The sequence below is a fragment of the Cyrtonyx montezumae genome, unplaced genomic scaffold, assembly GCF_038088225.1.
Source record: "Cyrtonyx montezumae isolate F1298 unplaced genomic scaffold, pur_monq_1.0 scaffold_7, whole genome shotgun sequence".
Taxonomy (NCBI): domain Eukaryota; kingdom Metazoa; phylum Chordata; class Aves; order Galliformes; family Odontophoridae; genus Cyrtonyx; species Cyrtonyx montezumae.
In genome coordinates, this window is record NW_027072078.1 from 19,778,221 (window position 1) to 19,904,572 (window position 126,352).

Genomic DNA, 126,352 nt, shown 5'->3' on the forward strand with positions numbered 1-126,352 from the left:
TAACAGGGAACAACTCTATCATGTAATCACATATCACACAACTATAATGTGGCTGTGTTTTGTTTTTTTATAAATGTTAACGTATTTCACTGCCAGGTTTACCCAAGGGAATCATATTCCCTGCTCACACATGCAAGACATTCATGCTTTCCACAGTTATGTAAATTTCTAAGTAAACTGGGAAATGTATTTGTGAGAATAAAAAGATATCAACAAAGAGCCAGAATTACACTGAGGTACATCCTGGCTTTCCCGGCCCAGTGAAGGCTGCTTTAGCAGCAGCTCTAGGCAGAAGCACAAGAAGTATAACAGCCGCCCTGCTCTTGGGATTTAGAGGGAGGAAGGGAAGGGGAGAGAAAGGGATCAGTGACTGATACAAGTGAGTGTTGTTGCTGTGGCAAAGCCCAATCATTCATCATTCATTCAGCCCTGCCACCAAGAGCCCCGCATTGCTGGGCAGTGCTGCAAGCCCTCTAAGGAAGAATTTCCTGAGAAGAACCCACTTTAAGGCTCATTTTTCATGAACATATTTCCTGTTTCTCAATCCATTTCAGTTCAACCAAATCCAAATTTACTAAAATAAGCTTCTTTTTTTTTTTCCTTTTAACTTCATCAACCTGAAATGTGTTGACACTTTAAATTTAATCCTACTGTTATGTTCAAGGAACATATGGAAAATAGTTTGCAGAGATTAGTTTAAAGAGTATTTTAATTTGACTTTCCTTGGGTGGGATGGTGAAAGTTTGGTTAGATATGCCCTAACTTGTGGAGTTTTGAAACTCTAGGCAAGTACTTCCAGGAAAAGTGATGTCAAATCTCAGTAGAATATTCTCTACCTCACATATCCTCCATCTTGACTAGAAATGAGTGACAGAGTGCTTGACAAATCTCTCATATGCTTGTATGCTTGTAGTTATTTTGTGTTTATGAAAAAATGTCAAGATATAATGGCACAATTCAAATCATGTGTGTATGCAGCCTTAAAGAGTTAGCATTTCACAGAAGTAATCAGCATAAACAAATAAATAAGGAGAATCTAGAAGGGAATGAAGGAATTGAGAGAGAAGTTTGAAAAGATGAGCATCCAAAATCTAAAGCGGAATCATTATGGCAAAAACAAGGGGAAGTGGCTTCTTCACAATAATATTGAACCTACTGATTCTAGCTTGTTGCTCATGAAAGCAGCTAACAAAGTACCTGTTAATAAAGCTTTTATGCCTTTATTCTTGATTAGGAAATAATTGAGCATCTCCCAAGGATCTGTATTGGTGACTGAATTAATACTAGAGCATACTGGGACTAGAATTTGAAAGCCTTTAAAGTTGTTGAGCCAGACAGATGGTGTGGCAATATTTTCTGTAAAGCCACGACTCTGTTGCCTGCCTTAAATCAGACTCTCAACAGATTAAATTAAGAAGCTTCCCATTACCAGGAACACTGTATGCTTTATGCCCATGGATAAGTAAAGCATGCCAATACTGGAAGAATGAGCAAATTAACAGACAGCCTGGAGCAACAAGTAACTCAAACTGTCCTGACAATAAAAAGAAATGGTGAAGGGAAGTTAAAGAGCAATTCTTATCTATTGACAAAGCCCAGGAAAGATAATAAATTCATAAATTCTTAAATTCTATGTGGAACTCTTAGAAAAACAGATAAGGAAGACTCACAGTATACAAATCCTGGCAATCCCAGAGGGGGAGGAAAGTAAGAAGCTACCATGTATCCCACATTATGCTACAAAGAACAACTTGCTGTATATTGAGAGCTTATCATGTAGCTGTGAAAAGGGCACCATAGGAGACTAGCAACTGCAGAACTACTCTCCTAAAGTTAATGGACTTGGGGGGTCAAGGGGAGAGTGTTTTTGTCTGTGCAAAGCATCAAGGACATTTAGTTTAATAAATGGCAAATTTTGATATTTCCCCCCCCCCCCACCCCAATACTGGGCCCTGCACTCAGCAAAATTGTGCTCTTCAGTGCCCAGAAAACATGCTTTCCAAGAAAATAAGTGCTATCAGTTAGTGTAGTCTGGCTAAGTTGTGAGTCAAATAGCCCCGGAAAGTGTACTTATTCTAGATACAGTTGCAGGCAAAATGTATGTGAATGAGAGAAAAAAATTCTTCATCTGAACACAGCATAGCTGTATACAAACTGAGACTTCAATGGGCTTTATTGTCCTCTGATTGTGATGTTACATTTCAGCTGATGCTGTATTGTAAGTAGTAACTGAATTCTATAAGCAAAAGGCCATCCTGAAGTAAGCTTTACTGACAAAGTGAAGGGGGTGGATTTCTTTTTAGAGTGCTAGAAAATCTGTTTCAAGATCTATTATTAGTTCAAGGTATTCCTCATCTCAGTTTCTGCCCTCCCCACTTTTTAATCAAGTATTTAATAGCAGCAGCAGCTTAGCTAAAACTGAATATTACTTGAGTTTTTGGAGGCTCTTTATTTGCAAGTGTACCTTTCTATTGAAAAGTTCTGGGTTGGATGATGATACCTTTCCATGTGCTAAACTTATGTGGCATGCCTTAATTTTGTTTCTTTTTTTTCTGGGTAGCTGAATCTACTTTGTTTGGACAAGAATTGACTTGTTGTATTTAGCGCCATTGTACAGCAAACATTTATATACAATATATATGCATATTTATATACAATATAAGCATAGGAAGATTGCTAGTTAGATACTGTTTAAGTAATGTGAATCAGAAGTTATTTAATATCATAATAACAATAAAAATAATTACTGGGATTACTCCCAGTTACATCTGTAACATTTCTTGGTTCTCTCTTGTTCTGCTAATCTGAACTACTCCAGTTTCCATAAGATGGAGGCTCAGATCCACCTTGTTTCTGTGTGGTCAGAAATTCTTCTACACTCAAGATCCAGTGTGTACTTACTGTTTTCAAAAACATCATTTTTATGCTCTCTCTTGCTGTGAGAGGGAAATCCCACACACATTTGCAAAGCTGTCCTTAAAATTTTAAAAATCCACTTTAAAATGTTCCTTTGCAAAGAAACCTGCAAAAAGTAGATCTGTGGGTCAATAAATCAACTGATACTGGTGCTGATAAATACTGTCATGTCACAATTCTCCTCAGGACTGTATCCTTCCATTGCCTTTTATTTATTCCTTAGATTGAAGGGTATTCAATCAGAGAACATCTTTTTTTCTTCTGTGTTTGTGTAACCTCCATCACAATGAAATCCCACTCTGTGACTAACACTTCTAGGTTATATGGTAATAAAAATAAACTAATAATTGTAAGCATATGTCCTACCGTGGGACAAACTGTCAGTTATTACATTATTGCTTCTAATTTGTTTATGATGTGATCAGTAAAACACAGGACTGTTCTGCATTTTGTTTGATGATGAAGAGAAAGACATCAGTCATAGTCTGTAGCGTGCGCCTGCCAAGTCACCAGTTTTCTGCTACTGTTTTTCTCCCCTACAGTTAAAAGTACAAATCAGTGCCAGATATTCCTAAATAGGGACATCTGTAATGGGCTTCTCGTCCTTTACATGCCTCCTGCCCAGATTCCATCATCACTCTTCTTCTTTCTGTGTTTTTAAATGATTGCATTTCTCATATTAGGCAAATCCTGTCCCTTACCTGGATGATGTCATTAATCTTCTTTTGCACCGTGATATATTACTAAGTGACATCCTGTATTGTATACGTATTGTTACTCCACTCACACGCTTAGTGAGGATATAGCTGGCATGTGAAATGCAAACCTCAAGTCAGCTGTGAAAAAGTTCTTTTTAAAAATCATGGGAAGTATGTGCACCAGCAGGACAGACTGCCCTTTTTGTTTCAGATTAAGACACAAAAGGATGAATTTTAAGAGAACTGGGAGCATTTGCCAGAGCAGTGCTGATCAAATTGCTTGTGTATGATGCTTTATACTCCAGCCTGAGAAATTACTACAGGAAGAATGTGACCTTTTTGGCTCATTTTCAAACAGTAATTGTAAAATTCCAAGTTTATTTGTTGCAAAGAGTTAATTCTTTGTTTCTCTTGGTCTTAAACCGACAGTTCTACAAGACTTGGTCTTATTTATTGTTTAGAAAGTATAAAAGGCTCTTAACAGGCTTTAAGTGAAGTTAAGCTCCTTTTTGTAATCAACAGAAGGTTACCAGGAAAAAAAAAATAAAAGCCTGTTGAGGACCAACAGGTATAAGGCATGAGGCAAATGATAAAATATTGAATTCAGTGGATTTTTCTTGTTGCCAGTGAGATACTGCTAGCCTCTGAATGAGTCATGCCATTTCATTCAAAAAACTTGGAACAAGGACTCACTTCTTGGCATTCTGTTAGGAAGGAATTTAATAAATTGAAATGTTGTTTACAAGAGGACTGGCTATAAACTGACCTCCTATCATTGGTTTGGACACTGTATTCTAAACAGCTGTGTCCATCCACCATAAATGAGGCATAATGTAGCCATCAATCCTCCTTCCAGTGGTGTCTTATAATGCCTCTGGCCTCTCTCTGTCACACTGCTTTTTCTTAGGATTAAGGTGTCCCTGAACCATTAGGGAATGTCCATCCCACACCATCCTCTCTTGGAGACTGTAATTTGAGAGTCAGTAAGGTACTAATTAAGGGGTTGAGTAGTAGAGATGATCAGAATGCTTTCAGTCTTATCATTAATTGTCTCCGCTCGATCACATTTTCATAAACTGTTCACAATCGCCTGCATTTTTAAACCTTTGCTAATGTTTTGTCCTTGCTATAGCCAAATACTGCATTAAGAAACTTAGTGACAAATGGTACGGAAAGCTCCCACTCTGGAGGCTTATTTTGTTTGAGTTTGAGAGAGGAAAACAGCTCAGTGCAGTTTAATGATGTTCTAATGGATAGAAAGTGAAAATATTTTCACTGATTTGGAGAACAATACAGTCAGCCTAATTCAAAATACCACTTTCAAATAACAAAATTCCACTTCATTTGTTAGAGCTCTGAATATGCCTTTAACTACTTTCTTATTACCTATTGACATTGTATAAATTTATTATGTATTGTTGGTTTTCATGAATAATTAAATATATTCTCACGTTTTATCCTAAACATACTTTTGCGTAATTTCCGGATAATAACTAATGAACTCCGATCCTTACCATGCATAGTAAATGCTAAATGTTGTACTGTTTGCAGACATTAAGCCGTCAGTGTTATTTGAGATGTTGCAAAATCATGACCCCTTTGGAAGAAAGACAGCACTAAAGCATTCCTTCCATAGCAACTATATTCATAGCAGCAGCGTACCAGAGCCAGGAGAACTAAACAAACCACCAGGAATCACAGGCTTCTCGTTGGTTGTTGGGCTTTCCATTGTCAGATTTTGTCTGAAGTCACAATATAGAGAAGTGCAGAATAATTTTTTCACTAGTGTGAGGTGTCTGATCGATACCACAGTTCAGTTTCTGTAAAGAGGGACCTTCGTGTGGGCAGCAGTGCCAAATTTTACTTTACAATGCTGCTATCGAAGTCTTTTTTTTTTTCCAACAGAAGCTGACAAGAACCAGAGATTTTTTTTTCCTATTTCCTCTTTGCCTCAGCTATGTACTGTCAGTTAGGAAATCCACAGCTCAGTACCAATATATATGTGATTCCCAGTTTGTCTTTTGTGCTGGGGTCCAACTGGAACTCTGCACCAGTGAAAGTCTGCTTCCTCTACAGGGACTCTCTGAAATGGGGCACTCAAGAGACAAAGGCTTGTTCTTATCTAAAAGGTAGTTTTTAATGTGTTTTGGGAAGTATTATTACACATTTGTATTTAAAGTCTCCAAGAAGCTCCATAAGAAGAAATATTAGATAAATTTTCCCATAAGCTGTTTTGAATATATTCCTCTTAGTTTTTTTGAGGCTTTTTTGGAAGAAACACCAAATTCCTGAGTATTAGCAAGAACAAAGAATGCAAAGGTTTCAGATTAAAGGCTCAGTTTTCTCTTTCCCTTTTAATATTTTTTAAAGGAGGAAATAAGACCTCCCAATTTTTAATTTTCAAGCTGTCCATTAAATTATTTTTACAAAGTAAAGAGAGGAGGAAAAATGTTTACCATATTCTTGCAGTCAGGTCACTGAGGTCTAAATGAGATTTTTCATCTTATTTTTACGGCACATAACTTAAGGAACTGACTTTAGTTTATGAAAAATACCTGTGGTTTTTAGGTGCCACCAAGGACATGGAACACGACCAAAGTTATGGGGAGCTGAGCTAAGGCACATATTCACTCATTCCTAGTGTGCAAAATGTTGCCCTCATGCTGCTCCCACTTCATTCTAAATGTGATACTTCACTTCAAACAAGAGGCAAGATTTTCTTCTTCCTTGTATATAAACATCTTAACATCAGATGTGTGCTTCCCTCACTAGTTTCTTGTCCTAATTGAAATAACTTGCATGACCTTGTGTCTGGCTAGCTACTCACATCTAAAGCAATACCAAGAGATGTACTTGTAACTGGCAAGATTAGCATGATATATTTTAGCAAATAAGTTCTATGACAACTGTTCCTGGTGGATGCAGAAATTTTCAGAGGGAAGAGAATATTGGAACAATGAGGAATTTCTACTATTTCCTGCTTTGGTATATTCACAAAAATCAGACCTTTTAGTAAATGAATGCCAGTAACAGATTATATATCTTTATGTTAATTAATTACCTTTTCTTTCTCATTCAAACTTTGCTAGCTGCTATTCTCAAATAGGTAATACATAGCATAATTAACTCTTCTGAATGAAGGCTGGAAGTCACACAGCTGCAAAACAATGCAATTGAAAATGCTGTCAGTGGTCCCAAAGCTGTCATACCAGCAGCAAATGCACATCAGACAATACAAAATGCTGCACACTCAACTGAGATGTGGTCCATAATACAAGACCATAGGAACTTTGGACCATTAGTGTATAGGACCATTTTTGTGCAGAGCTCAATAGAATTATAAATAAATAATAAAAATAAGAGTGAGCTTACATGAATAGTAATTTGGTGTTTTGTATGTGTGGATGAGGTCTTTTCTTTGAAGGCTTAAATTGGTGATGGCTACGATTTGGTCCATGCCCCTGTGTGTGACTTCCTGCTTCTGCTGGTGAATTTGCTTGTTTGTTTGATATTGTGCGCATTGCTCTAGAGAAGTAGGACATAGCAAGAAAAATTAACCTATTTTACTTCATTTTTTACTTCTATAGTGTTGCTATTGCAATTCCATAGAGTTCCATTATCTTCTCATGCAGAAGCACATTTTAACTTTTAGTTTTCATTTTTTCAGATGAATGTTTATATTAAAATAAATAATAATAATTCTGTTTTCAGTAAGGAAAGTTGTAGAACTTCTCGTTACAATCTCCATAAAATGTGCAGTTTTACGCTTCAGCAGAGAGAGAGAGAGAAGGGGTGTTGCCAGAACATCCCTCTCCTGCCTTCATTCAGGGGAAAAGAACACTTCTTTTTTTTTTTTATTTTAGGATAGTCTATTTTAAGAACTAGTCCATAGAGGTCCATAGAATTTAATGACATTTCTTTAACTCCAATGCAAAGAGAATCTGGAACATGAAAACAAGCACAATCAGAGAAATAATATTCTGGCAACAGAGCACTGTGGAGTTCATTTTCAACAAAAAACAAATACTGGTCCCCTCACAAAGACTTGTTAAATATTAACTAGCACCCAGAAGACATAAGCAATGACTCAGATGCATGGGGAGAGGGGGGGGAAAACCAGAAAGTTCCTGTTTTACTGGAGCATTCCAGAACCTGCTGAAGTCAACCTCAGGAAGCCAGACCATGTCTGATGGGCAGAGCAGCACTGTAGCCCTGTGTCCATCATGGCTGTCTTCCCCCTGTTTCCTGTTGTGAGTTCAAAATGAACAGTAGAAGGCAGTGTCTCTTCAGAGTGCTGTTTTTCAGGGACTGGCTGCAAGGTTTCAAGTTATTTATTATATGGACTTCATTGTGGATATGAGGTGCACCTTTCTGACTACAAATGCTGAGACAGGTTAATGTCTGTACCTTAGGAGCCTTAGGAGCACAAAAAGTCCTTCTCCTGTGGAAGGGGCTTCAAAGCAGAAAGGAAAACTCCACCATTTCCTCTCACAAGAAAATGGGGAGAAACAGTACATGTGCTTTCTTCCCAGCTTCCTTCATTGTGAGGTAAACCATTTATTTCTGTGCAATGTGCAAACTTCTCTAATTGATGGTGCTGTCAGTCTGGAATCATTCACGTTTATCTGAAGACTCCAAACATAATAGATGTATATTTGAATTTTTTTTCACAAATCTATTAGCAACATGGTGAGCCAATTTTTGTGTGCCTATGATCCCAGAAACAACTGAATTATCATCTTTCTTTTTACCAACATCTGCACAATTCATGTTATTAAAATATAGGGCAATATAGTACACAAAAATGAGCACTTTGATTTTTTTCAGTAAATAGCTATAAGTTGATTTTTTTATTTGTAAAATACAGATATATGCCTACCTGAAGATATTTCAGTTGCCTGACATAGTTTAACTTCTCCAAATATATATAATATTCTTCAGAGAGTAGAAAATAAATTCCTGAAAAGATATAAGAAACCCCTCGAGAGAAAACAATGAAGCCTCTTCATTTCAGAGCCCATTTCTATTCCCAAGGGAAACAGGGATTTGATGGACCTGGCAGACTTTATTCCCAAGCCAAATTCCTCCTACATATAAAACCCTGCTGGCTAAGCCATTCTTTCATACTCAACGAGCTCCAGCACAGCCTCTGATCCAAAGCTGGCAGTTTGACACTAGAAGAGAAGTGATTTCTCAGGTGAATATGTTGCTAACCATGCCTTCTTTCTAAGACACTAGCTTTCTTACACTGAGCAAGAGGAGTAACAACATTGGTCCCTGTGGTATCTTCTCTGTGCAGGGGAGCAATGACTAATCATTATCTTTCGAGTTTTCACAGAAAAGAAGGAACAGAGACACTCAAGGGGTGTTCTGTGTTGCTGGTAACTGCAGATATCTCAGCAAAATATCACGATCAGATGTCTCAAACGATAGTGGTTAACCAAAAATAATTTGCTTTGCACTATCCTTTAGATCCATAGCCTGGGATCAAAGGAAATCCCTTACCATAGCTTATAACATCATTTGTAAAGCTAACAGAAATGTAGAGACTTAAGTGGTTGGAGTGCCTTGTTATGTTATTTTAGTGAAATTGCTGGGAAAGTAAACTTTGTTATTTTGTCATTTTAGAGCAATTAAGTTAATCAGCACAAAAAGTGCTGGAGCCATGACCACACAATTTCTACACTGAGGGACTCTGTGTGTGCAGCTGGTATCCTGTCCCATCCCTCCAGAACAAGGTACATGGACTCTACAGTGAGAGCATCCATGTGCCCACCCCTTCCCTACAGTTAGCACTGTAAAACTTCTGGTCAGTCTTCCTACCAGTTCCAAATATGGATTAGTAGTCCCTCATCATCACCCTTTTTATTTTGAACACCTTCCTCAGCTTGGACTTTTCTTCTAAGGTCTTTCTTTGTGATTTTTTTGTCTTGGCAGTCTTAAAGGCTCTTGTGCTTCATATATGTCCACAATAATATTCCACTTGAGTTTTCTTTTCATTAGTGAGTATTTTCTGGTGTTTCTGGAAGATTTTCTTAAAACATTCTGCTTTTCCTTCTCTTAGGAAAATTAGGGCTGAATCTTCTTACCCTGTCCTAGTGTTCCTACAGCAGCTTTCCTGAGCCTCTGTACTGTGTCCAGTTGGCTGTCACAGCTTGTACTTGTCACAAAGTCACTTCAAGTGCAAATGATGAAGTTATGATTTGATGAGGTACTGCCTCCAGGGAAATAGTGATATTGAAACTGTGCTTGTCCACCATTTATTGATCAGGACGAAGTCAATCGTGTTTTTTTTATTGTTTTTTGGTGCTTCCCAAGCTTCCCATACTTGAAGTTGGTTTTCCTATATATGTAAAAATTGAGCTATTGAATATATCCAAGGGTTTAAAAAAAATTGCATCGAAATGGCAGCTAAGAAACTGAACAACTTCACAAACCCTTATGCTAGTAGTTTGTTTGAGAACTGGATGAAATGATCTAAGTTCTAGCCCTCCTCTAGTAACGCCTTACTTTTATATAGAAGTAATTGGCCTCCTGGATTATCAGAAGTAATGACCACGGACTGGCAAGCAATGAATTAGCAGACATCTGCTGTTCAAAGCCTTATTTCTGAGCAAATGCGGTGCCTTAAAAGCAAGGGCTAAATAGGACCTGAAAAAAGGTGTAATTTAAACAGGTGATGTGTAAGAACCTCCTCCTAACATCAGTGCCCCATGCTATCCCAGTCATGGATGTTTGACTGTCAACCATGCTGTTCTGACTGTTTTAGTTCTCTGATGGGAACATGGAGGGACTTGGTGAGACTGTCAATACCACTTTCCTTGAGATTAAGAAAAAATAACGTGAATAGTTTCTTCAAAAACTCATTCCAATTATGGATTAGCTTGAATATTATGAGTACTGTAATAACATAATCAGGTGTGTGTTTTGTAAATCCTTACACCCTAACCAAAAAATCCTTTACAGAAAATCATGTACCTTGATTTGTTTTTGTGATATGCTGTAGGTGTCTTTTAACCTTTTATAGCCATTAGCTGAACAGGGATGGTCAAACTGGACTTGAAGATAAATTTTTGACCAGGAAAGCAGCCAGACACTGGATCAGGTTGCCCAGACAGGCTATTCAGTCTCCATCCTCCAGGGTTTTCAAGACCAGACAGGTTGAAGCACTGCTCTTGTGGCTTACCCTGCATTCAGCAGTGGTTTGGACTCATACATATCTCCTGATGTCCCTTCACACCTGAATTACCTCATCTTTCTGTTTGGACTTCATAGTTGAGAAAGAGAAGGAAATGTGGGTGTCAGTAATACATTCATTGGCCCATATACTGTTGTCCTTATTAAAAGATACACCAGTACTCACGGAGGAACATAAATAGTATTTTATTACAACTAGCACACTCATACCACCGGGTTTCTTATTAGTTCCATTTCTTATTGTCAATACAATAAGGATTTATTGAGTCACAGAGCTGACGGGATTTCAGAAAAAAATTTTGTAGCAAAATACAGATGTGTCTTTCAGTCAGAACTTTATTGAGATATTATAGTATTACAATTGCCTAGTTAGAAAATAATTTTCTCTCCTAATCACAGTTTTCCCAACAAGGTCTTAGTTTCATCCTGTAGAAGTACAGAAGCAAATTAAGATTCATTTTAAATTTTAATGAAGAGAAATACCCTTCTTCCTAGGAGCTCATCTGCTTCTCTATCTGCTGTCTCAGCTAAGTGACCAAGGTTTCATCCTGTATTATGTTACTGCCACCATCAGAAGTTTCATAGGCTTCAGCTGGTCCCAGTCAGCCTAGGCAGTTGTACTGTAAGTTCCTCGAGGAATTTTCTGCACTTGAGCTGCCAGGAAGTTTCTTATTGGCTCCAGTTTCTGTGCATGGACTGTGGTTCTGTATTTGATAAGATTAAACTCCGTGCACTTTATTTTAGACTGATAAGTACAAAACTCATACGAAAAAATATCTATGACCTAAGATCTGATGTTATGTGGTTATAATCTTTGCCACATAATGTGTATCCATTCTGGAGTAGCTCATTCATTAACAGCAACTTCACAGTAAAATGACGACTTTTTTGGTCAGTGTTGTTTGCCTTATTCCTAGGCTGCAAATATGAAATATGGTGTAGTGAACTGTTGAATCACTAGGGCATTTTTAAGTATGTGCAGGGCATTAATTATTAGTCTTACAGTTTCTGATAACATCTTTATACTATTTATACTATGTCACAGAAACAAGATACTCATAAGGAGCAAGCAGCTGACACAAGCAGACTGACACCATAAAACTCAAAGTCAACACTATGCAATGGAGTTGGGCTCCTCAACATCTTTTTTTGTTATGATTTTGAAAGGGAATGCTTAGTGATAAAAAAGACAACTCATACGTAACTAGACATAACTAATAAAAACTAGACAGTAAATTGATAGGTTTTGTCAAGTCCAAAAACAACTTTTCTGCTATAAAGCTCATACAATCTTGTGCATTGTTTTATATCTAAATCACAGTAATGACAAACTTCCAGGGATATTGGCTAGCCATGTGTCAGGTTAAATACTTGTTGAAACTGAGATCTGGACTTCATGGAATTAAGCACAAGCTGAATTCAACTCTAAATACACAAATGTTTTCCAAAATATAAAAAAAGTCTCTGAAACATCCAAAGAAGTGGATACTGTCTTGATGCAAGCTAGTACCAGTTGAGTTTTGTGAAGATACAGCAACTTAACAATTGGATCTGAAATCTGAACATACAGTTTGAACAAACGTGAAACTCTGCATGTACATAATTCTTTTCCCCTGTCCACACACAAATTATTGGGGGGAAAAAAAGTATGTATTATATTTCAAAGCAAAATTGTATCTACATTATTTTATCCATAGTTGTAGGAGTTGCATCTTAATACAAGTAAGTATTTTGATTTCATTCCCTCAGGCAAATGAGTTTAACTGCAGTGCATTTGCTGAGAGCTTTTTACCTATTCTATACCAGGAATAAGCTTTTTAAGAATATACGATCATGGCAATGTGTCTAGGAGCAGCATTGCAGCCTCTCTGGAGCAAACTTAAATGATTTAGTGTAAAATTTAGACTATAGCACAAATGAAAAGTAGGAGAAAAATGTCAATAAAATTGCAAGGGAGAAGTAAAGACCCTTATAGCACTTTGAAACATTAGCAATCTTATTCAGAAGAAATTGCAGTATATGCACACTTCTGTAGCATGAAAGGTCATGAATCTGCCTTCCACACTCAGTTGAGCTATTATATTAAATAAGAAAATTCACCCTGGCTGCAGTTGTACTTGTGTACATCCCTCTACGCTTTCCCAACGGAATACTGGGAGATTGGAAGACTGTAATACATTCTCCCTCACCCATGTACCCTTGCTAATCACATCCCTTATTTGCCAAGAAAGCAAACAAACAAACAAAAATGTCATCTTCAGTAATATCAGAAGCATTTTGAGAACATCAAAATTAATGCCAAACTGAGATGGAGTTGCAGTTACAAACTCCCTTCAACCAGGATGCAAATTTATAGGCACTTATAAAGTAGATGGGCCCTAATAGTCAAACTCAGTGCACGTTCTAGTTCTCTGGCATGCCTATACTGATGCCCATCTGCTAGAGTGGCATTGTGCCACTCACAAGGTAATAACACAATTTCAACTGGAAATAGTTGCCAAGCGCATGAAGGTTTGTAATTGGAGCCAGTTCTGTGAAAGAATTTATCATATAAGACCCTCTTGAGACAACACCCACTGCATTATGCCTCTATACGTTTAGACTACTTGAGATCACATCTTTTGACATTAAATATAGAATATGCACAAATGAATACAGTTGTTATCCCAAAACACACAACATTTGTTCTAGCCAGTTGGTGAAGCTGAAAAGACAAGCCATTGAATCTCAGCAGTAATTAAGATGACAATAATAATAATAATAACATAGAAATAGTAATTAGTGGTAGTAGCGTTATGATAACTGTATTGCTGACTGCTGATGAATTTAGAGAAAGTTACAGTGAAGTCAAGGAGTTTAAAAAATCTGGATATTCCTTACCCATTCTCAGCCTATCTTGTTCTTTATTGATTTTTGAATGTAGTGAATGGATCTTAAACGTTAATAAGGGAAATATTGTTATTTTTCTGGCCAAACATACAGATTGGATGAAGTTGGAAGGTATCTCTGGAGATTATCTAGTCCAACCACCCGCCACAAAGAAGGGTAAACTATCACTCAGTGCTTAATAAGGGCATGTCAAAGTGGATTTTGAGTATCTCCAAGGCTGGAGACTGGGCAGCCTTCCTCAAAGTATGGCTGTTCTAAAAGTAAAAAAGTGGGGTTTTACATTTAAATGAAATTTCCTGTTTTTCAGTTTGTGCCCATTGCCTCTTCTCCTTATGTGAAGTACAACTAGTTATATTATCTTTATCACAGAATCATAGAATGGCTTAGGTTAGAAGGGATCTTCAAGATCATTGAGCTCAAACTCCCTGCTATGGGCAGAGTTAAAGCTCCCTGTCATCAGAAGAGTTGATTCTGTTTATTCCCCCCTATCAGATATTTATACAGACTACAGACTAAGATCCCCTTGAGCCTTCCCTTGTCCAGGCTGATTAGTCATAGTTCTCTCACCATCTCCTAATAAGAAATATACTTCAGTCTCTTAATTACATTCTTGGCCCTTTTCTAGACTCTTCAGTAAGGCCATATCTTTCTTGTACTGAAGAGGTAAGAGCTGGACTCAGCACTCTAAATAGAGAAGATTAGAGGTGAAGCACTGCCTCGGTCAGACTACTGGCAGTGCTCTTCCCAGCCCAGCCTGGGATGCTGTTGGTGTAATTTGCTGAGACGTTTGTGTTCAAATGTTTTTGACAGTCTCAGAGTCCATTTCTGCAGAGCTGCTTTCCAGCTGTTTGGCCCCCAGTGTGTCCTTCATGCATGTAGATGCAGGATTTGGCATTTTTCTTTGTTGAACTATATGAAGTTTCTCTTGGCCCATTTTTCCAGTCATTTCAGATCCTTCTGAATGGCAGCACAACCACCTAGTACATCAGTGAGTCCTCCCAGTATTTTATTCCCTGCAGACTTGATGAGAGTGCACTCTGCACCATCACCCATCAAATAATGACTCGTTTAAAAACCTGGGGTAGCCCTAGGGTGGCCTGCTAGTGACTGGCATCCGCCTGGACTTCGAGCAGATCATTGCAACCCTTTGAGCCCAGCAGTTCAGCCAGTCTTCCAGTCACCTCACTGTCCACTTATCTAATCTGTGCTTCATTAATTTGTCAGTGAGGATGTTTTAGGAGACAGTGCTGAAAATCTTACTAAAGGCAAGATAAACAATATGTACTGCTCTATACTCATCCAGCAAGTTAGTCATTTCATTGTAGAAGGCTATCAGATTTGTCAGGCTTGACATCTCCTTTGTAAATACATTCTGTTTACTGTGAATCTCTTTCTTGTTCTTCATATGTCTGTAAATGGCTTCTGGGATTATTTCCTTCACCATTTTCCCAGGGATCGAGGTGAGGCAAAGCTGACTGCCTTGTAGTTCCCTGTGTAAGTGACATTTGCTTTCTTTTGGTCCTTAGGAACCTCCCTTGACTGCCATGACCTTTCTAAGGTAATCAAGAGTGGCTTCACAATGACACTGACCAGCTCCCTCAGTGCTCATGGGGAAAATCCCATCAGGTCGCACAGGCTTGTGCAAGTACAATTTCTTTAAATCTTCCCTGACATGATCCTCTTCTACGCAGGGTAAGTCTTCACTGTTTCCCATGTTCCCACTGGTTCCAGCCTTACCTATGGGAATCATATTTGGCCAGGTTGCATTAGATACCTACCTTCTTGGGTCAGAGCTTGCAAAGGGCAGTTCAACCTACTGGAAATATGGTGGATAATGAAGTAGTAAAATATTTTTACAGTCCAAAAATAGTATCAGGGCCAAGATTATGAAAGAGAACTCACTTTCACCTCCAGTTTTATGGTGTGGCTTTTCAATCAGAATTTGGTTATTTACTTAAAATACAACCAGTAGGTATATTTTAAATCATGTTGCATTGCTGTATATGCTTTTTTAGATTTCAAAAATTACTACAAATGTTGTCAAGGTTATAGAAAGTAGTAAGTATAAATATATCAAAATTTGTGAAAATGAAACTGAGTGGCTTTACTACTAGAAAACCAACTAGTTATCTAGCTAGCTGATTTGTAGACGCAGTCGTGTATCTAGGCCTTCCTTGCATTTGCTCCCATGATTATGCCTCCTTTAAATTTAAAGATTAATAGTTGTTCTCATTTTGGCTGAGACACAGTTTATTTTCTTCCTATGAACAATGGTTTGGATTTAAGATGAAAATACTGTTAATAACACAGTGATGCTTTAGCTGTTGCTGAGCAGTGCTGACATTAAATCAAGGACTTTTCTGCTTCTCATGCTGCCCTGCCAGCAAAGAGGCTGGAGTGCACAAGGAGCTGGGAGAGAAGAGAACCAGGACAGTGACTCAAACTGGCTAAAAAGATATTCCACAACATAAGATGTCTTGCTCAACCTTAAAACTGGGCAGATTTCACTGGGGGGCCTGCAATTGCATTGCTGCCCTGTCCAAAACCGGGATACCTGTAGGAAGTACAGGAAGTATAAAGAGAATTAGATACCATGTTCTCTCTAGTGCTGCATGTATAATAACTGCTGAAGTCAATGAGAAGTAAGGAGCTTGTTCCTTTTTCAGGATTGCTTCCTATCTGTCACAATCTGATCTTTCTTAATCATCCTTATCACTCATGGCTGCAATATTCTTTTATCCTATATAAACTTCAGACTTTCAAAACAAACTCAGTGAGGCACAGGAGGCTGTGATGAAATGAACTATGCTATTCACCAAGTAAAAAGATGAGTTGGAAAGAAAGGATATTCTTGTCTGCTCATTTGGGATCTATGCCAGTAGTTTCAAATTAATGAATGTTATCTTGTCAATGACTTTTCTCCAAAGTTGGTATTTGCAAGCTGATACAGTACTTTAATATTTCTATTTTATTTATGTGAAAATGAAAGAAAATAATGTATTTAAACCTTGTTCACCACAGAACTTAAAAAGTGTACTTCTATCTGTGTCTCTCACTAAAATTAAAGCCACAGATCCTTTAGTAACATTCCTTTTATTTTTTTCCCTTAATCAAAACATTTTATATTTTGAGAGAGGATACGGGATATGCATATCTTCCTTGCGTAGCCTTTAATGAGCTTTTTAACCAACAGGGCTCTTTCAGATACTAGCAAACAAAAGCAGAATTTGAGACCTTTCTACAGTTTTGATTGAGAAGATGCTGTTGTTTGTTCATGGCTCCATCAAAGGAAAAATGGAAAAAAAAAAAAAAGAAAAAAAAAACAAAAAACAATCCACACATATTTTAAAGAAAAATAAACTACCTGGGGAGGAGAAAGGAGCTATAGTGGCCTGAACTAAGCATTAGGCAGAGCCTGGGAGCAGGACCCTCTCACCATATGCAGTAACTGCCTGTTCAGATCTGGAGAAGACAAGTCCTGTTCTTCCTTTGTGGGGAATTAGATACAGACCATTGATTCACTGAACATTAGCAGAAGCTACTGATCACACTTCTGATAGCGGCAACTTTAGATCATCACAAAGCAAGTGAAAAACATGTATATATTATTTTCAAACGAGTATGGAAAAATGACAACTGAATTTGTTTCTGTAAGAGAATTTATGAAATTCCAAGATACTCTCACATATGAAATCTACTTAAATAAAGAAGAAAAGATGCATTTGAAGTAAATGATAAAGAATGGGTTTTGTCCAGTTCCTTAGATTTGTAGACCTGGACAAACCCAAATGATGTCACGTATTTCTTTGTCTAACTTGGGTAAAGTGATAAGATTTGTACATCCTGTAGCCTACAGAGAGGAAAAAAAATAGAAAGAGGATTTTTAATCATTCTGATTAATTCAAACTACCACATCGAATCCCCAGACAGTTGCTACTGTGGACAGGGTCCAAAACAAGGAATTCTGCAAAGTTCTTGTGAGTACTTAAAATGGAAGAGAGGCATTAATAGATGGAGGAAATGAGTCTGGAATGAGTCTGGGATAAAAGGAAGAGAAGAAAAAATGTGATGGAAATGTTAAAAGAACGGGAAAAAATATGATGGAAAATTATTTTGTTTAAAAGCTGGCATTTGGTATTTTCAAAGGGCAAAATGTATTTTTATTTATGACAAATGAATGTAAAAATGTGCATGCCTCATGGCCTAGAGGACAAAACAGTGGGATCAATGTTCTTTTTGTACTCTATGAAGCTTGAGATTAAAGTCCCCACTGATAAAGTGAACATTCTTTAAAAGTGACCAGAAGCAAACAGTGTCTGTTTGCTGCTACTTTATTAGAAAGATACCACTGAGAATAGCTAAGAATACTATTTGATCTTAAACAGGTTGACCAAATTATTACAGTTGGCTCCAGTACATGAGATGCTTTCTGCAAATTATTGTTTCTGGTTATAAACCTTTATAATATCTCTGAATGAATTATGTATGTATTTCATGTTTTCTTTTCTTTTATCAGCCTTGATGTTCTCATTTCAAGTTTCACCCTAGCCTCCTAATAATGCAATATTGAGGCCATTCAGACACTAATTATGCCTCCATGGCTTTCTTGAAATGACTAAATCAGCATCAGTTCTATAATTATCATTAGCAAGTTTGTATCCGTGCCTCACATCACATGAAAAGCACAACTTTAAATGATTTATGAATATATGCATCTGTAACATCGAATGTGCTCTTTCTAGCAGTGTGTGTACAAGAGGTGCAGAAGCACTTTAGACATATGCACACTTTCTATAGATGTTCTCATCCTATCTTCATTTCACTCCAGTGTGTATCTTACATGAACACAGCGTGATCGTACAAAAGCTAATACAATATTGTTCCGTTATTAGAGAGATGTATGTATGAGATACACCCAAAATAGGTATATTTAAGCATTCTGGCCATTTAGAAGTATGGAACATGAGCCAGTGTTCACTGAGTCAATCTTTCAGACTTGATGATTTCCTAATTTTCTTTATGTTTTCACAAAAGCCTAGCAAGAATAACTGACAGGACAGAAAGAAGTATACAAATGTAATTCCTCTGTATTTTCATTGTTTCTCCCTTTGAATTATTGATGTAGCCAGTAGTCATTTGTCAAGAAAACAAATCAAGATACATATGCTACAGCGTTGCACTTTTGTATGTTTTTAAACCGGTTACTCTGCATTACATTTATATTTTAAACAAAATAAAAAAGAAAAATAATGGAGGGAATAATACAAGAAAAATATTTTCTGATTTTTTTTAATAATAAAGACATGAAGAATAATGAGTACCCAGAATAAAAATAGTACAGAAAGAGAGCTCGCAGTTATCTTTGAGCCAATTATACCCCACAGAATCATCTGTACACTTGGGAGTTGAGAAACAAAAAAAAATGGAAGTAGATGTATGCAACACAGCATCTTGTGCAGTGGTACAGTACCTCACAGCTCAGTGTGGTCTGCGCTAGCAAACAATTTCTGAATGCCTCTCCTTCCTATTCTCCTCCCTCCCAATATAGATTCTTTGTTTTGCATGGAAAGTTGTGCTGATCACTGGTATTTTATGACCTACATTATTACCCTCTGGGTAGCAGAATGATGGTGCCAAACTAATTATTGCATTGTCTAATTTTAAATCCAGGTCTAGTGAGATTAACAACTTGCACATTAATTCTGAGCATCAACAGTGCACCTAACATAATGCAATTTTAAATGAAAGAAGCCTACTCTGAAAACTTTTATATACTTTGGTCTGGATCATCAGCTAATGTAAATTACTGTAGCTCCAATGACTTCAGTGGAATTATGCTAGTGTTCCTGAGTGGATGATTTTGTCTTTTTTTTTCTTTTTTTCTTTCTTTCTTTCTTTTTTTTTTTTTTTTTTATTCAGGAAACATTTCTGGTTTGGGCCACGTGAATGTCAGAGGAGAAAACTCCGATTTTACTTTTATATGTGAGATCTCATCTATGCAAACCCAGAACATGTCTCTTAAACTCAATGGATTAATTCCAGATTTTCATCCCTGTAAATGAGTTCAGAATTGTCTTGGAATGTGCTTTTGGCTCTTAGCATCCCCTCCCCCAACACAAACACTCAGTACAGAGAGGGATTTTTCTGTTCATCCTAATTAAGAAAGAGAGAGAGAGATACAGAAGGACATTCACAGTCATCAGAAGTGTGAATACTTCTTTGTAGATAGGTAGAAAACCAGACTTGGCAAGGTGTCCTTACTTACTGTTTCACCCTGCTAATTTTTGTGGAGAGGCTTTTTATGTGGAGAGGAAAAAATATAGCAGCTCCCTATATCTGAATATTATCAAAAATCGACAAATTTGGATACAAAATATAGCTTCTCACCCTACCATAAACAAACAAACAGAAACAACACAAAACAACAACAAAATCATAAAACAACAAAAAACCAAATTTCTGATTATTGAAGAAAGAAACGGGTCCTGGAGAATGCATTACTGGGCCAGAACACTAAATGACAGAGTATTTAGCAAGCACAGTGGATGAAAGTTTTATTTTTAATTTAAAAAAGTGAGATTGAATTGAAAAGGTTCTTAGAAAAATTTTCAGTCCTTTCAGTTGCCTGGAAAGATAAAAACATCACTCCCTCCAGTATTACCAGTTCTGTGACTCTTCAGCATAACAACTGGTAGAAGACATTTAGTACAAATGTTTAATTCAGAATCCTTAGATCCCCAGATTCAGAACCGTAGGTACCCAAGGTGGTGGCACTAACAGCATCCTCTGCATAGCTGCTGAAGGGCCGTGTTGACCTCCATGATAATATTGTACAGTACTTTGACTCATCTTTAATTCTGATTAAACTGTGCAATTTTATCAATTTAAGGTCAAGGTCTTGAATAAATTCTTTTGTGAGAACTATTAGCAGGTCTTTTAAAATTAAAAAGACCCGTGTGTCTAATGGCCTTATGAGAATAGAATTACAAACGATGATCTTTAAAATAAATTGTAATTTTATGGATACTTATTAAGAGAATTTATTGTATTGGTAATTTGCTATATCATAAGTGCCGCTGCCAGTTTAGTGAGTTGTAGCAGAAGAAAAGAATGCAGCAGCTCCTTATTACTGTATTTTGTCCTTGCCTTTGGTGCTGTTGATTTGAAGCGTGGAGGAGGATTTTACAGGATATTTAAGGTTTGTGATCTCTTACTGTGCAGTTAGGATGACCTGCAAGTTGTCATGCTCTGGCCCTGATCCAGCAAAGCACTTAAGTGTGTGCTTAACTTTGAGCGTTTGAGTTCCATTTACTTTAATGTGATTACTCATGTGCACACAATTAAGCACATGCTTAAGTGCCTTGTTGATTGCAGCCAGTGCTGTGCATTCAGCAAATCTGAACTTTCTAAGGAAGTTAGAAGTACAAGTTAGCAAGATTTCGTTATACACTACAGGCAGTGGGAAGGGATGTTCTCAATGACAGCACCAAACCCAACTACATTAATTTACTTTATTAACTTCTTTGTCTCCTAAGTGAGACAATTTATTTCTTGCAATTGAAGAATGTCATATAGAAGATCAGTGTTACTCTGATAATCAGAGTAGATATGTTTGAAGTTTGAATAGTTTTTTTCACTTTTTTTCCATAACATGTAGGGCTTACTTGTCTGATATATTGTTGCTTTTGAGTGTTGAAAAGGGATTTTATTTTGGATATTTGACTAAGGCTCACAAACACAGCATTCTTAAAAGATGAATCCTTAGCTAGAATGGATACAAATGTACTTGTTTGAAAAAGTTTATTAGAGATGACTGCAGAGATATATCGGTAATGTTGTTTCATGATTTAAATGTACCCATATCAGTGTTAAAGACATGTTTAGAGCAGGAAGTTATACACATTGTCTTAATTTTATTATAAAAGGAATTTTATTCTGTGGAGATCAGTACTGTGATGTAACAGTGTTACTTAGAGCAAGATATTTGTCTCTGAGTAAAGGAACCTCGGAAAAGGAAAAGAAGGGTAAAAACCTGATAAAAAAAATCAGTAAATAAACTCTTGTGGGTATTTTATTAGACATGTAGAACCTACAGTATTTTATTAGATGAACTATTTTCTCTGCACGTGTGTGTTTGTCAGCAATTTCAGTGTTCTGCTAAATGTTTTTCTTTTCTTTGATCCCAAAGTTAATTACATTCATCTGTAAAGTAAATGGGAGATTTTGTAATGTGCATTTGGAAATGAGATACAAAATGTTTCTGAGAACAGCATATAGAGTGCTTGGAAAGAAAGTGTGACATTGGCTGCAATTTTGCAAGCCTGCAATTGCTTAATTTTTGCTTCCCCACTTCCCCTCCAAAACAAAGTGTTTTTTTTTCTTTCTAGGGACTTACTAAATTAAATCATTAAGTATTACGCACTGAGTAAAATACACTTTTATTACTGGTAATCATTAATTGTAGGCTGTAAGAGAGGGACACTTTGAGTGAAGTCTTCATTATAAGAACCTTTTTCCAGTTGCTTACAGCTTTGTTGAACATGGACCACCGGGCAGCAATTTTCATGCCAAATATCTGCCTTGGGCTATTTTTTCAAAACTTCCAGCAACTATGGTCAGCTGATTCTCAGAATACACTGAGGGAAAATCAGTATTTCTTGTGTTAAGATATTTTTGAGATATTTTGTTAGCTACTTGCTTACAGTGGGACTCAATGCTTGGGAAGGAAATATTCCTCCTTCACCATCCTATGAAGGTCTTCCTCAGACTGGAGAAACCTGATCCTCTGCAAAATTGTTTGCATATTTCATTTACTAGCTTCTTCAAAGATTCTGTCTGCTGTGGATGTATTCTTTCCTGGGGCTTGCAGATCTGAGCCGGACTTGCTCTCAGATTTCTCTTTTCAGTTGCCAGTGGTGCTAAACACAAAGAGAATAAAGGTGTCTATCAGATGTTCTTGGCCTTCTTCCTGCAAATCACTGGACAACATGGAATAAGAATCAGCTTGACTGGAATGCAGAAGAGGGGGACCTTCAAGGAAGGGAAAGAAACAAAGGAAAATGTGTTTGGGCACAGGTAAAAAGCACAAGTCGAAGGTCATAAAATGTGACAGTGGTTCAGGAGAAGGACTTGTGAGTTAAACTTGTACTAGATAGGGAAGCATCTGGGAAGGATTGTGACTCAGGGAGTAAATGAGAGAGATGCTGGCACAAAGACAAAAATAATACTTGTAAGGAGTTAGAGATAGGGAAAGGAGAAATAATGGCTTTGTTTTTTCTGAGCCTTGGTATTCCATCGTCATGGTCAAATGTTTCTCAACATACCGGCCTCAAGTGGGGACCTCATCTTCCTCTAATTTAAATGGGAAAGGGCTATTTCAAATAATGAAAATAACATTATATATTTGTTAAAGCTAATGGCAGGGATTAGCATGGTTCTTATCCAGTTAATGAACAGCACAGTGAAAAATAAAAGGAGATGGAGAAAAACCATAAAAACATTCAACTCCTTCCCATAGTTACCCAAGAGGGACTTTCTGTATTAATGTTTGCTTACCAAAAAAAAAAAAAAAGGGAGAGAGAGAAAGAAATGGTATTAAAAATGCATTTGCTACCGAAGTAAAAGTATTAAGCACTCAAAATTCAAGAAATGCCAGAAGGCATAGGTCTTGTCAGATGTTTATGTGACAAACATCTATATGTTGTTCTTTTACACGGAGCACTTGCTAAATGAATATTTTTGTTGGATATTGTGAACAATTTCTCCTCTAGGACTAAAATGGAAAATGGAAGTGACTTCAGTGACCAATAGCTTTGTGATGCCAAAAGCATCAAATAATAAACCAACCAAAAATGATCAATAAAGGGTCTGGCTTGAAATCTCACTGAAATCAAGAGGACCTCATCCCCCTTTCCACAGAAGTGGAAATGAAGAAACAAGAACAAAAGTATCAGAAATGCGTTATCTTCAAAATCCTTGAAACTAACCCAAAATGGTTGCAGCTTGTGAAGTTATCAGTTTTTACATCAGCACAGAGAAAATGCAAAAATTCACTGTGGACAACAGCAGGCAGATGTGCTCAACATAAACCTTTTATTTTCTGAAACAGCCAGGAGTAATATTTAGTGAAGCATATGGTCAAGTGATTTCTGTGATATTAGGTACTGCCCAGTACCTTAGCTGGCACGCTGTGTGCTGAAGGATTCAAAGAAGATGTTGTGTGTTCCTGGCTTAGTCATTGACCTGGGACGTGGGTTTGTTTGAAGCTCCAGTCTAACTGTGCAGAATTGCAATAAGCTGGCAGGGAGGAATTCTTCCTTTGCAATCACTTGGGAAGAACCTTGTAACATTTCATGGATATTTCCCATGCATTCGCCCTCTGTCTTTGACCCATTGGTTGTCCCATTGTTTGCTGGAGGGCACATTTAGGGCATTGGTTCAACAAGGTGTTATTTGCCTATATGCAAGAAAGAAGCAATTACTTCTAATCTGCACTGACACAAAGTCCATCCAGGTGTAATTGTTTCTTGGGATTCCCAGCTCCAGCAAACTGCAGCAGCCACTGCACCATGCTGACACTCCAAAAGGCAGCAGGTATAATTCTTCAACATTTCCCAGCTGATGAGGAGACCCACGAAGGTCTGTCCTGCCACACTTTCTGGAAATGTGCCAGCACATGGGATCTGGTGCCACTTGAGAAGCTTGGTTTGAGTTGCCTGAGCTCTTAAAACAGTCGTGTCCCTAACAAAGGGCAAGAATAGTTTATATGACCACACCACTGAACAAAAAAAAAAGTATTTGCAACTCATCTGAGTAGGCAGTTGTAGCTGTGTTGCCCCATGAGAAGTTCAGCAGTGGGAGAGTGAGGGAATTTCCCAGCACAGAGAGAGCAAGGCAAGACTGTTTCACGGAACACCACGGTTTTTATTATAGCTCTTAAAAACCTTTACAAGATACACTATTAGCTACTATGCACACATCCCATCAGCACCCCTGGGAGAACTGACGCAGCAGCATAGATGTGCTTGTTCTGTTTCTGGGATTTTTTGTTGTTTTGTTTTGTTTTGCTTTCACAATTCAAATGGATTAAATGTTATTAATCTAGGTTTGCTGAAAAGGTCTGTGAACCTTTCAAGGAGCCTGGTCTGAGTTTGGAGTTTGAAACAAAACCCGGAGCCAGGCAAGTTTCATGTGGTTTTGAATTTCATTCTGAACGTTTCACCTAGATCTTGAAATAGGCTCAAAGTGGCATTCCCAGTTTGAAAGTCTGTGAGAATTTCCCATTCAAAAGGCTCAAGACTGTTCGGTAGCATTTTAAACAAAGAGTGGAATTCATCCCCAGAACAGATGAGCTGAACAAGGCCTTTGCTTCAGCCTAATTCAGAACTCAAAATAAGAACTTAACATGGTGCGTAAGCCTTACGTTGACCTTCTGCACAGAGATGAATGTCAACCCATACAAACATACTGCGTGGCTATTGTTTCAACTCCGGCTATTTTAATGTGGCATGAGAAGCCTTAAGGGAAGAAAAATATAGGTATATAAAATAAAAATACTGAGGTTAATACAATACTAAGATTGATAAATGTATTCTTCACTGGTCAGAAAATTTCAAAAGCACTGGTGCTCATCTAATAATGTTTGCACCCTATGCCTTATGATGGTAGCTGTTGTTTTCATACTACTACAAGTTGTGTAGCTCTGTAATTCTGTAAGAAACCCATCTTTCAAATCAGGAAAAGGGTATACTGCCACAGTTTTGGGAAAAGAAATGGGAAAAGGAACCCTGATGCATAAAAGAGCAAAGACAAAAATGATCATTTTTATGTTTAATGGTGTAGTTTTTAGCCCAATCTCATAACCTTGGGGATCGTGACTTCTTTTCAGTGCTGGCAACTCGGGCAGAGGCAATGTGCTGTGTTGCAGATTTCAGCATCAGGGACGACTAAGTATAATAACACATGTAGCTTGGTCAGTGAGAACCAGAAAGGACTACTGCCTGCAAAGATGGGGCTGTAGCAGTGTTGTGGTGGATTTCTCACCTGCTCTGGGTGGCTAGAAGTGATTTCTATAAGGCTTCTGTTGCTACCACTATGTCTCACATTCTAGAAATAACTCTATATTCCAATAATCTGCTGAACTTTTTTCAAGTGTACATTTTTAGTTGAGAGACAATGGGAAAGAAAAGCAGTTTCACAAGTATAAACTTGCTGCTCTAGAACCATCTTCTGGCTTCAGGACATCTTGTCACTGCACCAGCAGCACTCTCCTCGTGAAGCAGTCCAAGTGATACCCTCAGTGAGCCAGGGACACCTTCACTACCCCTTAATGAGCAGGAGTTTGTCCAGCTATATTTGCTTTCCTTTCATTTCTAAGCTGTAGGCACAGATATATCACCTGAGGGGCTTTGGCTTCCCTGCAGTTTTCAGCTGGTGAAAATCCTTTTGAGTTGACTGAATCACTTCATGGAACACATCAGTCAGGCCTTCCAGTACAGTTCTCTTCTTCCATTACTCAGTACGACAGAGACTGGCTGAGGCAGCTCACTGTAGCTTCTGCTGGTAACTGCTTCTGAGTCTTACTTAGGCCTACTGTATTGCTTTCAAGGAAACTAAGCAGAAGAGCAGCCCGTACCCATTCCTCCAGATGCTAAGCCCCTATGTCAAGTTTCCTCTGCCTCCTCCACAGCATATACTCCCAGCACATCTTCCTTTCTTACTAACAAAACATGATACAGCTTTTCTGCATGCAGGGCAGACAGACACCCCTTCCGAAGTACCCTGAGCACATCAGCAGGCCCCGGAGAAGAGAAATGGAAGCTGAAGGAGGACCCCAACCCAGAGTCCAGGAGCAGCACCAGGGCAGCATGGCACGCTTCCAGGTGTGAAGTGGAACACAGGTGAGCCAGCCTCCCTCCCCTCCCCTCGCCTGCAGGTTCGGACTGTGGTGGTGCCCTGGCACGGCGTGCACAGAGGATGGGTGGGCAGCAGAAATAACCCTGTGTGCCAGACAGCACTGCCGGTGTGTGTACGAGGGAGGGCCCGGTCCGCGCCGCTCGGCTACCTCACACCTTCCTGCCAGCGCCAAGGGGCCGCATTACAGCCCCTCTAACGGAGCCCGGGAAGCTCCTCCGATGCGAGGGAGTCCCCGGCAGCTGCGGGCCGTGCCGCCGGCCGCCCGCCATCCCCCCGCAGGGCCGGGGCCGCGGGAGCTCCGGCCGAGGAAGGTGTGGCTGCCGGGGCCCCTCGGCCATTCCCGGCTACCCGCAACGTGTGGCCGCCCGCATCCCGGCTCCCGCGGGCAGCTCCCTGGGCGAGGCGCGGGCACGGCGCAAGTCCGCGCGGCTCTCGCTGCCACCCGGGCCGGGCTCAGCCGGCAGGAGCCGGGTCACCTCGCCCGGCCATTTTCCTCGGGCGGGAGGAGGCGGCGGCGGACGGCGCGCCCCGGCTCCGCGGCGCGGAGGGCGGACGGCGAGGGGGCTCAGCCGCGCAGGCCGAGCCGAGACGCGCCCCCGGAGCCGGCCCGAGGCGGCCGCAGCGAAGCGGGGCGGGGCGGAGCGGGCGGGCGACCTCCGCCGCCGGCATCTCCGCGCGTCCGCCTGCCCCGTGGCCGCGGGCCGCCGCTAGGCCCCGGCCCTCCCCCCCGCCGCCGCCGCCGCCGCCGCCGCCGCCGCCGCACCCGCACCCGGGGGCAGCCCGCGAGCCCCGTCCCGCCGCCGCGGGGAGCGGGAGCGAGGCCGCCCCGCAGCCTTCCGCGGGGAGCGGCGGCCCCGGAGCGCAGAGCCGCGGAGCGCTCCCGCCCCCCGCGCCGCTCCCCCTTTGAAAACTGATCTTTGGCTCTTCGCGTGAAAGTGATTTGAATTTGGCTCGGCGGCGCTCTGCGCAGGCGTCCAGCTGCTGGCATGCTGGCTCCTTGCAAAGCAGCTGTTTTGGGTTTGAAATTCCAACATGGCAGAGGCTGCAGTCAGTCTTCCCTTCAAAAACTTGGAATGATTTCAAATCATAGGCACCTTCACTTATCTCGAGCCCCCATTCATCAGCAAACACACCGGATCGATGCCGCTCTAACCTATCGGGTGCTCGAACCAAATCTCCAGGTAAGAGGATCTTTATTTTCCTTTTTTTTAAATTATTATTATTATTATTTTCGGTCTTCCTCCTATCGTGTTAGATTTTATTTAGCCGTAAAGCTCTCCGAGACGGCCGTGTATTTTTAAGCTCCCGGCCGTGCCCGAAGTATTTTGTGTAATTGGCGGCCGCTGCTTGCTATGAACCGCTCCGCTCTGCTCTCCCGAGCGCAGTCTGCGAAGTCCAGCCCCACCGCCGCGGTGCATGGTTTCTCCTCCTTGATCATTGCCAACAATAGTAGGCAGATTAAGAGTTCGCTATTGCCAGCTCCCTCCCCACCTCCTCCTCCTCCTAATTGGATTTATTTTCAAGTTGCGTTAAAAATAATAAAGTGTCGGTAACGCGGGGCCGGACTTGGTGGCAACTAACTTCGGAGCAAATAAGAGCAAATGAGAACCTCGCCACACAAAAGTTGGGTTTAAATTGCCGTGCCTCGGCCGGGGGGGCACGGACGTGTCAGCGGAGCTGGTGCAGTAACATGTAAGCACATCGCCGCGGAGGGGGACAGCGTGGTGGGCGTATTGTTGGCTCGGAAGGGAGAGAAAGATGTATAATTTAATGGTATATACAATCCACTGATCCTATTACTATCCTCCCTGGAGCTCTTGTTAGTTTCAATGGGAGTGAGTGAAATTGACATGGACTTGCATTCCTGGTCATGTGCTTTTTTTTCCCCCCTTTCTTTCTTCTCTTGTGATCTGAGATCCCCTTTTTGTTGATGTTGCTTTCCCACTTAATTATATGCATGTAGGTTAAATGAATACCTGACGAAAGGGCCCACGTTTCAAGGCAGTGACATTTGATAGCTGAGAGGAAAAGTGGCTTTAATGAAAAGCAACCTTTGGAATTCCTGCTTGTGAGAAATCCAATTCAGCTTTTTGTGCTGCCAGCAAGAAATGATCAGTAGCACCAGTGTTTATGGTATGTCCGTTTTGGGATCTACTTCCTTTGCATCTAAATAGCAAAGACCAATTTAAATGGCATGATAACGCACTGAGGACTCTGCATGCGAATATTTTGTTGTAAATACCTGATGTCTCATACTATATTTTCTACTTGTGTGTGCATATAAACATTTTTTTTTCTCTTGCTATCATTTGTTTGTCATTTCTGCTTTGATTCTAGCATTAGTTGTGTCTGTTGTATTGATCGCAGTTGTAAAACCCAAAGTTGCATGTTGCTGGTAGTGCACTGTACACACCACTGAACTCCAATGGTATGTAAATTAGCAAAACTCGGTGGCTGTTGAGGGGGAAACCGTGTAACTATGAATGTGTGCACCTCTGTGTATGTCCTCATGCATATATGCCTGAAATGCATCTTTTCCCTTTGCAGATTAATGATTTTTGATTGATTCTTTCCTTGAGTTCCAGCTGCTTTTCCCCCTTTGACTTCCAGCGCAACCATCCACTGGAGGTTTTAATTGGGGTGGGGCGGGAGGGATGTTTTGCATGTAAACAAACAAAAATAGTAGTGTGGCTGAGCGCTTAACGCTGCTGGAGAAGTGGTATTTCATGCCCACTTACGAGTGCCTGGTTCCCACTGCTCTGTTCTCAATGTGCGGCAGCCCGCAGGAATCAAGTGCTGAAGCTGGCGCGGTGCTCGCGGCCGCGGTCCAGCCCCCCCCCCCCCCCCCCCCCCCGCCGCCCCCTCCTCAAAAATGGAGCGTGGGGAATCTCAGTGGGTCTCCCAGCGGTGCGGAGATGCACCTCTGGGTGTGCAATTAAGGCTAAGGAGCTAACGACAGGAGTGACCGTTAGTCTGTTTTGTACAACCAAAAAGGGGGGTACGTTCACTTTTAATAGTGTGTGGGAGCAAAAAATAAGGCTGGAGAGAGAGACCCTGGGAGCCAGCGCGCGCGCGTGAGTGCGTGTGTTTGGGATAAGGGGGAGGTCTGGCGTGTGCGGCTGATGATCTCTCGTAATAACATATCTGAATGCAGGAAAGAGATTGAGAGAGCAGTTGCACAATGTACGCTCCTATTTTGGTGCTGTAGGTGACTATATTGCTAAACATATCCCGGGTGCTATACGATGGGAACGATCTGATTGCAGTTTGCATTTAGAACTTGTTGACTTTGAAGCGATCAATAAGGCGACTGTTTATTTTAGATGCACATAATTTGCCCTGAGAAATGTTTTAAGGAGGAGAGCAAGCGAGCGAGAGTGGAACATTTTTTTTTTCCTTTTTTTTTTTTTTTTTTTCCTAGAGCTGTTGGAGCGAATGTGATTGCCAGATGGGAGATTTCCCTCTGTGATGTTAAAGCTGTAATATATATTCAGAGCAGATTGGACTGCTGCTTGTGATGAGGAGGATATTACATTTATAAATTTTAAATCGGGAATCGGACAGTATGCTGAGAGCTGAAATTGGATGGTGTGGACGGTTTGGACTGTTAAATGCGATTCCCAGATAATAATAATAATTATAGTAGCAGTAATATGGATGTGTGTAATAAACATGGTAGTATCAGGCAGCTGTATATATATGCTGTAACACTGAAGTATATATTTCCAGATAGGATTTTTCCCCTCTTCCCTTCGCATTCCCTACAGCGTTAGGGGTTGGAGGTGGCTGGGAGGGGGTTTAAAAGCCCACTCTGAGAGAAATCAAATGTGATCAGATTCCTGCTCGAGGAAAAGTTTTGCTGCAAATCTCGCTGGGGATGTGGCTCTGACGGAGTTTTTGTTGTGCCATGTATGTGGCCTGACAGTGCCACAGTCCTGCAGGGCTGCCGAGTGGGAACTGGTCACACTCGAGCAGCTCTGCTGTTGCAAATTAAAAGTGTGTTGTGGCCAGGAAATGAAAGCTACAATGTCTCTTTTGAACAAGTCGTTTATCAAGAGAAACATCTATCAAGCAGTGGCTTGTCACATTGATCCTCTAAAAGTTAGGTCCGAAGTGGGAGCTGCTTTGATGTTTTTGATCCCAAATTTATAAAATTGAAAAAGCTGGAGAGAATAGGACAGATTTGCACTTAAAAATGACTCAGCTCAAGGCGTGACAAAATCATCAAGTATCTGTGATACAGAGCTGGTAAACCAAGGAGGTATCAGATCTGCCGCCTAATTTTTATTTTCACGTTGAAACTTTACCTTTGCACTCTGTGTTTGTGGTTTTAAAGATCCTGTGTACATGCTCGTGCGTTATTCCATGGTGGAGATTTCCTTGCTCAGGAATACATCTGTTGCTTTCAAATTGAGCCTTTTTCCATTGTTGTTTCTGTGATGGTATTTATAGCATTCAGTTTGAGGAGGCAATCTCAGATTTTTTTTTCCTTTCATCCCAGTCTTGTTTTTCCTCGTGTATTTGTAATCTTGATTTCACCTCTCCTCCCTGTGAAGCAAAGTTTCTTTTACTGCCAAAGTAATGTTTATTGCAGGAGTGGTACATCTGGAGACATCTGTTTGCACAGCTTAAACCACGCTAAGGGTCCTGTTAAGTGTGTCTTTCCCTCCTCACCCTCTTTTTGTTTCCATTTTTGACATGTGAACTATACTTTCATTCTCACCAGAAGCAGCATATTTCAAATTGAATGTAAAGTGAGGATTCAAGGAAGGAAAAAAAAAAAAGAAGAAAGTCTAAACTGATCTTTTCCCTCCCCCATGCTTATTTTTTTTCAACCATTTTAATTGTTTAGCAACTTCTTTAAAAAGTTTTTCATTTTGCATGAAGTTTATGTTTGCATTGCCAAGGAATCCTTCCGGATGAATGAAAGGGGGAAGCTTGTGTTGTTTGTGAGTGTTGTTGTTGTTGTTTTCCTTTTTGTTTTTTGGTGGGTTTTTTTTCCTTTTTTTTTTTTTTTTTTGGCTAGGGGATGAGGGAAGTCTTTACAGTAGAATGGTTTGACTCCTTTTCTTCAGTGTCATAAATGAGACTAATACTTATGGATACTTGTTAGAGACCCATTTGCAAATAGGCAGCAAGCAGCAGCGTGGTGGGAGTTGTGGTGAGTGTTATACTTGCTAATTAATCATGTTTGAAATGAAGGAATCATAGCATGGTAATAAAGGCTCATTGTTGTTTGATGTTTGTAACAGGATGTGACTCCTACGTGAATGTAGTGGGTTTGGGGTTTTTGTTATTTCCCCCTTCATAATAAGATACTTTCTGTACACAATCAAATGCTTTTTATTTACTGGAACATCTGGGAAAACACAGCGTGTCTGGTTCTCTTATTCTACTAGCATCTTAGAAATATGAAGATTGTTACTGATATCTTCATTGCAGGAATCGCACGGATAAATGACAATCGGATGTCATTAACTGTTCTTTTATCCTTATAACTTCTTATTTAAGCAGAGGAAAAAAACACTTGTGTTTCTTCCTCATTATAAAAATCCTTCAGCTCTTTTTCTTGCTATTGACAAAATAGCTCTTCGTGAACTTTGGTGCCCTACTTGCTTACGCATATACAACCTTACTATACAGTAAGGAACAGTAACTAAACACGTATTCAGAATAGTTTGCATACTAGCCCTTTAAAAATCAAAGTGTCAAACGTTCGGATGTTGTTTTTGTTTCCTTGTTTCTTATCGGATGTGTCATCTTTAGGCTTTATAGTTCATCTTTCAGTTAATAATAGTACTGTATACAATGGAGAGAGATTTGATAGTATTTCAGACTGCAAAGCTTTAAAATTTAATTAATTAAGGCTGTTTTATGCTGCATGAACGAGGTTTGAAATCTGCTTTTGTTTAGATGCTCTTTCCTTTTTTAAAATATAAATCCTAGAGGAAAATGATTTTGCACGGTTCCTGTCAGTACGTTTGTTCAATGAACGCATACAGGAAGCATTGAATATAATGACTGATCTTCCCATAATCTTAATCATCAATTAATAGGCTTATCTGCTTGTTAGCAGTGGGTTTAATGGTACAGAATCAGCATGAGATCTGTGAATATGAAACATTTGTATGTTGTTTATAACAGACTGAGTTTTGAGCTAGCATTTCCACATCTAATAATAGAAATATTTGGCTCTTTGCCCTCAATCAATATATCCCTTAAGAGAACAAACTTCACATAATACTTTCATAAAGTGCCAGGCGTATTGATACTGAGTTGATAAATTTAATTACTGGGGTTTTACATTGATTCATTGATCTTATGATTGGAGGAAATTGTTCTGCAGACATTTCTAAAATGTTGAAGAATATTGTGTGTCAATAACGCTTGATTAATTGATCAGTCAGCACTCCCCCCTCCCCTCCCTGAGTCGCTGATAAGGAAAAGCATAAAATAACTATAAAATAATTCAGGATAAACTAATTAGAGATTCTCATTTGTTATTAACAGAGCCGATGAGAGCAAAGCTCTGTATCTGTGGAATAAAAATAAAAGATCAACTTGGAAGTGGAGTTGTGGATACTGGGCTCAGTCCTTAGCTGGTGTAAAACCGCTCAGCTCTAAAGAGCTACAGGGGTTTCCAGTTCCCAGGATCAGGTTCACTGTAGCTTTTTTTGTGGCTTTTTTTTTTTTTCCTTTTACCAATGTTCTTTGCCTTATTGGAGGCTGTTTAAAATCAGATATTATGGCTACCAAAATATATGGAATTTTAGATAAGCATCTGCTCCAAAATGAACGGTATAGCTATAGAAGTAATTTGAACAGCTGTAAATTCAGGATTGCGTATCCCCGATATTGTTGCAGAGTATTAAACTCTTGCTGCTAGAGATGCTATCCTCTAAGTGAAAACTTATCTTCCTTCTAGGAAAGATCATGTCAGGGAACTGCAGGCTGGGAAAAGGCCTGGAGTTTTTTTTTGTTGTTGTTGCAAAAATAATAGATATATATTTTTACCAATAAACAAGAGTAGATATAAGGATACTTTCCAGGTGAAAATCCTTACTGGAACATTTGGCTCCATTTCCATGAGGCATGCGACCTTTTCACCTTATGTCAATGATATTTTTATAGAGTGTGTGAGAAACGCAAGCATTAAAAATCCCTAAGATTTTGTTGTTGTTGTTTTCTAAAGAAAAAAAGTAAATCTCAGAACCTCGAAGCAACATTTATACCTCTCCTTTGGTGAAACTGCTTTCCTTTTAAAGGCGACAGCTAATGCAGAACAGAGAAAATCCACTTGCAGTGTGTTACCGGGGGTTCGACAAATACAATCTTATCCTTCAAGGAGCAGAGAGTCCCAGGCTGTAATGGAGGTCAGAGGAAATCTAAAGCTTTCAGTCCTTTAATAATTGTACCTGCCACCCCCCTGATCAGCATGTTAAGGAGAGCGCGTGGATGTGTATTATGTTTCTCAGAAGATAATTTGTATTTGCAGCCACCTGGTAAATACAAGCAGACTTCGCTGTTATTGCTTCTAAATACCTGTTGATCTTGGTCTGACTGTGTGACAAGTGAGGGTAAAATGGGAAGAGAAATAGTTGGTCGGGCTCGGTTCCCGGAGCACCTGGGCAGGAGCGGCGTGGGCAGGGAAGGGCGAGGGCTGCGGAGAGCACCGCTGGCTGCCAGCACGCACGGCCGGCTGCGGTGGGAGCGTGGGGTTCACGCTTCCATTTGGCTGAGTCACATTGCTGCGAGGTGTCGCCACACGCAGTGTGGTAATAGCAATGTTGTGTGTCTGTTCCTCCCGTCAAACAGCTCCTAATGCTGAGCTACCTGGCGCGCCATGTGAGCAACGTGCCTTGCTGCAACGGCTGCGGTATTTGCACAATACAAAGCCTTGCGTTACTCTATGCAAATAAGGAAGTCCAACTTTTCACTCTGCGTTCGGAACTTTCTTTTTATCTGCGTTTGGAAAAAAAAAGTTTCATCCGTCTCCATTATAATTAAAAATAACGCAACTGCAGATGACTGTTATGTCACTTGCTGCTTTTTTTATTTTTTATAATATGCTATTAAGTGTGTAGTCTAATGTGCCATGAAACATTGAAACAGCAATTACCAGTCATATTGTTTAACTGTTACTGAGAATATAGTTTTTCTGTTTCTTTCAAGTGTAGAGCTATTGCCAGCATATTTAGTTAAATTTCAGGTATCTTGAAAGTGATGGGGAGCAAAACGCTGAGATTATTTTGATACGATAGCAAACTTTGGTGATGCGAGTCCATTTTCTCTCCAGGTTCAGAAATCACATACTGCTTGGACTTTTCATATCTGATTTTAACCCTTTCTTATTCTACTTCTAATGCATCATGGACTCTGTTAAAGCAAATGTTTTGTTTTCTGCTTATGAATCGCTCAGCGCATGAAGATGTACGCCACAATTGATTTTGTGGGATACTTTTTGAATGTGAGCATGTGTCATGCTGGTTATAGTTTGGTGATGATGAATTGGTTTGGGTAATCTGTATCTTATTTGCAATAAGAGCATACTGTTGTCAAACTTCATGATCTAAGATAGCTGTCTCACATCTAATTAAACAGGGTCTGAATGAATGGTTCTCTGCTATGGGTTGTAATTAAACTTTTTGTTTTTCATCTGCAGTTTGATAAAATACTTAATACTAATGCATGTTTGTGTAATTCCTGCTGATCTGAATAGAAGCTGAAAAGGAATAATGAGAGGAGATGGGAGAAGGGGCTGGAACTGCTGGATTATAGAGTTTTGTGCCAGGAGAGTATCTTTGTGCTCTCATTCGAGATTGTTTTGTGTTGTTGTTGTTTTTTTTTGTTGTTGTTTGTTTGTTTCTGATTTATTTACAGCAACTGTTGTCTGCCTTTTGATATGCTACAAATAGCATCCCTATTTTCCTCTGTGAGGTTTTTCCTCCCTCTGTCTCTCTGTTCTAGTATGCAAGCAATTAATACAAAGCTTTAGGCAGCTTGAATTATCACTTAATAAACCTATGAGAACTGTGATGCTGTGAAGGTATTCCTGTAGAGCACAGCAGATGTTACAGTGTGTGTGCTTCTTCTGGAGATACGGGGAGGGGAAGAGCCAGCAATTACTTTATATTTTGGAGTGACAACAGAGCGTGGATGGAAAGCATAAAGTTATATGCAGAAATGATGAATCTTTGACAATTGTATCATTTAAAATATTATGAACTGACAACTGTACAACCTTCTGTGATCGCTGTGCTTTTAGATGAAAAGTAGCTATTTATATATCTTGCAGCTCAGCATGGTCGTGCTGAATGTAGGAACTTACTCATCATAGATTCTGAGAAAGCACAGGTTAACGTCCACTGTCTTCTTTAGACCTGTCTGATTACTTCAGCCTCCTGTGTTGACACAGAAAGAAACAGCTAGATTCTGCACTGGAAGAATAAGGTTTGCAAGCTCTGACTGATATAAGGTATCCCATTGTGATACCTAAACCAAATTTTAAAAAATCAAGCATCCTTTTCAAGTGAAACTTGAGAAACACAGAAAGGAACAGCAAAGATGTATCTGAACACACTTGAAGGTGCGCTTTTACTTTCAAAAGAGATTTCTCCCATCACTCATGGGTAGCTCCACCATGAAAAGAGATATCAAAAGATCTCAGAAAAGTAACTATTCTTTTATGTCTTTGGGAACTGAGATGCTTACAAGATTGTTTCTGAGAAGGAAAAGAATTGATCCTATTTTCAGGCCCTTGTTGTTGGCATTTGTGGACCATATCGCTATCTACAGTACTGTAGAAATACATTCTTGGTAAAAGAATACAATTCTGTTTCCTCTTGCAGCACTAAAAGAATAGTGCAGTGCTCTTGCATGCAAACTCATTTTGGACCATAGCACTCCTTTCCTGCACTCACTATAAATTAGTTGCATTTAAAATACATAGGGAGTTTAATGAAGAGCTTTAAACTCTATTGACAAATAATATACCGGATTAAAATAGAGAAATTCAAAATGAAAATAATGTGCTTTGTTTCTTAGGAAAGTAAGCTTGGATTAAAGTCACCTGTGACAATATGTGAACTGGACATCACCAGGCAGTCAGAAAATTGCTGTTCTTAAGCTAACAAAACTGTTGTTATGTGAAAGGAGAATGTAAATTTGCTAGCTTTTTAGCTGAATGCACGCTTAATTTACAAACTCCTATTCTTCAGCTTCCCACTGTTAAATCTGCAGCTTTACATTAACTACATACGTGTGCTACTGCTGTATTGAACGTACCATAAATATCAGGCAGATACTCTCTTTTAAAGATAGTTATTTTTCATGTCCTTATAGAATTTCTGATAATTTTTATTTCTTACTCTCTGCCTTTGATAAAAGCTGAAATAACTGTGTTTTGGAAAGTGTTCATGCAGCAATTAACCTTTTCTAATCATTGATTTTCATTTCGTTCTTTGACTTGCATTCATTTCATTTTATACTTCTGTCCTGTGCAGGAGTTCTTTATGCTGTGACACGGGTGTATTTTTCTGCTTTCAGTTTACAAACTTCAGCACTACCAGTAATTTCACTGGTAGCACAGTATTCAGCTGAGAAATTTTATCTCTTTTCTAGGTTAACATTAGTGTTAGTAGAGCTGAAGCTCGAACTTTGTGAATGCCATGCAGCGAGCAGTATGAAACACTTCTTGCTATTTGGCACGCAGTGTTTGCCAACATAGCAGTCATAACAATGGCACACTTTTGTGCCCATGTGCAGAGTGCGTCTTTGTTGGGGCATGGGTAGTTAAGAAGTTTGAGAAGCCTTTTTTTTTTTTTTTTTTTTTTTTAGGATAGTTGAGGTAAAACATATTTGATCATGAGCTTGTAGAGACTGCGAGTAACCAGCACCTCAGTTAATGAAGTTTTTCGATTTTTCACTAGTTACTAATGTTCAAAGAGTTATAAGGTGATGCTTTATCCATCACTAAGCTGATTATTCATATGATACAGAGTGCTGGACAACTGACACTAGAGTTCACTTAGATCTGTGATTTTCACCACTGACTAAGGAAATATGTTTGGTTATTTCTTGAACAATTGGCAAATGCACATATTTATTTTTCTGCAAAGATGTCAGCAGCTTAGAGATAGTGGAATTTCTTGTCGCTCATTACCAGCAGTAGTTTTTAGCCAGTTTTAGAGCTGCCAGAAATGCTGCAGCTTGAGGCTCTAGTGGTTGGGAGCACTGCATCCCATTGCATCCCAGCAAGTGCCATTGAGCTTCAGCTTGTAGGACTTAGAACATGCAGGTGTACGACAAACCTTAAAAACAAATTGAGGGGGGGGGTATAAGGAATTTTGCCTAGAAAATGGCAGGCATTAGCTGCACACTAAATGCTACCGTCTTTCTCTTTTGAGGTATCGGTGCTGTGCAATAGAGTAAATAGGGCATTTATTTTTTTCCTGGTGGTAGCAAGAAGACATTTAATATTCATCAGGACAAAAATATGTGTGTTACGTGAAAGTGTAATGAGTGACTCATTTGTTATTTTGGATGGAGAAAACTTTAAACTTAGTTTGTTAATGTGTAAATGTTCCAGTGGGTAAAATGCAGAGTAGATGCTGCTGCTCTAATTGCAAAAGCTCCCTTCTTTACCTTCTCCCTCCTCCTGATCCTCTTCTCCCTTCCCCCACCCCCCATGGCTTTTTTAAACAATTATGGGCATTGTGCTCCTTAATGGTGCATAGTTACAGTAAAGATAGATGTCCTCAAATAATGAGTTTCTAATAATAATCATAGGGAGTTAGATTAAACTGGTTCTATACAGAAATCTTACAGTGTGAAAAAGTACACCTAAAATCCTGAGATATATTTACAGGAGCTAAGCCTATTTACAGGGAAGTAACCCAATTTTATATCTGTGCATGTGTGTGGGAAGTGGGGACTGAGGGAATGTTTGTAAATACCTACCGTTATGTCCACTAGAATAAAATTTCTGTCTTTTCGTACAAAATTCTGTTTTACTTTATAATAATAAAAGTGTTTTAAAATCAGAACATTCTAATCAGCTGCTGTGTTTACACTGAAAAGGCTCATCCCCTCAAATGACTTCTAGCTGTGCTCTTTCTGTTGTTTCCTGCCATCCACCCCTCCCCCCCCAATATATTTTTATTTTATTTTGTTATTCTGTTATTTTATTTTATTATTTTGTCCTGTGATGTGTATTACACTGGATTTGTCGCTTTCTTCCCTGTCCAGAAGTTCTGAAGGGAAGCGAATGAACACACTGAGTGCAGCAGCAAACGATTGTTACTTTACGTAGTTGTCACTGTTCTGGCTAGGAGAAATATTTTTCCAACCAGGTATAAGATCATCCAGGACATAAAATAAACCGAGAAAAACAGCTTAACTTTGGGTGTGGAAATATGTATGCCATTTAAATGGAAACAACCCCCCAGATCTCCCACGTACATTTTGGGGTTTGGTGAACAAAAGCTTGCTTGTGCGCTCGCAGCTCCCCAGGGCCTCAATTTGCACTGCCATTATTGGAGCCCAGCCAGCACCAGGCCTCGCAGGCCCACGGGCACTCGGCTCCGGGGATTTCAGCCGCCTGTGCCCCATCCCTGCTTGCTGACCCTGCTCCTCATGTCCTGCCCCGTGGGCGCTTTGTGTTTGCCATCGACAAACGTGGGGATGCAGAACCTGTGAGGGAGCAGTGGCATCCCTTGCTGACATCCCATGTGTGTGTGGTTCTGTCTCCTGGCATCCATCAGGGTGCCTTCATATCTCTTACATCCTCTACCAGGGAGAGCTGAGCCGTGCTCCTGCGTGTGGGCGCTGGGGAGGTGAGTAATGCAGGCCTTCATGGCATCTGCCAGGAGCACGGTGGGGTTCCTTCCTGCTCTAGTAAGGTAGAGGTGTAAGGCAGACTGATAAGCAGAAGGAAAAAAAAAAAAAAAAAAGGAAAAAGGAAAAAGACTTCCAAGCAAATCATTACAGCATATCTCAATGACTGTGCTCCACACTTAGATTTAATTAGAAGACAAGTGCGCTGGAAAACTGGTCATTTTAGTCATAGTTAACGACTGGTTCTCTCCTACCCCAATCAGGACCGATTATATGCTGTGTTGTATAATGTAATTTCCACAAGAAAATTAAGTACAAATGGACACGATAGTACTGTGTAGTTGCAATAATGAGGTTTGCATTAATGATTTTAATTTATCACATAACTATCCTTTTAGAGGTGAAAATAACTATTTTCCTCATGTTGTTTCTTTTTAGTCTGTATACCAGCCAGTTTCAAATTGGCATGTTTCGTGCATAATTTAGGCAAAAGTCTGTGACTGGATAGCTATTAACATGTTCATTATGTGCTGAATAGACACTGGAGGAAGGGAAACCTTGTATATCCATGTTCCTTGCAGGATGACCGCTAGGAGGAATTTCTTTTATGTTGTAGTATGATTTACTAGCGTATGGTTTCTAAAGTGTCATGGGTAGTTCAACATTGGACTCTTGGCAAGCAAGTCTGTTTCCTAGTTAGCTGTAACAAGACTTTCTTGCTGTCAGTAGATAGATAATAAGGATAAAAGTCATGTGCGGTTTAAGAAGGAAGAAAAAAAGCCATTCATTTGCATTTGTGCACGAAATGCCACGTTGTTGGGCTGCGTCATTAAGTGCTCTGTGGGCTGTATTTCAACTAGTGTGTGATTGACTAGGTGAATCGGAGCTTTTTACCTACTGCCTAAGCAAAATTTGACCCTGTTTTTACTCTGAGATGTTTTTGTCTTTACAAAGATGCACACTGTATGACTACGCCGGTGAGTGATAAGAAAATTTATCACTGTTATTTGTAGGGTGTGGCTCCGTGTTAGTCTGAGTAACCTGAATCTGAACTGATGCTGGATATTTATATTATATATTTTAATTTTAATTCCAAAGCCCATCTGTGGGAATTGGTATATCATCTTAAAATTTCAAATCTATATTTTATGCACTGTACCAAAGCACCCACAAGCTCATTAAGAAAAGACTTTTTCAATTATATCCTGTGTTTATGCATGTGTTTATACTTGACAGGAATCCTGTAGAGATTTGGTTTGCTGTTTTAATACTTGCAGTGTTTAGGAGTATATAAAGTATGTTTAGAAGAAATGAAAGAGGAAAGCATTGCTTACAGGTTTTGTTCCATTAGCTTCCTCTGTATTTCACTGTCAGCTGAGAAGTCCCTTGAGCAGACATACCCAGCCCCTACAGGGCAGGGCAGCAGCCTCCTTGGCCAAGCCTCAACTGCACAGCCAGCACCACTCTTAACACATACAGGCAGAATCTCATTTGCATTGCATAATGACATTTCTAGGTGTATTTCTCGTACTTCCCAGAGTTTGCTGACTTGCTTTCCTTTTATTTTCTTCTTCTTTTCTTTTATACTTGTGTTATTATTATTATTTTTTCCCTCCAGCAACACTCTTTATGAATGTGAAGACTCCAGTCCACTATGGTATGATGATGAGTTTCAGTTGCTTACTGTAAAGTACGTTTATACCTTTATGACATCCTGGTAATGTTTCTTTAGGCATGCACTGCTCTTTGCTGCAGAGAAGACTACAGAAGCCAGCCCACAGTACTTTAGATGTGAAAAACTTAGGTACTAAACCTTCTACTAAAATCTAGGTGGTAAATTATTCAGGTGGATTAAGCCCAGTTAACTCTATTCCAGTGGCCTAGGTTCAGTTACATGACTCTTCTTCTGCAGTATATACAATACTTTTTTGTTCTCATGTGGACTGTTGTTACCAACACTGATGATTATGTGATGTCAGACTTCTCCAGTTCAAATGTTTGACCACAATTCTCTCCTTCAGTATATCTAGAAATCAGAGGGCTTCCAGTAATTCAAATGAATCTGATGGTTTGCTTCAGTCTTGCATTAGATGTACTGAGGTAGAACAAAAGAGCAAATATTCTTGGATTCGGTGCCATAAAGTAAGAAACAACCCACATCACAATCCATAGCTTAGTTCTTGTCTGAGAAAGAGAATATTGCTGTAGCGGGAAAACTTTGTTTATGTAAAAAACAGTGTTGCATTAAGCATCAGTAACAAAGTATACAACTTTTCCTAAAAGGCTACCGGTTTACCTTGGGCACTTACTGCTTGAGCATTTCTAAAAATTACTTTGCCAGTTGAAACTGAAGTGTTGTTGGAACACGAACACTTTAGGAAGAGAAGAAGCATTTCCTGCTGATAACTGCATTTGAGTCCTCCTTGTAGTCATACAGATAAGCCTGTTACTCTGGGCAAACCTGCTTCTTAATTGCTTGAAAGCAGTATTTTAACTATGCATTCACTGTTGACCCTTGAAGCATAGCTGTGTTGTTGGATTTCCGTATTTCTGTATGACATATGGGAAAAAATGAGAAAAAAAAATCAGGAAAAGTTATGGAGACTGGATCTGTTTATTTTGTAGGCATGTAATTGGGAGATTGGTGCTCAGTTCCCACTTAGCTTTCCAAGCTTTCATTTAAAATTTATTAAAAAGAAATAAGCTGTGTGCTGTGGGAGGTACAGAATATCTGCCTTGTAGGTAATCCTGGACCAAATTTTGTTGGGGAAGTTGACCAATGTGCAGTGAGTAGTTGGATGGTTTATTTAGTGTGTTCCTAGGTTGATGCAACCCCATAACGCAGTTTTCCATTGCCTTAAAATGATATAGTTTTTCTTGGCATTTCATAGTTTATGGATATGAAGGGGAGAAACATTTCTGAGATGAAGCACAATCTATGGAAATGCTAGGTGATTTTTTATTTATTTATTTTATTTTATTTATAACTTGATCATCTGTGGCCAAAGCATAATTAACTTCCTGGAGAAATAATGGTGGTGTAGTTTTGTCACTCCTCTAAAATCCCCTTTTCCCGCAAGGTCTGGGACAGTTGTTGGTGTGTCCCTTCCATCTTGTCATACAGCCATGCTGCAGTCGTTCTCTTATTCAGCATCACATGCTGGAGCAGGGCAGCAAGCTGCACATCATGCAGAAACCTCAGCACAGGGTGGGAGTGCAACCCCCGCAGGGCTGCATGGCTGGTCCCCTAACTAACTTCGTCCCTGTAAAGGTACTTGGAATAAGCTTTCTCCATGATGGAAAAGGGGTGATAATACTGTTAGGGGATCTGGTGAATCTCAACCAAGTTTTTGATGCCAACGTGGTTTAAGGTCAGGGACTGTCTCTTCCATTCTGCCCGTTGTTCTCCAAAGCCAGTACTCTGCCAAATGTGTGTCTTTTACAGCTTCTTCTGGCAGTCAAGGGACTCAGGCTGCATTAAGAAAGGGGGGAGGCCAGTTCCAGTGCCAAGAGCATCTCTGTCACATGTATGTGGTCTCTTCAGGCTGCTGGCAGGATGGTGCAGCAACATCCATCTCACCCATGGTTGTAGGCAGAGCCTCTCAGATCAACACAACAGGGTCAACTGAATGCACTGTGAATGTATTGATATTCTGTATTTTACAGGAACTCCAGTGTAAGCTGAAGGAATGGTCTTCAGTTTTGCTGCTGGAAGGGTACTTGTCTGCTGGTGTCGTGTGTTTGGTATGAATGGAGAAAGGGATGAATTTTGTCCTTGTGGAACATTGTAGATCTTAAACATTGGAGGGGGACAAAAATAGCAAAGGACTTTATTTTATTTTTTTTCTCTCCTGAACAAATAAACGAAAGCAAGAGCAAAGCCTAGTAGATGATTTTAGAATTCAGGCTCCAAATTTCTTTTTAAGCCATTCTTAATAGAAACAGTAAGTTATAAATCACCTAAGCAATTACCTGAACACTGAAAGAGCGAGGCCCAGCCTGGGCTTCAGCCCCAGATGTTTCTGGACTACAGTAATGGCCCAGCCCAGATATTTACAGCTTAATTTCTGTTCATGTGCACTTGTCCATAAATGGTTCCTTTTCCATTTCCAGTTCAACAACTGAACCACTTATAGTAGAGAGTGATTTAAACTTGAATGATGGCAAAATGTGAATAGAGACAATTTACCATTGGAAACTCTAAAGTCCATTTCCAATATTTAAAATGTGAGTTAACTCTTGAACAGGGCACAAATTGATCAGTAAGTACTCCCTTTTAAATGTCGTATGCTTTATAAGATGGAAAAAAAAAATCAGATTTCAAACATTTTTTTATTTACTGCTTAGCTTTGTTCCATCTGAGCCTTTTTTACCTCCTTTTAACACTAATACCATCTAGCACTGCTTGTATGGAGAGGCAGAGTAGCTCACCTCGCTCCTCTCTCTGCTCCTGTCCTTGCTGCTCCTCCCAACCAGCCCCATTACTTGAAACTAAACAAATTGAAAATAATGATTGGTAACCATCTGCTGTGCTGAAATTCCACGTACAGCAGTTAACTCCATTTTACAAAACAACTTCAATCTAGTGAATTGCAGCACAGTTCTTGGTGGCGGCAGATAGCAACAAGCAGCCCGAGTTCCTCCAGACAAAGCAGCGTGGTGGGAGCGTTGTGCCGGAGTCACTTGGTGGTGGCAGAGAGAGGGAGGAGAGGCTTTCACCTTCAGACAGTTCACTGTAATGTATTTGAAGCCAGCCTGTAACCACAGCCTAATTGTTTCACCCGATTAAAAAAAGGCCGGCCCATAAAACTGCGCAGGCGGGCGATCCTGCACGCGTGCACCCTTTCCTTTGGTTTTCTGTTTCTGCAGCTGCACCGTGATGTGAGGACTGGCACGTCTGGCTTTTGGTGGCTTTCGTGTGACTTACAGACTGCCTGGTAAAGACCTCGACTGCGTAGCTGGTTGTGCCGTATCAAATGATTACTCGTGGAGTTTCTAGCAAAGAAACTATCTTGTTGACACAGAACCATAACGAGGATGTGGTAAAGCACTTCGAATTGTGACGGACTGCCAAATAGCAGACACTCTAACAGTGGCAGGCTGTGATGTCATATTAAAATTACACTCATTATCATCCATGTTTTTAAACTCAATTTTGGTTATTTGAGCTTTGATTTTGATCATATACGAAGAAAGTTGCTTAAAATGGGCAGTATATTGAGTTCAAAGGACCCATACAGTTCATAAATTCTCCGGTGTCTACTGGATTTTTCATCAGGGAGACTTCCAATAAAAATGATCTATTTTAGAAATAATATTGTTTAGTAGGTTGAAATGTGGTGTAATAAAATTAGACCTTCAGTCTTCTAAAGTTACTACTTAGATGGCACCCTTGGGATGGTAAAATGGCTGTATAAGCAGATGAATCAGACAGTTTCACTGATGGATACATTTGTCAGTCTCTGTTACAGATATAATATATTCTTATATCTGTAATCCTGACACTGTTACATCCAAATGAAATCAACATGAGGTTGTCATCTTTAAGCAAATATGTTAAGTGTTGTCTTTTGTGCTTTGGATTTGAAAGAAAGGGGCCCAAGGGAGCCAGCATCATGCAAATGGAACAAATCCCATTTCTTCTGAGCTGTGCTGTTTCCCCCTTCATGGCAGCTGGCTGTGTTATCTTTGTGTGTTTCTCTGAGTGCTGACAATTCTTTCAGTGATCTAAGTTAGGGCACATTAGAAAGTGGAAGCAGCTGTCTGTCGTTATACTGAGAGACGTGTTTGCTCTACTGCAAAGATGAAGGACCATGAATCCTTGACACACTCTCTCCCCCCTCCCCCTTTACTTTCCAACATGATCAACATTCAGACGCACAGATTGTCTGCTTGGACAGTTTTTTGTTCTGACTGACAGCATCTGGCATAGACAAATTTAAAAATACATAGCATGCCATGCTTGGAATTGGAACATCCCTTCTTTATTAATCTTCTCATTTAAACCATTCATTTACATTTCAAGAAAGGTTACAGCTTGATATGGTTGAAACATTTATTTTAAATGAATAACCTCCTAATGAAATACCTTGAATAAGCACCAAACAGTCAGTGTTCATTAAAAATTACACCTGATTAGTATGGCCTTGGAACTGGTGTGAGGACGTAAGATTTCCCCATTGTCTTGATCCATAAAGGAAAAAAAAAAATGTTTAGCATGTGTGAGCGCGTGTGTATTTTTTTTTTATTATTTTTTAAGCACAAGGCTAAATGAGAACTGCGTGTTTTCACTTGCAACCCCCCATCATTTTCACGAGTACTGTATTATGAAGCCCTAGCCTTTAAATTGCTATTTGTCTAATTAAATCTGGTTTTGCTGGAACAATACATTTAAAGGAAATGCCTAAAGAGTGTTTTGTTTTATTTGCTAAGGCATTTATGGTTTGAGGGACAAGATGCTCTATGATTTGATGTAGTCTGAAATCCTATGTATATTTTTTCTAACTGAGAAGTATTCACGTGTTTGTATACAGTACTTTACTAGTACAATAAAACTGAAATGGTGGACCACCCACTAAAATGTTTATGCACACGTACTTAGGCACGCATACATCCTGTGCACTCTCATCTTCACGATCTAGGTTAGCTACACAGCCATGCATGTCTAGCATTTATGTAAAAATAATATGAAAATTGGCCAGACCAGTCAGAATATGGACTTGGGAGTACAAGAAGGGAGGGAGAAAATCCTCTTCTACTGGGCATTTCAGATGCTTTATATCACTGTGGATTGCAGCTTTAACTACTTGCAGTACAGAAGGGGAAAAAAAAAAGCTTCCAGAAGGGGAGGGGGAACCCCCAGTATTATAAAACAGAGGACTGTTCAAGTGCATGGCAGTAAATATGTAAAACAAGTATCCTGGCTTATTTGGTGAGGAAAGAGATGCTGCAGCATACAGACTCAATTAACAATTGTAAGCAGGAGAGGACTTGTATTCCTTCAGTAAACGCAGGAGAGGTCATTTGCTTTAGGATAAATTCTGACAAATTTCAGATATAGACATAAAGACTGGAATAAATATGACAGAAGACTTTCAGTATCACATCAAGCATTTTGTATTTGGAATGGGCATTTACATTTTTGTTCTTAGTGAATAGATTTCTTCTTTTTAATCAGTGTTTTCCCAATTAATATAAATTAATTGACTGTGAAACAAGCGTTTTGGGACAATAGGAATTTTGATACAAGCCTGACATATCATTTGTGCTTTTTAAAAAATTCTCCTAGTAAACCTAATCTATTTTTCTTTTCCTGCAGGAGGCACTAAGATGGTAAGTTCTCAGCCCAGGTTTTACTGTTCTGGTAATCACAAGCTATGTGTAATCATAAAAGGGGAATCAAATTTTATTTAAAGTGAAGTCACATTTTTTTTTCCCTTCACAAACCATTCCATTTCTGTGATAAACTTCTATTTTGATTTTTTTTAATGACTAGTTATAAAGGCTTGTACAGATATGCATCTGTAAGCAAACTGGGAATAGGTTAGAGAACACAATTCCCCTGTGTATAAAGCAAGGTTTAGCAGTAATGCTTTTAATCTGGACTTGCAGAGGATTCAGGAGCATCCATAGATCTGCTTCAGTAATTACCATACCCCAAGTGGCACTGGAAGAGACATTTGCCTAAAAACTTGATGTCTTCATTACACTGTTTACATTTTAATTAGAAACATGAAAATTAGTGATTCATACAGACAACTATAGTTTAAGTGGGTTTGCTCACTATCCAATAAATCATAGTGGGAAGCAAAAAAATAAAGAAAAAGGGAAGAAAAAAAAAAAGGCAATCCTCAACCTGAATCTACCAGCAGCAGCCCCTCCCAAGCCCTGCAGTTGGAACAGTTTACTGGGAATCATTCATGGAAATAAGGTGTTGGTATTGGAAGCTGGTTAAAGAGTGTTTTTAATTTTATCAGATGTGGTATTTCCATGCAAATTAGCACATGTAATTCTAAATATAAAGCCACGTATTATTACAAGTAAGCAAAATGAGATGCGTGTAGGATGCACGCGTGCAGACTGCGTGTGCACGTGTAGGGCCGTGCAGCTGTGTGAAGGAAAGCAGTTGGGGTGGGAAGGTTTCGGCACTACGTATGGCCGCAGGGAGCTCGTTTCTGTGCGCCTCCACAAAAACGTGCGAGCATTTGTAGCGCCGCGCACGGCGATGCGCGTCTACAGATACACGCGCAGACCGACCCGGGGAGGCCGAGCATTCTCCGCTTCGGCCCAACCCGCCGTGCCGTGCCCGACGCGCAGGGCCCGGGAGGACGCGAGTTCAAATCCCGGCCGGTCCGGCGGGGCTGGGAGCAGTGGCTCGGGGTGTGGGGACTGCACCGCAGGGAGCCGCGCGCCGAACGGGCTTGTACTTGGTTGTTTTTTGTTTGGTTTGGTTTTGTTTTTTCCCCCCTTGCTCCATAACTCACTGTCTCACCCTCTGCCTTTCCACCCCTGCGCCCTTACCATGGGAGCGGCGATATGCAAAACTGCGTTTCTTCCAGGAACGCTTTAAGGGCCTTATTCCTTTGGGTTTCCATTCAGTCCGCTCAATGTTAGAAATGTTTTGCTTGGGGAGACAGGGGGTGGATTGTTATCTGTGCAATTAACTTTGTGCTATGTGAGTTCCACGCAGGCTTTGGTGCGTTGTGCTGACCGTGCGTGGATGGTTGGTGTGAGCCTGCACAGCAATCAGCGGAAACACACCGGTTTCATATTGATGTCTTCTTCTTTAAGCAAAAAGAAGGGAGTTCCTTCCTCCCTTGCTTATTAGTGGATTTCTTTTTGTTGAAATCCTTAGAATTCACAGGATAATCTCCTTCCAGAGCTTTCATTCTGCAGCGTGTTGTTTTCTTTATATGTACACAAATATACGTATGTTTATATATTAATTTTTCCCATGTACCTCAGATTTTTAGACAGTGCACAGTGTAAGTCAGAATGAGCCTCTTATAAAGCTGTTTCATGTTTGCCATTGTGAATCGTCTTTTTGGTTTTTTTTATCATTTGAGTGATGTAAGTAAACCCAGGTATATCTTGTGGCTGTTTTAATGCAATATGTAAGCATTTCATATGACAAAATAGGCAACAGCATCTCTTTTTTTTTGCATTTGCTTTAGCATAAAAATAGTGTTTTATCTTAAGTCTGACAACCTCATTTAATGTGAAGATTTATTTTCCTTTTTCTTAAATTAAGTTTTTATCAAAAGTTACGAGCACTGCCTCTAATTCTCAGTAATCTGGCAGCTTTGTAATGAAGTAACTTGGATGTACACTTTGTAGTGCCATTGAGTTAGTGACAGTGCTCTGTCTTCATTTGCTCTCTGCCTTTTTCTTTCTTTCTTTTTTTTTTTTTTTAAACCCTGTCCCTTCGGGTGTAGACATGTTATAAATGCGGCTAAACAGAACTGTCTGCATCTGCAAAGACAGAAACATGCTGCCTGCTTGTACGGACTGCAAAATTCTAATAGTCCTGCGCTATCTGTTAAATTCAGTGTGCTTTTTGCATTGTGGCACGAAACATTTGTGCTGCGAGGGAAGCTGGCTGCCTGCCAGCCATCGACTATGAAATCCCGGGTACCTGAGAGCTTATCAGTTCTTTTGCTTTGTAAAAGAAAAAGTGATGAAAATGTTGGTAAACTGCCATGAAGGTTTAAGGCTGCCGGAATAAGAAGCCGTGTAATCAGATTGGAAAATGGAGCTTGAGATTCTCTGCATGGGAAGCAGTCGCCTGTGGACCTACCGAGATGCTGTGCAAGTGCCCGAGCTGACCACTTTGTTAGCAAATCAGCTTGTTTGCTGCAGCAGCAGGGTGGAATAGGCTGGTCCTTGTGATGGTATGTAACGCCAGTAATATCTCTTGCTTTGCACAATGTAATCAGCTTGCAATTAGCTCACTCTACATTAACCTTCTTGGTATTTTTCCCTTTTGTAAGACTGTGCACTTTAAACAATTAACTATAGAACGTAATCCTTCAAGCAAATCAAAGCAATCCTTTAATTTTATCACCCAGCTGAAAAAGTATCAGGTGGTCAACTGGTCTTCATCAGCTGCTGGAAATTCTCAAGCTCACTGTAGCGTGGAGAGGTTCTTTAACCCATTCACATTTAGAAAAATGTCAAGATTTTATATTTCTCACATAATATAATGCTGCATCATGGAGCTGTGATTGGAATTGTTTTAATGAAAAGCCTTGGGAGAGCCTTTTCCTATACAGACAGCTTTTATGCCTCTGTTTGTTTAGGCATTTCCATACACTACCTCTCAGAACGCTTTGATGACACAGCCACTTGTACTGATAATTCCACCGCTTCACCTCCAGTGAACTTGATTCACTGAGGTTGGAGAGAACAAGGCTATCGTTGCTGATCTCGTGCGCTGCTTTTTAATCCATTAAAATAAAAGCCAGATAAGGGGAAAATTTGTGTGGCAGGTAAACTTTGTCTGGGGAAAGTAAAAGTTTCAGTGCTGTTTCTTGAGATGTGGAAGCTCCAAGTTTAGCAAGGGAAAGTAAAGTTTATTCAAATCAAGAGTGAAGAATGCGATCTGCCTTGCTGCTATCTGAATGGTTCACCCACTCCAAAGTTCCTTTGTCTAGTTAATAGTTCTGTTTTCTTACTAAAGGCTTGAAATTTCTGGAGTCATCCTCTAAAATGTGATTATTCACATCACAGTAATATTGTAAAATGATAGTCTGTCTGCATTTTGTGTAAAAAGTTTCTTTAAATAATTGTTTGACATGACTTGCTAATTTATAAACAAATCATTCAAAATTTTCCCCCTTCGAATAATACTAGTGAAATTAGGGACCAGAATATTTGTAAAATATAACACTGTGCCTGAGTCTTCTTAATACTGTATTATCTCTTTGAATATATATATTGTGGGTGATTTAAGGCTCTCCTGAACAAAGTGATTTGAAACTTCTGTCCAGATATTGTGTGTAAAGGACATTGGAAATGGTCAGCAGCTGCTCTGCCAACCCCACCAAAAGTCATTTCAGTCGTTTCATTGAATTCCAGTAGATCATAGCAATAAACTGAATTTATAATAATGTGATCTGCTTTTGCCAATGATATCTGTGAAAGCAGTATTGACTGGCTGTACCAAAGTCATCTTTTATCTCTCTTTGTAGAATGTGAGCATATTTTGAAAATATAAAGCCAGATCCTACTAATCATGCTGTATTTATCATATTTTAATGTTGGCCTTGGCACAGTTTTAATATGTATCAAAATCCTGGGATTTACATGCATGTTTGTTTTCTGTGTGCTCCAATCTAAAAAAAAAAAAAAAAAGAAAGAAAAAAAAATAACCTGCATACATCTTGTGCTGCAAAGATCTACTTTATATTCTTTTAGAGGACAAACTCCATTAGATATGCACTTACTGTACATTGGATTGTAAATCTTACAATTTAATGGTAATTCAGTGAGCAGTTATTGCTTCTGTGGCCTTTTTTCTTTCTTTTTTGTCCCATCTCACTTGTGAAATAGGGTTACCCTTTACAAGTGTCACATCCATAGATTCATCTTTTGTACTCTATAGTTGTTCCTAGTGCATCATTCTAAGTGAAAAGAAAAATAGGAAGCCAAAGCTACAGGAGGGGTGTTGGGGGAGGGGGTCTACACATAGAAATACAGCATATAGCAGCAGAGACACCAAGGCAGTTTAGCATCAATCTAACAGATTAAAATTTTGCTGTAAAGGTACATTTTCTTTAACCTCATTCTCATTCGTTTTTCCACTGTGGCTGCTGTTTGAATTCCCAGGAAGCAGAAATGGTGTCTTAATGATACGAGCCTTTTTGCCTTGCTTACACTGTTAATACTCTTATCCCTTTTCTGATATGAAATACTTTTTGTAGAAACAATATACACATTTGTAAAGAAATTATAAAAGGATTCTCCTTTTGAAGATAATGAGTTCTCTTCAGGAACTGCAGGTTACGTGGAACACAAATGAGCTCTAAGTGGAGGGATTTAAAGTCCTGCTACAGCATTTAATTTCTTGAGGAAAGGAGTTCAGTTCAAGGTTAGCCTGTTATTGTGGCACTGGCAACTACTTCTCTCATTCCTGTTCTTCTGCCAGCAGTACTGCACAAAAGGCAGTCATTTTTATTTAATACGTAGGGAGGTATTAATCACTGCAGTGTTTTCTTGCAAAAATTTGTCTTATCAAATTCATTGTTTCACCACTCATGACAATAATAGGTGTTTAATTACTCAATAAGAGCAGTTTATAGATTCCATTTTTCCTGTTTGCTGGACAAATGGTATTGATTTTGTACTTTGATGCAACATGAAACTGTATTAAACACAATTAGAATTCTAAGGCTGGCAATGTGGATCAGTTGTGGTAACTGAGCTCCTTGCTACAGGAGCTGCATTTTTCTACCTTTTTGACTGTATATAAATTCTTAAGAGAGGCAAACATCTTTAATTTTACTCCTTTTATTAAACAAGATCTTGGTGTGTTTTTCTTGTTTTATTTCAGCAGCATTTACGATTGGTATAGATTTTTATATATACAAGACGAATAGTTTATGTAATATTTTTTTCAGATAATAGTCCCTTCCCAGTGGTATATAAGTTGTGCTCATTCCAACCTCCAACATCATCTCATGCTATCGTCACGCTGTACTTGCGAACAAGATTTCTTATGTGAAAAATAAAAATGATGTTGTACCCCAGGCTTGAGTTTGGACAGTAAAAATTTATGAGAGTAGGGAAGGCAGCAAGCTGCTTTTTTGTAGAGCTTTTACTTCTCTTCAGAGGGTGAATATTAAGCCACATGTGGGCTTTTCTTCTTTTTATTCTTAACTGATGTCTCTTATTCTACTGTCACTCGTGACACATTATTGATATATCAATATCTGCATAGGCTCGAGCCCTTTCTTCAGGTAGGATTTTAGTTGATTTGCAAAAGTTGCACTGCCAAGACAATTGTTCAGAGCTTCCTTTGTGGGTCAGTATATCTTTAATTACAGTTCTTTACTGCTACTGGTGCTTTCATAAAAATTTCCAGTTGGGAGTGTTTGATGTTCTGTTATTTTGTGTTTCTTTTTGTTTCCAAAGAGTCAGAATGAACTGAGGGTAAGCATTTTCAAGAATTTATATCTGAATCAAGAAAAGAAGAATGTTTCTTGTTAACGTGCTTTCCACTGTCCATACTTAACTTAAGTAACTAAATGTTGATGGTTTTTTCCTGCTTGCTGGCTTCAAGCTTCTAGGTAAATACATGAGATAAAATCTTGCATTTTGTTTTCATTGGTTTTATTTGTAGGGTCCTCATTTAACTCCGATTCTGTATTTCTTTAAAATGCGGTCAGAATTTTCAAGATCTACACCTTGACTTAATATTTTTGAAGACAACGTGTCACAGATCTACATTACATATCTACATTAATTTTTCCTGCATGTAAATGCTTTCAGAGTACCATTGACATTGGTGAAGGAAATGCAAGTACTTGTACTATCCTTTGATTTGCATGTATGGATGTGGTGTGTGCTTAGTGGGGTGCATGCTCAGTATCAGGAAACAGCCATTGGTTAGTCACCTGTTTTAATGACAGTTGTGTTTTTGCTCACTCCTTTGGCAACCTTTGGAATATTGCATTATTTCACAATGTATGTATTAACATACCAACACTCAGGTTTTTGTCGCGCTTTCTTTCATATCTTCTACAGAGCAATTCTCAAAGTCTGAAAAGCTCTGATTCCTTATCTAAGCCTACTTTAGGAGCTTCTGTGAGAATACGCATGCTTAAACTTAAGGAGACGCTTAAGTGATTTGCTGGGTCAAACTTTATCCTGGGTAGACCTTCTTGTTTCTCTTTCAGGATTGATTTATTTCCTATGTGATCTTAGTAACTTGGGAACTAATGGCTTGTTCCATTCTTTATGTTAAAAGTGGTGGGTTAGGTGTTCTTTGCTTCATGAAAATCAGTACAGATTTCAATTAGCTAAAGAGCAGGTAAGACCTTAACATTAAAAGGAGGAGGGTGCACTTTCTAATCTGTGATGGTGCCTCAGCTATCCAGATGTTATGAGAAAACTGAATAAATGTAAGTTGGATTCTGAATAACTGAATATATTGTTCTTATTTATTTGGATTACTGTAGCACTTAGAGGTCTCAACCAAGATGGTGACCTTGTTGTGCTGGTATTGTAAAAACATGTACTGAGAGACTGTTCTGCGTCAGAGGGGTTACATTCTAAATAGCTGAGATGGACAAAGGTTAATAGGGACACAAAGAGGCGCTGAAATGTGAAGAGACTTGCCCAAGGTCACCTAGCAGGTCAGTAGCAGAGCTGCGAGTTAAGCCTACATCTCCACACCCCTGTTCCAGCATCCTGTGCACCAGATTGCCTCCCCAGTGATTAAACTATCTGCCTTTAATAGCTATTGAGGGAAGTAATTGTCATTGATTTAGTGGGGAATTTTGGATAGCGACATTTGGGTGTGTTGCTACTTGGTTCTTGCATTTGGGTGAAAATACAGATGGATAATTCTATACGGTAAGACAGAACATTAAAGCATGACTCTTATTTTGCCCCACTTATTGCAAATTTAATAAATACTTGTCTGAGGTGGTTGCTGTTTCACAGAAAGGTTGCTGCAATTGCTGCTGTTTCTTAGTTGGTTTTACCCAGGCGCGTTTACTCTTCAGGTGTCGCATGTAAAATCAGAGGTAGGGCTAGCCACCTTGATTGGCTATTCGGGAATAATCTTTTTAATTACTTCATACAAAGCATCCTGAAGCCTGTATCCTCCTTATGACAGTTCACTTTCAAAGCTACACTGCTTCATTTCAGTAACTTTATTACCATTTGGCTCAGAGATTGCTATTTCGCCTTGGCCACAGATTTCATCAGTTGCCCGGCTCACCTTTGTCCACACTATACTTGTGAAATGACCTGCTCCTTTAGTGCTTGTCAATAGTAAATTGCTGCATTCTCAGTGTCCAGGCTGAGACACAGTAAAGAACACAACTCTTTATTAAATTACTGGATTTTACACTTAATTGTTTTTTTTTTGGAGTAAACTTGAATGTGAGAACTCTTAATTACCATTTAATACCAAGTAATTAAAGCACTGGCTGGGGTCAACTATAAAAAGTGCATCAGTTTGAACTGCCACCTGATTAATAGTCTTGGTGATGTAAAAAGTTCAGCACAAAAGCATGCTCTGCCAGGGTCACAGCTTTAATAGCTGTGGAAAGTGCAGTTTTTGCTGTAATTTTGTTCTAACAATGGGATCAAAATAATAATTTGTGCGGTGTTCATGGTTGGCTTCTCCAGCGTGACGTCAAGTGAATTATTTGAAGTTGACGTCAGATAAATTGGTTTTGTGGCATATTTTGATGAGCAGATAGGTTTGCAATTTCATTTGCATTCTCCAGAGTGAACCATGAGTATATTTCTTCCAGCCTTCTGGAAGACTTGAGACAAAAGTTTAGAGAAAAATGGAAGGTGCAATGTGTAAGAGTCATGTGTCTGTATTTTCATCTGTTTGCACATACGATCATCTGTGAGAGATTTATTGGAATTTAAGTGCACGTAGATGTGTGTGTTTTGGAGTGTGTGCACAGAGTTATATCGAACAGCTGCCTTAATAGCTATGTTTTTATATCCTTATAATATATATCTCCACATTGTATTCTGTTACGAATGCTTTTCCAGCGCCACGCTTAGCCCCAGAGGCTCTGTTCTGTGGGATCATTTGAAAGTTGTGCCATGTTCACATTTGATATAGTGGCATTCTGTTTTGTTTTTTTAAACACTTAACAGTTTATTGATAGGGCCTGAGCAAACTGCTGCACCTTCGGAGGAGTCAATTAGTTTCCACCGGGCTCGATGCGCGTACAGCGGGCAGCCCGTGCATTAGCAGTTACAGGATGGGAGCCATAATGATTTTTGCCTACCTACGGCTCCACAAGCATTAATCTTGACAACACCCCACAAAGTAGGTAAGTGTGGTTATCCCCACTTTATTGCTGAGGCCTCAGGAGGAAGGATTAAAGCACTGGGATGCATGCAGCTTCAAACACATAGGCAGGCTTGTGTATTGGAATGGGAGAGCCTTTTTCAGCAAAGTTCAGGATGTATCTCTGTTCCAGATCTAGGTTTCAGGTCTGAAATACTTGGCGCAGGGGGATTGGAATTAGATGGTCCCCTGAAACAGGCCAGCATGAATCTCTCACAAAAATGAATCTTCTCTAAGGTATTAAAAAAGTTAGTTAATTGACAAAAAAATGTTGAAGTGGTTGAGGGCCCAGGCATATCTTTTACAGGGCCTAGGAGCAGCAGTGTACTTGTCCTCTGGCCTTAGTGGAGGTGGACCCTCAGCCCTAAGCATCATCTTGGCCCCTCACCACAGGTTCAGGGTTGCTGCAGGTTTTGGGGGAACTGGAGTTGGTTTCATCTGCTCTTCTTCCAGCCTGGGCAGTGGGAGTTGGCGTGGCTCAGGCCCTATATAGTGGGAGGGCCTCATTGCAAATGGCACTGCCTGGGTCTGGCACAGAAACAGTTCAGTTCCCTTCCTTCCCCATCAAATGCTTGTAAAGCTCACTGCTGATGTGACAGTAGTGGCCTTAATGTTTTAAAGAGTACTTGAGAAATGCAACTTCCGCTGTTTTTTTGGCATTTGCTTGTCATCTGTTCCTGCTAAGGTTGAGTATTTCCCACTGCATGGGAATGAGCACACTGATGCACGTTCTCAGGCTTTGTGTTCAAGGCAGTTACACGTTGTTTTATCAAGCATGTGCCTTTCAGTTTTACTCGTAAAACAGCACCCGCATGGCAATAAATTGAAACTTCAATTGTCAGAGAGTTGCAGATTCTGATAAATAGACATAGTAAGCCTTGCTATTTTTTAATATTCCTACTATGGTGAAATAAGTTTAGCTGAATGATTCCTGAAAGATGAATGATTTTGGCATACCAAATAAGGAAGAGGGATCCTTGTGATGCTATGTCAATGATTCTCTGATTATACTGTAGAAATTACACCTAGGGCTGTGCTGTGGTTGGAACTCTCTATTAGCCATATAATAAAAAGCACATGGCTTTATAGAGATGGGGCAATATCAAAATGCCAGTCATTCAAATGTAGGCATCCATAAAGCATTTGCAGAAGTGTTATCCTGTTTTTCAGGTGGCAAAACAGAGGCCGAGAAAAACTGCATAAGAAGCACTGCAACTGAGCAGACATTGACTTTTGTGGTAGAATTGGAATTACTGAATTGGAATTACTGAAGCTCCACAGCTAGCATGTAAAAGGGGTATATTTTAAAAAAGATAGTGAAGCTGAAAAATGAAAGGATTTATTAGTGTATTTGAAATTGTTTTCATTTCTGTCAGTAACGGACTGATGTCATTACTACCAGCTTTCTTTGTTAGTCTGAATCTGAGATTCCTGAGCATGTTAATCTCCTTGGTAAGTGCAGTTGGAAAGCTATCCAAAGAACTTTGGACCATCACAGTTGAAAAACTTGAGCTGGAAAAATCAGCATGATATTAAAAAGAACTCATTGCTTTCCATATCCTGTCTTCCAGGACTAATTTGACAAGTCCCAAACAACCTTCTGCGCATATACAACAAAACTTTAAAAAATTAGAGATCATGTTGTCTGGCTAAAGTAAGACAGTTCTTTATTCTAGGAGATTTAAAAATCTAGCTACTAGCTTTAAAACTACTCAGCAACTCAAACACAACAGTTTTGGTAGGAGTATATAAGTGATGATGTTCTTTAGAGCCTCCTCCCCTCCATACAAGCAGAATAAACAGCACAGTGTTTTGGTTTTTTTTAATCTATTTTTTTTAACATTCTTAAAAACTCTCCCATGGACAGGTTAACTATATGACATTTTAGCCTTCTCTGAGGAGGCAAAGGTTAGTAACTGGAAGAAAAAAAGAGAATTAAGATAAAGGTTGGTACCCAATCTAAATAAATGTTTGAATGAAAACTCTTTTAACAGTTATAGCCTGCTGATTTTTTTGATGTACAAACCTTTTCTGTATAAAGGAAGGTGCTGAAATATGCAAACATATTTCAGTTGACTGAAAAGTCCCAATGAGTCCATCTCAATTCCGGAGCCCTCTTGACAAAATAAGGTGAAGGAAAAAGCAAGGGGGAAAAAAAAGGAGAGTTTGATAAACAAAACATAGAATTGTTTGGTTTTATTAATAAACGTCACCAATTATCTAAGAAAAACTATTAAGCCATAACCTATGCCTTTTCTTTCACCCCGGTGTATGTCTCGGGTAAAGGTTCAAACCAATTCTTTTCATGTTCCTAATCATGGGCTGCAATTAATCACAATCTAGTTCTTTTAAAGAGTCCATTAAGAAATCATACTAGATGAACAGCCACTAACGTAGAAAATCTGATGTGTTAAGAGTTATGGGCTTGCCATGTAAAGTTTGTGTAGCATTTAACAACACCCAGAAGAATGTTAACAGTAACTTATGTGTTCTGGCAGTACTTACTCAATAATTAGAGGAAAAAAGAGATAACAGTTAAAACAAACCTGTGTCCCTCTCAGTAGGAGAGAACATTGAATGTCACTGTGCATCTGGAAAGCCTTTGCATGATCTTAGGACAAAAGAGAGGAAGTTCAAGTAATATTTACTAACTAAAAAAGTGACTGTGGGGTACTGCAGTTTGGTTGTTTCTGTAGAAAAATTGTCTTTCAATGGAAGAATGCAAAATAAATAGAAAAGAAGTTATTTGCCATACTAGAGGGAGATAAACTGGGACTAAATAAGTTAGCTGAGGTCACAGCAGCCACAAGCTTTGCACCACCCTAAACGTGCTACTCAGTAATGTATTGGGCAGTGGAGGCACATCAAGCATTCTGGTACCTAAATCTGAGTGCCACCAACAAAAAGCTGGATGTCTGGAGGACCTCAGCAGAGTAGGTACTTATATCTGAATTAGAGAAGATGTAGTTGTAAACATGATGATCTTAACGAGAACTGTGTGAATCTAGACTGAAAGTTTGTCCAGCACTGTCTCTTGGCAGAGGTCAGTCATGGATGGCAGAGAGCAGTGTGAGAAACCCTTGTGGAGCATCACAGGAGCTGGAGGCGTTGCTGTAGGATCAGTGTGCTTCTGTATTACTGTGGGATGGGGCCATGGTGGTTCTGAGAAGGGTTCTGAGTTTTCAAGGGCATGCAACAGAGCACACATTGTAAAGCTGCTGAATGAGAAATAAGAAAGTTTTACCAGATTGCCATAATATTCATCCATTGAAGTAGATTGAGGTAGGGACTTTTTCCTGCAGTGGACGATTGTTAGTTATTAGCTGGCAATATGCTAATGAATCTGATAGGAATAAAGTAAGAAAGGGTTCTATAGAAATTACTCAAACTGTTGCACTTAATAAGTAGTGATAATCCTTATGTAGTTTTTTAATCACTCTATCAACTTCTAGAGACATAGTACTTTTTTCCTTGTCAAATTTCATAAATTGGAAATGTCTGAAAATTGTTATTTCCAGTAAATCTATATAGAATTTTTTTTGTAGGGATAGATGTGCAGGGTCTGAACTAAAACATTTTTGAAGGGAAATAATTATAAAAGTGGAACTTACCAAGACAATCTTCATGGAACTACATAGTGGGGAGAGTCTTATTTGTGGTACAGTAAAAAAAAAAAAGAAAAAAAAATATAAAGATATATTTTTACAAGCAAAGTGCAACTGATGTGGTAAGAGAGAGAGTTGCTATATCCTAGTAGTAGTTAACGACTTTCAGAAAGGGCTAAAACATGTTGTCAAACGTTTTGCAATGGTGGCACTTGGCCTGAGAGGCCCTATGGGCTGCTCCTGGGGCACGTGGCAGTCAGCCAGGTCCTGGGCTGTGCATCGTGAGCAGGGAGCACCTGTGGGATGATGCAGTTGTCTACACCGGAAATCGTTCTGTGTGTTATCCTCGCACTGTCCTCATGCGCCTTTGTGGTGGAGCTGGTGCTTGTGGTTGACTTGAGGAAGAGGGATGCAGAATTATATGTTGCAAAGTTAAGAATAACTGGAGAGACAACTAGAAAAGAACTGGGGGCAAATACCATGAGTTGAAGTTGCTTTTGCATGATTCACAGGATAGCTTCTCAGCAACAATATTTGCGTTGTCTATATGCTGAAACACAACAACTGTTAGACGTGATTTTAATTAAAGCACGTGACTAATTTTCATCTTGTTAAACTGGGAAGCTCCCCTAGTTGAAGTCTAGCCATGTTAATAGTTCCCTTTTAACATCAGTTGTATGGAATACTTTGGGAAGATTTTCAAGCAAAAAAATGTTTCAGTATGACAGTAGAGGTTGAGCCTATCCTGTCAGTATTCAATTGCATGTTGTTGCCGTGTGACAGATGGCAGCAAAGGGACAGTCAGACAAAATGGCATCTGACGTGGAAGTGTGTATGAAGCAAGGAGGTGTCACTGAATTCCTCCATATAGAAAAAATGGCACCCACTGACATTCACTAATGCTTGCTGAGCATTTATGGAGACTGAAAAGTGAATGTGAGCACAGTGAGGCAGTGGGTGGTGCGTTTCAGCAATGGCAACAGCAATGAGGTAGGTAAGCTGTATTCAGCCATACCCAGCTGCCACACCACAAAATGAAGAATTATTGTTCATTGCTGGTGAAAATACATAGCTAATGGTGGTGACTGTGGTGAAAGATAGTGTTTTGTCTTTGAAAGTTTGCTCTATTAAGTAGTGTTGTTGTGCTCTTTGTATCAGTTGTAATTTCCTTGGAAACAAATAGGAGGCATTACTTTTGGAGCAACCTACCTGTTTCCAGTTATACTGTAATTATTAAATCTTCAGAATTGTCTCCAAATGCACCAAAATTAATAACTCCTTTACGCAGTCTTTGTGTTTAAATCTTCTTGCAAGTTCATAATTAGAGTATTTAACCTTAGTCTTTGTTAGAAAATGCTATCTTTTTTTAACAAATAGTAAAATACTAAAGCAGATCAAGCAGTTATTTTGACTAACAGCTTGAGACATTCTTGCCTAAATTCCACAAATAAAAAACCCAACTAAATAATCACCCTGAGCAGATTTTCACAGGGACCTCAGCCAACCTTTTTATAAAGGATAATTACATTACCTTTTTAACACGGGGCAAAGGAAATTATAAAATTAAGGCATAAGGCTCCTATTTTGAGAAGGTAGCAGAGTAACTGGTATTTTTATTGTTATTTTACTATATAGAGGATTTTTTTTATATTCACACACACACAAATATGAAATATATATATGTATTTGTAGTCTTTTTTTCAGGCATTAAATCTTGTTTTTAGTGGCATGAATTTGAGCATCTGGGCAGAGTGAGTAAGAAACAACATTCACTGAGGTTTTCAGGTTTATTGAAAGTACATTTTTGAAGTTGTAGATGTTTGTGTGTGTCAGCTCTGCAATGTCCATCACTTTCTCCCTCACTAACCCTCTGTCCCTGTGCCTTGTGTCTGTCAGATGAAGAGCACCCATTTAAATGCTGCCAGCATGTTAACAGTTACTCCGTTATGGTGAGGGCTGGGAGTTGTTTCCTGGGGTAGGCCCCATGGATAGCTGTTCCCATGTGGGGCTTTGGAGTGAATTACTGGGTTACAGAGTTCTTCTGATGCAGCTAGGAGCAGAATCAATCCATCCATGCATCTCTTGGGTAAACTGTCTGCACAATGTATGTTGTATTGTCAATGTGTTGTGTTGTAGAGGTAAAAGTATGCTAGATGTTGCAGCCTTTCTTCTTTTTCTATAGATCTGTAAAAAGCAAAACCAAAATTTTCAGTGCTGAATAAAATTCCAGAATTAAAATTGCACTGCTGCAAATGTCATACAGCTTCTTTTCCTTATTGCTATAGTGCTTGTGTTGCATATCACACCATCGTGTCATGAGAGCTAGAGACTAGGTTGTGGCAGCAGGGGCAAGCTTCGCCTTATTTAGGACAGACCTGGCAATATTTTAAAGACAACAAATCAGCATTTATTACTTCTTTGTTTGTTTGTTTCCAAATGAAAGATTTTTTTAAATAAATGGATTGCTTTCAATGGGTTTTATTGTCTTGGGTTTCTGGTATCTTTTGGAAAGAGATGGGAGAAGAGATTGGACCCTACTAGATTCAACAGCTGTACTGGTAATAACGTAAACCCGTGTGCCTGTTTGGGTGTTAGGGAGTAATTGAGAACAACAAGTGAGCAAGTAAGGGAGTAACTTTGTGAGACATTTAGCTAATCCCTTATCTTCCCTTATTTAAAACATAAATGTAAATCTGCAATTTTAATATTAATTTTGCTTGCATTTTTCCAGGCCTACTGTGATTAGTTTAAAATGCTTAGAAATTACTTTGAAAGGAGCAATTCTGTGCAAAATGCAAGAGTTGAATTCATAGTCTTGTTTTGTTTTCTTTCAGGATTTCTTTCACAGAATTTCACCTAACGCACAATCCAAACCAGCAAGCTTCACTTAGTTTCAGCCCCAAATTACATCACTCGACCCCAGTAGAAGTTTCCTCCATTTCAACAAATCGAGCCCAAGTTTGTGTGACAGTGGATAGATGAGGTGAGCTGATGAGGGTCTGGGAGGCATTGCAATCAGAATGGCAGGTGAGGCAGCTCTCAGTGAATGGATTTGAAGGACTAAATGTGAGGGTTTAGAAACGGAGGAATTGCCATAGTGGGTTACAGCCAAAGTCCATCATGAAAATTTCCCAAGTTTGTCAGTAGCTATCAGAAAACATGTTAGAGAAAGGTGTGTGAAAATTGTAATAACAATCAAAAACAAGCAGAGTGAGAAGAATTGTGTCAATTAAGTCTAGATCTGTTTTACAAAATCTGTGTTTCCTAAAGTTTTCTTTTACTAATCTTAACCCATGGCAGTTTGTCTTGATATAATTGAATTGCACACACATCATCAGTCTGTCATGAGTTTCCTTCTCGTTTCTCTGTATGGATGGCCTTACAAGGACAAGATAGCTGCAGAGGACTCATTTAAATGTTACAAATGGATATGGTTTATTTCAATTGATCTTTTCACTTTTTAAAATTGTATTTGTCTTCTTGCCGTACTGTTTTTGCCACTGTAAAGATCATAGGCTTTATTTGATTATATTTTGGTAATCTGTTAAATGAGACTGGGTCACCTTGCACCATGCAACATTTCACTTCCCTGCTGAAACTTAATGCCATCTTTTTATCTTTCACTACATGGATGTCAGAGGACATAATGTTAATAAAAGACAGGCGTCTCTAATATTTAATGAATGGCATTTTAGAAAAACTAAAAAAAAACACCAAAAACCTGGGAATTAAAAGCTGACACTAAACTAGTGAATTTAGTCACCTTTCTCTTATGTTGAATGATTTTCCATTTATGTATCTTATTTATTACAAGAGTTGTTCTTTGTCAGTCATGACTATTAAAAAGCACAGGTAGCTTCCTCAGATTGAATATATTGCTTCCCCCTCAGGGATGGGTGGGGACATAGATGGAGAGATCTCCATGAAAAAGTGGTCAAAAACTAAAGATGATACCTAAAATAAGGCTGGTAGTTTTCAGTGGGTGAGATTTCACAATGGAAACGTGGGAGGCCTGGGATTTTGTGCTTCTCTGTGTTTTTGTGTGTTTGTTTACCTTGCTTTAAAAAATGAGTCTTTGATTCATGTGGTGACAATGGTGGATGTACCAATGTCCTTTTTTTATTATGATTCTATTCTATTCTATTCTGTTCTGTTCTATTCGTTACATTACAAATTTATTTAGAGATACCAGAATGTTGCATTAGATACCACTTTTTGTAGTATGTACCTGCATATTAATTTTTATACGTGGTAGAAGGTGCAAAATGCTTATTTCTGAAACACACGAGGATGCAAAATCATATGCATTCTCTGCTACTTTAGGCTAGGAGAACTTCAGTTAAACTTCTGAACCAAATCCATGTCAAATCCTTCACTGGACTAACTGTACCATTAAATGAGTACATCAGTGAGAGAGGGATAGCTATGATAATGTGCAGGAGTTATCATGAAATAGTCTGAAAATTTAGACTAATAATTTGGTCATGAATACATAGGATGCATTCATGTTCCAACTCTGACCAGTCATGTCCAAAACTGGTTTAAGCTACTAATGATACCTTTCAGCTAGTATAAATGTAATAAATTTGGAAATCGAGAATAGAAACATCCTCAAATTATTATCAGGTCCAGTTAGCTGCTATGGTAAGTGTCATATTATCTCTTCCCTGTGTTTGTTGAATTTCATACATTTATGGAGCTTCGTGTTTTGTGTTGATTATGTCCACAAAACTGTTATTTTATTTGGCAAAATTCAGTGTTAAAAGTTCATCTAGAATAGCACGGTAGAATTTTAGAAATCATTCACTAGCCAGATAAACGTCTGGCAGAAGTAATTTTGTTGGTAGTTTGTAGAATCATTTGCACAAAACTGTCATCAGTCTCTTTTCTCACTGCAGCACAGAGCAAAGTCAGATCTGCCCTTATTGTAAGCATCCACCCCTGGAATTAGGTGTTTTTAACAAAATACTTGATTTCTTTATAAAATGCTGGCTGAGACAGGAGGTTTTCCTGACAGATTTTGTGGACTACTTTGTGGTCTATACCAGAACCAAATGACACTGTTAAATTCCCTCAGACGTTTAGACTCAATCACCGTGTTTTGTTTGTTTTGGTTATTAATGTGGGTTCTTTTTAATTCAGATACACAAACATAAAAATCTATCACCATATGACAATATGTAGATTTGTGGCGGTCCCAAGAGGACCTTGGCTCTATAAACCAGTGGCTTTGTAATGTAATGCTGCATAAATGCTGTATTTTCATCTGTGACAGATATAATCTTGAACCTGTATTTTTCATGTTACTTAACTGTTTCAGAACATCATGTGTGAGAGAACGCATCAAAATGGAAATTGCTTCTGCAGAAGCAGCAATAAATATTGGTTGGGTATATTGCATTGTTGGGCTCCATGTGTTTTAGGGTGTTCTCAATTCTCCTGCCCTAATCAACACTGTAAATACATGCTGCATTTCCTGGTCATCTATTTGTTGGATTAACAATTTGGACCTTGCAATCTCTACCATGTGTTTTGATTCTGTACAGTATATAGTCATGATTATTTAAGAGCTTTCCCTAAAAAAATTACACTGAAATCTTCCATCTTTCCATCTTCTCTTTTGTCTTTCTAAAAGAAAGACAAACAACACGAAGTCTTTGTATTATATATGAGGTTAACTTGTAATTTGTTAACTTTGATGTTTGGCTACTGAAAAAGCTGTGAAAAATCTTTATACTCGTGCAAAAGTCTGTATCCTAGCTTTTCACTTGAATACTGGGAGGGGTAGTGTTTTTTTGTTTGTTTTTTTTTAAAGATACTTACCCTACAACCTTCAGCAGAGATTCAAGTAGCTGACATTGAACTATTGAAATACATACATTTTTGCAGTGATGTGTTAAAAAAAAAAAACAAACAGGTAAATATTTATATTTGATTTGTAAATTTTTAGCAAGAGGTTTTAGACGAAGTTGTTGGCATATTACTTCCATTGAATATGCCCTTAAGGGATTTTGCTTAAGTCATTTCTTCTTTAAAGTCTTTATAAACATGTAGTTCATGTCCCATTTTTTATCTTCTCTCTGCTTTATGCCATTGAGTTAGAATAGAATCAATCACAGTTCCCCACCTTGTCTTTCAAGTGAGCATAGTACTGTGATGGCCGTGTACCTTATTTAGTTTTCTGGCCCTTTATTGTGTCAGTGATACCACTGTGTATCCTGTGGAGCCTGAGTACTCTCATGAATGACTTTCCAGCACCAGATGTAGAATATACCAATTTTCTATTGTATATTTTCCTCTGTGAATCCATATGGATTTTAATTAACATCTTAACAAAATTACAGTTATGCCCAAAGGTCTCTCTTCTCTTGTGTCTTGCCAGGAACCTGGTCTTCAGCAAGTTCCTATCATACTAGACATTGTCAAGAACAGACATAATTGAAATCCCTTTTGATTTATCCTGAGGCAAAAACACTTCCCTTTTCTTTCCTCTTCAGTAGATATGCACAGAAGTTTGCTAACTGGGGGGATGGAGCTGCAAGCCTACTATAAACATCAAAGATGACTCGATACAAAGATTCTTGGAAGAAGTTTCCGCCATACTTGGAGTGTCGTGACACTGCTTCATTCAACTGCTTTTCCACATTTTCCACATTAATAACCTCCTTGCAGGTTTCTTGGCAGACAGGAGAAAAGGAGACCTTCAGTATAAAGTTGGATGATGATTTTGAATGAATGAAAATGAAAATGAATCACTAGCCTTAAAGCTAATATGAAGTAGTCAGAACACGAAGAGCCATGAAGTAGGTCAGTACTTCTGTCTTTTTTTTTTTTCTAAATTAGTTTTTCTGCAGAACCACACTTACAAATGTTTAGCTTATATTCACACATAATACTGATATTTCTTTCTCTTCCTTGACTGTACACTGTCCTAGATTGTTTTCTGTTGTTTTATCCCTTCTGTCATGTTGCTTTTGAAATCTCTTGTGCTAATAAGCATCTGATAGATCTCTCCAGGAGTCTTGGCTTTATCTTTAGTCTTCTTTCATTCTAACAATGCTGCCTACAGTACATACTGTTCACAGGATAGATCTCACATATTGCTGTTCAGCTGCCAGGCTCTTGAGTAATAAAGCCTGCGTTTCTTTCCTGAGTTAATGTAGATTATGATTTTAGAAGTGTTCTTCCCCTGGCAGAAGACAGTCCAATGCTATATGCTTGGCCATGGTCGAGGAGTGCGCAGCAGTCTGGGAAATAAGATGATTGCTGACCTCTCAGTTGCTTAGGATACTTGCAAAAAATACTCTTTATCTGACAGGTTCTTCTTGAAGTGTAAGAGCTTTATCGTGCTCCGTCTTGTTCTTTTGTGTGGGATTTAGAAACTTGGACATTTAGTCCACAACGTCATCTTTTTTTTCCAAGGTTCTGTGACATTAATGCTAAAAAAGGAAGCCTAGCTTGCAACTAATGTTTCTCACTATGAACACACTGATAGCACCACAAGCATAGAGAATGGGAAGGAACCCCAAACATTAATATTATATATATATTATCTATTACTTTCTATCTATGTATGTTCTCTGGTAGGACTGTAAAAATTAACACCACTTGCCTACACTGATGAAATAACATAGTGAAACCACTGTGTTTTAACATGGTCTGAAAAATAACTAGGCACCTCTTTCAGCATGTGCACTATTATTTTCCATTAAATCCATTACACTTAGATTAGAGGATAAAACATTTAGATGGCTACTTTGCTTAGAATAACTTAATAAGTTGTCCTCAATCACATATTACTGTCAACTGTGCTAGCTGTGCTGTATGTAGTCTAGTACAAATACTGCAAATATACCATCACCCGCTTAGATGTCACTCTGTTAAGAGCTGCTGCCTCAGCAAAATGAGAATATTAATCTAAAATAAGTGTATTTTTTTCCAGGCTTTGTAAACAAATCTATCCTACTTAGAGCTGCAGTGTCAATATTTTCTGCTGCCTGTGCTGATACATTCCTTGTGTTTCTTGGCATTTAGAACAACTCTGAAGATTCCATTTTTGTGTTTTCATTTTCAGCCAGTTCATGATATTTCTGGTCCTTGTCTTAGATATTTTTCAGACTAACTTTGTATATATTTAACTGTATATTCTGAAGCACCGTTCCCATCATACTAGCCATTGTCAAAAGCAATCAGAAATTCCCATGTATTTAAGCAAAGTTCCATGTTGCACTGAAAATTGACTTGCTAGTGATACAGAGAATGAGTACTTCAGCAAGTGTGTATAATTCTTGAGAAAAGCTTTGCCAGTAATGCTTGTATAGGGTAATGCTCTGGAGGGTGTCTACATCTGCTGGAGCTTTTCTGGCTTTGCCCTTAGCTTGCACATCTTGCACTGATTCCTGAAAAAGAAAAACCTTTTTACCTGCGAAAAGTTTGCTGAGCATTTTTTTTTAGAAAAGGTTATAGCTTGTGACTTGTTTCAGTTAATGCTTGATTCTTTTCAGTACCAAAATGTCTTAACTACTTGTTCAGCAGGCGATTTTTTTGCTTTACTTGCGCTCAGGATATTTTTTTTTGTTTAATTCATACCATTGCAAAAATATTATGCCCATACTGTTATCTACATCCGTAGAAAATATGAAAGGTTTCTGATCCAAATCTTAACAAAGCATGTGAAACACTGATTGATCTGCAGAAGATTTTTATTAGAGATGTTGGTTTAGACATAACGTTCTTTTATGTTTTTCCTCGTTCCAAAGCATCATTATACCTTTTGTTTGTCTGGTAGAGACAGTCAATAGAAATAGCCTCACCATGAGATCAGCTTTTTTGAGTTAACTTATTACCTAGATTTTTTCCTTTCACTCCCTAGAACATATCTGTTTGCTTAGCTTTAGCCTTAGAAAATTCTTGATCAGAATTTTATTCTGTTGCGTTTTACCCCACTCTAGTTGAAAATGCTGTTATGTAAACAATGCAGTTTGCTGTATGACAACGCGTGTAGTGAGTCTTCATGACATATGTATGAGCTCCCCACTTTATTCTGTATCATTCCCCAAAATGAAAGCTCTTCAGCACCTCTGCAGATACCCCTTTTGAAGGGACTGTTTGAAGGCACAAGGAAGGACAGCAAAAGGTGAATGGTGTGGTCCACGCATTCATCCACATTCTTACCAGACTCTTGTAAGCCTGTTATTCTTTCTGTAGTTCAGTGGCAATTTTGGCACCTCATGGAAAGTTCCCATTAGTTCTGTCTTTTCCTAATGATAGCCCGCCAGAATGACCAGTATAAGCATGGGAGTTTCCTGAAGAAGATCCTAATGAAATTAAACAAGTTAGAAATTGTATGTCACAATCTTCAGTTGCAGAAGGACAGAGGCTTATGCTTACCGTGGCAAATGTGTATGTAATTAGTTCTAGCAGTTGTATGTGTAACTTCTGAAAATTAAGGGAGAACACTGTCTAGGCAGGATAGTTCTAGAACTCTAGAATGGTGGAATAATACTTTTAAGAAGATTTTTATTTCCTATGTTAATTAGAAAGGTAGATGTAAAACCTGAAGTATCCCACAGATCTGTGATGGCACTGACAATTAGGATTTACACAATCAAGTGCAAAGGCTGCTCTAAAATGGTCTCCATTAAGGCAGATTTTTTTCAGAACTAGTTTTAGTTCTTGATATTTCTCCCTGTTGTATTGACTCCTTCAAGTGATGATAAAAATGGAAAATATTTTTGTTATTCTTTAGCCAGGCATATTTTCCTTTTTAGAAGAAATAGAAATGTTAACTGAAAAATTAACCCGGGTGTTTACCAATATGAAGATTTTAATATAGTTGTCCATGGGACACTGAGGATTAAGAAACGGTCTGTCACATGAAATGAATTATAATACACATCAAAGAGTCTTAAGTACATATGAAAATACATACCCATATATGCATGTAGTTCCTACAATTAAGACATTATTTTTGTAGTAGTGAAATAACCAAACCTCATTAACTGTTGTTTTCATTTAACAGAAAATTGACAATAGGAATGAGTGAGGCAAACGTAAGCACAATCTTCTTCCTCTCTCAATCCTTATGTCTAACTTGCCTTTCTCATGGTGTCATTTTTAGGTGCCTTTTTCTGGTGCCATTTTCTTGACACTCTGGAGCTGACTTAGCCTTTCTAAACAACTGTAAAAGGAAAAATACTTTATGTATGTTTAAAGAAAAAAAATCCAAGTGGACTGTGGAGAAGATGTATTTAATATTAAGAAGAGAGTTTAAACTTTCTTTGTTCATACTAGAATTAAAACACATTAGATGAACAGTTTTACAGAGTTAGATTGGAAAAAATTCTTTTTCTTGCAACAGTGTCCAGTTTCTGCTCGCAGAGTAAGTTGGAGCCATCCAGGAACTTCTTGCCCTCAACCTTTAGTTATTTCTCTCAACTGGAAGTAAAGTACAATAGCTGAAGTAAAGACAATTTTTATGCAAGGTGCTTTCATTTGTTCTGTGGTAGACCAAAAGTACACCTGTCTCAGCTGAGTGGGGGCTGTCTCCAATGGATGGGCAGATACTGAAACGTGGTGAATTTTTGAAACAGTTGGATTTGCAGCTGTTTGGGTCCCTAGCTTTAGAAGAGCTTACTTGCACACGAACTCATCTCACATTCTGATGGTGAAAAAAATTTCACAGCCTTATTTATAAGTAGCTTTCATTATTATTGGTTTAAACTACACATTGTGTTAATGTGGTTGTTATTAGTGTTTTACTTCACTGTTAATACACGTAATATATAATCAGGGTTTATACATCTTTTACAGGGTTCTACTCATCTTAGTTGTTGCATCTTATCTAACAGAGAAGAAAAAAAATGTATTAGTCGTGATTTTCTCCTATGTTCTTTTGGTCATTATTGTTTAACCAGAACAGAGTAAACTAACAGCAGTAGTTTATGTGCATGTACATATGTGTGAGTATTTATGTATTAGTGTATATACGTACAGGCATACATCCATTCATATATGTGTGTGCCAAAGCACCAGAAGTATTGCTAAAAATACATTCACTGGGGCTTCCATGAAAGCTGTAAATTACAGCGTATTACTGATTTTAGAAAAGCTTTTCTATTGCTAAAAATAAAACCTGCTATCAACATTCACTATCACTAGCCCTCCACTCTCTGCAAGAGTTTAGTGCTTAATATGGGGAGTTTTTGGCTTTAAAATTGAAAAATTTTATTAGTTTCTAAAGCTATTCAGTAAGAGGGTAGAAACGTAAATTTTAAAATTCAGCTGGGACACTTACTGAACTGTTGGTATTGTTTTGTCAAAAACTGATTTAAAATGAACTAGAAAATTGCCGAACCATCGAAGTATGAGATGTGGGAAAGTTAATATATTAAAGAAACACTATCATGAGAAGAAAAAGTGCTATTTTAAAAAATGATATTTTAAGAAATTCACTTATATAGAGAATAGGGCAAAATCATAATCCTTTATGAGCCCAATAAAGACTGCCCAGCTACTGCTGCTTGATACAATACCTTTCTTATTGAACTCTGGAAAAAATCTACTACAGAGGGCTTTTTTTGTGCTATATAGGTTTAGTTGGCTTTTTAACTTAAAGTGGAAGGTAATGATACCTTTATCAGTGTACTTTGGGCTGGGGAGACTGGTGCACAGTGCCCTGGACCAGCCTGTGTGTGCAGGGCTGGCAGCTATGTGCTGGGTGCCTTGGCACAGTGGGTATTACTGCCTAGAGTATCTGTTTGGTGGTGGACTTAGATTTCTGGCTGGTTTCACTTCAGCTAGACTTGGGGATGCTATTTTTGCTGTAGACAGGGTGTGCAAGAGGCTGAACTGGAAGCAAATCCTTTTATTCATTGTGGCATCTTGTGAGTGACCTACTGTCTAGAATGTTCTTGTGGCATTTTGGAAGATGAAAAAAAAATGAGATGTTATTTTACTTTAGGTCACTTGTTAATATTTGTTTAAATAGTTAACTCAGACATGTGAAGTGCAGGCAAAGATAAGACTGATCAGTATTTGCACTTTGCTTTGTATTTGTGTAGCTGGTGGTTCCTCTGAAAAATACCTGTTGGTAATAAGGCAAAGTGAAATATTTGCCTTTTCTCACCCTCTTATTGTGTGGCTCCTTTCCCTTCAGACTGTTCTTACTTGCTTTTACTCGTTGTGTGTAAGTCACTGCAGGGGTGAGGAATGCTAAGTTCCTGGTTGCCTACTGAGCTGTAAAAAGATTTCTTGTGATGTTTATGTATTGGAAATATGGATTTTCACACAGAATTCAAATCCAAGAGTCTTTTGCTCTTGTTTCATAAGAAAAACCTGTCCTTCATGAGAACGCTAAGTGCAAATACTTCTTCCTGAAATTGCAATCCAGAATGATTATAAACATCACCTAATGCTCAGAGTCCAACTGCTGCTAAACAACCACTGTTGGCCATGTTCTGACTCTGGTAGTGTCACTCACTGGCTTTTATGTCCCACCAGAGAGTTTGTGGGCAGATCCCAGGCTGCACTGAAGGGTGCCTGCCGAACCTGCTCCAAGCCTGAACATGCCTCAGAGATGGAAGGAATGGACAGACCAGGAAATATTTGGTAGTGTCATGCTGCAGTTTTCTTCCGCCTGCTCCTTTCCTCCATGCCACATGCCTTGCAGGAGCAGCAGAAGGCTTTTCTGGGGAGGCAGGTCCAGCTGTTTGGGTTGCCTGCTGCTTTAGCAGCTGGGACCCAGCTCTCCCCTCTAGCACAGATAAAGCAGACTTAGTGCTACTCATCAAAATAAGTTCACTGTGGTAAGCATGGGGAATTCAGTGTGGATAACTTGAAAAACTGCAATCATGATTAACACTTCAACTGCTATTTACTTTAACATTTGACCAAGATAACATTGCTAATTTCTTTTAACTCACTGTTAAATTTAGAGCCTGATGTTCTAGTTGTCCGAAAAGGGAAAGCTGCCAAAACAGCACACTGATTTACTTCCCTCTTGATTCTGTTGATGTTGAGTTACACAGGATACGAACTGTTAAAGTAAGTTACTTTTGGGCTTTGGCTTCTTTCTGCAAACATCCGTCTCTGATCTAAAAGCTCAGAATTTAAGACCTACCAAGTTAATGCTGTGAGGCAGACAAGATGAGAAGAATCCATTAGCTTATCTTTCACAGCTCTGCGGTATCCTGCTACTTTGGGGTAGTGGCTTAATAGATCTTTACAAATGTAAAAGCTCTGATGAGCCAACCACTAGAAAACTGCAGCAATAGCTAACAGAAAAATCATCTGTGAATTTGATATGAATCATTTAAGTATCATAACCTATAGAAATAACATAGGAGATATTTGGAGATATGCATTCAGGTCCACTACATTTTCAGGCTCAGATTCTTCTGAAGATCATATGGTGACATAAGAGTGGACTGGTATAACCTAAATGTATGTTAAGCTACTGGCTCTGTCATTAAATCAGTAAAATCCACCCCTTTGGTCTGTAGATTGGAGTGATGCATGGATGGCAGAGTGGTGTGGAGGAACCTTCACTCCCATGAAGATATTTATTGTTGTAATAGCGAGCAAACTGAAGGCCCTCATGTAGCATGCAGCAGGATCAGCCTTGGTGTTCCTGTCCTCTAAATCTTTTTCAAGAAAAGGAAATTGCAAGTACTCTTGGAAGCAGCAGGACCAAGGGGAATGGCTTTTTTTTTATTATTATTTTTTCCTGTGGCCCTTCCAAGAATATATCAAAATCTTTCCAAAGTGTTTTATTAGGCCTCCTTTCATTGAAACCTTTACAGTCAGTAGTTTGCAAGATTCTATTTCGTTTTAAATAGTATTTTCTTAAGAAGTGGTATATGTTATGTATCACTTGTTTCATCACCTTGCCAATAGGTAGGCTCCAAAGCTATTTGCATTTGTCATACTTGAATCCTGTATGTTTTCCCAAGTAAGCATTAAAAAAAAAAAAAAAAAAAAAAAAGTTTTATAAAGAAAAAGTTCTGGATTTGGGACTTTTTTTTTTTTAATTCTTGCAGATTTGTTTGGGAAAAAGAAAAACAACAACCTTTCCCTTCTAATAAGGAGAAAATTTCAGAGTATCTCATGAACAGTCACCTGACTCAAAGTGTATCCTAGTATAGACTGTTCAGTCATGTGTGTAAGCAACAGGACTGCAAAATGTTGGAAAATACCTAATAACCTTTCAAAAAGTAGCACAGAGTTTGAGCCAAGTGGCTTCCTACTGTCAGTGCTTTGTATGGCTGAATCTGCTGCTCTGGCACTGGCTAGTGACACTGGTGACATTGGCTGGGGCTGTGGGCTGCTGCCTGCTGGCAAAGAGACACAGGTAGTTGTAAATCCTTGCTGCATTTTTCAAATGCTTATGAAGAAAAGGAAAAAAACTTCTGGTGCGGATTTGGTCTGGATCTCTTTAAATTGATGAATCTAGAATTAGCCAGCTGCCTGTTGATGTTGTTTTCTGTCACACTATCAGAAATAATACAGTATCTGACAGCTAAAGCAACGATAATTTTGGTGGTTTTCTATGCTGAGTACGTTGCTTATTACACTGCCTAATTTTGATATGGCCTCCCTTCAAGAATGTTGATTTTAGTTTCTTACTTGCATACATATATGTTTTATATGTTATTAAGTATCACATTTCCAACTTTGTTTTTCCTTTTGGGTTTGTAACCATGATGTTTGGCCCATCTGCAAATCTTTGTCTTATGCTTCTGCTAAAGAACGATAAAGATCTGTGTACTGCTTTGGCCCAACAGGCATGTGAGGTATTGTGGCTCAATGGCTCAGTCCTTTTTCCTTTCGATTTCTTTTGCCTTGCTTACGCTCTGACTGAAGAGGGGACATGTGAACAGTGACACTGGCTTAACTTGTTAAACCAAGGTAATTTGATTGTGAAGCCAATCAGTGCAGTAGTTTTGGAGAGATCTATCACAGGACAGACACCCTTGAAGTAACTTTCTGGTGTTCTCCAAGCTTTATGATTAGCATTTTTTTTTCTTCCATCATCCGCTTTTAGATTTCTTAACTTGAATGGGAATGCTTGGGGTAACTCAGAGGTCTGTCTTATGGGAAAGGAATGAAGACTGTTGAAGTTGCCTCTCCTTTCCTCAGCCTACTTTTTCTGTGTCAGTCCCCAACTTTCTTTGCCTCCCCGGGGTGCTTTTGTCACCCTGTACAGAACCCACTGCCACTGCTATCGCACATGGCACAGCAGAAAAGGCTCGTTTCATTCCTGTTTATCACTGAGGATTCACACCCTTCAAGACTTTTACTTGAAATCCGGCCTTGGAGAGCTGGCCTTCTCAGCTGGGGTGGCAGGGAAGACTAACAGTTTCCTTGGTTGGAAAGCATCAAATTGGATAAACAGAAAACAGGGGCCTGGAGAGCGGGAAAGCTCTTGATGGTGATTAGTTGTCATCCTGCTTGTCAGAACAAATGAAGAAGAGGAGCACAATGTTTGCACTGTTTGAACAAGCCTCAGAGAGCAAATTAGATGGTAAATGTGATCATAATTTGCCTGCCTTTCTTGAAACTCCCATGATGCTATTAGTGTTTTTCTTTTTTCAGCTTAAGAAGAAAAAAAAGCTTTAACAAATACATACTTCTGTGAAAGCTGAAGCGCGCTGAGGTTGTTTACGGAGATGATGTTTAAATATTTTTGTGGTTTAAGTGATAGTGCTTATTGTATTTACATAGCACAGGCTTCTGCAAGGCGGTGTGCCATTACCAATTATCATTGGCAATGATAGCGTATTTCAATACCGCATGTGGCCTGAGAAGAGATATAGGGATCTATGTAGGAATTTATTTAGACAGATATTCACATATAAAATAAACTTGTGTGTGAGCTTTATATTGCTCTTGGTTGAATACTGTTGATGAACCAATTATGGTATTTTTTTTTTGAAAGATGTCTGGAATGCAGGCTCTCTGTCCTCTTTTCCTACACTGATGTGCAGAGGCAGGCCGTGCCCCTTGCTGAACTGCCAGCACACCTAAGGTGACCACAACTGTTTCTAAACAAGAAAATCAGCACTTCTTTATTTTGTGTGTCTAGAAACATGGAATAACCTATAGCATTTAGATAATGAGTTTGGGGTAGAGAATGGTGAAATGCTGCTTACAGTTTATTTTACACATGGAAGTATTTCACACGTAGCAGAAATTGTTAGTGTAAACAAGTATCAATTAAGAGAACAGGTATGAGCATTATGGGAGAATGAGGTAAAAGCTGTGATATGAAAGGGTCTCCTGGGCAAAGACAGATGACTGACAACGGAAAGATTTAAAATATTTTGATTGCCTTGCACTGAAATCTGAACCTGTGGAAACTAATAAAAATTGACTGAGCTTAATTAGAGACCTGTAGGGAGCAAAAGCCCCTGTTTAAAACCAACTGCTTGAACTGTCATAACTCTGATCTGTAGTTACTCAGCTAGACAGAAGAACAGACTATGTTCAGTCAGATTTTCCTTCAGTGTATCATTTAAAACAAAATAATAATACAAAAAATGCAAAAACAAAACCCCAAGAATAATCATAGTGGATTCACTATGTCGCTGTGATTTAAATGGTAAAGCCATGAGAATGAAAAGAGGAGCATGTTTATTTTTATCTCTTTTTGAAATCACTTTTAGTGTATCAGGCAGCTCAGACTGGTCCTGCTGATGCTAACATTTGCTCCCTATCAAATAGCATTTGCCTATACATCTCTCCTCTCTACATTTTATCCATCTCAGTGGGGACCCATTGGTAAAATGCTCTGCGGAAGTGCTGAGGCCAATGTGTCAACATCACCTAATGTGAAAAGGAGAAAGTATGCTCAAAAGCAGAGAAGTGTAGTTCTTGTGTGCTGTTTGTGGTGGGCTGTGGTGCACAGAGCTTTAGGAATTATGGTGGCTGTTGGAACTTCCTTTAGAAGTGCACTTTGTTCCGCATCATCTCCAGCAAAGCTCTGTGATGGACGTAGGTATTCTCTATTGATCTGCTGGGCCTTCTTCAGACAGGAACATGTATGTTTTTGTTCTTGTGTATTTTAGATGAGCTCAGGGCAGAGCAGTAGAATAAATGAAAAGTGTTCTGTTTTTGTCAGTCACAAAACAGTGCCAGATACTGTATTGTGCAAATACAAGCTGGTAAGTGTACATTTTGGCTGATGCAGTTTTTACGAGTATTTTAATATACCGAAGTTCCAATGAATTAAATTATATTTATATTACAGATGGCAATGTACACAAGTGTTCCATATTAATAATGTCCAGTGACAAGCAATTACATTTCATTTTTCTTTATTGGCTATTAAAGGCCTTAAAATATTTATCTGGCAAGTTTGTGTATCCTTTTTGTTATTTTTAACAGTATGAGTACTTAGCAGGCTCATACAGTAATGATTTTTAAGCTGTAATAGAAAGCACATAGGATATGTACGGTGATGTGAGATAGATTAATTAAAATCAATGTTATTTCAATGAATACTAATTGAATCATTAATGCTTGGATCAGGATTTTTCCCCATTTTGTGATTATTCAGCTTGTTGGCTGATGTATGCTTTTCTGTTGATGAAAGCCATTTCTTCATCTTGCTTTGTTTGTTTTTCTTCTTTCCTGCCTCTCATTAAGGGAATGTTATCAATACAAAATAGGGGATAGGAACTTGCTCATAGCAGATTTACATTTTCAGTAGTATGAGAGCTGCTCCAAAAGTAATGCCTCCTATTTTTATCATCCTGCCTCACAATATCAGATGCAGATTTTGGTGGTATGGCAGTAGAGTCTGAACCTTCCCACCAATATTCCATTGCATGTTGGTGCCGTGTGACAGATGGCAGCAGAGGGGCAGACTGACAGAATGGCATCTGACATGGAAATGCATATGAAGCAAAGGTGTTTCAGTGAATTCCTCCACGTGTAAAAAATGAAACCCACTGACATTCATTGATGCTTGCTGAATGTTTATGAAGACCAAGCAGTGGATGTGAGCCCAGTGAGGCAGTTGGTGATGTGTTTCAGGAGTGGTGATAGCAGTGTGAAGGACAAGCCATATTTCTGACAACTGTACATAGCTGTCACATCACAAAATGAAGTGCCTCAATCAGCTAATCCATACAAATTAGCTGATTATGACCAGGGAACTGTGTACAGAGATGGATATTGGCTTCAGTGCATTTGAAACTATGATGGCAATGTTGGAATATTGCAAAGTTTGCATTAGGTGAGTGCCATGAATACTTGCACAGAAACAGAAAGAAAACCATGTGTAAGTTTGTTGGGACCTATTGAAGTAATATGAGGCTGAAGGGGACAGTTTCCTTTATCACATCATTACCAGTGACCAGACACGTTGTCAACACAACAAGCCAGAGTCAAAACAATGGTCCACAGAGTGGCAACACATGAAATCTCCATCAAAGAGTTCAAGACATAGCCCTCAGCAGGTAAAGTGATGCGTACTGTCTTCTGGCATAGGAAAGGAGTGATCCTTCGGCTTTACTGGAACCTGAACAAACCATCAACTCTGACTGCTACGCTGTCTGACGCTGACTGAGCTGAAGGCTTCAACTTCCAGCAACAGGCCAGAGAAGAAGACAACCTTTCTCTTGCAACATGATAACAGCAGGCACCAGACCTGTTTGAAGACCATGGAGCGAGCACATTGCCAATCTTTGCCAGACTGCCTTACCACACCTGGCAGGATTTGACTTCTGTCTTCCGTCTGCTCAGGCTGATGAAAGATGGACTGCATGGACAATATTTTCCTAGAAGCAACACCATCACAGCAGCTGTGAAACAGTGAGTCATATCTGCATACTAGTGCAGTTTTTTGTGAGCACAGCATGCAAGCTCTTGTTCACTGCTGGCAAAAAATGCATATCTAATGATGCTAAGCATGTTGAAAAATAACGTTTTGTAGCTGTTAATTTGCTCTATCGAATAGTGTAATTGTGATCATTGTAGCTGTTGTCATTTCTGTGGAAATAAACAGGAGGCATTACTTTCAGAGCAACCTATTGTCTTCTCCAATCCTCACTACAGTAGCACAGTCTTTTGAAGAGTAAGCCTAAAAGCTCTTCAAAAACAGGATGAGCTGGTGCTGAGAGGCATATTTGAACCCAGTCTTGCAGGTGATGCTGGGCTGTTGGAAACTGCTGGAGCCCAGAGCAGCCCCTCCAAGCCCATGCTGCCCAACTCCCACCCCTTTACCCTCATGCTAGGGTGGCTGTTTGAGAAGAGCTGTGGAGAGCCTGCCACTGACTCTAGGATGTTCTCTGCTGTGTCCTGGCTGCTATTAATATTCCTTCCCCTAAGCTACTGAGTCATCTGATTTAGACTGAAGTACATTACAAGTTCCTCTGTTTTGATGCCAACAATAATATGCCAATTTTGTTTGCCAGTTCTCTGTTATTTTGTGTATGCATTTGTTGTTTTTATTTTATTTTTTATTTTAATTTTTAATTTGAAGGGATAATCTGAGTGACCAAGCGAACAACTGTTATCCCATTCGATTTGAAGAATGGTTTCCTCCCCTCCAACTCTTTTAACATTTATATTATTATTATGAAACAGTTTATAAAAGTATGTAATTTAATTCTTGACTACCCTGAACTTAGAGAAACAGCAATTTTGTGTGTGTGTGTTTGCACAGAGCAGAGGAGACATCTTCTGTTAGTCACCTTCCTCCCCATCCTGTAATTAGCAAGTGTTCAGAAAATGCAAAGCAGTTTGAAATTGAAAGGGTTTCTGGAGTGGCAAATGGTCACCAAGATTTTGGCAAACGAGCAGTAATTTTGGGGACTACAATGAAACAGCTGCAATCCATACTGTAGAAACCTTTGGAAAAAATACCTGTGATGTGAGCTCCCAGTATACTACAAAAGACGAGAGCTGTTACAATACCTGTAGCACATAAATAAGTGAGGCCTACACCTTGATAAATTATTATGGATCTTCAGTGAAGCTAATGCTTATTAACATTTAATTAAAAATTATTTGTATTATTACAATACGTTGTCACAGATTCTCCAGTACAATTGAGCTGTAATTCTATCCTTTTCTGGACAGATAGGATTTGATCTTTGGTTGATGGGGTTTTATATGTCTCTAAAATGGAGTGTAAGGTTCCCTTCTTCAGTGGCATCTGTAGTTCTTTCAGTTCAATGCAATAGGTTTTTTTTTCCTTTCTCTGTGAATCAGCAGTACATATTATGTTCATTATTTATTATTGCTGTTAGTTAAAGAGTCTGCATTAACCAATACTATGATTTGCATTTGTATAATGCCTTCTGGATAAATCTGAACATTTACAGATTTGCCATAAAGAATGCTATAGTTTGGAAAACATTTTGAGCAGTAATCAAGAAAATAAAATTTGCCCAGTCATTTGCCCAGTGCCTGCATCATCGTACTACTTGTAACAATATACGCAAAATCCTTCACATAGATTTCTTCGCATTTCTTTTCAGTATCATCTCTACCTGATGGGACACTTAAGTGTTCTGGACATGTTTAATGCTCTGCTGACAAGAAAGAAAGGTTTCATGAAAGCACTTTATTCATGTTTATCAGTTTTTCTTTTTTTTCCTTTTCTTTATTTCTCCCCTCCCTGTTCTCCATCTCTCTACTCCCTGATCTGAATTAGATTTCTGATATGTTGTGTAACAAGATGTTAGTGATATCTAGCCTTTTACCTGTCTGTCAACACTGCTAGCAATTGATGATAGAAGGAGTATAACTTTTTTTCATGGCAAAGGAAATATTCTTACTTTGGCAGTAGCACTGGGGACAGTTTGGTACACAGATAAAGAAAGTATCAAACAACTTTCTGCTGCTGTTGTAGTAGAATTAGATTAATCAGGTGGTCAGAGAAAAGAACAAAGTGACTCACATACTTGATTTAGAATAGTACACAAAGCCCAAAATTTCTGCTGCTAGTCTCAGCTCCCAAAAACACTTCCACATTTTTTTTGTAGATGCTGGCTGAATACTGTTATTCTGTACTTTAATCCAACACTAATGATCCCAATGAACTTTTTATTTAAATGGGTAACCCTTACCTGAATATGATAAGCTTATGAATTACTAACAGATGAAGAGTTTGAAGATTTACCCCTCTGCTTCTCAGTTAGATAAAACATGTTGTTTAGGTGTGTCAGGGGTTAAAAATCATTGTGTTTCAGTCTCTACCACATTCTTCAGTTTATGTTCTGATAAAAATGAGAGAGAAGATATCATTTGGATTTGACTTCTTGACAGTCTTCCATAAAGCTAACTTTCAGCTCAAACCATTTTTACTTTTCCCTTGAATTCTCTTTTGCTGGAAGATTTTAACAGGTAGGAGTAACTTGCTGTATCCACATAACTATGGATTCTTGTTACACGTTTCATCTTAAGGGTAGAATTGAAGAAGACTAAAATATGGTCTTTGGGTAAGGATACTTATTTTTACCTCCTTCAGAGTTATTTCTCTCACTTAGGAGCTACTGTTCCTGTTCTAATACATACGAGATTTTCTTGATTTGAGTTTGGTATACTTATTAGAATTTTAGAAGGAAGGAAGGAAGAGCCCTCGATCTTCTCCATTTGAATTAACAATAGACAGGATCTATTTCATCTGAAGTGTCTGGCTTGTATCTCAAGACATATTTTTATAATATTATTTTTACTCTTTATGGCAAAGGAAGGTTTGTTTGTTTTTTTTTCCCATTATCCATTGCAGTTGGGATGATACCTGCTTACAGCAGTACTTTCTGTCCTCGTCAGTGACTTGTGCTGAACCTTCACAGAAAAAGGCAAGTCTTTGAAACTTGTTGGTTTATTGGTAGAGTAATTCATAATTTAAGTCTACAAATTGATCAGTAAAGGCACTTGGACTTGGGATGTATTCCAGAAGGCATATCCTTTTATCATAGAGATACAAAAATAGAGTGAACATTAGAGAGCAAAGTAATTATCAGTGCATTTTTTACTAGATTTTGCGAGAAAAAAGTTTTGAGATGCATTACCATGATATTTGGATTGCCTGTTTTACTATCTTTATTGGTCACCTCCAACTTAAGTCACTTGTAGTTATTTTGTTGATTGTTCTTCCTCTATTGCTAGTTCATTTCCCTCCTCTGTGTTGGAAATATATGTCACCATTTTTACTTTGTCCTATCAGATAGGACAAAGTTGGGTTGACAGGACAGCCATGCAAAAGAACATAAAACTCATTTATTTACCTGTAATATTATAATTTCCAAGATTGGGGGTTGGCTTCATTAGAATTCATCTTGTATTTATCTAAAAGATTTGTTGTGCCATGTAGATTTGTAAATGAAGAAAATCATATTTCTTGTTATGAATGGGAGGCTAAATAAATAGGAAGACACATTAAGTTTTTGAACATTAGAATATTGAAAGAAAAAAAGTAATGAAGAGAGAAGGCTTATAATTTCCTTCTGGACCATTTCTGAGAAATAATTTTTCTGAAGTAATTTTTGGTCGTTTATGTGCCCTCGGCTATGGCAGAATGACTGAGTTGTAAATTGCCTGTGATAATGAAAGGTGGGACTAATGTGATATTTCATGGGAATATGGTGTCTGTATAGAGCTTGGAAAGGGTACAAGTCTGTTATGAAAGATTAAATGAATGGCAAGTATCTATTTGAAAAATAGAAGTTAAACCAACCTATATTAACTAAATAATCTATGTACCCTAATTTAGTTTATATTAACTAAATATGTCTTTCAAAGAAAGCTATTAAAAGGCTACCTACTTTTATTTTGAGAGGGGAACAGATTTGAAAGCTTGATCTGATCATGGGCCAAAAGGCATTTGGATTTTTTTTCTTCTTCAATTTTTTTTCTTCTGTCACTGTTACATAGCTACTGCAGAGAGTTGATTAAAGATTTTAAATATATTTAAACATATTATTGGATTAAATGAATGAATGCTAAGTAATAATATGGTTTTATGGTTTAGTTATTGTTTATAACTGAATGGCATCTTCCACAGCACTGAATCAGTTCTCGCTCTATTGAATCAATACTGTGGGTCAGGGACTGCAAAATGATTGACTCCTGGTGTGATTCCAGAGCTGAGATGGCCAACAGAGTAGAGAAAAAGTGCTTAATGCATGAATGGAGATAAAACATGGAGGAAAAATAGCAAGTTGATGAGTAAAAGAGAAGATGCTCAATCTTCACTTCCTATAGCAACCTGGTTCCCTTTTAGAAATATTCTACACATATGCAACTTCCAAGTGGAGGTTATCTGATTTAGAAAAGACTTTTCATTGAGTTCAGTAGAAAATACTGTCTTTTTAAATGCAAGCACTTCCTCTATCAGGAGTCTGGATAGAAGAAGTTATAGTTCCTGATGATTCAGCACTAGCATCTTTTCTGGACTGTAGATCACTGGCATCGTCTGTTCTTGAAACAATATAGGTTAAGTTTTTTGTTTCAGTTTCTCTATAGAGTTTGCTTGATAATGATTTGCTATTCCTTTTGTCTCATATTTTATGTCTGGAAAACTCTTAATTGCAGCTTGTCCTTGGCAATAACTGGCATTTGTCTTAGTTTTTCTAACTGGTGTCAGTCCAAATGCTTGTAGAAGCTTACTGATACTATAAACATTTCTGCTCAGTCGCCAAATTCCGTGTTGGTGTTTGGTATATAACACTGTCTCTGCCATCATGCTTTCTCCAGCATCTCAGTTTTGGATAAATTTAGTAAGTTTTCTCTTGCAAGACCAGAAGCTGAAGTAAACACATTTATCCTCTTTTAAAGGGTTGCAGCAGGACAGGGAGGAGTCCTCTTTGAAATACAATGAAACCACATTCTGTCTCCAGACTTTGTGACTCCCAGCTTTTAGGTACCCAACAGAAGCCAAAAATTTTAAGGCCTACTGCTGTGGAATGCAGTAGCACTTTAATGTAGCAAAGGGCTGACAATAGCTGTATTGTCAGTTATTAACTTATTTACTATGTTTGTTTTTTCCTTTGATTGCCAAAACCCTTCTCTGCTTCCCCAGTAGAGGGGCTCCTAACAGATCTTATTACCAAAACATATTTTCTTGTTGTATCAGGATTGGCTTCCATGATAGCTTCTGTGATAGCATCATTGATCACTATTCCTCTCAAGATCTTCTGAAGTGCTTCAATCTTACTTGATGTAACCAAGGGCAGTATGGTTCTGGCAAAAGCATTGCAAAAATTTCAACAAAGATGTATCTAGCTACTTTCAGCCAGTTCCTATCAAGGCAAATAGGAAATACTGATGTTGCCAACAAACCTTGCACAGACCAATGTCCTTCCGGAGCAGGAGATAGAAGAATGACACCAGGTTCACCTACCAGCTCATCATACTGCCCTTGAGGAACTATTACAGCTCAGCAGATTAATCAGATAGATTAATACTCCTGCTCTCTTGTGATTACCAGAGGTCTGCTTTGATGGCTCTCATTCTGGCACTTTTCCCACTGAAATCCTTTTCCATGTTAAAGTGGAACTAATTAATTCTGGGGCAATACTGGATAGTTTCTTCCAGGTTAACAGTTCAGCCAGTTTATGTCTGGTATCCCACTGAGATATCTTAAACCAATTCTCCAGGCAGTCTAAGAAGGTTACTTTGCTGCTGGATGTAAAAGCTTTCAAATAAGTGAGATCGCAAGTAATGGTAGTCTAAAGCATTTATGCTTTTGAGTTGCATGGTTAGTTTTTCTTTCATGATGATGCCATGTTTGTCTTTTACTAAAGATCACTTGCATTTCCTTAGTAGTACTTTTAGACAGCATTCTTCTAAGAGGCTGCATTGTGACTGCCTTAAAGACAGAGTATCAAGTAGTAGCAGCTGAAAGGTATGATGTTTGAGATACAGTACTGAAGTTGCTATGGGAATTACATGCAATCTTTAGGCTCTTAAGTCCCTTAAAGCAGAGGCTATATATTCATATATATTTTTCTAGAAGTACAGATTTTTATGAGTGCAACATACAGGCTCTTGTTGATTGCTGGCAAAAATGTATAACTAGTGGTGGTGACATTTGAAAAATAGTGTTTTGTTGCTGAGAATTTGCTCTATCAAACAGTGTTGTTAGGCTCTTTGTAGATGTTGTCGTTTCCATGGAAACAAATAGGAGGCATTACTTTCGGAGAAATCTGCATACATTCTTAGCGAAGTCAAAAATAAACATGCATGCTTTTGGGATTATCAAATAATCAAAACCAGTTATTGCCAGATAATCAAAATTATCACTGCCTCCTCCACCTTAAAACTTTACATTAACTTTTTTTTCCTGAATGGATAAGACTTACGAGTTGAATGACATACAGTGTTTCCTCTCTACATGATTTTTATTTTAACACTGAAATCTTTGTCTAGACAAAAATTTTAAGTAGCGGTGGAAGAAATCCAAATATTGGCCTCCTTTTCTGAATCTATTATCTGCTCTTTTTTGGGGGGGTATATTTTCAGCTTGTGTTGAAAATACTCTTCAATGTTTTTTTTTTTATTCTGACAGCCTAGACAAAAGTTCAAAAAAATAGCAATATCTCTACAATGTTTGAAAATCAGAAGTGTTATTCTTCCATTAGTTCCAGAGGAAATGTAATTGTGGAAGAGTTTATCAATGTGCATCTTTAAGCAAACAAATTTTGGAGGAGCCAGTTTGGAAAGCTGCTGTCTTGCATGCTAAACACCGATTCAAGAAATTTCAATCTGACTTCAGGGTAGGCACATTCCTGCTGGAGAGCGCACAAGGTTTTTCAGTGATTTAATAGGTCACTCCAAAAGTGATGCCTCCTATTTATTTCCACAGAAATGACAACAAATGCAAAATGCACAATAGCACTACTTGACAGTTCAAATTCTTGGCTACGAAACACTATTTTTCAACACAGTCACCACCATTAGCTGTGCATTTTTGCCAGCAATGAACAAGAGCCTGCATGCCATGCTTGTAAAAATCTGCACCGGTAGAGGGGATGCCACTGCTGAAATGCATCACCCACTGTGACACCTTGGCAGCTTTGTCTCCATAAGCATTCAGTAAGTGTGGGTGCAATTTTTTCCACATTTCCACATTAGGCAGTGTTTTGCAAAACAACAAAAAATATATTGATGGGAAGGTTCAACTTTTACTGCCATCCCACCAGTCTCCACCTCTGATGTTGTGGCCCAATGTAATAAAATAAGGCATTACTTTCGGAGCAGATCTCATAATTTTGCTAATTCAGTGCTGTGATGGTCAATATATTGAAGAATGGTCTCTCAAGAATTAGGTATTTAGTAGCCTTGAGTACCTTTTTGTTCTTTGAGGTGTCATGCTTAAATTGTTATGCTACTTGAGGTTGTTTTTTTTGTTTGTTTTTTGTTTTTTTAATATATATTTATTTATTATTGTTTATTTATTTATTGCGATGCTATTTTTAGTTTCATTTCTTTTTCTTTTGTTCTTCACTGGAGCATACCACACATCTTGACTTGGAGCTCTTACTGTGTTTATTCTATGTTAGACACCAGGCTTTCAAATCTAATCCCGAAGGGACTCTTCCATTTCTAGTTGTGCCTAAAATAATCCCTGTACAGCTATGAGCAGAGACTGTCCTCAAAAGCACTGAATTTGATCCTCTTGTAGAGGAAACAGTATTACAGTAGTTTGATGATTTGCCATAAATGAGTAGCAAATGGACAGGAAGGCCTTGGATAAGATGAAATATATGATCCTCTAATTTAGGCTGCAGAAATAAGGGTATTCTTGAAAAAAGTTAGACAAAGTTAGTCAGTTCTAATCCCAAATGGACTCAGCAGTATTTCTGTGTTCTGTATCAAGTATCTGAGACACGGCAGGCTCCATTTATGACTTCAGTTTTGGGAGGGAGCTCCATATATAAATCTAATCCCATCTCAGAATCAGCTGAATCTTTTTTTCCATAAAGAGTTGGAATCATTTGGTAAAGATGGTGACCCTACTCTTACCTTTGCTAACCAGTCAATATCCTGTTGCCAATAGATAGTTCCAAGTTTTACCATATACATTTTAATGATTGACTTGTATAATCTGCTGAGTTAGTCTCCCTGTTGCAGTGTGATCCAGCCATCCTCTCTGTTCCCACAATCTGTAAAATGCCTACAATCTAAGAGAAGCTAAAGCAATAATCAAATGCTTGTGATTCATAGAGAGCAGGTTGGGAATGTCTGCAGTTCTCAGCCTTCTGCTAAAAGCAGAGCTCATTCAGCAGATCAGACAAGAGCCTTGTCCAGCTGAGGTGTGACAGCCTCCAGGAATGAAGGCTCTTCAGCCCCGCAATGGGCAGCCTGTTCCAGTTGAGAAAGAATATCTGTGCTAAGCTCTTCCCTTCAGTGTGGCACCAAAATGCATGCTGCTTTTCCCATTGATGGATTTGCAGCATGATGCATGTCACTTTTTATTAACACCTTACACAGAGGAATCATCTGAAATGTGGTTTGCAATGTACTATTTTCAAAAATACTTTTTTGGAAGGAGGCATATGTACTTTGCAGTCATAGCACAAAATAGAGAAGATCAGATGCAGACCTCGAAATATAAGAGGATCACTTCCATAGTTCCCCATTGGAATTGTGAGTACAGGAAAGATGGAAAAAACTGGTGAGTAAAAATGAGCACTGGTTAGTTTTTGAAGGGAAATGTCAGTAGTGAAACATATTTAGTATAGCAAGAGATTGCCAAGGGAGGACATTGTTTATTTGAGGTTCTTGAAAGGTATAGACCTCAAGAAAGAGGAGATTTCTTCTGAGGGGGACGTGGGAGTGTAACTAATGGATTGGGAGAATTAATGGGATAATAAAATAATTAAGAAAGAAGAAATTTCACCTGAGGCAGTCAAATCTGACATAACTGATAGGAGATGGAATTTCCTAGGTTATACTTGAAGAAGAATTAATTCAAGAAGTGTCAATTGGCCAATAAATCATCTCAGTTGCAATTGCAGAAGAGGTTTGTAGCTTCCAAAAGAAAATTGTGTTTGTTTTTGTGTGTAAAAAGATGACTGTATGCTATGCCAAACTCTGTATAAATGTTGGCAGCCAGGACTCTGTGAACAAAGATTGTTTCATCACTTTAAGCAGAGGCATCTTTTAGATTACTGCATCGGGAGAGTTTTATTTATATGATTTTTTATTTATATTATTTTCTCTCAAATTTTAAAACGAGTTTTCCAAATGTTCTCTTTTTTTCATTTATATCATGCATCCTTATTTTCTTCATTTTTTCACAAGCTAAAATCAGCAATAATGCAAATACTTGTTTCTGTGCATCTATACAGCTCTCTTGCATTTAATCTTTCTTCTCTTCTCCTTCCCTGTCATACTCTTGGCAGCCAAAAAAAAAAGGGGGTAAATTGCATGGCATATGAAGTGGCTGTTGTCCTCTCTTGTTATCTAGATATTTTCTCTCTTCAGAAGGGTTACAGCTGGTTTTGTTTGGTTTCTTCTTTTTCTTCTGAGAAACTATCTCGGAATGTATCTGCAAGAGCAATTATTTTTTGTGTTCAAGCAAGGATTTTTTGTGTTCAGTGTGATATTTTGCAGCACAAATAGTGCTATAAATTTAATGCTGTGTCTTTCAGCAGACTATGATTTTGTCATTTTAGCTTGTTGTGCACTGGTTTTCTTGCAGTTATACTCCCAGACTTGTGACGTGGGACGGGCTGATTTTGCCATTAATGTGGATCAAATCTCTTCTCTGGTTAGGATCCACTGCTACTGAAGAAGTAATTTCCCAATAGTTTTTACTTGATATTTTTAGTTGTATCTATTTGTAGTGATGTAAAGAGTCTTAAGGATTTTGTGGAGACTGCTCTATTTACAGTCAACATTGGAGTTACCAGTAAGTAGCCAACAAGCACACTATGGAATGGGAGTGACATTATCAGTCATCTTTTCTCCTGTCTAGACTTGCAAGCTGGGGAAGTGCATTCACTTGTCTGAGCTAGTGTAGGATGTTGTATGTGTACATAGATAAGAAATTACCTCTATTTATGGGAAGAAATCTTTCTTTCCTTTTGAACTGGCAGGCTGAGCAAAATGGTTACAGCTCTCCTTTAAGTAAATGTCAGATTGATGCTAGTCTTGCCCCAATCAAACCTTAAAACAGTTATTATCGCTAGACAAGGTGATTTCTGTTCCACTAGCTGTTCCACGTGTCCTTCCTGGACATGGCTTTGTCTGTTCCTTTGAAATTCCCATTGAAAAATTTTGAGTTTAGCATGAGGCAGCATTTTGAAAACACTGATTTTTGCAATTGCTTGCTGTACTGGTAAGGTAGGGCGAGTATTGGCTAAGCATGCTACAGCAATAGTTTACTTTTCGTTTCCTTGCTGTGCATAGTGATCTGTGCTCTTCTGTGGCATTCTCTTCTACTTGAAAAGCTTGACACTAAGTGGATATATATTTTTAAATATAGACAGGAAAGCTATTATTTTTTATTTAGCTTTTACTGTGTAATGGAATTTGTGACAAGGTTATTTGCTTCAATATAATTTTGTGTACTGATTAGTCTTCTTTGGAAAAGGCCTTGAGGCGTGTTGCACAAAAAAAGCTATATAAGTAGGGAATGGAAGGGTAAACGACCTTCATTTAAATGCAGTCAAGTAATCATTATCAAAGTTTTAAGCAATTTGAACTGCCTAACAGGAGGTATGATGACAATAATTGCCAATGTCCTTAAAGGACAGCTGTACCCATTTGATCACTGCCACATGCTTAAAGTTCATAAAAGGAAAACCACTTTTCACAATCTCTAAGCACTATCTGAGGATATCTTTTTTTTTTTCTTTTTTCTTTTAATAAATAAATAAATGACCGAACAAACACAAAATTGGTACTTTGGAGGTCTCTGGATGTAGCCCAACAGAATTTTATCATATACCAATATAGAGGCCAATATCAGGGGGTGAAAGTGAATATTCATTAGTTGAATAAAGGAAGAAGGGAAGAAAATTTTGTTAGTATTTGAATAGAAATGGAGCAAGTAATACATCTCTGAACCTGAATGGTTTTGCCAAGCAAGTGGTTGGAATGCTGAGCTCTGTGACATTGTTTGGAGGTTAACCTGGGAACACACCAGTGAATTATGCTGAAGAACTGAGCAAAAACTTATTGATATTTCTAATTACTCCTTTCTGTATTCAAATTTTTTCTTATATATATCTTATATTTTCTCAGAATATATCCACATACAGACATATGCAGGCAGAAAAGGACTGTGTCCATTCTTTGAGATGCGCAGAGAGGAAGCAGCCCCAGTATCAAAGCAATAGTTCATTCCTCAGTGTGGCTCTGTGCCAGATTAATACTTCCCATCTTTTTCTTAATGTTCTCATCACTGGCCTAGTCCCACCAGTTTTCCTCAGCCTAAGAGCTCTGTAACCCTTCTGAGATGAGTATATAAAATACAAAGAGGCCTAGGGAATCTTGAAGTCCAGTCCCCTACTGTCACCATGTACTATAATATAAAGTGATAAAGCTATGTCTTAACATGAACTAATTATTTTTGTCATTCAGAACTCTGGTTGGCTGTTCAATAATGTTACTGCCCTGGGAGTTACAAATCTTTTAATTTGCAGCATATACGCATTTATATTCTTTTTTGTTCTTGTGACAATGTTGTCTTTAGACTTGAATAGTTCATCTCACGTGTATATGCTTTGTTTAGCTTTTATTTTTATTTTTTTATGTATTTATTTATTTGAGAGAAGAATCATATTTCTATTCAGTCTTGGTAGGGCAGAGCAAGACAGCTTTTATTGTCTAGACTCTTCATGCCCAGCATCACCCGTAAAGGTCTTCTCTGTTCTTCCAGTTCAAATTAATCTTCCTTGAAAGATATAGAATTACAGTTCTGGTAAGGTTTGACTGTGCAATGACATTAATACCTTCATGGAGAAGGATACTGTTTATATTTTACAATTGCATAATCTTACACTGCTTTAGTTGGTGAAAGTCCATCTTCTGCTCAGTTTATCCATTTAAGTTTATTCCTTTCTCCTTGTGGTTAAGTTTGAACTTGCAGCAATTTTTTTTTCACAGCTAATTTCTTTTTTGTATTACAGCTTTCTGTTCTTTGCCCATGTTTATGTGGATCATGATAATTTTCCTGAATTATATTATGATTTTTCTCAGTAAATGTTGCATTTTAATGTTGTCTGGTCTGCAAATCTCTACTGTATGTTTGAGACCAGGTTCTGAGGCATTTTGCTGCCAATCCTCCTCCAGTTCAGTAGCTGCCCTTTCAATACTGTCTGTCGTTACACATCTTTAAGTAATTCCTTAACTAATTTTCAGTCTTCTTACACACTCATCTTTCCAGCTGTTAATACATAAGGCAGTTTATATATACAGATGTGCAGTTATATGTGTCAGTAATTTCCTTTGCAAAAAAGCAGCCACATTATAAAATAAATTAACTTGATAATTATCACCTTTGGTAAACCCATTGTAAATTGCACTCCATTTTTACATATGTGTGTGTGTGTGTGTGTGTGTGTGTGCATGTATAGATTTAAGCCTTGAATTAATAAAAAAAAAATGTAGCCTAGATCAATTCCCCTTTCCTGCCTTTTTCAGTATTTTCCCCCAGCCCCTTCCAAGTCCAGATATAATCTGCAAATTCTATTGCATAATTTCTAGGACTGCTCCAACACACTTCATTTTTTTCCCTTACGTCTAGTATTTTGACATGACCAGACTGTTCTATCCAGCATATCCCTTTTTATGTCTTCACAGTCTATAAAGTCATCAGATACCCTTTTCTGTCTATTTTTGTTTTTCCTAAAGAACACACACATTTTGGTATCTGTGTTTCAGCCCTAACTGCTGTTTAAATGCATTTTACTTTCCTGCAATTGCTCATTCTACATCCCTCAGCACTTCAGACCTCTCCATTTTGTCAGTTTGATTCCTTATGTTCTTGAATCTTAAAAGTGTTTCTCAATGATTGGATCCAGATTCCTAATTAGTCTATTAATGAACCATGTCATTTTACTGATGATTGTTCACAACAAAATCATTATTTTCTTATAGATCTCCATCTTATTTCCCCTCTGTTCTTTAAGCCATTGTTGTATCCTTGTTTTCCTGATTTCCCCCTTCCTTTGAATGAAATCCAGATGTGGAAAATATGTGCCTCTCCCAACAACCTTCCTCTTGTTTTTTAGTTTACAGCTGATATATGTGTAGATGTGCACTCATTAATGGAGAAGGAAGAGAGACCTCAATAGAAATTTAGGGAAATAGTGAGAAAATGCAATTTTTATTCAAAAAATAAAATGCAAGGTTTGCCTATTTGAAAGGGACTCATCCTATATTTTTAATAGGTCTTTTTCTGTTTCAGATATATATATATATATATATATATATATATATATATGCATGTATATAAATTGTAAAAGATTCCAGTGAGGACTTCTGGAAAACTTGAAAACAGTTTCTGTGTTTTAAATTGCTCTACCATGCATCTTCTGCATGAAAAAAATAAATATCTAATAAATAGAATGTATGCATAGATATTTCACTCTTGTTATTTAATGTAAGTGACATTCTTCAAAGTTCCTATGCAGTCTCCTGGGACACATCCTGTAAACCAAATGAAGCCAGAGCATACCCTCAAAAGTGGAATTAAGCCATTGACAGCCATCTTGTCCTCAAGGCTGGAGACTTGAGCCTGTTCTACTTTATTTGTTGGTTTAAGCTGTTATTTCTCAAGAAAAACAGTATTTTCTGGGTTCCCATCTGTGTGTATCAGAAAGTATATTTTCCCCACAGCAAGAAGAGATAAATGTTTGTTTTCTTCTTAATTAGTTAAGAATAACTGATAGTAACCATGGTAGAGTTTAGGGATGAAGATTTATGCTTCAGCTGTTTAATTCCCATGCTCCAGCATGCTTTGCAATCAATTACTTGGATCTACTGCAAAGAATGTGGTGGAGGAAGGAAAGTATTCTGCTTTAGTGAAGCACACCACTGTCCCAGTTTCTGTGTGAGAACCAAGGATTCATTACAACTAAGAATGTCATTTCTGCATCCCTTATTAAAAAACTCTTTGTTCTTTCAACATGCTCACAGTTGTTCCCTACAAATGGTTCATACCAAAGTCTATCCTCTTTATAACTAATAGTCTTCACCTTGACAAATGTGCTGCCATCATCTTTTTGGACATCTCTTCAGGATGCCCTCTTCTCTCTTCTCCTGGGGGTAAACCAGCCCTTTCTAAATGAACAGCTTTTGAATGGAGTGGGCAATACTTTTCAGTAAAAAAATGTCAGAATTTTATGATGCAACTTTGAACCATACAGATTTTGCTTGAGCCTTCCGAGATTTTCTCTCCACTCTTTCTAGGTGAAACTATATTTATAAGATTATTTTAGCATCAAAATACAACGACATTTAATTCCACTGGATTGCACTTTTGTTACTTTGTGCAGACATTGCTGTGTATATCATCTCTGCAGAGTTTCAAAGGAGATTTAAGAGACAAATATCATAAAACAAGCATGTCAAAATGAAAATGCAATTATAAGTCAAGATGTCTGGTTACTTAGGTTGAAGGAATAAAGGGGAAGTCAATAGGAGCAGAATATACATGTATTAGTAGTCAGAAAGAGGTTACCTATATTTCTATGCTGCAGTGCTGCATTATAGAATGGGGGAGAACAGGAATACTGAGGAGCACAATTGTATAAGGGTGTTTTTATGTGTAATTGATTGAAAAGATGCTTAAAGGAAAAAAACACCAAATGTTTCAAGCAGTGATCAAATTCTGTGACTCTACTGCGGATGTCATATCATTTTCCAATAACCTAGTCAAAAAGATACTTCAGTGCAGAAATTGAAAGCAGAATTTTAAACTAACAGTCTAACATAACAATTTTTTTTAAGCTCCCATATTTGAATCTTTGCTACATTATTTGCTAGTTTTGTATCCTCTGATATATTTAAGAATACCTTGAATAGAGATATTTACTGGATAGAAATCTGTTAAATATAGTAAGAATTTGCATTTTTTTTTCACTTTTCTCTATTATGTTTTGTTATGACACAACTATTATCCTTGCTTTGCTCTATTCTATTTATGAGGATGACCTTGCTCAAAGTGAAAACCCCCTGACTTCAAGCTGAGTAACAGTTAATGTTTTTCACTGAAAAGGCACTGGTGATTTTGACTAGAATTCGTTGACCACAACAGGAATATTTGCTTGTTATTTCCTTAATTTGTTCTTGTTCTGGGAAACTACTTGCTGTGAAGTGATTGTCACATAAAGTCTTGATGGCATTAGATATAATTTTGACTCTACAGATGGAATCATAACTGATGACCATAGTTAAATATACTTCCTTTAAAGCTTAAGATACCAAGTTGAAACTGAATGTATCCATGTTGTTGTACAGCTGTGTGATCCTTGATCTGCATGTTGGTGAAATCGTTTCATAAACTCAATTGTAGTGTGAGTACTTTAAATGATGCTTCTAATTGATGCAGTTTTCATCAGTAGAATGGTAGAAGTGAGATTAAGCACGGAGCTTTTCCTATATAAATAGCTCCTAATGTTTGTGTTAAAAGCAAGTTGCCTTGATTTAGCAGACAAATAAGTTTGTGGAGTTGCTGTGCTTGAAGGAAGTTATCTTACTTCCAGGCTTTGAGACTAACTCCAGTTCTTCTGGACATGTGATATTTTAGCTAACAGTAACTTAATTTGAATATACAAAGCAGCAAGCTGGCTACCCTTTGGAGTCAATTTATATAGAGGGGCATGTAGTCAATGCTGTTTTAGAAAAGTTCAATATATGGTGTCATACATTAATAAAATTTAAGTTATTTTATAGATAATTATACTGAAGTGCTGCTGTGCACTAGTGTACTCTCTTTCTGAAGTATCTGTAAACATTTTCCCTTAAAGCATAACTGAGCATTCTAGTGATAGCTTGAATGGTGCAGGGTTGGCTTTTATGTGTGAGTGGTTACATTTTATATTACTTAGAATAAACAAGGTTACATCTTAATAACGCTTTAATAGGACCTTCATTGATTATGTGTCACTCCTGTTAGTTCTAGGAATTTCCATTAAGAATTTACCTAGGTGCATTTTCTACGATTATAGCAAGCTTTCAATGATTGCACTTCATTCACTGCCTGTATTTGGTGTGATGTTACTTTTGTATTTTCATTCATCTATAAGATTCTGTTATTTCTCATCAAAGTTTATGGCAATAATGGGAATACTGGCATAAAAAACTGGAGGGAAATCTGTGCCTTATTACAGATTATGGTAATACATATGCACACCTTCTTGTTGAGAGAATATTTACTGTTGTGTTTTTTTCTTAAGCATCCATAGTCTTTTCAAAATACAGCATACGGTGCAACAGTTCTATCAGATACTGTTTGTAATGCGCTCACACAAGACCCTCAAAGCATAAATCTTCAATGCGTGGGAGTTGTTTTATATCACAGGCTTCCTATAGACTATGCTAACTCTGCAGACTATGTCAATCTGATAATTTGAGACTGGAATTATAGAGTATACAAGTGCATTGCTGTGCAAAAGGTGAGATCTCTGTATCTGATATTTACTTGAATTGATCTATAAAGTTATTTTTAGAAGTTACATTCTCATAACATCTACATAACCTGGTTTACTCTAATCTGATTTTTCCAAGCTTTTTAAACAGTGCTGTAAATTACTTTAGGGAATAGATTTGCTTTCAAACTGAGTTTTCAAAATAAAGTTGGGGTCATTGTGTTCTTTAAGAGATTGGCTGAATGCCACTAATAGTATGTTGTGACTGTTTTTAAATCTGACAGTTGGCTACAATACACTTGGGTAACTTCCAACTTTATTGTCAAGCCAAGGTACGATTTCAGAAGAGATGGTATCTGGCAGCCACGTAAGATATTATCACCAATTAAAAGTAAGATGTACTTCATCATTTTTTTCAGGTTTACTCATTAAGTTCTGCCCTGTTCATAAGTTCATAAGTTCATAAGGTTGGAAAGGACCTATAAGATCATCTAGTCCAACCATCGAAGTCAGTTTGTAAAGAAATACTGAATTTTTAAATGTGAGATTGCAGTTTAGTAGCCTTTGAAGTTTGACATAAATATCAATAAATAAGCAAAGCTTTATGGAACACATTTAATATTTTAGTTATAAAGGATGCTTTAAAATATGTTTTTAGATTAAAATAATTCAGTTTAAAAATGTCTCATTGATCAAGGAAGATGAGTAAGGCCAGACTTCTAGGCATACATAATATCCTTCATAGACTAATGGCTATATCTGGAGACAAAGAAGTGTTTTTCTGTTACGTCAATTTTATGAAAATAATATTCACTATCAACATTTCTTGTGATTTTATAATCAGGCTAAATACAACATCATACCTGCTTACTACACTTCATGGCCTGGTGGGGACACTGTGAGAAGCCCTTTCCTAACAAAGCCAGGAATATGTCAAATGTGTTCTGCTAATGCTACCGGAGCATTACAGGAAAGGCCAACCATAAGTAGCAGGAAGACTTTGCTTCTAAGAGGGAATAAATATGAGTCCAAGTGTAATTCTGAACCAGCATGTTCCTGGCTGCTGAGACTTGAAATAAGGAACACCGCCAATACAGAATGTATCATTTCCAAAGGTGTTTTCATTTTGATTTTCAGACAGTTTTGGAGGCTCATACTGTTACATAGACAAAAAACCTTTGAAACTTCACTTTCTCAAGCAGTTCTGTTTCTGCTTAGTTTATCTTACATTAATGGAACAATTATTAATGGGGTGATTTTTTAATGATCTCTTACTTCTAATGTTAACTCTTGCTTAACAGTGAGTAGCTGATATTGTTTTTCCTCTGTTTTTTTTTGGGGGGAGGGGTGTTTTTTGGACTCTATTCATTTGTCATTCCAAGCTACCAAAGCCAACATTAATTAAAGTTGATTTGTCTTGGTTTTTTTTCCTTCTTCTCCCTTACACAGATTTGTTATTTAAAAATAAGGTTTAAGATTTAGGATGGTGGATCTAAATAAAAAGTATGCACATCAAACCAAATTCTCTCCTGGTATATACCTTATTTGTGTGAAGGGCAAAGTGCTCAAAGACAATTGGACCAGTAGTTGAGTCAGTCTAAGAGCAAACTACAACGCTCTACTACTATGTTTTTGATCTGGTGAACTTGAGCTGTGCTATATTGGTCTTCAAAGCATTAATCATTTGTGAACCAGTTTATTCAAGCTCATGTACATCAGAAGGCTTAACTCTGTAGGAATATAGAGGAGACCTTTAAAGATATTCATGCACCAAAATATGGAGATTCAAATCCCTAGTGAGGTTTCAAGAATCTAGTTTTTATCTTTGAGAGCATGTAGCTTGAGTCTTCAGCAGCAGTCAGCCCAGTCAGCCAGTCCTTGGTGGTAGAGACTTCACATATATATCAGACCTGAATATTTGTTTGTGAGATGGGATCTTTTATTCTAAAGGACAGATCTTTTGACTGTACCTAGAGATAACTGGGAGAAGCAGAGCTGACTTGTGTTTGGCTCTGCACAGGTCGTGGTGTTGGTGTAGATGGGGCCTACAGAACCACAGGCTGAGAGAGATGATGGGGGCAGTGTGGCTGACTGAAGCGTAACATGAAATAATTTGCAAATCTGACGTGCTATTCTTGCAGAGTGGAAGTTGATGGCACACAGTTTCTGATGTGAATTAACAGTGGAGATCAGATATTTGTACCCAAATCCAGATATGGCTCTGCAAGCCCATCTTTGGCTAAGGCGTATGGCAGCAACAGCAAATATGGTCACACCTCCTATATAACAGCAATGTATTAAAATTTATAGCTTTTATTTGTAAACTCACAGATCATGTGCCATGCTGTGTAAAGTGTGATTTTTTTTTCTTCTGGTTTAATGTTCATAGATAGTGTCATCCTAATTAGTTTCCACTGACAGAATAAATATTGTTCCATCTGTGCACTATTACAGTCAGCAACTGAAGGTTTGAAACACTTGAGCAGTAGATGTCAAGTATTCTGAAAAGGGACTGGAAAGCAACTCATTTTGGATTATTTTGCATATATCACCATTTAGAAAGAGGTTATGGGAGCAATTCTCATCTGTACTGCTATCCTAAAATTATGCCAAAATTGTGTTCCTTTTTTTTTCGACATAATTTACTTGTTAATGATCATGAATACTAAAATGAAAGGATTTCATGCATTATGCTAACATAAAAACAGTAATCCTTTTTTTTTTTTTTTTTTTTTTTTCCTACAAGTTTGCAGATGTCTTTTGAAAGGGAAATCTGACTGGGCCAGATGAATTGATATCCTTACTGATTAGACAATCTAGAGACCAAAGGCAGAGTAACTTTTCAGGAATCTCCTTTCCTTGGCCACTATACATGCCATGTAATAGAAAATTATCACTTATAAAAGGTAATTCTATTTATTGAAGTCTTAATCTCAAAAATTTCTTTGAGTTTTAGCAGATGAAATTAAGATGCAAATCAACACAATTTAGAGTTCCTTTTGGTGTTGTTTTTAGAGGTCTTTGAAAACTTAGGCAGGCAGGAGAGACGGGCACATAGCTCTCTGTGAGACGCGGAGTTAGTTTCTGGCTGCAAGTCTGTCTGACGTTGAAAATATTTCTTGTGAGTAATAATCCTTTACTTAATGTGATGGAATTTTTCCAGTTCAACTTCTTGTCCTTCTTGTAGCTTGATTAAACAAATTAATTTTTACATAATTGGAAATCAGCACAGCTCTTCATGAATATGTTGCTCAGTATTTAAAAAATACTCTTAAAAGAACATTAACATCTCAACTATTTAAAAAGAGGCAAATCCCAGACAGTGTCCTTAGGAAATGCTGCAGGCTATATAAATCCGATTACCCAAATTCTTTCCTAGTTGAAAAAGGATAATATCTGATGATATCTATGAAATGTATAGCTAATGCTTCCAAGGATCCAAAAATATTCAGCATCTGTAATAATGACTGCAATTGTCCAGCATATGTCCCTGTAGATCATTAGTAGACTTTATTTTGTATTATCAGCAACACTGAAGTTACATAGATGTAAATATTTTGGTAGCAATTATATAATGAGAACGTTTGATTTGCATGAAATTGCTACATTTAGGCAAAAAAAGCCATCGACAGTGACTGTGTTCTTTTCCAGAGGTACAGAAACCTATGCAGTTGCTATTTGTTATTTTTGTTTTCCTACACAGCTTAAGTTATTACATATATGAGAAAAAAGATGCAAATACTATTCTGTGGTTTTTAAGAGGTTGAGAAACTGTACGTTTCACTTTGATTAATATGATAGTTTTGCTCTTAGTAACAGGTAAGAAAACTTATAGACATATAGGAGGGAAAATGCAGCACACTGGGTATTTAACAATGCAGCTTTCTTGAATGGCAGCTTGTGTTATTCTTTTATATAAATTTTGCTTTATAGATTAAATTATATGGCAATTTTAAGGAACTGAAACTCAAAAGAAATGGCCTTAGAGAAATGTTATTCTACATTGTGTTTAAATAATTAGACTTATGTCTTACTGAAATATATGTTATTTGGATTTAAAAAGAGATAAAAGCATGAATATTGGCATGATTAGGAAATTATATTGTGTCATGGTGAGGTTGATTGATAGATAGTTGAATGAAAATGAATGCAAAGGCTTGTAGAAGTAAATGCATATTTTACTACTGCTTGGGCAAGCATTTCTGTTTTTACCTGAATTACAGGAGAGTTCCACAGATAGAAAGAGGCATCTTTCCTTTCCATGTTTGGTTTGTGCATTTTTACCAGTTCTGCTGTGAAATCAATCGTAAATAGAAGAATAAGTTCTCACTGGAACAGCAAGCACTTTTACAATTTCACAACTGTTTTTCCATTTACCTTTTACACTAGAAACAAACAGGTAAACGAGTAGAAACCCAGACAAATTAAGTAGGCATTGAAAGGGCACACTAGCATTTGATGTTGGCCAGCTGGTAAAGAATCCTTCTTTATTTAAGCCTTTTTTTTTTTTTTTTTGGAATCTATTTCTGTAACCAGCTCAGCCAAAGGGACGCACGTCTGAGAAAATTATCTTAGAAATCATTTAAAGGTTATAGTTAGAGAAATGCCTTTCTATTACTCTTAAACCATTTTATTGATTTTTTTTTCACCCCTTTTTCCATTTATTATCTGTCCCCTAAAGGCCTCTTACACATTGAAGTCCACAGTGGAACTCACTAGTGGGGATGAAGCAGAGAAACCACTGCAGGATTCCCTATTTCAAAGCTGAACCAATATTCACCATTGACACATTCATTCATCTGTGCAGGGTCATTGGAAATCCTCTTTCTCTAGTTTTTCCTTCCCTTCAGGGAGCAATGCTTAAAAGAGCAAACCCCTGGTGTGAGGAGATAGAAGGATTCTCAGCGTGGCCAGTGGTGCCAGGAATCGAATTAAAGTTGTCCATTTGCAGATGACTGTACACTCGGCTCCCAGCATATTCACTATGGGGCTTGATGCTGACGTTTTATTTGAAATGCTGTTGGTGGCACTTTGTTGTATTACAAAATAAATAAATAAATAAAAATTGGGGCAAAAAGTCATTTCTCAAAAATAAGAAAAAAAGCTGAATTTAAAAATGCGTGTGGTTCCTGTTGTTCCTTTTAGGTCTGGAGGTTGTTAAGGATCATGTGCCAGAGAGGTAAATAATTACAGAATTTACTTCTTTGGGTAATTTAACACTTGTCACTTATTCTGCTATTGCTGACATCTCTATTTTGGCATAAATCATATTTTGACATTACTAAACCTACAATTTTGTTTTTCTTCACACACATTATCTCTTACCATGTGAAAGGCACTGGGAAGATGTGGGCTGCCACGAAATCTGAAATGCCTGCAGTCAACATGAAGAGTGCCTCTTTATTTCAGTTTCATTTGCTGTTAATAGGGATAACCTGATGAACACATCAGGGCACATTTAAAAATTGCCAAATGGAGGTTCTGTGAAAGGAGTTCTCTGAATTTGAAGAAGTCCCTGTCAGGTTTGGGGATGAAAGGACAAGCACAGTTAACCATTTGCTCACCAGCAATGGAACGCAGGTACGGGGGCTTGGTGACGTCTTATCACCGTTGTGGTGACTGCTCTGACTTGCTGGGGGATTTAATTTTTGTCAATAATTTCAAGGAAATCACAGGCAGAGAGTAACTCTCCTGTGAGTAACGGTGTCACGATCTGCCGCCAACATAAATCTCAGCCTCTTTGAGGAACATCAGGAAAGGGAAGTGGGAGAATGAGTTGGAGGCTACAAATTACACCAGTGCCTAATTATGCAGCTTTATTCATATGACTGGAGAGAGCCACATGCATATCAGCAACACAGAGGCCTAAATTATAGACATTAATAACAACCTGAGGAAGAGAGCAGGGGAATCATCCAAACAATTTAAATTCTCTGTCATAGCAACTTGTGGCTTTTGATAGAGCTCTCTCAGAAATATAAATTTTCTTTTTCAAGTAAATCACATAGGTGGTATCTTTATGCAGTGCATACAAAGGATCATTGTTCATCCAGTAACTAGTATTTCTATACTAAGTGTGTGAGGTGTTACAAAAAGGTAACATTACAGGGAGATATTTTAATCTAGTTGAATGACCTTACACAAGGGGAAGGATTTTTCAAGAGGGGCAGCCCAGTAATGAGGGTGAGGTGTGTCCTAAAACAGCCCAGAGCTCATTCTAGCTTATCAACTACCACTACAATTCCTAATTTGTGGGGCACTAGTGCTTTTTCTGGGCAGTCTATCATTTAAAGTGCTGTGAGAGACAGTTTAATCATTTTAAGAGTATGCTGTGTAACTGGTCTTGGAAGTGCCCGGTACTCGCCTGAGATTTATTGAAAAAACATTTGTAGCATGACTGTCTTTCCTTTGAAAAAAGTCAAAATATTAAAAAAAGCACTCATGCTCAGCAGCAGTTTTCATTGATGCATTTAGGGCATTCCTTCTCTTTAGCAATCCAGACCTTTTTAAGAAATGTCATTTCTGGTTATCCTCAATATAAAATGGCCCATCAAAGCTACCTTAGTGCAACCTTACCTCTTAAATATCAGTCTGTGCCCTCTAACCATTTGTTATCAAGTACCTTTTAGTTCAGTCATGGCAAGCTTTGTGCTTAATACATAGAACGATCAAGACGTGCATACAGCCTGAGGTATTTTTCATTAAATCACAGATAGAAAATTATGTAAAATGTTTTGGATGCATACTTGAAAAGGTGGCACAAAATCTTTGTGTCACAATGTGCTTGATGAAAACAATGCAAAGTTTAATAAATAAATAAATAAACAAAAGGTTAAATAAGGCTATGGACAAATGTAAAGCCTGCCTTAAAGTATGTAGCAAAAGTTGGATTTGGAAAGTTCTGTATCTTTTCCCTGCCTTTTTTGGATGTAAGTTTCTGAAGTCCTCTTAAATGTGGTTTCCTTGTTCCTACTTTATGCTTTTCATTCTCAGTGGTAGGCATGGCTGCAGAGGAGCTAACCCACACACTGGTGTGATGCATAAGGTTTTCAGTGGTGGCTGGACTGACGTGCTGGGATGGGACCTCTCCATGTAAATCCCATGGGCCTTTGGTGCTGGGCTTTTTCAGGGGTTATTCTGTATTTCTAGAGTTAAATCCCTAAGGTGAGAGGCAGCTGTGCAACCTGGCCTTCTCTGTACATGAAGAAAGCAGAAACTTTCTTGTTAGGTGGTAGGAACAGGACGCTTCTCTGTCAACTTCAGAACTCTGCTGTCCTGTCTCTCTGACCCCAGCAGCAGCAGCAGTGCTGCTGCTCTTGATTTGGCACAGCTTTACCTTTGAGATAGGGGACAGTTGCATGCATGTGAGGAACTGGGGGAGGGAAGGGGGAGAAGGAGAATCATGCATGTCAGGTACAGAAGAAAAGATGCAGCTGAGAGATCCGTGTCTGTTGGAGGAATTCTCCTGGCCTGCTGCTGGTGAATAAACTGCTAACTTTTATAGAGTATAAAAAGCAATTGCTGAATGGTTTTTACCTTTTTATGAATAGCACTGTGTTGTTCTCTATGCAGAAATAATCCCCCAGTACACTGCAACGCAGGGAGAGAGTTGATGATAAGGGGTCACTTGGAATGTTTGAAAAATGTGTATTTGGGATTGCAGTTGATACAGTCTGCACTGTAGGGACAGCCTAAAATGTGTTTGTTTGTTTGTTTTTTTCTGGTTGTGTTCTTCTGTCAGCAAGATTCCAAGCTAGTCACTGTGCCATCACTAGAGACAAACATCATCCCTGCTCTGGGAGAGGAAACAGATATATGTGCAGTTATACAAACATATATATTTATATTCTCTAAGTTAAAACTTTATATTTGTGGCTCTTTAAAAATCCATATAAAACACAAATACAGAATCAAAACTGTAATAGTGAGGAATGTATTTTCTATCTCATGCTGCAGGGCATAAGCTAATCTGCTGCTGAGATCAGGCGGGAACCCCCCTTGAACCCTGTGTTGTTTTTCATTACACAACTGGCTGTTTGCATTATGGTTTTTATTAGAACTTGATTGTTTAATGACAAAAATACAGAGTTATGGTAAAATAAATAGGTAGCTATGTAGTGGAAAAGTACAAAATAGACTATGAAAAATAAAGTAAAAGTAAAATGCTGGTACATTCCAATACACTCACCCCAGTCCCTCCAAAGCCAAGAGATATTTTCCTCGCTTGCACATGCATTTTATCTATTAAGTCCCCACACCCCTAGACACACTCACAGCTGCATTTTATAGGACATGATGTTCTTTTTCCCTCTTTCATTTTTCCATGACCATTTTCAATCAGGGAAGCTGTGTACTAGACTGCTCTACCTTTAGAGAAAGACCTACTAGGCGAGCCTGTGTTTTTAAGCCCATCTGAAGTGTGAAGAATAATTCCTGACAGAATACAAAAGATTCCAGATCTGCTGCACAAATGTTCTGATCTACTGAAATTCATCTATTGTCTTGCTTTGTAAATGTGCCATAATAGCACATACCCTCAGCAGTCTGCAGAGGCAGTTTGTGTGGAAGTGCTGGACAACTGCATGCTTCTCTTATGAACAATTAACAAGGATTATTTTTATTTTTATCTTTTTTATTTCTAGTTTTTAATGTCGACAAACAAATACTTCAGAACACCCAGTGAGAGAACTTTATATGGTATTATGGTATTTCATCCAAACAGCTCTCTACTCTGAAAAAAAAAAAATCTAAATACTATTGCTATGAACAAGAGAACAGAGAAATATGTGGTGTTCTATGCTCAAAGGCACCCCATGGATTGTTTATGGTACCTTTTGTTGAAGGGCAGACTGTGATTGATGCTGGGTCCTGCCTGGGAGAAGTTGGGCTGTGATATTGGAATTTCACTGATGGAGAACAAAATAATGTCTCTGCTGCTGTAGAAGGCATAGCGGGTTTCACTTGGGCTCCAGTTTCTGCTATTTATGCTGTGTTTTTATAAAGCTGTCCTGAGACAAGCCATGGATCCAGGGCTCACCTTAGGCTTCAGTGGCAACAGACATTGTCTCTGGAGCTGTCCTCTCCTGTCTGCTGTGTCTCAGTAGAGAGCCCTCGTCCTCTGACGCCACAGAAGTGCCATTGGCGCATTCTTTTTGCTGTCATTTTTTTTTAGGATCCTATTGCTCCTTCTCACTGATTCACAGTGTTTGTGGACAAGTTCCAACTACAGAGTTTAACCTGCCCTTGTAACTTCATCTGTTTTTTTTTTACTTTCTATGGAATTCCTACCTCCTTGTGAAATTTCTTATGCTGGTCTGTACCCAATGTTGATATGACACTCCATCTTGGGATAGCAATCTGTAAGTAGTAATAAGTAAAAGTTGGCAGGTCTCAATTCTTCGGTGGAAAGTCCTGTAGGAATCTCTTAGAGGAGGCTTTGGGGATCAGGGTAAGCAGGCCCAGAAATACCAGAAGGAAAATTATCAATTTCTGTGGAAAGCCAGGTGTTGTTTCTAATCAGCGCCTTAGGTGAGCAGACGTGTTTTGTAGGCTTGATAAAATACTGATGAATCTGAGGCTGAAAAGTGATTTTATTTTTATTTTTTGGTGACAGTGCTGGGATGCAGAAGGAATACAGTGAAGGCACCCACCCTCCTAGTTTTATGTTAGAAAAAAAGAAAAGATGCTAACTGCAGTTTTATAATGATGCCTCCTGGAGATGCTATATTTCTGTCAGCCTTAGTTTTTAAACTGCTAAAAATATCATAAGGTATTGAAGGACTTATTGATGAGGAATTGATGTTTCAGAGCATCTGTGCTTAGGAAAATAAACAGAACAAAATGCATATCTTGTATCTTAAAGCATTGGGTTGTCACTCACAAATGATGGAAGTTTAATGCATTATTCAGAAGTACAAGGGGAGGTTGTCCAAAGCAGCTGTGGAGTCTCTGTTATTTTATTTTCTTTTGCAGGGAGCAGAGAGAGAAGTGTTTGACTTAAAGGTGCAAGGTTTGGAATTGCGCAATACGGTAGGCAGCAGCACTAAAAATGTTGGATCTGAGTACAAATTCAGTTCAGACTTAAGGAACTGTAAGATATTTTGATCTGAAAGCTACAAAAACCCATCTGGGAATGAATTCTGGTTGTGGTTTTTTTTTCTTTTTCTTTTTTTCCTTATTCCACTTTGTAGTGCAAAGAAGTGCATACCACAAAATCAAATGAAACTGGCATTAATTTGGTAGTCTCAGTTCTTATAGTCCTATTGATTCAGAAAGCTGCAAGCAGATACGGAGGCTTATAGGCTGCATATAGGACTAGTGAAGTTTAGGAGCTAGGGTATATAAAAGATGTAGTAAGAGCACTCATTCAGTAAAGGAACTGTTCGTAGCCTCTTATCACGGGATTCTGATAGAAAAGCTCAGTTCAAGAGAATTAAGGTCTCCATCATTTTGTCGGTGGTTTCATTATTGATTGCTCATCTTTATGCGCTTCCTTCCCAAGTCTTGGCCGCCGACACAAAGCTTCTCTGACAGAATCTCTAGTAAGCAAAACAACATTTGCATCCTTATGTATTTCTCCTAGTGGGAGACAGAAAAAGTGGTCTTGGTCATTTCTTATTGTTAACTTTAAATATTGTGTCAGGCCCAAATCAATCTGGTAAGAGAACAGTGGCTGTTCCTCAGGATTCACTGTGGATATTTAATTAGCTGGAGCTTATATATGCAATTTATTTTCTTTTTTTTTGCCTCTTTCAGCATTTGTTAGGTACTAGTATTGATATGACTAGTGCAGTGAAGTACATATCTAGTTAAATTGAACTTTTTATTGATGAAAACCTATCTCTTGCTGATGTCTGTGTTTTATGAATAATATATTTCTCAATGCTACATTTCAGATCTGTGGTGTTGTTTGCACTATGAACTTGGGGGTTTATTGGTACTAAACACCTACTAGGAGTTAATGTTATCTGAAATACATAGGAAAAGCAGCATTAGTTGTGCATGCATGTGTGCATAAATATGTAAGATTATATGCAATATATGATATTGTACATACCTGATTTTATTTTGAAATCAAGCAATTTTCTTTTTTTTTTTTTTTTCTCAAGCACTTTTAGCTGTTATTGGGAAAGGAGAACTGACAAGTGTTTCTTCAAGTACCTCTTTTAATGGCCATTTTTGTTCATTATCATTCAACTGATGACAACAACATTTATTATTTGTATATTAATGGCTGGAAATAGTTACGTGATGGAAGAGCAGTGAAACAAAGCTAGGTGGAATTAACTTCATGCATGTCTGCTGGATGATACCTGATTTATAGTACCCTATGCATTCCCCGAATAATCTTTCATTTACAAAGCTAAGCCAGTCTAACAGTCTTTTATGCAATTTTAAAATTTGCTCTGGAAATGTTATTGAATCCCAAGTTATCTTCAAATATATGTTCAGAAAAAAAAATACTATATTGCAGTAAATCTCTGATCACAGCTACCCATTTCTACAGCTTAATTATGACACTACTAAATGTGAAAATCTATTCAGCGCTAGGAACACTTTTCACATTACATTCACGCTAAAGATTGGCTGTTAAGAGCTCATTACTGGTAGTTTTCTAAAGAGTGGTTTATTAAACACTGTTACCTAATAAGCATCTTTGGTGGTGCAAATTGCTGAAAACAGTAATGAGTCTGATTAGACTTCATTTCAATTACGACAGCTTGTCTAGAAAAAAAAAAAAAAAAAGAAAGAAAGAAAAAGAATCTCTCCTTGATGCTTTGGAATCTGGCTACAAGGCATTACATGGTTGAAAAGGAAAATGCCACCTCTGTGTTTCTTTTCCACAGTTCAGTAATGAATAGAGAACTGTCCAAGTAGCCGTCCAATTTAACACATTGCAAAACTAGATGGGCAGCATTGGAGGCACAATCCTGTTTGCTTAAGAATTCTACAAAGGCTTTTGAGTTAATATATCTAAATAGGGTCATATTTAGGTTTCCTCTGCTTCCCTTCTGTAAGAATATAAAGCCATAAGTAAGAGAGAAAATTAAAATGATTCACTCCTACCTGCTTTGCAGAGGTTATGCATTCCTCTGATTAGTGGAATCCACCTTTCAATTGTTATATCTGTAAATCTTTCACTTGCGATCACAAAACTCTCGCAGCTTTCACAGTACATCATAATTCAGCCCATTTCTTTTTTTTTTTAATAACAATACAAACCAAGGTTAGTAAATCTGTACAACCGATATCAAATACTTCAGTAAAGATTTTCTAGTTTCTGAGCTTGGTTTTTGCTGCCTTGTGTACTTATCTATATTAATATTCAGCTTTCTTTAAGTTATTGATGTATGTTACTTATACCTTCTGGAAGAAAAGAGGCACTTTAATGATGAAAAAGAGAATTTAAGCTGGTAGGTGATGGGTATTAACCAGAATTGTAATGTTCCTGTTGATAGCTTATAGCTTTTTTAATAATAAATCAATTTGGAGGCACTTCTATAATATTGTTTGATATACAATTAGATGGAGAGTTTTAGAACTGAAATTTTGTCATTAAATGTGACTGGAGAAATAGCAAAAGAGGGGTGCAGGTAGAAGATGTGGCACTGCTAAAGGTGGTACACTGAACTAGTGTGATAATAACCAAAATTCTGTCTATTCTGTTGACAGCAAATTTTAGGAAGGTTTTATAAAGTTGTCTTGTTACACATAAGAAATGAATTAGAAATTGAGCTAGTGAAGCAAACCAAAACTCTCTGTCCATATTTTAATGAAATGTAACCACTAGTGTATTTGTATATATATATTTTACTTCCTTATTGAACGCAACACAAAACCCAAATGCTGGTGAATGTTATTTGTATAATCAGCTAGTGCCTGCATATAAAAATGTAAAGAAAAAGGCAGGGCACCTGTATCTCCTTCACAGTAAATTATCAACTTCAGTAGTTCTTCTGACTTCAAACCGAACAAGTAGCAGGAGAATCAAACTCATCAATCTTAGACTCTGGGCATCTACTACCGACTCTGAAAACCTTCTGACTCTTTTTGTGATGCTACCTTTTGCCTTGTGTTTGAAATTCTTACAGTTAGCTGTGATAGTATACTGAGTATTGTTTGAATGTGCTTTCATTGGTGTGCGTCATCAAACATCAAGTAAAATAGTACTTTTTTTGGTTTTGTTTTGTTTTAAGCATCATACATATACTACTGCTGTTATTCAGCTATACAAATGTGTGCCTGTAGTGAGCTTTGAGATGCTAATCAGCAGAGCTTGACTGCTGTACCCTGGAGCAGATTTTAAAACTATTTTATTATTAGGTGACTACCTATACAAGGAAAGTATAACAAAAATACAGGAAAATGCTACAGTTATCGTTACTTAAGCTGTGAACAGGACTCGGCTAGTTAGTGATATCATCATTGCAGCTTAGATTTTTGTTCTCTTGAAGGCTGTTTACAGAGAGGGCTGAATCTGTGTGATAGCTGCAAAGGAATGTGACTTTTTTTTATCAGCGAGGCTGTGTCATTTCTTTGTGTTTTAAGGCATTGCATTATTCTTTTCTACCCCTTGAAATGCCTGTGCACTCCGTGACATACAGTGTGCTTCAAGACCTGGCTCAACTTTTCCTGTTGCAGGATGAACTTTGCTCTTTTTCGTACAGGAAAACCAACAAATCACCTGAGATTCTGGTTTCTTTTCCCTCCCTCTCTCTCGAGTAATATGGTGAAAATATCGGCATGCATAAATTTCTTAGTCAAGGCATCCTTTATCACGCTTGTGTGTGTAAAATATAAAAATGTATATTTATACATAGTGAGAGAGATTTCTGTATATGTCTTTAGGAAATTCCCTGCTGCTCCTCCTCTCCCTTCCCTTGTTAATTTGTAAAGTCCATTTAACAGTCTAAGAGAGTTGCTTTCAAATTGTCAGGAAACAATACTATTAGTCCCAAACCAAGAGCATGCAAAAAAAAAAAAAAAAAAGGAAAAAAAAAAAAGAAGAAAATGCGCTATATTCTGTTTTTCAGTAGCTAGTGCAGTTTTTTGGTTTTTTTTTTTCTTTTTTACTGAATGAGCAAGAAAGAATCTTAGGAATTTGTAGAATACAATAATTGAAAGGTTTAAGTGGGAAAAAGATTTAGCTGGGCTTAGTGTTTCCAGCATGTCAGGTCCTTGGTTATGCTCCTGCTTTTAATCTTGTTGCTGTGCGGCGGGGGAGCAGGAAGGAAGGCAGGGTCAGCTGCGCGCGCCGGGCCACGGCTCTTCCCTGGAGTGTGATGAGCTCGGCACGCTGCTGTGGGCAGGGTGTTCCCCGGCCTGGGGAGGAAACCGGGGCTCCCTCTGGTAACACACCACTTCTCCCAGCGTGCTGTGTCGGGTCTGTTGTTGTTTTATAATGGAGAGACGAAATAAGGATGTGGCTTGGTACCGCAGCCCTTTCACGTGAGGTATCAGGGCGTTCTGGAAAGCTTGTGCACGCCAGCGCTAGCTGCCCTGTGTGCTTATAGGAAATGTGTGTGGCGGTGCGGGCACTGCGGGGAATGGGGCTCGGCGGCTCTGGAGCACACCGCTCTAATCCCGGGCCGAAAGCAGTTTATCTTCGTGTGTCGTCTTGTTTATAAGAAACAACACTAAACCCACCAAAACTAATTTCATATGTAGCTTTTTCCACAGCCTTCAGATCAAAGTTATTTTCTTCAGGCTGGACTAAATTATACGCAGGTCCCAGGAGTGAAGGACACTGAATTAATGCACTGTGTCACCCAGTCCTGGCTATAGAATATTTTTATCCAAGTGCGAGACGCAACATCTCTTTACTATTTCATTAAAAATTAATGTGCAGATTGCCAAAAAGCAAAATGCATAAATAACAAACAAATTTTGCGTACGCTTTGTGCAAAAGTGGAGTCATCTTAAGAAGGATTTTTTTTTTTCCCCTCAAGTATCAGATTACTTCTATATGTACATTTAATCAGTATTTGATCTCATTTAGCTCATTAGCAGAGGTACTCTAATCTCAGTAAAGCATACCTTTCCTGTGCTGATGGGTCTTGGAGTAAGCGCTTTAAGAGGAAAGCAGTGTTTCTGGCTGCAGGCTGAGCACTATGCTAGTGGCCCGTGCACGTATGCTTTCTCACTCTTGTTAGTGGAGCATATTGGGTCAGACCTGCCTGCAGTTATTTGAAACTTCCTGAAACTGATCTTTGCTTTCATCGTTGTAAAGGGAGTAGAGCTGATTATATAAATCTCTGGAATTGAACTTGTCTTGCTATATATATGAAATATATATGATATATATGAATATATATATCATAGCTATGAAATACATTACATACATAGGTATATTCTTAAATCACGGTGATTGAAAAATAAATTGAAAGATATAACGGAATAAATGGAGATTTATACAGAGTGCTGCTGCTGTTAATTGCACAGAAATATATTTTAAAAAACTCTTTTCTTGTGTTTCAGAGCAAGATTATTTTCTAACATTTTGGAACAGCGTGACATAAAAATAATTCAGCATCACCTAAATCTCTATTTATTGCGCATCCACTTTCTTCAAATAAAGTACGTCCCTTTATGGCAGTTTTAACCCCATTTATCCTCATGCACAAGTGCTCACCTGTTATTTACTCACATAAGAGAAGGTCGATACCGCAGAACAAGGGGAGTGCTCTGTTGTGACATAAGCCATACATATTCATTAGCTCTGCTGTCCCTCTGGACATGTGTGGTATGTTCTGATGATCTTCATTTGGCAAAAGGAAGTGAGCGTAAGAAGGAAATTGTCTTAATGGATTTATGATACATTAAAAAAAAAAGGGTTTTAAAATGCTTTCTTTGCAGTGAAGAAGACCATAATTCTAAACATGAACAAAGAAGGAAAAAAAAAGGAAGCAAATTACTGAGTCATGGTTAACAGCAGAAAAGGAAAAATGATAGATTCCAGTATTTGAAAATTACAGTTTTCAGATAATAATTATTTTGCCAAAAGAGTTTTCGTTCAGAATGTTCCATGCTGGAAACTCATTCCTTTGGCTTCTCCCTGACTTACTAAAACACAAGTTCGTTGTTGTGCATTTTACCTAATGCAGCTGATTACATGAGAAATACAGCGGGGCAGGGACTGCACTGTATCTTCACTGCTTTTAAGAATTTCTGTTATTTCAAGACAAATATGCCTCAGCCTGCAATTCTGGTAAGGGAACCAAGGAAAAGACTGCTCCTGCTAGTTTATTCATTAAGAAGAGAATATAATTTTGCTAAAAGCTTCAACTACTTTAACTGGAGACTTAGAGTGAGCGCTTAAGTGGCAGAAGAATCATGTTTAAGGTCTAAACTGTTTGCAAATGTGCATAAATACATGTGTGAGATGGTCAAACTGCATTCGTTTTCTACTATCCTACAGTGTCAATATTTTAATTCTTAGATATGCTACAGTTTTTCTGTAGTAGTTATTGATGCGCATGTTTGCATAGGTATAAATTGTAGATTATGTGGCATATTACTTCTATACAAAATATATTGCAGGTGCATTCTGCATACTGTAAGAAGTGGATGATTGGATTTTGCTTGTTTATTTTAAGTTATCCTTACTTTTGTTTGCAGTTACTGTTCTTCTGAATATTGATTGTCTCAGAAGTTCTTGTTGCCTTCTTTGTCTGGCGATAAAATGTTATGCTGGGACCTTTAAAAGCGGTGTAGTGTACAGAGGTTCTTGAAGGAAACCGCTTAAAAATGTAAAGCCTGGGAAGAAGTGTCTTAATATGTGAAAATTCATTGCAATTATTGTCTTTTTTAGTGTGTTTTCTAGTTAGTTTAGAAAAGAGTTACCAACAGATGAGTTACAGTGAGGGCAGACTGATGTGGTAAAATGTGTTAAGATATACTGAAATTAATCACAAATTGAACCAATTGTTTGTGTAGAAGGGTTCTGACCCATACATGTATAAATGGCTTTACTTATGGTACATGATGATAGTGCATCCACGTGGTTACCTTGTATGTATGGAGTGCAGAACTAAGTATGTGTTTGTGCTCGTGGACTGCTGCCACAGACACACCAATACCTCTGGTGAACAGCATCCAGAGAGGTCCTGTGGGCACCCTGTCCCAGCCAGCAGTGCTTGGGGAGCTGTCTGTCCCCCTGCTGCTTGGGGACTGACAGATCCAGCCGGCTCCTGCTGGCTAAATACGAGAGTGCCATCTCTGGACCTAGATTTCCTCTGCATGCTTGACTATTTCTTTTCCTTATTTCTGTTTCGTAAGGCTTTTGAAGCTGATGAATCTGCTAAAGGATGTTCAGCCAGAAATGGCTTTGTGATTACCAAAGGCACTGCTTTATGTAAATGGTGGGGAGGGGACTTGGAAGGAGAGAACTCATTTGCTGCACACGTATTGTAATTTGCTGTCCTGAGGTGTGAAAGTGTGATTTAAAAGGAATAATCATTTGACTGTATTTACATTAGCTAATTGGGATGTATTAGTTTGAGATTCCAAGTCTGGGGTTTTGTTCTTAACTGGTTCCAGGCTCTCTTAAAATATCTTGCGTTTTTGTTACTGCTTTTATCTTTAAGTGCTGTTGATATATATATATGAGATCCTCAATATTACTCGTGATTTAAGTGTTTTGTTTTAAAGAATGAAATGTTTTCTCTGTCCCTGCTAGATGGGATTGTAAACACCCTGCCAACAGCTTGCTCCCACTGATGCGCGTGGCATGCGTAGGCTATGTATAATAAGAGGAAGACCAGACCCCCACCAAAAAATGCTAAGAGCACTTTCCAGGTCTGTTTTCGTGGGTTTGCGGTTGCCATTTGCTGTATAAAGCTTCCAAAGCTGGCTCTATATAGCTGGGCAGCTCAGCTGGAGGCTCATCCTCCCACCAAATCCTTTGACGTCAAAGGAGATCCTCATGGACTGGAGCAGAGGTCGTCACTGAGTAATTAGAAAATAAATGTGGGAATCATTTTCTTTCTTTTTTTTTTTTTTCCTCTGCAAAACATAATTAGCTCAATCCACTCTTCAAAATCCCTCCTGTTTCCAATTAAGAGAGATCAGTTGCGCTATCTTCAAATAACTGAAATTATGCTTATTAATAAAAAATGGAGTGTAAAAGAAATGTTTTATCTGGAATTAATTTTTATTATTATGGGACATACAGCAGTATACAGTCTTAGAAAATATTATCAGATTTACTGTAAACCCAGGGAGTTCTCATGCTTAAGATGGACATTAAAATGTGGATGTGGGACCTGATCCTCAAGGTAATGACAGCTTCAGCCCTCAGTGCAGTTTGATAAGTCCTGGCATGATCCCAGTGAAGCACCTGTGTTAAATCAGTGGCTGTTTTTGAAGCATTAATCTCTGCGTATCCAGAAGAAGCAAACCCAAGGCTAAAATAGTTATGTTCCATAGTGTAAATACTAAAGTGTCTTGAATAACTGGGAGCAGAGTTGAACGTAATAGTTCAGTGGACAGGGACGGCTCTGGCTAAATATGTAAGCAATTTGAAATATTGAAGTTCCAGGTCCACTGACAAATCTAGAAGGAAGAAGCCTGTTAGCACTTGGAGCTGAGCGTGCTCATACCAATGGCTATGGTAGTTATCAGAAATACCTCTTTCTTTTGTTCATCCTGGTGTGGGCCATCTCTTGTCCATAGAGCTTTAACCAGTTGCTTTGAGTATGTTTAACTTAAGCAGGTTTTCTAATGAACCTGCAGATTTGTTCTAGATAGCACCTAAGACACTGCAGGGGTGGATAAGGTAGACACAATGAGATCACGACAGCAGAATTGCTTTGTTTTGCATCAGGTGTGTTGAAGTAATGCTTAGAGGCACCAGACCTAAACAGGAGCTCTGGTAGCTGGCTGGAAAGGTTAGTGAGCAGCCCTGTTCCTAGTTTCCAGCGCACAGTGGCTGCATGTTGTACAGGTTTATTCCTTATTATCTCTGAAACTGCAGTGTAACCTGTTCAGGAAGTTGCTTATGATTTAGTTCTAGTTTGATTATTTTATTAAAAATGTGAATGGATAGAGAGTTGTACTGCCATCCCAACGTCTTTGCTTACAGCAGAGTGTTGCTAACGCACAGTTGGCTGGAAGGCTTCCTACCACTCACACTTGTCTTTGGGATGCAGCAAATACTTTGCTGTGTTTTCACTCACTGTGGTCCTGGACAATATTTTTACACTTTTCCATGCCTTTTACAAAGGTGTTTCAGCAGACAGCCTTCCATTCCAATTGAAAGGAGAGGCATGTTATTAACTTTCTTCTGTAACAGATCTAATCCTGAGAGAGGCTGAGCAGTTCTACCCAATACCAAGGGCAGCAGGGATAGAGGGATCTTTGCATGCACAAACTCACTTGGGCATCTAGGCTGTGTAGGCTGCCACATGTTTCTTACTGCATTCACATTTCGAAGTTGTTTTTGTTTTCCTTACTGTGGCATTATTTCTTTTTTGTTTTGTTTTACCCATAAGTCTGAATTTTAAAGTGGTCTTCTGCCATAAAGAATTATGCATGTGAAGCTGATGAAGTAGTATTTATTAGATTTTACGTTTTCAGGCTTAGCGCACAAAATAGAAGGGGAAAACAAGAATAGTCAAACACATAGTTCAGAGTAATTGAATAATGAAATTGTTGACTGTAATTACTTCAGATGTAATTCATATAGTTCCAGCTGCAAGAATTATTGAGGAGAAATGCATAGCAGGGCTGTCAGGACAAGGAAAAATAGATACTGCTGAAAAAGCCTACACTGCCTCTCCTATGTAATGTATTAAATTTATCTTAAAAGCAATTCTCTGATAAGTACATACCTTTACTTAAAGAACAGAATCCTTTCCTTTTGCCTTTTACAGCTCATATCAGCGCAGTTTACACAGCCCAATGGCGATAGCTAAGAGGATTCTTAAGTTAGGAAAAAAAAAATTATGCATTTATCCTTCATTGCTTCTGGATTTTAGTGAGTTAGTAAGCAAATGCACTATCTCCAGGCCCATGTGTAATGTCAGATTTTAAACGATTCTTAAAAAAATAAAAAATAAACCTCTAAATATACCCTTATTTACCTGATATGAGGTGTTTATATCATCATTTGAATTCTTAACAAAAGAACTGCAGGAAGGTATGTCAGCTGAAGCAAAAGCAATTAATAAAGTACAATTAAATATGCATGGAGGAAGTGGCTGCAAACACTAAGAAATTTTGGGCAAAAAAATATTTACATAACTAAAGGAACCTACAACTTTTTTTTTTTTTTTTCCAAATCAGACATCTGACTCTTGTCAAACAATTACTGAGTTATTAACAAAGGCAGTTAAACCTAACAAAGTTTGCTTCTGTTTCAATTAATATTAAATTGAGAAAATGTCTCTTTGTGCTCCTGGATGAAGACCATTCCAGTGGACAAAATGTAAATACAGATTTCTTCACTGCATACTAATGCAAAAAATATGCTTATGGTTAACTATTAACCTATGCTTCCAAATAACACTAATGATTGCAATGTGCTGGAATAAATGCTCATGTTTCATGGGATGAGAACCATTCTGTTCTCTTAAGCTTATCTAATCAATGCCTAATCCTGCCTTTACAGCCTTTGTTAAATGCATTGGTATTTAATATGCATCAATAAATAAACTTTAAATTATTGTGCAGTGAGCATATCCAAAGATAGCATGACAGTGTGAATCTAATGGTCTATCTACCAATTATTCCAAATAAAGAATGCTGATGGTTTCCTCCCACCTCTTACAATGGAAAGTTCAGATTTTCTGACATAGTTTTGCAGCTTTATAACAAACCTAATAAATTAATCTTTTACAAATGCAGTTCCAAGAATTAAATTTTTGCACCACATGAACACGTCCCCACTATGAGGTATAATTATTTTATTTAAAACACATTTAAATCTGTTCCAAAGAACAGATCAATTGGTGGAATTGTAAAGTATTTGCAGAAGGTTTTTTGAAAAGCTTGCCATGAGAGTAGTACATGATGTATGTTGTTGTGCTCTGACCTACTGTGTTACCTCTTTAAATGCTCTTCCTTTTAAAAGCCGTTAAGACAATGTGCCAAAAGCCTATTCATTAACTACAGTACAAGCACAAGCTCAATCAAATTGTCCTCTTCATCTGTGCCTGCTTTGCCTTCCTTTTCTAAAGTTTCACTGCTGCTTTAGTGCATTCTTTGCTAAGAGTCTTTCTCATGGTATCCATTCATTAGTATCTAGCTGAAGCATCAAGCTGCTCAAGTTCTTGTGCACATCTGTAACAGAAGCTGGTTTGGTAATCTTAGATGCCTCAAATCAGAGAACAAGGATAGCGTTTTTTGTGTTTGTTTGTTTGTAATGGGACTAATGCATCCATATGTCTATTAGGTAGTTCTGCTTTTCTGGAACATTAATATTCTTTCCATTTTAAAAGCTTGCAGTAAATCCCATGACACTAGAAAAATTTTAGATACTGATTACTTCCAATCGGCGGTTGGTGATTTGTTCTTCAGATTTCCAGCTGAATTTAACAAAGTATGATTTCTGAAAAGACCCTGATGGTTTCTCATTAAAATAGCATTTTTTCCTTCTGAGCACGATTTCTATAATTTCACCCAATTTCATGATACATTTACCCCCTTCGAAAGGCACTGGTTGAAACATCGGAAACAATTAGCAGAAAAGATTATATTAATTCTAAATGAAAGAAATAAATCTGCCAAAAAACTCAGTCTCAAAACTGCATTTGTCAAAAACGCTTCTCTGAATTAACTGTTAGAGGGTAACTGTATAATTGTTAACAGACGTTTTTCTCAAGTTGTCAAAGTGTTTGAAAAATGAGAGAGAAAGGGAACACTTGGGAAAAAAAATCCACAAGTAAATGGCGTGCTCGTTTGGACTGAGGCTTGGAGTGCTTTTACTAATAAAATACAAGGCACAATTAGAGGTACTTTGCACTTTTCAGGCTAAATTTAACTGATCTGGAGATCTGTAAACATGTGAATCCAAAAATAAAAATAAAGAATCCAAATGCAAATGAGTGCAACTGCAATAAAATATAATTGCAAATGAATCCGTTGCTTTATTCATTTATTGTGTAATTACTGCAATTCTTCCCACCTTGTTTTCAGTATTTCTTAATCATTAAGTCAGAAGCATGACAGCAGTGCCAGCCCTGGAATGATTCTCTTTGACTAAAACCTTGTAAATTAACACAATTAGCACAGCATCATCCTGCTAATTAACTTCCAGTGTCTGGTGCAGTGGTTTTGCAAACAAGGAAGAGGGAGTCAGAAGGGAATAAACATGCCATTCTGTTACCAAACTGTGCTGTGTTAGGTTTAGCTCAGCGAGGCTAAGCTGGCCATGTCAGATGCCAGAGTCAGGCAATGAAGAGCTAAAGGGGTTGGGGAGAAAAACAGGAGGGGGTAGGAGCTGTCAAAATAGACTGCAGTAATTCAGAGGGGAGCTGGTGCCACAGATGCTTCATTTCGACTAGGCCTCTTCCTTATCAGCGAATCTGTGCCAGAGGGCACAAGACTGTTTGCAAAAATCACTTTTGGTAATACGAGAGAGATTAAGGAGGTCTATTTGATACAGCTGTAGGAAAATCAGCAATGTGCCTACCTATAGGTAAGAGTTGGAGGGGGTTATCTTAACGCCTGCAAATTGCTCTTACTACGCATGGTGGATTACTGAGAGAGCGAATAATGCACATCACATTATTTGCAAGATTAATTGCTTTTAAATTGTAGTTGCATCGTGTTGTTTCTTTTCTTTTTTTAATATTTATAGTTTTGGGATTTTTTTTTTTTTTTTGGCTTGCCAGTTCTGGAAGCCACAGAACTTTTAGGGACTTTCCTTTGTTTCTTTTTCTTTTTCTTCATCTGTTTTTTAATTCAACCCTCTTCCTTTGTAGCCTGGAGGCTGTGAGGGGAGGGGGGTGGAAAGAAGAGAGAGCAAGCAAGGAGACCGATAGACAAGTCATGCTTGTTTTTTTTCCAGAGCCTCAACAACAGAACTGAGAGGCAGAAAGGAGCCAGTTGTAATTCATACCGAGTTGTAGGCTTTGTGTGATGAAAGCGACGGAGCGCTGCCTGGGAGATTGCTTTGCTGCACTCCACGAAGCAGATTTGAAACTGTCGTGGACCACTTTAGATGAGAGTTGGATTATGGAATGACCTGCTATGTCTGTGTCATATTGTTCTGCGCAGGGTGCATTATACTGTGCTAACTAGGTGTTCAGTACCAAATAAGAGAGGTATCCTAGATGTGATCTGTCAGCTGTGTCTCGTATTTTATATTGGTTAAAATATAAAACTGAAACAGGGATGAGAGAGGACAGAGCAGTTGGATGCCTTGTGTGTTAAAAATAAATCTGCACTCAGAGTATTTAAAATATCAACTCTTAGCTAATTAATTTGAGAAGTGTGGCATTATCTATATATATTTGAACCAACAAATAACTCCTGCATAAGTGACGAAGAATGTTTGTGTGCCTATAAGAAAACAACAAACAAAAAACCAACAGTCTTACTGTTTATGCTGTTTTATCAGGGCATTGCATTTTGTTTCTTTAAGGATTTGTGATGTTAAGAACAGCATTTCAGAGAGCCGGAGAAGTTTACAGGCTGTACATTGAAGAACTCATTTAAAATGCTTCGGAAAAAGCCTGTGCTCGCTGCTAACTTTGTTTTCTCCTGCTGCCCTAGGCTTGAAGATGCAGTGGACGCCAGAGCATGCCCAGTGGCCAGAACAGCACTTTGATATCACTTCCACCACCCGGTCCCCTGCCCACAAGGTGGAAGCCTACCGGGGGCACCTGCAGCGCACCTACCAGTACGCCTGGGCCAACGATGACATCTCGGCTCTGACTGCCTCCAATCTCTTGAAAAAGTATGCAGAAAAATACTCCGGTATTTTGGAGGGCCCCACTGAACGGCCTATTCTCAGCAATTACACTGAAGCTCCCTCGGGGCTGGTGAATGGACGGAAGAATGAAAGCGAGCCCTGGCAGCCTTCACTGAATTCGGAGAGCGTGTATCCCATGAATTGCGTACCAGATGTCATCACTGCCAGCAAAGCCGGCGTGAGCACGGCCCTCCCTCCCGCCGATGTCTCAGCCAGCATCGGGAGTTCACCTGGAGTGGCCAGTAACCTGGCTGAACCTAGCTACTCCAGCAGCACCTGCGGAAGTCACACTGTTCCCAGTCTTCATTCAGGGCTCCCATCTCAGGAATACGCCGCAGGATACAATGGCTCCTACTTGCATACCAGTTACAGTGGCCAACCAGCACCTGCACTTCCATCCCCTCATCCATCGCCCCTGCATAGCTCGGGGCTTTTACAGCCCCCGCCACCACCACCACCACCTCCAGCCCTGGTTCCCGGCTACAACGGGACCTCAAACCTCTCCAGTTACAGCTACCCATCTGCCACTTATCCTCCTCAAACTGCTGTCGGCCCTGGGTACAGCCCTGGGGGTGCCCCGCCGCCCTCAGCCTACCTGCCGTCAGGAATCCCTGCTCCAACCCCGCTGCCCCCCACTACTGTTCCCAGCTACTCCTACCAGGGCCATGGCTTGACGCCCATCGCGCCATCTGCCCTGACCAACAGTTCAGCCAGCTCTCTCAAAAGGAAAGCTTTCTACATGGCAGGGCAAGGAGAAATGGACTCCAGTTATGGAAATTACAGCTATGGCCAACAGAGATCTACACAGAGTCCCATGTATCGAATGCCCGACAACAGCATTTCAAATGCAAACAGGGGGAATGGATTTGACAGAAGTGCTGAAACATCATCCTTAGCATTTAAGCCAACAAAGCAGCTAATGTCCTCTGAACAGCAAAGGAAATTCAGCAGCCAGTCCAGCAGGGCTCTCACACCCCCATCCTATAGTACTGCTAAAAACTCGCTGGGTTCAAGATCGAGTGACTCTTTTGGGAAGTATACCTCCCCGGTAATGAATGAGCACGGTGACGAGCACAGGCAGCTCCTCCCTCACCCAATGCAAGGCCCGGGACTTCGTGCAGCTACCTCATCCAACCACTCTGTGGACGAGCAACTGAAGAATACTGACACACACCTCATTGACCTTGTTACCAATGAGATTATCAACCAGGGACCTCCCGTGGACTGGAATGACATCGCTGGCCTAGATCTAGTAAAGGCCGTCATTAAGGAGGAGGTTTTATGGCCAGTATTGAGGTCAGATGCATTCAATGGACTGACTGCTCTACCTCGGAGCATCCTTTTATTTGGACCTCGGGGAACGGGCAAAACATTAATGGGGAGGTGTATAGCTAGTCAGCTGGGAGCCACGTTTTTCAAAATCGCTGGCTCTGGCCTTGTCACAAAGTGGTTAGGTGAAGGAGAAAAAATTGTCCACGCCTCCTTCCTTGTGGCAAGGTGTCGCCAGCCCTCGGTGATTTTTGTTAGTGACATTGATATGCTTCTTTCTTCGCAAGTGAGTGAAGAACACAGTCCAGTAAGTCGGATGAGAACCGAGTTCCTTATGCAGCTGGACACTGTACTGACTTCTGCTGAGGACCAAATAGTAGTAATTTGCGCCACAAGTAAACCGGAAGAAATTGATGAATCTCTTCGAAGGTACTTCATGAAACGACTTTTAATCCCACTTCCTGACAGCACAGCGAGGCACCAGATAATAGTACAACTGCTCTCACAGCACAATTACTGTCTCAATGACAAGGAGGTTGCACTGCTTGTCCAGCGCACAGAAGGCTTTTCTGGACTAGATGTGGCTCACTTGTGTCAGGAAGCAGTGGTGGGCCCACTCCATGCCATGCCAGCCACAGACCTTTCAGCCATTATGCCCAGCCAGTTGAGGCCAGTTACATATCAAGACTTTGAAAATGCTTTCTGCAAGATACAGCCTAGCATATCTCAAAAAGAGCTCGATACATATGTTGAATGGAACAAAATGTTTGGTTGCAGTCAGTGATACTACTTAAAAAAAAAAAAAGTAATGAATGTTGGCACACACAGAACCTGCTACATAGGGTAGAGAACCCTTTTCAGTAGTGTTAAAATTGCAAAGGGTACTGGGAAGACTACAATATACCTTGCCTCTAAAGAGCCAGGGTAGACTTGAAGGAAAAGTGCATCAAACAAGAGCTGCTGATCTGAAAAAGCCACACATGACAGAAAGCGCGTGTTGATGCTCAGTTCTGTTCAAGCTAGACAATACTCACCAAGGAGCAAGGTGCAAGTGGGTTGATTTCAGAAGGACATGAACCCTGTGTGTTGATTCCATTCTGCTGTTCTTGAGATTTAGTTGCTGTCAAGTGCCTGAAGTGGTGCTTTATTTTTTGTTTGCCTCACAATTACATTGGTGGCATGTGCTAATATAAAGAGCTTTAACTTCAAACATTATTGGACTAAAGAGATGAACGGTTGTGTTGCGACAGAGAACCAGATTTTTGCTATTCTAAGAGCAACAGTATTCCTCAATCCTGTCTGTTCTGTGGTGTTAAACTAAGAACAGGTAAAACAGGGTAATGGTAATCTGGACCTTAATTTCTGCAGTTCATTTCTTTTAATGTTCTGTCTGCAAAAACTCAGGAAAGTGATTGTGATTTGTACAGTACCTCAAAGGAATGTGTTGAAAGCACTATGTACTGCTGAGAGTTATAGGCTAGGCTTCAATGTTACTTTATATTAAATATGTATGTTTACCTCAACAATTGGAAAATGGCAAGGAAAATTACTTTGAATGTATCCAGGAAAAAAAAATACTAAAGTGTGATATGACTGAAGCTTTACAGTTTTTAAAATTAGAAACAGAAGGATTTCCCAGTGTTAGGAAACTGTTCTTTTGCCAATTTGTCAAATCAAACCAGAGCAGAACAATTTTTCTTGTTGTCAAACTGTAAGAATTTTCAGCATATTGCTCCTTGATAATTACGTGATACAGTCTTTAGAAGGTGCTTAGATGAAAAAAGAGCCACTTAATCGGTTTATGTTAGCAGCTGAAACAGTCAAATGTAAGATTTGGTAGGACTCCGAGAGGCAAGTTACCTTAAGCTGCAACTGCTGGCGCTTACTACGGGGCTCTGGTTGTGGTTTTGAGGTTATTTTGGTGGAGCTGTAGGGAGTGGAATCAGTGTAGGTCACTGGCAGAGCTATGGGTTGCAAAGATGTTCATAGCAACACAGTAGACTGTGACCAAATAATCAGTACAAATAACAGAGCAAAACCGGACCCTCAAAGTACGTTTATTTCCCTTTCCAAACTGTAAAGTTGAGTTTTTGTTATGTGTGCACGGCTCCATCGTCCTTGATGCAATCTTCATTTAGCATCCATTAGAAATCTTCCAGGCTGGAGTGTGCCCACCATTATTTCTACCTCAGTTTTGTTACATTTCTCTTGGAAAGCAAAGTAAGAAATAGGGCAAAAACCAAAACCAGCACAGAAGTCAGATTACATTAGGAATGTGAACCTGCTAAACGAGTTTCAGAGAGCTGCTGGTTTTCCCCTGAAGTCAAGTTTTGTCCATGCTAGTGCTCTTTACTCTCCTTTTTCCTCCCCCAGATATGCATACTCTGGTGTCTTCCTTCTGGAAAGATGAGTTGGCATGCGTGACATTTTGCTCAGTTCTCCACCACCCCCTCCCCCCCCCGACCCCCCTCACCCCTATCTTTCTTTTTATCCTTTAATGCTTTCTGTGCAACTCTTTTCATGACAGCTGACTGATGTTGGGTAATGTCTCTGAGCAGGAACAGTGTATGTTGCAGCTGCCCAAAGCCTCTGCCATCACGTGAGCAAAACAGCCTTGCTTTTTGAATGTATTTTTTTGTTCGTTTACTTTGAAGAGACAGTAACAAAACTGTTGCAAAGCACTGGCATTCAAAGTTTCTGTTAAGTAATGTACATTCAAAACCATTGAATAAATGCACTGAAAAGCCCCAAGAAGAGAGATACCAATCTGTTATGGGATCACGATTGTCTTCTCAAAATTTGTGCAGATCTTGTCTGTTTTGTTAAATCAATGGAGACTCTTAGCATTCAGAAAGCTAATGAGGGATTTTGTGATATTGCTGGAAATTTATGACTATTGATTACTACTTTCCTTTATCTTTCTTTTAATATATATATATATTTAGATAGAACGTGCTAAAAACAGAGCAAATAAACCAAAATCTAATATAAGATGGATTCCTGGCAAACATTTTGTCTATCTAAAAATTTATGTTTTAAGCATAAAAGAACCATTTTAAAAACAGTGCCTTTCATTAAGGATGTAGAAAGTAAGACTTAAGTACATCACCTGCTTTCTTTTTCTTTCTTTCTTTTTCTTTCTTTCTTTCTTTCTTTCTTTCTTTCTTTCTTTCTTTCTTTCTTTCTTTCTTTCTTTCTTTCTTTCTTTCTTTCTTTCTTTCTTTCTTTCTTTCTTTCTTTCTTTCTTTCTTTCTTTCTTTCTTTCTTTCTTTCTTTCTTTCTTTCTTTCTTTCTTTCTTTCTTTCTTTCTTTCTTTCTTTCTTTCTTTCTTTCTTTCTTTCTTTCTTTCTTTCTTTCTTTCTTTCTTTCTTTCTTTCTTTCTTTCTTTCTTTCTTTCTTTCTTTCTTTCTTTCTCTTTCTTTCTTTCTTTCTTTCTTTCTCTTCTCTCTTTCTTTCTTTCTTTCTTTCTTTCTTTCTTTCTTTCTTTCTTTCTTTCTTTCTTTCTTTCTTTCTTTCTTTCTTTCTTTCTTTCTTTCTTTCTTTCTTTCTTTCTTTCTTTCTTTCTTTCTTTCTTTCTTTCTTTCTTTCTTTCTCTTTCCTTCCTTCTTTCCTTCCTTCTTTCCTTCCTTCCTTCCTTCCTTCCTTCCTTCCTTCTTTCCTTCTTTCTTTCCTTCTTTCCTTCCTTCTTTCTTTCCTTCTTTCTTTCCTTCTTTCCTTCTTTTCTTTCTTTCTTTTCTTTCTTTCTTTTCTTTCTTTTTTTATCTTTCAACAGCAATTACAATCTATGGTCCTTGTTATGACCAGTCTTACGGCTTCCCTAAACCTCCACAGGCTGCTTCTCCATCCTGGTAATTCCACCATTCTCATATTTGGGTGGCCCTGGTGTCTCCACTATCTGTAGGTTCACGCTGATCACACTGGCAAGTACACTATTGCAGATCTCTGACCCAAATTCTGTCTTAGACATCGCCTTTTGTATCTGCCATTGGGCTGGGCTTATTTGAAAAGCTCACGCAAATTGTGATAAACCAACTTCTGCTTTATCCGTTCCTGATAAAGCCATACTCCTAACAGATTTTGCAGCTGGTAAAATTAAATCTACCCTTAAAGTAACTTTTTTTTCTTTTTTTTTTTCTTTTTTTAACATCTTTTTACCCAGTAGCTAAAAAAAAAAAGCAAATTAAATTGTAGATTGTCCCATTGGCTTCCAGCTTCAAATTGTCCTCTTTAAAAAGTCACTCTGGGAAATGGATTTTTCAAATGTTAACCAAAGTGACAAGCAGGCAGAAACTGAGATGGTGTGAAAATGCAGGTTCTACACGCGCACACACACACACTCCTGCACTCCAGGGCTTGTTTCAGCTTTGGGGCAGCAGCAGGTGAAAATTTCACCCGTATCACGGCAGCTGCAAGAAGTGGAGGATGGAGCCAGATTGTTACCTAAATCTTCCTTTACCATCAGCTCTCCTTGACATCACTCAGCAAGTGTCTGTTGAATTTGTTTGGGTAGTGTTAACGGGAGACACCTCAGGCTTTCTTGAGAAATTTCTGGCTGCCTTCTTATCAGAATTTCCCCCCTCTCAGAGGGCTGAGCTGGCTGAACACCCCCACCACACCCACTCCTTCTCACTATTTTCCCCTCATTTCCTTCATTTCGCCCCCTTTTCTTCCTTGTGAGCAGGAGTCAGCGGGCTGCTGGGCCTTCACTACTCCCAGCAGCTTCTTCATTGGACATAGTCCAAGAAGTGCTGGAGGGTGACCCTGACATCCCCCTGCACCTGGGTGGATCCCAAAGGTTAGGATTGTTTTTGAGAAGCGTGACAAAATATGTTTTAATATGTTTTATCCTCAGGATGAAACGCTAGCTAGTGTTTGACATTTCTGTGGTAGAAAACTGCTCTCCTTTATTACCAGGCAAAGCCAGGGGCTGCTGCCACAGAAATGCCCGAGTGGTTTGCCAGATTTTAGGAAGAACCTGGAATGGTTAAAGAGCATCTGCTGTGTCAGCCTATGCTTTGCATAGTACTTTTATGTATGGATCCCATTCTACATCAGCTCGTTTTCTTCCTTGCACCTTCAGTAACAATTCCTACAGCAACAAAAATAAAATAAATTGGAGAAATATTTCTGCAAGCTGAAGGATCAATATCAATTCAAGGAGGAGTTCATAAAGACCTTATGTGAGACAGAAATGGAAATACTTTATACTGCTGGCATGTTTCTCTTCAAAATATTTAGAACATTAGTGACAATATAAAAAAGTTTGCTGACTGAGCTGATCAATGGAATGGGAAGGCAGTTTACTTTAAGTCTATTTACTTTCACATGGATTATTTATCTATTAGTCAGTTTGTATTCTACTCAAATGCAGATAGATGGGCAAAATGTTTTCTTGAGGATTACAAACTTACCGAGGGGATAATCAAGCATCTGACTAAAATACATAGGCCAAACACCATCTGGGTGTCTTTACAAGCTGTTTGGAGGCTATGCTCTGTAAAATGGTACAAGGTCATATTTAGGTGGGTCTTTTTAGGATTTTTTCACTAGGGGATCATCTAGTCAAAAATATCCAAATTAACTCCTGCACTGAGCCACTAATGTGTTGCAGGCAAAGATGGGCGCCTGATCGGGGTTTCCATTATCTGCATCTACATAGGACTTCGGATAATGAGCTGTTCTCATAATCCCTCTTTCTCTCTGAAGCGCTCTCTATCATGAGGAAGAGGGCATTACACAGATCTAATGGATGCATTTTGTCACAAGACAAGGCTAGCAAGGTCCTAGGGCCTCCTAGCTTTTCACTTAACCAGTCTGAAGGTGGTATAACATTGCTGACTTAAAGGAATTACTCCTGATTTCTGCCCTTGTTAGAAAAGTCATCCCTCCAATGTATAATAATCTATGTCTGTTGGTTTTCATCATCAGCTCTGAAAGCTAACCTTGTCCTCACAGCACTAACTCCTTCCATCTTGTATGTGTGCATGTGTGTATATAATATTTATATGTGCATACACACCATGTCCAAACAATAGCTTTGTCTCTTTACTTAAAAAAAGAAAAAAAAGAAACATCATTTAATCATCTGCAGATTTATATGAAGCACATAAGTAAACATGGAGATATAAGTATTTCAGAAATCAAAAAACAAAACAAAACACACACAAGAAAACCCCAAACCCCCACCCAGCTGTGCCGGTGACTAACCAATACATGAACTGAAGCTCACACTCTGCAAGGACCTTTGGTTGACATTCGATTTTGAACCTGCCAGATGCATTTTTGTGAACCAGAGATACTGCATCTTTAATGAACAAGTCTCTACACTTTCCCCTGTTTTTAAATACAACACAAGCAGTGTAGCACTGGGCACTGCAATTGTCAAAGACAATTAGAGTGAAAGCAGGAAAATTTCACCTCCCTGTCTCAGTGATATGTAGAATGTCGGCAGTATGGGTCAGCCTTGCCACAGAGTTGTGTGAGAATATATGAATCAGTCCTATAGAATGTTAAAT

At 38.5% G+C, this 126,352-nt stretch overlaps 1 protein-coding gene across 3 annotated transcripts; it reads left to right on the forward strand.

Annotated features, from left to right (window-relative positions):
- The first annotated feature begins 27,650 nt into the window (after positions 1-27,650).
- FIGN (fidgetin, microtubule severing factor) lies at positions 27,651-121,419 on the forward strand. Of its 3 annotated transcripts, XM_065750438.1 has the most exons (3): positions 27,651-27,796; positions 28,579-28,748; positions 118,370-121,419. In XM_065750438.1, exons 2-3 carry the CDS (start codon positions 28,724-28,726, stop codon positions 120,619-120,621), a joined length of 2,277 nt encoding a protein of 758 aa, XP_065606510.1. In that variant the 5' UTR covers positions 27,651-27,796; positions 28,579-28,723; the 3' UTR covers positions 120,622-121,419. The 3 variants fall into 3 exon arrangements, with proteins under 3 accessions (XP_065606510.1, XP_065606512.1, XP_065606511.1); XM_065750440.1 differs by lacking the exon at positions 28,579-28,748; XM_065750439.1 differs by lacking the exon at positions 27,651-27,796 and having other exon boundaries at positions 28,441-28,748.
- Positions 121,420-126,352: the final 4,933 nt, after the last annotated feature.

Bases quoted from the DNA above. Each gene is read 5' to 3' on its own strand.
- FIGN (XM_065750438.1), top strand. From the start codon at position 28,724: ATGATCAGTAGCACCAGTGTTTATG. The intron at 28,749-118,369 runs GTATGTCCGTTT...CTGCTGCCCTAG, and splicing joins CAGTAGCACCAGTGTTTATG to GCTTGAAGATGCAGTGGACG.